Below are 115,978 nucleotides of genomic sequence, written 5' to 3'. Positions count from 1 at the left end.
TATTTATTCGCCGTTTGGCGGGATTTCGTGTTTGAATGTGTATTTGGCCAATGTGGCTCATCTCTTTCTTCTGGCTATGCGTGCCACGAAACGCACTGTTCTTTTCCTGTATGATGTTGTATGAATTCTAACCACTCTCCTTTCCTCTTGTGTATTGTCTATTTCTCCTTTGGTGGGTGAAACAGCCCCTTGACGCCATCTCTTGGCTAAAGAATCGGGGCGCTTGGCGACATATAAGACCCACGGATCTCAGGGTAAATTACATATCCTCGATAGCTCAAGTGGTTAAGAGCATCCGCCCGGCAAGTGGAAAGATCCGGTGTTCGAGTCCCGGTTGAGGAAATATTTTTACTCTTGTGATCCGTTCGATTCCGCCTTCCCCACCTCTATTGTGTTCGTCCTTTATACGTGTTCCTATCCCTTTTCCTTATATATGTTTCTGTATATATGAGTATTTATTCGCCGTTTGGCGGGATTTCGTGTTTGAATGTGTATTTGGCCAATGTGGCTCATCTCTTTCTTCTGGCTATGCGTGCCACGAAACGCACTGTTCTTTTCCTGTATGATGTTGTATGAATTCTAACCACTCTCCTTTCCTCTTGTGTATTGTCTATTTCTCCTTTGGTGGGTGAAACAGCCCCTTGACGCCATCTCTTGGCTAAAGAATCGGGGCGCTTGGCGACATATAAGACCCACGGATCTCAGGGTAAATTACATATCCTCGATAGCTCAAGTGGTTAAGAGCATCCGCCCGGCAAGTGGAAAGATCCGGTGTTCGAGTCCCGGTTGAGGAAATATTTTTACTCTTGTGATCCGTTCGATTCCGCCTTCCCCACCTCTATTGTGTTCGTCCTTTATACGTGTTCCTATCCCTTTTCCTTATATATGTTTCTGTATATATGTATATATATATATATATATATATATATATATATATATATATATATATATATAATTTATATATAATTGTGGAACCAATATAAGTTTTTGCCTTTCTTTGTGTAAAAGGGTTATTCCCATAAATATATATTCAAGGCCCTACAATGACCTACACCAGCCATTTGTCAGAACAACAATACTGCCCATGAGCCCAAGGCAATAGTTATTTAATAAACTTTCCCATAAAATCAAATATGAAACAAAAGTACCTGTTTTCAAGAAAAAGCTGTTTCACCTATTAAAAAATAATATACTCTACTCTGTAAATGAATTTCTGTAATTCTCACTACACATCTAAATGCTATTCTGTAACATTCAGCTGGAAAAGGAGCCCACAGCATTATGAATATAGACTATGGAATTATCTTATAGATTAGCAAATATAAAAGACCTAGGAGTTATATTTGACTCATAGTTAACATTCCATTAACATTATAGCAATGCTCAATCTAAAGCATACAAATCACTTGGATTTATCTTCGAATACTGTAAAAACTTTAATCATATAGAGCCATTTAAAGTTCTGTTAATCTCATCATTTAGGTCACTTTGTGAATACTGGTCTACTGTTTGGCCACCTCACTACAAGCTCCATATTCATACAATTGAGCATGTTCAAAGAAAATTTGTGTACAAAATTGCATTCAAATACAATTTTTATGGAGATCTTTATAGCTATCATGAAATATTACCTTTACTAAATCTTCCCTCCTTGCATAAACATAGACAATTATTAACATAACTTTTCTTTGGGAATTCCTGCATAACAAGATTGATTTCTTAGATCTCATAAGTGCAATATCTTTCAGAGTGCTTTCACATAACACAAGGTATGAAACACTCTTTGAAATTAAGTATCATGCGCAAAATTACACTTACTACTCGCCTATAAGCCAGATTATGAGAGATCTCAACAGTTGTGATTATATTGACCCATTTCCTATCCCCCCAGGATCCCTAAAAAAAATGTTATTAAAAATACCGGAGGAATTTTAGAATACAATAATTGCTGTTTGTATATCTGCACATGTCAATTGGTTGTTCTTAATGGCCATAGAATTTTCTTAACCGATGCCTCAAGATCTATTTAAATGGCTACTACTAACATTTATCATTTTGTACCATCATCTGGACTGTAACAAATACTATGTTTCCTATGTTCTGTTTCCATTTTTCAATTTGGAATATTATTTAATATTGATATTTTGTCTACATTGATTCATCTAACTAGGTATGTATGTGTGTACCTATATGCCATCTGAAAATGTCTTTCATGCATTGAAAACCAAGATTATTCTTAAAATCTAAATTATATTTTAATTATGAATATTAAGTATGTATCTTTATGTAATTTGTACCTGCATGTAAATGTTTTTTAAAATTGTTTAACTAATCTATGTTTTACCTTTCTTTTTGTAAAAGGAATATTCCTGTCAATAAAGAAATAAAAATGAATTCAGACTTATCCAAATAATATATAATTATAATAGTGAACCGGTATGCATATATATTGTCTTTTTTTAATTGTGATGTTTATATCTGAGTTTCATATATTTGTTTGTGTGTTAATATGCACCAAATCTCCAAACAAATAAATGCATTATTATTGTAATCCAAGGAAATCTGGAAGAAATAGATAAATACACGGATATTAAGTGAAAAACAGAGGTACAGTATGGTACACTAAAATTTTTTCTATCATTACTTTAAATTGAAAAACGGAAATTGCAAATTTCTAACAATTGAACGCTTACTAAATGGCCTAGGCTTGATTCTGGATGACACCTCTATGCACCCTTAGCTTTACCAAAGCTGTGTGATTTTTCTGGGAGATCACAGGAAGAGGAACCAGCCCCTCTACCCTCACCTATCAAACAAAAATTCAGGTTAATTACTGTTTTTTCTTGACCTATGATTATTTTTAAAGACAAAAATATCTAAGCCATTCACATTTCACGTTCACAGAAAATTGTTTCAAGTTTTTGTGGAATTTTTTTCTAAGCATTTAAAAAATTTCATTTAATCATTTATTATTTTCTAAATATTAAATTTTTTTGTTCTTGTATTACTCATGGAATTCCTTTAACTTTTCCTTGAATGTTGTGATTATTTTTATTTTAAAGAAACCATTGATGCATTGCAAATAATAGCTTATGTAATTGTAGTTATTTTCCCCTAAAGTTAGTCATATTTTCAATAATTGGAGATTTCATGTACCTTGTACTTGGCTTATTAAAATGTCTAGTGATGAAATGTTCTGGACACCAGTTGTTTAATACACATATAAAGTAGCCAGTGACAATGGAATTTGATTGTTCAAAAAAATTATTTCAATAGGTCCTAAAACTAGAAATCAATGTTCATGCTATTTACTGTCCATGTTTATGACAATAAACCCCCAGCTAGTAACAGTGAAACTAAGTGAAGGACAGCAAAATTATAAATGTGGTACTTAATGATGGGATGATGGCAAGTAGCAATGATATGGTTGGTGAAAACACCTCTACAAGAAATGACCTAAATATTCCTCGGCTGTATTAAGCAGTAATTAAAAAAGCACTATTTTTAGACGTCTTACCCTAGGTAGTCGTAAAATTCTATAGATATTTGAAATAAATAAATGTGGAAACGTTAATTAAATACAGTTGGAAGCTTCTTACTAAAGTAATTAATTCCAGGGTTTTGATAATTGCATGTACCTATATACAGGTGTGGTATATAACAATATTTTTCAATTATAATTTGTACATATGAACTTAATGAGTACATATGTATGACACTTGGGTGCTTGTTTGAATTGCATGAATAGCTTAGCTAAATAAAGGCATTATTATTATTCTCTAATGACATTCACGTAATTCAGTCGCGAATATATTAGTTATTAAATCAAATGTAACTGTTAAACGGACTATTGACATTCCGATTCGCAATCAAGTCATTCCATAAGTACATCCGTCGTAATTGCCATTTCGACCTCGCGCGCTATTCCCGGCTGCAGGATATCGTTACTGACTTGTTATTGCACTAAACAACAAAACACCGTGTAATGTCCTGTTGTATTTGAAAGTTTCAAGCAACAATGCATTTATTGGAAAGCAGTTGCAATGGAGCTGGTTGAAATTATTTGGGATCTCTTATCAGATTTAATAAATGATTTCTTATTTGAATTAAATAGCGGATTGTTTAGTTTAGTAATGCACGGGATATCAGTAAGGGTGAGTTGATAATGTTTGGATTTTACCTAAAAGATCTTCATCTAATACAAATTATCGGTATGTGATGGTATTGAAAGTGTCCAGCTTTGAATTAGTGAGAGAAAGATCTTCCATATAGCATTTGGAACTACTTAAAATGCTTAGCCATAATATCTTATCACAAGTTTATTCTTAGATTTGCCTTTGAGGCCTAATTCGACGTCTGTCTCTTCATATATAATTTTAGCGCATGTTTTTGTGAAAGTTTTTGTGTCCTATCATTTGTGAGTAGGCCTATTATTTATGTTATAATTCCCAACGAATGACTGTTTTGAGTAGCCTACGAAGAAGTATGGACGTCATAGAAGCTTAGTACGGTGGATAGGAACCTTACTGCCATTGAGGCCATGTCGAAGAACATACTCTTCGATATTTTACTCGGAAAATAAGTATGGAGCACGTTCAACGCATGGTTTCACTGGCCTCAATGCTCATGATCCCCCTTGTGATTTTGAGACTTGGAGGTAAGTTTTACTCGTATCATGTTAATTCATAGGCTACCAGTTGTGGTATTATACTGTAATGAAACATTTTCAACCGAGAAATCTCAATTTGATGTGCAAGAGTGTATTCAAAGTGTTGAACTCAGTAGATGATTAACGTGAAATGACTATGCATTGGTGTAAGAATCATTGAACAATGTGAATTGTTTGGATTGGAAGATATAAATATTTTAATTGCTACATTTTTTGGAACTATTTGCTTGCCTGGGGTGTTTCATGTATAACTGTAACGTATGAAAATCAGTCATCATGTAATAAACTAGTAAAATATGCATCTAAATAATAAAAATAATTTATGGGGCAATAAAATATTATGAAGTAATTTTTTGTGTGCAAAAATAGGTAAAATATTTCATATTTTAACTAATTGTTAGTAAGTTTGTAACTAAGTGAAGATTTTTGCGTGCTTACTCATGATTTCATCAAGGGATTAATAAGGCCAAAGAAGTGGAAGATATATTTTAGTTTAAATATTTACTAGGAGAGCTTTTATCTCTTAACCCTTTTATTTCTTGGTGGGCCCCTTCTTGAATTTATCAGGTTTGCTCAGCAAGTCTTGAAATGACAAATTCACTGTTGACATGTCTTCCACAAAAATTTCTGAGGGGCCTACACAAATCAATAACATTAAGCCCTCTATAATTTGGAGATATACTTTTATTGGAAAAAAACATTGCATCATACTCGCACTTCCTCACCATAATGCAAGTCAATGGATCCTTCAATGTGGACCTTTTGTAACTTTAGTAAGAATATGTCACTATACATGAATTTATTGTCTCCAAACCTGGCAAGAGGTGCTTCTAAATTGCCCAGATAATGAAGTGGTTGCTATAATTTACTAGTACATGTGCAGAGGTGTCAGTGTTAATTTATGGGAACATGCTTGGAGTCTGACCCAATGAAATTTCAAGTGTCTTTAGATATAATTGAAAAACTAGTCATAATATTTTGTGCTACTCATTCTTGTCAGTTAAATGTCATATTATTTGCAGCCAGGATTTCGCAAGCAATGCACCTGATGTAATTAGTTCTATAAAATTCAGTACACCCAAGGAAGGAATATTAGGAAGAAACACCCATAGTGAAGTGTCAGCAGAAAAATTTGCTGCATTAGAAGAGCAAGTTTTGCAGTTGCAGGCAGAAATATCAAAAATATTAAGTGCTCAACTTATAAATCCTTTGCAAGGTATGCAGTGTTTAAATTATTACCATCCTTCTTGCTTATAATATTAGGTTAAAATATTAATGTTCTGGACAAAGTTTGGATGCTAGGTTGCATTGTGTGACTTTTTAAAATCATGTTTTGTGTCGTTTTTCTAAATTCAAGCTCAGACCTTAATAAGAGATTGTAGAGGTGTTTTCTTCTAATACGATAATGATCTTTATAGAAATATTTTCTGTAAGAGGTGGTTTCATAGGCAATTATTTAAGGTATATATATTTTCAATGCCTCTATGTCAATATATTTAGCATTCATTTTAATCTAATAATTAGGATGAAATCACTTGTTATCAGCTGTTGTTAACCTCTCTATTTTATTCTGTGTAACAAATGATCGTTTTTTTCCATATTGGAGAAATATTATTTTATGTACTGGTGCTGTCAATTCACTTGAAGCACCTTCCATTATAAACAAAATAGTTTAACCCTTTTGATTTACATTATCCATCAGAAGTAGTAACTACTCATAGTATAAAGAATGTGCTAATATAATTCCCCTTAAAAATATGAAATTAATATTCCTCTGGATGTTTCCATTTTATTAGCACTACATGAAAGTTCAAGATAACTCATTTTGAAGAATATAAAGAAACTTAAAATATGGTGTACTAGAAACACGTTGTTAGGGTTTATATGAAAATCATCAATATAGTGGAAACCTAGCTCTGCCCTCTCTTAAGAAATTAGAACCATTACCCAGGAAATATAGACATGTGGATGACGTGATGATTTTTGTTCCAGTTGACCATAAGGGAATTTGGGAGAGCAACTCAATGGTTCAAATATAGCTGTGGCTGTTTCAGTGTTTACCTATTGGTAGAAGTTCAGAACTTATGGTATGGCTAAAATGAGGTCACTTCAAACCTAAATTAGCCTTAGTGCAAAATGTGAATTAGTTTTGGAATTGCTTTTGTACTGAAGTCCTCGCAAACCATGCTTTGATCGTTAGAATATTAGCATATTATAGAAAGATCAATGTATCACACATATTGGATGGGATCACATGCAAGCTTTTTCGAATTTTTCTTTCAGCTACTTGGCATTTTCAAACCATGAAGCTTACTATGTTTGTTTTATAACTTTGAATTTTATTATATTTAGTTGCTGGGTAGCAATATCTCAAACACTTGTAAGTATGATACATAATTGGTAGTCAGTGTTATGAATTCAAACATTGCCGATTAATGTAAATGAGTGCACAGAAATTTTATTTGTAGGCCTACCATAAAGGATCAGTGACCAGTGTTTTTCAGGATCAGTGATTCATGTAAATAAAATGGAAATATGGTCACCTTTTAATGTGCATATATATGTATTTGAAATTGGTAGGCTAAATTCATTTGGAAATTTGATGCCATAGCATTAAAATAATATATTTATCAAAATATACTTCCCTATTGTAAATGGTAATGAAAAGCTAACAATTTTTTTCATCACATACATAAGGTATTTATGGCACTTGCATAATCTGTGAATGCATAAGTAACTCTACTCTTGCTTGTAGATTTTTTGTTGAAAATTGTTTATGATGGCTTTTCTTCCTTTCCTATGTAGAAAAAATTGACATTTTTTCATGATTCAATATTTCATTTTAATTGCTTTAACATTCCCATATGTGACCTTTTTGAACTTTATTAGTAATTATAGTGTAAAAATGATAGTCTTATTTTTCAAATTAAGACAAATGATTACCATACCAGCCTATCTTAGATCAGCAAATAAGGAAGAAAGCCAAATGGTAAAATAAATTTTCTTTATGAGAAACAAATTTGCACTTTTCTGCAGATTTATTGTTACACATGACGTGTTTCAGTGCATCAAACCATCTTCACGTACAAGACTTGTGCCTGAAGATGGTTCGATGAACTTGTATGCGTTGTACGTTACAATAAATCTGTGGAAAAGTGTAAATTTGTTTCTCATAATGACAAACTTCCACTACATCTTGCCTGAATCTGTTGAATATAAATTTTCTTTTATCGTAAATAATTTACGTAGATAGGAGATATAATTTATCCATCAAAACAAAAAAATGAAAAACATTTTAGAGACCTATTGTGCAAAAATGCATCGGGCTGATTGCATACTTTTGCTGCTGTGATACAAAGTAGGTATTCTATAATTACATGAAAACTGGCTTTACCCAGGAAAGACTTTTTAAATTGAAATGACTACTATTGCATATTAAGTAATGGAAGGGGCTGTAGAAAAATGGAGTTACCACATTTCCACATGAAAATCATTTCTTTGCCTTTTATAATTACAGAATTATTGATCAATGCCTATAAATGTTAGGAAATTTTGCTTAATTTCATGGAATTTTTGGGATAACTTTCTTTTGTTTTTTATTATTTAAAATGATATGCATACTTTTATCCTTAACTTCATCAGATAATCATTATATTGATAATACATAGGAGGACATCAGGACCAAGAGGTGATGAGTTCAGTGAAATGCAACCATCATGATCCCACTAACTCCTTGAACAATGATTACCCAATTCTGGGCGTGGGTCACAGTCTGTGGAAAAATGGGATGTTTATGCTTCCAAAGTAATACAAAGGATTTCTATATTTAACTAAACATTTCTCAACCCTTTTGTTATGTATGAGGACTGATCAACAAAGAGTGATCATCAAAATGTTTATATTTTTTGTACAAAAATATAATTTTCCGTTAAATTGTTAGAGTAGCGTATAATTTACAAATGACACAATTTTCGTTGGTTTGACTCCAGTATTGTTTCCAGTAGAAACATGTTAGGTTCAGCTAGAAGGTAGTTGAAAATGTTTTTAGAGGAGAGAGAATCAGTTTCAAAAGTAGTTGGACCTGGAGCTCCGATAAATGCTCTTATTGAAGTAAAAATTAACCCATCTACTGTCATTCTGAGGGAAGATTATCAAACAACATTACAAGCATTAACAGATTTATTGAGAATTCCATTCTGTGCTACCCATATGTTAGTCACAGAAAAATTGCACGAGACATGTTTTTGTGCTGCTGGTTCTGCACAATTGTGATTATCTCATTAAAACAGTGTTCAGTGTGTTCATTATCCTTCATGTAGCCATTACCTAGCCCCTTGCAACTTTTTCTGTTCCACTACATGTGGAAACACCTTTATGGGAAGCATTTTTCATCATCAAAGGCAGGCATTTGTGAACTGAAAGATGTTTTAACTTTCAAAGCCTGCCAATGATGCAATACCTAAGTCAAATCAAAATAACGTGTAATATGTAAACATTACACATTGAGCTAACAATTTAATATGACATTAAATTTTGGGCAAAATATTATGGGGATAAAAAAAAATTAGGAAATGAAAATAGTCGCACCATTCTAAATCCTACTCAAACTGTGAATTGCAATTTATCATCTGATGAAATACTAATATCGCCATTTTTCTCCAAAATATATTCTACATAATTCCTCCACTCAAATATTAATGGTTAAACCCTAATTTGAGTTAGGAATTTGATGGGACTTGGTAAGTGAAAATGGGTCGCGGTAGTCCAGTGGGTAGAGCGTTGGACTGCTGATCGGAGGGTCCTGGGTTCGATTCCCGGGCAAGGCACTCTGGGCACCTGCAGCTCCACCCAAGCTAAAGTGATTTTTCGGGTACCAGGTCTTCCTGGGAAACCATAACCGGCACAGGGAAAGGAACTGGCCCCCATACCCTGATGTGTGAATTTTCACACGCCGTATAGGGCTTAGTACTGGGTGATCTCTACCATCACCTACTAAACTAACCTTCGGGTTGATTACTGTGTTTATGGTAAGTGAAACAAAGGAAATCAACTTAAGCCCATCTTACAATACACCAATTCTTGCTCTCCCTTCCTGCTATTGATTCCAATCCCAGGCCCATTGCGGTGTTCTCCCACCTCTCTATCTGACTCCCTCTCTTCTCCCTGCATTGGCAGAATACTTGCTGCACATTCCTCATATGCTATGGGTGGAAATGTACTAAATTGCAGGTGGGGAGGAGTGAGGTAGAAATGGTGTGCAATTGGGAAGAATAAGGTGGAATGTGCAAAACATGAGAGGTAGAGGGGAGTACAAAAAATAGGTGGAAAAAATGGAAGGAGAGATGGGACCTGGACACAGGAAGTTGAATGTAATCCATAATTATTGTTTTCATGTGTGCTGAGGATTTAATTTCTTTTTTTTTGTGGTTACTTAATGTTTTTTCACATTTTCCCTACAAAGAGTTCACTATTAATTGCAATCTAAAGGCCAGTTGATTAGCTAAATCCTAGCAATTATCAAAAGTTGGATTTTATCTGATTTTGAGAATTTTACTTAATTCCTATTACCATTCCTCCTCTACCATTTCTTCTGAATGTACAAATATTTTAAAAGAATGGGTGGTAATGGTGACGATAAACCCAGTTTCACCATTGTACTTCTCAGCCCATGCTGGTTCTTCGCCTGCTACCCTTAGTGGTGTAGTCGGATTCATGTTGATGTTTACTATTAGCCACTTAATCCCGGTAGTCTACTCCTATATTCTTAATATACCAACTTAGGCTGTGTTAACTTTGCTCGCTAAGCACCATATCAACCTTTTTAAAATCCACTTATCAAATAATGGCATCCTAATTTTAATAATTCCATATAAATTATTAATAATGTTCTCATTAGTGCTATTGAATTCCGTTTTCCTATTCCTGGACTAAACCCAAAATGCTAATTGCTGTAATATTATGTTTCTGTATTACATGATCCTTTGTGCTAATTTTCCTTGGTACAAAAGTAAACCTATGAGAAATTATGCTTATGATTGAGTTGTTTTCACATTCATTCCATTTTGAGATGGCATTAAATTTGACCTAATGCAAAGTAAAAGCTTCTCTTGGTCCACAGATTTATTCCAACTGCCATGTTCACCTTCATTGAACATATGAAACAAGTGAAGGGTGATATCAGTGTTAGGATACTGTTCAGAGTAAAAAAATATGTGCTACAACATGTGCAATGAGTCCGAAGGAAAATATAGAAAAGCAAATTATTTTAGGTAGATTTTTAAAATTTTATTTTTAAACAAAATCTCCTTTTTGCTAAATAGACTTCTCCCTGCATTTCTCCATATTTTTTAAGCCATCCAAAAAGTAGGATTTCACATAGTCCACGAAATAGGTATCTGTGTTGGGGATGACTTCATTTGATGTGAATCTTTCACAAAGCCATTTTTTCAATTTTGGAAATAAAATAAGTCAATGGAGGCCAAATCTAGGGAATACTTAGGGCGTTGCTAATTCAAACTTAAATCCATAATATTCACCATCAAAACTATGAAGGTGTGTATCCATGCATTGTCATGATTGTGGCGACCGACAACTGAGGTCATTTGCAACATAGGGGATTGACAGGAAAGGATGAAGGGTGGAGAGAAATCTGGCGTCAGCATTAGCCTGCTCTTTATGAAAGGCGCCAAGGGGACCACAGCTTAATGCCCCATCCGACGGACGGTGTATTCACTCCAAGTGCCCTCCACAAAGCACCACAAGTAGGGATCGAGATACCTCTGAAAAATATTCAACACTGCTGGGATTTGAATCCGTGCCCTCTGGGTGGGAAGCCAGTACGTTAGCCCCCGCACCATCTCGATCCCCTTTCTCTCTGGAGTTTCATCTACAGTTATATAGTGACACAGAAACTCGTTGGGATTACAACAGAATAGTCGAACTGGCCTCTAAATAGACCAAATGATTGTATTTATTTTCCCCTTATAGCTAATGTGGCACCCATCTTGGCAAAATTTTTTTCACACCCATTTTTTGTGCAAAATGGAAAACACTTCGGGTGTGATATGCGTGTGGTCTCAACTATTTAGTTAACATTGATTCATTGATCAATCAAAACCATATTGTCAATAATTTTTTGAGGAAATCACTTCCGCTGGACACCCTGAACGAAGTTCATCATTTGTGGATATGCAACCACATTTAAACTCATTAACCTGATTGTCAACAGTCGTAAACACAGGAGTAGATGTGCTATGGACTTTATCCAACTCAGCTTTGATCTCTGTTGATGTTCAGCCTTTTAAATAAAAGTTTAATCAATATATGAAACTCATTTTTTCATTTTTCTAAATAATCAAAAGTTTGTTGCTTCAATCGACTATGAAAATCAAACCACATGATGGATATAGCTGAAACTTTAACAGCACTCTACTGAGTAATGGGGCTTACTGAAAGTAAAATTTCCAACACGATGAGTACCATATCTTGGATTTTCTAAGGAATTATTGAATGACATTTTCTGTTGATATTGATATTTTTGAATACCATACTCTACTGTATGACATGTCCTATATTATTGTTGTACACCAATCCTTGGGCAAATAAAATTATTAGAGCAAGAGTTGGTACTATTGGTTAAGTACCAAGATATATCAAGGATCCTTGCCTAGTACCTAGGGATTCTTATCCTAAATACCAGAAGATAATTACTGTGACTTCAGTAAGTTTTCTTCCCCAGGTACCAACCCCTGTTTTAAAGTACTCATGTAGATACTCTTAACATCCCTTAAATATGATAAAGCATTACCTGAATCATGTTGTTCAATATATACACTTATTTAACCCTCAAGCAGCTGAATGAGTAGCTGTCATATCAACTCGGGTTACCTGGATATGTTTAACTAAATAATGACAGTAAAAAATCTTGCAGTATGTAGTGATATGTGCTTCATCCCTGAAAAGAAAACAATTATGTGATTCCAATGCGTATTTTAGCACCAATATAAAAACAGTCTATAATAAGACATTATAGTAAATTAATGAGAATAGATTGTTTTTACATGACCTTATTCAGAGTGAAAGATTTAGGTAGTCCTATACAAAATGTATCTCAATTTTAAACGTTGAAATATTGTGGCAACTACGCCACTCTGCCCAATCAGTCGAGTGTTGTACCCAGCAGCAGGAGATGCAAGGCTTCCATAGTGGTCATCTCACAACATCCTTGCAAAGCAAAACCAACAGCAGCTGCACAGAAGAAGACTAAATTAGTTGGAATAGGAACTTAGAATTTCAGGACAACTTTAAGGACAGGAAAATAAGGGGATATAAAGCGAGAGATGCAAAGGGGAAATATAGATATTTTAAGTCTATGCAAAGTGAAATGGAAGGATAGTGGGGATTACTGGAGTGATAGTTATAGAATAATATACAGCGGCAGGGTCGAGAGCCAACGAGAGGTTGTCATAATATTGAATAAAGAGTTAGAATGAAATGTAGTAAATATAGAGCAAGCAACAGATAGAATATTACCGGTATAATTAAAAGCTGATCCAACGAACTTGGTCATTTTTCAGGTATACATGCCATCAAGCATTCATAAGGAAGAATTCAATAGAGTATAGAATCTATTAGAAGACATAATCGCATATGTACCTGAAGGGAAACCTTTGATAATGATGGGGGATTGGAATGTGATGGCAGGCAAAGGAAGAGATGGTGATGAGGTGGGGATTACGGTTTGGGTACGAGGAATGACCACAGGGAGCAAGCCATTGAAGTCTGCCAGAGACTCGGGTTATTCATCATCAGATAATTGTTGGGAAAAATCTTAAAGAAACAGGAAAGATAAATGCGAAGCATTTTGATAGGTATTGGGGTTTGAAGACTGATAGAGGGCTGAATGTTAGGCAAGCAAGAAAGCGGAAGGAATAAGATAGGAATGCTGGATGGAATGGAGGAGGAAGGAAGTGTGCAGAATAGAAGAGGGGCCTAGTGTAAGGTTGGGTTCTGTTAAGAGATAAAAAGGAATTTTTTCTGTACCGTTCGATAGCTTGTGTCCATCGAAAACTTACCAGTGTGAAGAAATGAATGACAACATGAAGGGAAACAATAAAACTGCTTATTAACTGGTGAAGATAAAATTTGGATGGAGAAAAACAAAATCTAACCAAGTCTAAGATGCTAATGGAATGATATTAATTGCAGATGAAGAGGTTAAGAAGAGATGGAAAGTATACATTGCTGGGAAAGAACTGAAGGAAAACAAGGCACCAGGAGTTGAGCAAATAAATGTAAAAATTATCAAGGCACTCAGGGAAAAGCTGAGCATATCATCTTTGAAATAATCAAAGATGAACTTTACAGTGTAAAACTACCAGATAACATTGAGAAGTGTGTGATGATTACGGTACCAAAGAAATGAAGGAAAATTAACTGCAAAGAACAGCATTGAGACTGATGTCTCACTCATCCAAAATATGTAATGGAATGCAGCAGAAGAATATAAGGAAAGATGGAAGAAAGCCTTTTGGAAAACCAATTCAGATCCAGAAAAAACCAGGCAAGAGAGGCAATACTTGGCTTGAGGGCACTGGCTGAAAACATTATTCACAAAAGCAAGTCATTGTATGTACGGCAATATGTGGCATTTATGGACTTGGAGGATACATTTGACATTGTCAAAAGGAACAAGATGCTCAAGGTACTTCAAGTGCTTGGAAGGAACTATAGCGAAAGATGAATAACCCATCGCTTCTACTAGAATTAGATAAGAACCATGTAAATAAAAATACGGTAGGTGAATAGAATCCAAAATTTGCATTTGTACAATAAGTACATTTGTATATAATTTAATGCAAAAATAATAATGTAGTAAGAACAAGGAGTGAGAAATAAAAAAATAAGACTATGGATCTGGAATTGGTTCATTTAGTGATAGAATGCAATCCTAATATTAGAAGTCCTACAGATTTCTTTTTACAATGAATTTGCGATGAGCGATATTAGTCTCCTGAAAAAGTGAGCCATGGAATTGCACTGGTAGGAGGGCTTAACCCAGTCTGTGGTTTTATGTATAATATTCATGGGTGATGCCTGTTATAAGAGAAATTTAAGTAGATATCGAGCATATTTTTCATTTTAGTCAGTGGTGGGTAATCAGCTACCATTGCACCCAGAGCTATCTAATGGCTCCACATTTATAGCTACATCTTAGCAGTGAAAAAAAGTTGGAAATTACCTTTTTAAGAAAACTTCTAATTTCTTTGAAAATCTGGAAAAAATTTGTACTGTCATCAATACAAATCTAATATCTGGTCACTCCGATTAAGTTCAAATTGGTCATTTTCTTGTTCTTTATGGATTAGAATTTGTTGCTGCTGGATTGGTGGTGATAATTAAAATGCACTTGGAATTGAGTATTCTCTTAACACTTGGCGTACAGGTATATTCATGGTGTGCCTGACATAATCGATGTTGTGAATCTGTGATTCTCATGTAATGCATAACTAGATGTCATTATTTCAAATCTGATTAGTGCTTGTGTAACATATTGTAACTGCAATTCAAATGGCTGATTTTTGTTAATAACTTCATACATAAGAGCTAGTATCAATGTAGAATTATATGAATGATGAATGAATTGTTTGCATGTGTTAACCTCATAACCATCAATGTTGAATGGTGAATTATTGCAGGGAATTCCAAGATGCTTGGAATGATTGGTCTATTTTTAATAATACTTTATTTGTGTTATTATTGTAATTGATGGCATGTTCTAAGGTTAGTGCTAAAGGAATTGTGAAAAGTTGAGCATTCTTTATCGATGGGGTAACAGATGCGAATGATTAAATTGGATTCATGAGATGGGATAAGAAATTTCCAAGAATGTTTGTTCAAATAAATGTATTATTAGGTTTCAAAACTCCTTTAAGTACTGGCTTCTTTCAAGTATAATTATTCTGTTGTCGATGAGTCTGTTCCAACAGCTTTGCCATGGTTTGAAATATTGGAAAAATCATTTTCTGGATTATTTCCTAAATGTCTAGATATCAATGCTGGTTGACATTTATGTAAGCAAACGTTTTCCCTTTTACCACGCTCTCCTTTGTCAAGACAAAAAAATATTTAAAAAATACACTGGGCTGAATCTGGATCATTCGGAGCCTGTAGAGTGGTAACTATTGAATATTCAGTTAAGAATTCATCAGAAGGGATCATTAAATTAGTTGGGACATATCCAGTGTGAATGAAACTTTCTTTACTTACCATCCTGTAAAGTTAGCTCCACAGATCTTCTGACAGACACCTCAGCTTGCCTTGGTGAAAATGCTTTTGTCTGTGCGGTTACAGATTCCACTTGGACCTTTCCTTGTGTTCTCATGCGTGAATAAAAATTTAGAGACCATTTGTATCACATTTGGTTTATCTTGTTCAGCTTTTATGTGCCATGGCGAATTGATAATTTTCCATTGCATAGTTCATAGTGTCTTTCATGCATGGACTATGGATTAAAACCTCTCCTTAATGTTTTTCTATGGCCTTTTTATGGAAGTTATAATGTGAGTCATTTGCTAGTTTCTTGTCAAGATTCCAGTAGCAATTTATCCATGATTCTTCCCTCTTGAGAACCAAAATGCTCAGCTCAAATTTTACGGTGACACATGTTGAGGTCATAATCAAGAGTGCTGCTTACACTGATGTAGGAAATATCTTTCATTTTAACTCACTATTCATTGATCCTTGAGAGAAATGTTAAGCCTAAAAATGCTTCATACATCTCATAAGTCACCAGAGTAAAAAATTGCTGCCAAAGCCAATGATCCTTGATGACTTCATATTGGCCAATTTTCTAAAGCCCCACAATCAATGTTGTCTTTCCATACTTGAAGTCCAGTTTGAGAGAAGAATGTTTTTCCAAATGATATCACATATTCAGCATATGAAGTAATTCCAGCTAACGTGTGCCAGGGATTATTAGAATAAATGCTAATTCACCTCTGAATTGAGTTACAATGGCATTCAGGTGTTAAATTTCTGAGCGTATTGCAACAAACGTAACTGGTACGATCATGAGTATCACATACTCAAATGCCCTCTTCCATTCAGCTCTTTAATTTTTGATATCGTCTTGCCTATATTTGACATTCATTTTCATATACAGGCCCCTGTAAAGCCCAGTGTAAGGGATTAGTGCAACTCCTTTGATGATGATTTCACTCAAGAAAATTATTTTCTCTGTGAAAATTTTGACCTCATTGTGTAACTCTTAGCAGATACATTTATTGAATGTTTCTTTATGTTACATGGTTACTTGTTTATTTGGTCATTTTAATTACCATTAATGGAAAAGGAGCATCTCTAGTTGAAAGTAAATATTGTTCCTGTGGGAATCAAACATATTTTACTTCCTTAATAATAGTATTTATAGTTTTAAAAAAAGTACCTGCTAGGAGTTACCAAACATTTAACCATATTGATACATGTTAGTAAAATAGGGTAGAGTACATTTTTAGTAGAGGAAAGAGCCTGTGCCTGCATTTTGTCAAAAATCTGGTTTGATTGGATACACCTGCTCATTGATGTTGTGAAAATTGTACTTGCTCTAGCTTTAACATAATTTCCGCTAATTTTAAGTCAAGGCATACTTTAATGCATCATGAGACCTATGTACTCTAGGTGGATGTTTATACTTTTCTAATATATTTTTCTGCAGTATTTCAATTCTCTGTGTTCACATCCAAAATATGCCCAATTTCAGGAACTAAGGAGGATGAGAGGTGTAATGGCCTACAAATAGGAGTAGCTATTCAGAAAAGTCCACGTAGAAACTCAAACCCATCTGTCACCACTGCCATTGGGTCCTTAGTGCCCCCTCCTCCTCCTCCTCCTCCAATGCCTACATTTTCTTTCCCTTCAAAGCCTTTAATTCGCAGTCAATCACTCACTGATCAGATCAGTCAGCATGCAAAGATGCACGTTAAGAATGAGTGCAACCAACACTGCAGTTCAACAATGCCTCCAAGTATGGGTGATATCCTGAAGGATTTAGGAACTGTTAAATTACGCCATGTGGAGCGGTAAGTTATATCATGTTTTTATAACTTTTGTGCCAATATGAAATTTGCGTATAACCTGCAGTTTTATTTGATACAGATGTAATGGTTTTAATATCAGAGATTTTTTAATTTCCTTTGTTTTGTCACACTTTTATTAACCCTTTCGCTTTGGTTCACTCCCCGGAACCCTACTCCTCACCTGCGGCAAAAATGGATGGCATCATGTCTCCGAAACCTTAACTACTAAATAATAATAATGTGTAATAATAAACTAGCTTCACTGTTTATTTAATGGAAAATTTTATTAACTTATTATGATGACCATAATTTTTATAAAATTTCCAAGTATGATAGCACTCCACGGAGAGGGTGAAAAGGTACATTCACAGCAGCCTTCCATGCGAACGTACTAGGTATGTTCATAGCAGTGAAAGGGTTGAACTGTATATTTTGTAAAAGGACATAAAAAACTTCAGTTTAAAAATATTCTTTCTCACCACTTAATTTCTACAGGAAAAAAATATATGTAGTATTTGTTGTATGAATAGAGTGCATTTGAATTTGAGATTGGTGGAAAGAGGATTTCAAATAGAAATTTGTCAATTAATCTGGTTTGGGTTGATGCACACCTTATCCCACATTCCCAGGGCCACTGACAGGATATAATGAAAGGAACTCTTCACAGCTCTTGTTTCGGTGAGAACTGAGATGTAAAGTTTTACCCCCACAATTGCTGACCAGCTCAACACTGTGGTATTTCATTTTTTATAGATTAAAGAGCTCAAGCAAGGGATGTGGTAGTTCAGTGGGTAGAATCCCAGGCTACTGATCATGGGTCTGAGTTCAATACCCCGGGACACCTCTGGGCACCCTCAGCTTCACTCAAGCTGTATGGTTTTTTGGGTATCAGATCTTTCTGGGAAATCATAGGTGGCACTGGGAAAGGAACAGGCCTCCCTACCCTGATTTGAGAATTTCACTTGCTGTCAGACTTAATATTGGGTGAGCGCTACTCTCGCTCATCAAACCAACCTTCAGGTTGATTTCTGTGGTTTAAAGTATTCACCCTGTAATTTTATATGATTCATTGATGGCATTACTGGTTGCAGTGTTTAGGTATCACCATCAACAACAAAATCATAATGTTATGTCTGAATTTGCTACCCAAGAGAAAGGAGGGGCCAGATTAGATTTAAGGTATTGAGATTGAGGGCACTTTTGAATCCCAATAACCCTCAACCTGCGTGTAACTATGAACTAGTGTTTGAACTTTTTTAAAGTTTTAGTCTTTGAGAAGAACATGTAGAGTTTGAATGGTAGTCCATTGTCTAATTTTTTAAAAGAATTACTTGATCATTGGAATGTAATTTTTGTCATAATCATAAATTTTGAAATTTCTGGAAGAGACTTGACTAAATGCAGCCTTGAGGAATACAGGTTTCTACAGTTATGGAATGCATTCATTCAATAATGCTCTCGTGAATGATTTATTGCTGGATGGGTAATGACAAAAGACATTAGTGTATAGGATTGCTTTTTGGACTAATAATTTTGGAATGGAAAACCTAGTTATTTTATATAAGTATTTTGATATCCCATCTTTAATAGTTTTTAAAGTATGTGTGCATTGTGAACTTATATTATGTATATTATTCAAAGCTGCAGTCTGGTGGAGTTATTTACATATTTTTTGAAGTTGATGATAACTAAGGTAATGAAAATGTGTTTTACATTGCTTTACTAAATATGTAAATAGGGACATCTATTGTTGTTATTCTACTTTTTTTCTTTTTTGTGATCAAAAATCTGATACCGTCAAAAATCATTGTAAAACAATTGATTTTACTTTTCCAGCTAAAATAATATGATAAAATTTGCAATGCAACAATTTCAGTGTGTGAAAATCTTTTCCCTTGACTGAAATTCAAACCCGGATCCCTTGATATCCTTGGTTTAGCTAGTTAATCAACTAAGGCATCCTCTTACACTTCAAAATTTTCTTCTTACACTCTGAAATGTTGCATTGTAATGCACATTTAGTGGGTGACTCCATTAAAAGTTACTGTCGTGGCATCTCTCACAGTTTCTTGAAATGATAAAATTTATTGATTCCTATGTTTTTGTATAAAAAAACATGTCAAAGTTTGGATCTATTTGTTATGATATCATGATCTCTCTTAATGGAAATAAGCTCTCATTTTAATATCGTGTCATTTCTTCTTAGCTTTTTCTGATGTTCTCAGTGTTTAATAGTTTATGGCTTAATCATTTTCAGCTCACCAGGTGGCACACCTTTGCGTCGTCGTCCTCTTACTCCCCCTAGAAATGACCCTGCTGCTCTCTTGGCTGCCGCACTCCGCCGCCGTTTTGCACACATGAGGCCTGATGATTCCAGTCCAGATCGTACCCAAGTCATTAATACAAGCTCACAGCCATCGTTTGAAAGCATGGAGCAAACTTCTTACTCTCTTTCTCCTCAAGCAATAAATAATGTAAGCTGTGTGGGATTTGAAAATAAGTTAGACAGCAAAAGTCATAATTTTTGCGAAGGTTTTCTAAGGCAAAAAGCATATATTGCTCTTCAGTTCTAGTTAGTAAGATTTGTAGTTAGTTTATGTAAGTCTACTCTTAGAATATTTTACAGTATTCTTCATGCTTGAATGTATTTTAGCTGATAAACTCTCCTTAGATGCACTTAAAAAGCTGTCTATAGAAAACGGTTTTTTTTCTCTGCAACCTGGGTCTGCTTTCACAAATTGTTGCACCCAGTTTTGTTGGAAGGTTAGAAGAGTACTCCCCAGTTATTGTGTTACCATTCTCAAGATAGTTGATCAACGGAATTATTTTGGCATCCCAAAACACCAATGCCATGACCTTTCCTGCCATTGGCACCGTCTTCAGAGCTGAAGAACTGGCCTCTATCCACTGCATGGATTGTTGTTTTGATTCCCATGAGTACTGGCGGATCAATCTTTCATTCATTGTCACATATAGATGTAGAAAATCACTGTTGGTTTTCATAAAGTGCTCCAAGCACTGTTTGGAAAATGTCGTCCGAATGTTTTTGATCCACAGTGAGCACTTGCAGTATCCATCTTATGGCAATTTTTGTCTTGTGCAATTACATGTGCAAATGTAACCAACGTGTCCTTTTGATATCCCTGCTGCATTAGCAATTTCATGCACCTTTGTATGCTGATCTTCCAAAATCATATCATTCACTTTTTTGGTGATTTCTGGTGTGATTACTTTTTGGACGTCCTTCCCGTGGATCATCTTGGAGGCTTTCACTGCCGGTTTTACACTGTGTCACCCATTTATTCACGGTAAACATTTACAACCCTGAAATGAATTTAGTTTGATGTTTAACCTTCTTTTACAAAGAATTTTATCACTATATGACACCCAATTTTTCCCATTTCTAACAACACACACATTGCAACTGATTCAAATGAATGCCTACAGCAGTTTGCTGTAGGCATTCATTTGAATCAGTCGCAATGTCTGTTGCTGGATGGAATGACTACCAATTTCACGCAGCATCTACTCACAGTTGTGCCAGCATGAGAGAAAAAATCATGCTAGCAGTTATGTCATCTATGGGCAAGGCCAAGAACTATTCAGGCTACCCTTGTATAGCTTGCCACTTGAGGATTTTTGAGTAGTCAAAAGAATTAACGTGATAATTGCCTAATTACCCATGTAAAAAAATTCTTTTCACTTTCCTTATCACAATTACTTATTGCAATGACTGTTCAACATCTCAACATCCTTTATGCACATACAGCAAGGGTATCATATTTATGTTTACTCTTTGATGGTAGGATATTCAAAGGACATTTTACCTTTATATTATGACCTAACAAATATCTATTTTGTACCAATTTTGGAAATGTGCTCAGTTAATGCTCTTTGTTTTTCAGCTTGGGATTTTGAAGATCTAAAATTTAACCTCCTCTCTGTGGATCAAGATGTTACTTCTTATATACCATAGCATATTCGCTCATTGTTCCAGGGACAGAAGTGCAATTGCCTAATGACTTATCTTGTAGAGGAAGATAAAATAAATGTTGAGTGATGACTTGTTGTACAATCAGTATAGTGCCTTTTTGGACTTAAGATTCTTACACTTTTGACTTGAGGCCAGTTGACTTGAGGAGACAGTTTGTCCTTGAATATTTTTAAATCAAACATTTAAATTCTGTGAATCATTTGTCGCAGAATATCTGCAGTTTTGTAATGTTGCAAAACAATGTTTGAAATTCTGATTCTAACGGCCAATATTTTGAAGTCTTGCTGTATTTTTGTTGGAAGAAATATATTGCATTGACCATATCAATCACTTGTATTGCTTTATATTCAATTGATTACTTTTGTTTATATTAAACTTATTTTCCAAATATTTAATCTGTAAAAATAAAAGAAAAAACTGAAAGATATTATCAGAAAATTAACTGCTATAAATAAGGTTTGAGAGATTCAATAACTGATGAGAGAATGAGGTGATTTTCTAGTGATCTATGACCATATTGAACAGCTAAAAAATGACCAGCCTGTGTTGAAATATAATAATTCCAACACTTTATCTATAACTTTAAAGTAAATGTTGTTTACAATTTTAAAGAGTCTGTAGAATAAATTACCACAGATTTCACCCATAATTACAGGAATAGTAGCATTATAAAACATGTATTTACAATGCAACAATGGTCATTAATGGTCATTATCAATGCAACTGTAGACGAGAAAGAGATTCTCTTTAAAGTTTCAACTTCATGGTTGAAATGTATGCATTAAAAAGGTAATTAATGGCCTTGTAGTGCCTTTGTATTGAATCTTTCTACCTTTAAAAGTTATTGACTTGTGCTGAACATAAGAAAATGTACTAAGTGTACATGAATATATGCATTAAATGATGTCCTTAATACCCAACTGGTGAAAAAATATAATAAATGAATTATTTGCTCATAAATGTTTTCTGTATTACGTAACATTTTTTAAAGAGCTGTTTTTATAGTACTTGAAAACCTCATGTTTCCTAAATAAATGCCTGAACTGGTCAAATGTAATTTGTTGTTTTCTAACCAAAATTCAGGTTATTTAGTTGGCATGGTGTAAACAAGTAAAAACAGTTGTAGCGAGTCCATCCAAGTTGGAAGATTTTATGTATTCACCTAATTCTGTAACCACTCATAAAGTAGGTATAATAGTTCTTCAAAGAAATTAATAGTTTGGATACATAATTAAATGGTAACAATGTTAATATTTTATCAGAGATGTTCTATTCTATAATATTTGAACGAGGTGCAAGTTTCTGTGATTTTGTAGATATTAACTTTTGAGATTCACTTCTAAAGATAGCTTTCATAGTTAAGTAGTGAACAAAACCATTTGGAAAAATTTAACTAGGAAAATAATTTTTAGGTCAGATGATTCTTTGAAACAAGAAGGGGAGTTCGTTTATGAAAATATTAATGCACTTATTTGATTCATTTCAAGCATTATCACTCACAAGATGCAGGTCTGGTGAGCCACAAAGAATTAAAACTTAATATACATACCTAAATTGGTCATGTTGAGGTATGTGCATATTGGTTTCATGTATCACTACTCCAAAAAGGGGGGGATCGAGATGGTGTGGGGGCTAACATACTGGCTTCCCACCCTGAGGGCGCGGGTTCAAATCCTGGCGGTGTTGAATATTTTTCAGAGGTATCTCGATCCCTACTTGAGGTGCTTTGTGGAGGGTACTTTGAGTGAGTACGCTGTCCGTCAGATGGGACATTAAACTGCGGACCCCTTGGCGCCTTTCGTGAAGAGTAGGCTATTATTATTATTATTAAAAATACACATGAACTAATAGACATTGTCAGGTGGCACACAAGTCCCAAATAATTGCAAAAGATAGTACATAAAACCAGACTTCAAAACACAAATCTCTTTAACAAAACAAGTGAATCCCCATCCCATTTACAGCCATTAATCAGCAAGAAAAAAAAAGATAAATTTAAAATAAAATTAAGCTATTACATATAATACATTACACCACACATCAATCAAATTATTACATATATACCTCACATCTATTCTTAAAAGTATACACTCTGTTAGGAAAGGGCTCGAATATTTTTGCAGGTAAGGTGTTCCACTCAACAATTGTTCTATTTAGAAAAGAAAATTTTTTTTTATTTGTTCTCTGTGCCCGGCATTTTATCTTAAATTTGTGATCATTTCTGCCTATAAAATTTGGGTTCCCCGCCTCTTTCCTGAGATCTGCCCAAGCTTTCTCCCCCTTCAGAATTCGGAACATTCCACAAAGTCTGCTTACTTTCCTTCTAGTTTCTAGAGGTTCCCAGCCCAACGTTTCTAGCATGTCAGACACACTCTCCATCCTCCTATGCTTCCCTAGAACATATCGGGCAGCCTTTCTTTGCACCTTTTCCAGTTTTTTAATATGACCTTCTTCATGAGGGTCCCATACAAGAGAAGCGTACTCTAAAATTGGTCTTACTAGGGTCTGATAAGCCTTCTCCTTGGTTGCTCTAACACTCCCTTTGAGGTTTCTCATTACCCAATGAAGAGTTTTGAAAGCTTTCTAATAGATGTACTCCACATTTAGCCCCCACCCTAAGTCCTTAGTTAAATGTACACCTAAGTATTTGACAGTATCACTTCTAGGAATGACATTTTCTGAGAATTTATATTCCCTATTGTTTCCATTTACCTTATTGCTAAAAGTGATGGATTTGCATTTGCTAACATTAATATCCATCCCATTTTTTGTCGCCCAATCTGCCATTTTATTAATGTCCCTTTGAAGTTTGTCACGGTCTCTGTCATTTTCGACTTTCCTGTAGATAATAAAGTCGTCTGCAAAAAGTCTAATCTGAGAATTAATATTTTTTGGGAGATCATTTATATATATTAAAAACAAGAGCGGGCCAAGTACGCTTCCTTGTGGGACTCCCGATGTTACCCTTGCTTTTTCAGAATACACTTCTCCTAATTTGACCCTTTGTGTTCGACCTTCCATGAAATTTCTGACCCAAGAGATTACTCTTCCATCTGAGTGTAGTGGCAATTGGCCCATCTTAAGCATTAAGCGATCGTGGTCAACTTTGTCAAAGGCTTTTGACAGGTCGACTATTATAGCATCCACCTCTATTCCCGCATCCATAGCATCGAACATTTCTTGGCAGAACCCTAATAGCTGAGTTTCGCAAGAGTGCCCTTTTCTAAAACCGTATTGGCGACTATACAACCAATTCTCACTCTCCCACAAGTCCCAGAGATAATCAGCCATTATCTTTTCTAATAGCTTGCATACAACTGATGTCAAGCTTACCGGTCTATAATTATCAACTAGTGCCTTATCTCCTCCTTTGAAAATTGGCGTAACATATGCCTCCTTCCAAGCATTTGGCAGGGCATTATTGTTTAAGGTAACATTGAATAAATGATTTATATAATTTGAAACTACACTACCACCCAATTTAAGCAAGTCAATTGAGATACCATCTGTCCCTTTTGATTTATTTGCCCTCATTTTCATAATTTTTTTATAAATTTCTGCGCTCGTCGTTTTAATACTTTTGGTATTTAATATTTTTTCGCCTCCTTGTTGACTCAGAGATGAATCTACAGGATCCTTTTTATTTACCATAACCTTAAATACACTTGCATACCAATTATTAAACGCATTAGCCTTTTCCTTATCATCAACGATTAGTGTCCCATCCTCTTTTTTTAAAGCTGTTATGTTTTCCCTGTTGTCTTATACCCTGTTGGCTAATGCCGACGCCGGGTTTCTCTCCACCCTTCATCCTTTCCTGTCCATCCCCTATGGCGCAAATGACCTTAGGTGTCGGTCGCCTCCCCTAAAAACTACTACTACTCCAAAAAGGGCCATTGGTTTATGCAGGTAGTCTTAACCATCATAATTTTCTCTCTTCATGTATCAAACAGAAAAAGATAAAATCATAATAAATTGTTGACCACAATCAATTTAATTGAATCAAAAGTAACCTGGTAATCATGCATTCTTGGTTTCATTTAATATTTCAGAAAGACTTTGGATATGGGTATAAATAAATATGGCTATTTCTATGAAATTTTAACAAAAGTTTCTCAAAATAAGTTTGGAAAGGGAAATAAACAAAATGGGTAGGAGTTGAGAGATTTAGGTAACCTCATTGGAGACTTAGTGAGGCTACCATTGAATTAGAGTTGTACAAAGTAATATGTCAACCAAATAATCTACTAAAGTCTAACATCTTGATGAATGTGGCTTTATCTATGTGACTCAGTGGGAGCAACCATGAAGTTAACATACAAATGTACTATAAAATATAATGTTGCTCAATAGAACAGCACACTAACTCTTTTCAATGTAAATTTAATGTAGATGAAGAAATACAGAGGGTTTTAAAAGTCCAAATTAGAAATTTTTGAGTTAACATCATTTTGTCTTGACAAGATTTTATATTTCATATTATTTCCTGTGAAAATGTATATTTTAAAGTATCGAATGAAATGAGATGCGTAATGATTGATATTTTGCGTTAATTTGGGAATTATAAGTGCCTAGGCCAACAGGCATTTTAATAACTATTTCAAAGTATAAAATTCAGTTTATGTATTTCCCTATAGCCAAATTTCTATGTTGGATGCTAGATGACAGGAATCAAGTGAAAACAATAAAGGCATCATTAGAATGATAATTCAAATTTTGATGCCGAGTGCCCCTTGCTTTGGAATATTTTATGGTGATTAATTAAACTATTTCTAATTTTTTATACAGTCCTTGGAGAGGCTGGTGGAGTGCAAGAAAAATTTAAATGAAAGGTACATCACTGTAATTGCACACACCTTTCATTTCAATATGTTGTGTAAATGCCATGAAGTTGACTGAGACAATAAATTTGCAGAAAAAGTGCTAATTTCAAGGATGACAATGGTTTACCATGATTTTATGGCACTTAATTTCTTTCCCGAGGGAGCATTCAATGGCACTGAATGAAATGAGAAATTCAACATGAGAATACCACTGCTTGATCCATATGGTAGCCAATTTTTTCAAACGTATCAATGCGGGATGATGCAAGAATGGTGCCCTGGAAAAGAAGAAGAATTTGGTTTAAGGGGAAAGGGAGTGATTAGGGAAGCTGAGACAGTAGGGGAAGTAATAACTATTAGAAGAAAAGGAAACAAAAATGAGACAGAGGGCACTCGTTACTTTTCAGTGAAGTGACAAAAGAAAAGTTAATAAAAATTTTATGATTGCCGCAAAGGAAGAAGCATGGTAGTGATGAATGCAAACGAAAAAAAAACTTCATCATGATGGGCACAGATGCATGAGAGCATTAAAGAAAAACAATTAGAGGAATAATGCTTCAAGAGATTGACAGTGAGCATTGTTCAACTTGACTGATTGGGCCATGATGTGCCCAACTGCCTTTCTCATCACTAAAACTGATGTTGTAGCATGCCCTAGATTTTCTATTATTGTTGTGCTCTAGATTAATAGTCTTGAGCATAACAATGCATGCTTAACGTTCTTAATTTATTTGTCTTTGATACTATGCTTGCATTACAATGATTTTCAATCTCCAATGCGGAGTAGTTTTCCTTTCATCTTATTCTTTTAAAATCATAGAAATATTGATTGAAAGAGGACATGGTAGTATAATGGACTGAAGCACTACCCTGGATATAGGTTGAAATCCAAGTCAAGGTAAGTGATAGTATCACTCTCAAATTTTATGGGGTTATGGAGAATGTTTACAGTTATGGAGTGCATTTGGGAGTAATTTTTGCCACTAGGCCTTAGTGATCATAAAAAATATTTCTTAGGTTGGTGGGTAGTACATATGTACTAGGGGCAGCCAAATGGAGACAGAACACCCGCCATAACACAGTCTGCTAAAAGCCAGCTTTTTATGTATTGATACTGCAATTGCTGTGATAGGAGAACTTCATTGTGGCAACTCACAGGCACATACAGTTGTTGGGTTATGTCCTTTTTGGTACGCAGACTGGTTGTTGTAGGGGGTGTTTGATTTTCATTTTACTGCCCCTGATATACAAATACATGACCATGGAGAAATTGATGACTGAGTGAGGCAATTGCTTTGTTACACAAATTTAAAAAAAATAAGGAATAGTCATAGCTAATCCTTGAGATTTGTGTGGTAAATTGTCTTCGCTCATTAGAAATAAGATTACTTTCTGGAGTAAATGATGAAGTTGTGCATATTCGGATCCAATATAATGATTAAGAAAGATATGACAGCAGTTGAAGCTTTTTTTCTGTTACTTGTCAAGAGATCCTTGGGCATGGGTGGACTATGGGATGGCATTTTTGGCCAGAAAAAATTAATGAACATGTGATGTCCAAATTTTTTATAATATCAATGATAAGGAATAACATCTTCTTCCGATCAACCTTTTCATTAATTTTTAACTTCATAAAAGTGGCAATTCTTTGCGATATAAATAAATAGATATTTTCCCAACTATATCATCACCACTTCAATAAACTCCAAGGAGATTTATTTGAATTCAATAGAAAAGACAGGTTTGCATTCACTCTCTATTAATAGCATTTATTAAAAAAAACATTTACACTGCCATTGGCTAATCCTGAGTTACAGGACATCATTACAGTAATGAAAATACAAAAACCTAAATTCGGTGCATATGAAAAGTTTTCATATGCCTTTCAAAATGTCACATCTTCCCTGCTGTGTCCTAGAATTATAAGACATACCACATGAAGAATTATTGGAAAACAGGTTTTCTTCCACTTAAAGAAAAGTCTCTCAATAAAATATTTTTCCTTCAATGACAACTTCAAAGCTTAAGTGGTCACACATCACTGAAATGTTCCAGTTTTCAAATATAATGCCTGAATGGCAAACTTTGAATGCGAAGTATCTTCCATAGGAAACCATTTCCTGAACCACATTTAAGTTTGTCCCACAATACACAGTTGCACTATCGACGACCTCGGCCTCTTCCTCTGCCTCTACCCCTTCCTCTGCCTCTTCCACGACCTCTTCCAGCTCCTGGAAAAAAATTATTTATTTCACATAATATACTCATACAAAACAATTAACAGCTAAGGGTAGCTGTGCAGCAACATCCTTGTCCGTCAACCCAGGTATCTCAATTTTGATTTCAGTACAGGGGGGATTTCCACACACCCCTTAAGATTAATTAGTTTAACCAGATGGATGAGCTACAAGGGTCATACAGAGAAATCCCCCCTTAGTGCTTCTCAGCCAGACAAAAATGTCTGAAAAGGGTTAATTAAAACACTATGTAACAAACTAAGTACATATATATTCTATTGTTTCAGGCTTCACTTCGTGAAAGTAATTGATATCCATTATTAAAATAGAAAGAAAGACTCGTACTTTTCCACAGATTTTATTATACGGTACAACGCGTTTTACTGACTTGGGAATTATTCCCATACCCCTCCCCACTCCTCTCCGAGAAATTAGCCTGGAAATGGTCAAAACAATCCATCAACGCACCTGCGAGCCCCCACCCCCCTCAAATCCTTCCAACCCTCCCCGCCCCCACTCTGTCCTGAGGGTATATATGCTTGCTCTGTCTGTTTTGCAAATTTGTACCTGATGATGCCGCAAGTCGGTGAAACGCGTTGTACCGTATAATAAAATCTGTGGAAAAGTACGAGTCTTTCTTTCTATTTTAATAATGGAAACTAAGTACAATTCAGGTATCAAACACGATCAACTACATATCTACCAACTTCAAGGATTGAAATGAATTGCAGAGACATGTACTTCTGAGTAATGAACACAGATGTGCCTTTGTAACCTGAAGAGAAAATAAGTTCCATGGACCCTGATACAGTCAAGTGACTTTAAGACCTCAGGGGACAGTCTGGCTCACTAAGGTAAAAAAAATTGAATTACACAAACAATTTACTTTCATTGTTACACCATTCACCTACTTGGTGCTTGTACTTACTCTGAAGACATGATCAATTTTATTAATTCCTTGGTTGCCCATGGTTAGGAAATACTCAATGCACTGCTATATCAGTGCCTATGACACATTATTTAAATGAAATGAAGAATATTACTTATTAAAATCTTACTACTCCACAAATCAAAAGAGTATTTTTTCAATTAGCATGTTACTCCACAAACCAAAAGGGTATTTTTTTCAATTAGCATGTTAATTTAAATCATAAAACCCTAATAGAAGATATACCACATATCTAGATAAAGTATTGTAGAAGATATGGGACCTGATCTTGCTAAGGAGGAAAAAATGATAATTTAAGAGGCCAGTAAACTTAAACAGCAATAAATATGATATTTCACCAATATATAAACTCCTTTAGTTCATTTCCTCCCACTTTAATGTTTAATTAAGCTTTCCTACTTCTTGGGAATCTCATTGCTTCTGTTTTCCGTACCCCTTGCATTGTTCCTGTAACGCATTCAATAATAACTGCAATCCCTTGGCCATCTGACGCACCATTGCTTGGTCATTAGTAAACCTGAAATCTACATCAACACCCTGCGCACCATCAAAAAGGTGTCTGGCAGGGGGTGCAACACCAGGAGGAAAGGGTAAGGCATGAGGGTGTTAAGGTTTTTCAAATTGGTGGGAAGCCTACAAAAAATATATATATAACCTCACGCAGCCCCTACCTTTTCGGTTAATACTTATTGTGTCGAACTGACTCCTGGGGGATTTCGACTTCAAGCATTCTGAACTCGTCATTCTTGGAAAAAATGACATTATAAACATGTCAGTCTTGCAGTCTCCCTACCTAATCTTATTTTCGTGTTCCCTCTGACCGTAATACGTTGGGGTTTGTATTATATTCTTGATGTCATCAGTAAGGGACCCATCTTTAAATGTTTTAATAAGTTTAATCTATATTATAAACGCCACTGTGTAAGGGAATTCCGCCCTAAATTTTCTAGCAAAGTAGTTACACTACTATGCTGGTCATAACAATGTTTAACAAATCCAGCCCCCCTCTGCTTAACTCGATCTAATTCCGAAATCAAATTTATCTTTTGAGGATCCCATATACTGGCAGCATACTCTAGGTGGGGCCTGACTAGGGCAAGAAACTTCACTTTTTCGTCGCATTTACCTAACACTCTCTTTACAAATCCCAATTTTTTATTGGCACGACGGCATATTTCTCAGATGTGCTTTCCCCAGGACAGATTGTGAGTGAGTAATTAATACCCAAGTATATAAAGGAATCTACCCTTGCGATTTCAGTTTGTTTCAATTTGTAACTTTAATGGGAGGGAATTACCTTTTTCCCAAAAATGTATTAATGTGCATTTTTTCAAATTTAATTCCAATTGTCATGTGTTGCACTAAATCTGAATTGATGGACCCAAACTGACTCGATCATCTTGCCATTCAATTTACCAAGCTCAAGCCCTTCTTATGCCACCCTTAACCTCAGCATGTATTTTGAAATATACCTGTAATAATGGTCAAACCAGTCTCACTATCTTTCCTATTATAGCCCATACCCATTCTCCCTCCACTATCTTTACTGGCCTCACATAACTCATATTCAAGTTTCAAATCACCTACCCCTCCAGTTAACTCTGATATTCTATAAAATTTCCATTTACTTAATCCACTCAACATGGTTGACTACTTTTAAAAAACTTGAAGCATACACGTCCTGATTACACTCCACTTACTTTCTCATTACCGCAATGGGATCCTGGATTCCTCTCCTCTTTCTAAAGCCAATAATCTTTGCTTTGACAGTTTTGCCTGATAGACAGGTACAACTGATGATTCTAAAAACTACTCCCAACATATCCATGTGCACATATGTGCATGGCAAAAATCCTGCATTCGGTGCTCATAATGTTGACTTTTCGACAAAACCGGTCACTTCAAATAAAGTTAAGTGAAACTTACAGCTTTTATTTTTCAAATTTTATCATGAATTTTCATAATGTTGAGCCAAGAACCAAAGAACTCAAAATTAACTTTATTGCATGTGAAATTAAGGCCAAATGGGGATCAAATTGAGATAAATGTTCTGGCAAAATTCCTTCTTCACACTCCTAATCCATTGGAATTATAAGCTGCATTTCATGACAAACATTATGACCGTAACCGACATTGGCAAACTGGAACCTCTGTGAGTAGATTACACTGTTTCTACATCAATATGGAACTCTTTTGATGGAGTAAATTGATTAGAATTGATGAATGGATTGTTGAAAATAGGAGCAGATTGGAGGAATAGAGTCAGAATGGGTAGTGTTGGGGAGAGGAGTAAGATGAGGTTGTCCATTATTACCTGTGCTGGTCAACATATATGCGGAGGAAATTATTAAAGAGGCATGGGAAGAACTGGAGATCGATATAAAAGACAGTGGGGAATTCGTAAATTCAATTAGGTTTATGGATGATCAAGTTTTAGTTTACCAGTCAGCCAAGATTTTGCGAACTCTTCAAAGTACATTGGGAAGTCAGTGCCATAGGTATGAATAAAATAAATGTAAACAAGAGTAATGTGAATTCCAAGAAACTGCACAAAATGTCACAATATTAACTTGTTACGGAGTCATCTGCTAAGAGTGCATTGTTTCCCAGAAAGATAAAGGATAAGTTAAACTTTAAAATAGGAGGGTAAAAACAGTGGAACAGTTTACCGATCTCAGAAATGTTCAGGACCAACATGGTCAATGTAGTAGGGACCTAAGATATAGAATTGCATTAGGCAAAGAAGCTTCCAAAATGAGGAGGGAGTTGATGATAGAGACTTTGAGTAAGGATGTTAAAAAAAAGGCTAGGAAAAACCTTCCAATGTGGGTGTGGAGAAGGATGGAAAGGATGAAGTGAACGGAAAGGAAATCAACCGAGGGTGTCCTACATATGATGGTTGAGGATAGAGGTCTGCTGGTAGAAATCCAAAGGAGGCTAGAAAAAATAGATGCAGAGCATTCTGATTGGTGATGTAATGTTGAAGACTCGATAGAGAGGATGTTAAGCTACAGAGGAAGTATGCGATATTGAAGATGGACCTTAAGTATGGTTGGACTTAACTAAATTAATCCCACAACTATATTCAAACATTGATAGCGTGTATTCCACATTGCATTTTAATTGCGAATAAATAATTTTATTCTTGAACATTTATTAAGTCTGGAAAAAACCGATTCGCCAAAGTATTCATGCACAACCACAGTGCTACGGCCAACTAACACCAGCTACAACAAAGAAGTGCAAGTTTCTCAACAAATAAGATTTCCTCTCAAGGTTAGAAAATTTACGTCGCATGAGTACACTGCCATGAGTACAAAACAGACGTAATAGATACCACATGTAATAGTTTACTTCAAGAAAATTGAGACTTAATTCATCGACCTATTGGTATGCATAACAGACGACCATTATTTAATACACACGTTTCGCGTACTTAACAAAGCTAACACCATGAAATACCATTCACTGTACAAATACTGTGCGTAAGTGATGAAAAAAGTGTCAACATTTGATTACCTCTGGCGGCTTCCTTTTTCTTTGCCTTAGCCTTCGGTGTGTCATCAATGAGAAGGGTTTCTAGGGGCAAAGAATCAGGGAGAATAAAGTATCTGATGTTGTTTCCACGAATACTCAATGTCTCCAACGGCACAGGATCCCTATTTTTAATCGTCATCTTCACTGCTTTCAGATGGGTATTCATTGCGACATCAACACCTGAACGTTTCAAAGTAAATGTAATTCAAATTGAAATATTCTCCATAGCTCTCAAAGTATTCAATTAATTATAACAAAAAATGTAATACATACCGGTAATGGTCCCGTGGACTTGTGTTCCATTTTTCAACTCGATCGTTACCGTTTCGTGGCTCAAACGCATAAGAAACCTGTTGACAAAGAGAAATTTAATTATAATGCTTACCGTTGGCATATTACCTAAACTTTGTTTGGAACGGATATATGAGCAACGTTTCCATTTTGCCTAAGCACACATTAATCGCTACAAGAAAAATGACTACGAAATTTATCAAATGACAAAGTGCGGCTCATTATTTAAATGAATGGCGAAGAAATTTGGCACTTATGAAGGAATTATTATTTTCATTCAAGAATAATTTACAGCAAATACATCACCGGAACACTCACCTCACGAGTTTCATTTTGAATAAGAACTTAATTTACAATTTAACGAATCATTCACAGAATTATTCTTCAAAATGGAGTACCAGGCCAAGAAGCGGCTTTTGCTACCGGAAGTATTTCATTTGTTTTCTCTACCGGAAACTAATCGTGCTTTTCGTTCTTGTCGATTGAAATACACGGGCCGAGATACATTGGTGTCGACAGATACTTACTCCAAATTTTCCAAATGACATTTCCGTTTAAAGGCGCTAGCTGTCTTATTACTAAAGAATGGTAACCACGCTCTCCGCTATGAACATGCACTACCTCTATCTCCATGCTCCTTACAAAGAGGAACATTATCGAATATCTTAGTGAAGTAAGGATCTTTCGATTTACTTTCCCATGGGAAAACGACCTCAGTTTACAGCAAAAAGGAAATGAGTTGAGAGAGGCGGTTTTTCTTTGGGAATTCATTTTTAATTAATCAATGGCAATTGACTACCTGCCTGCATAATTTTGTTAAAAGTTAGACTACTTTGATCGAACTGATTTTATTCTTTTGGCGATACGCTTGGCGCCTAATATTTTCATGATGCGTCCTGGAAAATATCCAAGATTGAGGAAAAGAGGAGTCTCGAAAGCTCCTCGTTGGGAAATTAATGGCATAGACTACTGCGTTAGTAGTATCATTGAAGTGGCCAAATGAGAACTTCTCACCCAGGAGGAAAGAGAAAATACCTCCTGGGCACTCTTCCATCTCCCTATTTTTCGGAACGCATTAATTTTCTCTGAAAAAATGACCAACAAAAATATTCTTCGCAGAAATAGTTGAACCCTTTCCCCTACTACGGCCATACTAACATCAACATTACTGAAGGGCAACTCTTTAAGGTTGGCACAATTTTGTGCTTCTATTGATTGTATGAAAAGCTTCAATAAATAAAGTCTATTGTTTATACTAGTACCTGTAGTTTTCCAGAGGACAATCGTGTGATTACATCACCATCGAGGGTTATCAAATCACAATAATGTCGCCATGCCTACCTAGTTATCGCAATCTGCTTTTTTGTATAAAAGTCCTTCCCGAGGAACTTTGAGAAAGAAAATGGTCTTCATACCTCTGAGGGTAATTACATGCCGAATGAGCTCATTACATATTTACTCGGTCAAATCTGGAAAAGAAATCTTCAAAATGATTAATTTGGTGGTTTTGATAGAACTTCATTGGGTACTTAATCAGGACCATCATGATCATTAGACGGTGCTTGATATGGTGGCTCTGGCTCCTCATATGTTTCCCCGGGTACCGATGTTTCTAAATGAAATCTTATCTAATGAAGTTAAACTTATCTTTCCATTCATTCTACTAAGATGCAGATTAAAGCGAAATTGGGTATCACCTGTGAAGACACTATTCCCCGACCAAATGTTGGCGCACAGCGCTTTTTTTTGTACGCGGCCATTCGGAGAACATTGAAAAGCGGGAGAAAAGTCAGTCTCCCCTCAGCGTTGTCTCCAAACCTTGTATCCACTATCTTCAATTCGTGTGAACATCGAGACCACATCGCGTGATTGTGTGTTAGCTCGGTGTTTCAAGTTTAAAGAGGTGTGACAATTTCATCATTTTTCCCAAGGTATTATAGTTTTGGTGAATATGTTGAGGGCATTCTTTAGCATCATCGGTTAATTCGAATGAATTAACTTAAATTAATGACATGGATACCTTAAAACCATTTGTCGTCTGCAGAGATCGCATACATATCTACCGTTTAGTATTTTCCTAGCAAGTCATCTAACATTTTGACTTTCAGATCGAGTAGAAATATACGTACGCCATGGCCCAGTTCGCATCCAGTATGCCAAGCCGAGAATTCTTATGGGACATATTTCAACGGTATGTGAGTTGCCTACTCATACTTCGTCAAAGTTGCCTTTGTGTCGTCTGTTTTCGAACAATATTGTATTTGTCGTTTACTTATAGTGTTGACAAAGACCGCAGTGGATATATTTCCGCAAATGAATTACAGCAAGCTCTTTCCAATGGTACCTGGACACCATTTAACCCAGAAACTGTGAGGTTAATGATAGGTAAATATATTGTGACCTTGTTTAAGTGAAATGCTATCGATAACGTATTTATTATGAACATTCTTTTAATTTTCGTATAAATTATGGATGTACGTATAGGTTATGAACTGTTTTCCAGGAATGTTCGATAAACAGAGCCGAGGAACCGTAAGTTTCGAAGACTTCGGGGCATTGTGGAAGTACGTGACTGACTGGCAAAATTGTTTTAAAAGCTTTGATCGTGACAATTCCGGAAATATAGATCAAAATGAACTAAAAATTGCCCTAACAACATTTGGCTATCGCCTTTCCGATCAGTTAGTTGGTCTGCTGGTAAGGAAATATGATAGGGCAGGAAGAGGAACAATTTATTTTGACGATTTTATCCAGTGCTGTATTGTACTTCACGTAAGTCACTCTTTTTGTATTGACCGATTTTATATATAATTGGATATTCATAATAATTCTCAAAATATATACAGAGAAATTCACGGGACGTGGAAATGTAGTGGATCGAACGCATTGATTTGAGGATCCCAGTTTCCTTTCCGGGGACGCCTCTGGGAATCCTTAGCTTCGTCCAAGCTGTGCTAGAAGCCACAGGCGTCTCATGGAAGGGAACTGGCTTGCCTTGTTACCCTGATGTGTACCGTATGTTCCCATCGATAACGCGCACCCAGAACTTAGTTCGTAGTAGAACTTAGAACGTAGTTCTCATGAATGTGTATAGATACCGCGCGCCCAGGGCTCCATAGTTATCTTGAACGTGTATGGAGGCCGCGCATATGTATATACAAATGTATGCGCGTAAAAATTTTACATAGTGTGTGTAAAAATATGTCTATATCGTGTGTGTGTGGGTGAAAATACGCAAGTGTTTGGATTTTTTCAATTTTCATTGCATAACGCGCATCGTAATTTTTTCGATCATCTAAACATTTTTGTATATTATCGCGTTATCGATGGGAAAATACTGTAAATTTCACATGTCGCACAGGGCTAAGTATTGGCTGAGCTCTCCTCGCTTATCAAAACAGACCTTTGGATTGGTAACTGTGATTTTAAACTGACATTCAATGAGTTCTGGAGTTAGTTGCACTCCTCTTACTTTCATGTATGAGACTGCGATTCAGCCACTCGCATTGAAAAGTAGTTTACAAGGAGAGGAAATCCCGATTTACAAGGTACTCTGGTTTTAGTACTTGGTGGGCTCTTATCAAACGAACCTTCGAGTCGATTACTGTGATTGATTTTGAGAGATAGAAGGTGGTACTTGTGAAGGTAGTGAGATTAGATGCATTAGGGAAATACTGCTATTATTGGTAATCTAGCAGTTAAGGTAGGTTTTGGATGGACACAGCTACCAAATAATTCTCCTGTCTCTCCTAACAAAACCCAACTAACATCCTATTCTACAATAAGCCCCCTTCAACTCTGTATACTTGCTTCTTCCATTCCGTCCAACATTCCTATCCCTGTCGTGTCCATTCTCTGCTTACTTAACCTTCTCTCATCTATCACAGTCTTCAATATCCCATTGCCAATTAACATGCTTTGAATCCATTTTTCCTGTCTCTTTGCGATTTCTCCCATCAGTCATCTCTCCTCCCTCTTCACAGTTTCTCCTTTGTTTTCCTTGCTGTCCACTTCACCTTCTCCATCCTTCTCCACACCCACATTTCAAAATCCTCCAATATATGCCTATCATCCTGCTTTAATGACCATGTTCCCATGCCATATGTAGCTACGTTCCATATCAAAGTTTTACTGAGTCTTTTCTTAACATCCTCGAAGTCCCTGTCATCAACTTCCTCCTCCTAGTGAAAGCCTCTTTGCCTAGCTCAGTTCTTCTCCTTACGTCCCTACTACTTGGACCACGCTAATCCAAAACATTTCAGAGATATGTAAACTGTTCTACCTGCTCTAGTTTTTTCCCTCCTATTTTAATGTTAAGCTTAGCCTCTTTCTTTCTGGAAAATTGCATAACCTTTATTTTATAAATATTGATTATCATTCCAAAACTATCAAATTGAATTTCCAATTAACTCAATAATGCTTGCTACCCATTGGCTGACTGACAAACTAAAGCTTGGTCATCAGCAAACCTAACTGATATTATGAAGTTCCGGCCAACTTTCATTTCTATCTCCTGTTCTTCCCATCCTCTTAAATCATTTACTCTGCATATACGTTGTACATCACCGGGTAATGGGCAACCATGCTTTGCACCGCTTCCTAACACTGTCCATCCAGGCTCTATATTCTGCACTCGCACCTGAGCAATCTGAGACGTGTACAGGTTGCGAATTAGCCTCATATCCCTCCAATCTATTCTTATTTTCTGCAATATACTCATTCGTTTTTCCCAATTCACTCTATCAAACACCTTTTTGAAATCTACGAAACAGGCAAATACCTCCTGGTTGTGTTGTATATTCCTCTCGATTAATAATCTCATTACTGCAATGGCATCACGCTTACCTCTCCCCTTCCTAAACCCAAACTTATCATTCTGTAAGTAATCATTTACCCTCCTCTCTATCCTTTAGTTGATGATCCTGAGAACAACTTTAGCTGCGTGGGATATCACACTTATTGTCCTGAAGTCCTCACATGATGTAGCCTTTAACTTTTATGGAAAAGGAGCTAACACTGATCTCACAAAGTCTTCTGGCCTGATGCCTTACTCATAGATTCTATGAATCAATTCATATAGACTCTTCCTTTCACATTTTTCTAAACCTTTTACTAGTTCTGCAGGAATGTTCTTTACTCCCATGCCCTTATTTGATTTCATCTGCCTCTATGACCTTTCTATCTCATTATCGAGTATGCTTGGACCTAAGCTCTCTCATCTATTTTTGTAATCATCTCGTTCTTCCTTGTCCTTTTCCCCTTAACGGTTCCTATAGCTTCTTTTGTGGCTTTCAATATCCCTTTATTGATACATTCCCATTTTTGTTCTATAGTACTCTGCTCTATACCGTCATCCACGGTTCTCTATATAGCCTTCTCATATTCCTTCCTTGTATACCCATTTAATGATTCTGCATTCCATTTCCTTTCCGCTGACTGTACCTTATCTTTTTGAAGCAGATAATTCACTTCATAGCAACTATATTGTGGTCCGAGTCCGCATACACTCCCTGAAACCTGTGAGAATTGATTGCATTGTTCCTGAATCTGTGCCTTACCATAATATAATCTAACTGATACCTTTCTGAGTCATGTGGCATTTTCCGTGCGTACCTACTTTTATGTGGTGTCTAAACCAAGTGTTGGTGATGACTAAACCATGTCTCCTACGAAACTAAATTGCTTTCTCTCCACGGCCATTCCTCATACCTAAACCATGGTCCACCACCTCATCATCGTCTCTTCCTTTGCCTCTTGTAGCATTCTAATCCCCCATCACTATGAAATGTTTCCCTGTAGGAAGCCCCGGTTATGGTCTCTAACTGATCGTATATCACATCAACTTCTTCCTCCTTATGATTGCTTGGTAACATGTATAACTGGACAATGACCAAGTTTGCCGGTTCTGCTTTTATTTCTACTAGTAATATTCTATCTGTTGCTTGTTCTATATTTACTGCATTTCTTTCTAACCCTTTATTCAATGTTATGGTAACCCCTCATTGGCTCTCGTCCCTGCCGCTGTATATTATTCTATAACCATAACTCCAGTAATCCCCACTATCCTTCCATCTCACCTCACATAGACCTATAATATCTATGTATCCCCTTTCCATCTCTCACTTAATATTCTCTAATTTTCTGTCCTCAACATTGTCCTAACTTTTCAAGTTCCATCTCTAACTAAATTGGTCTTCTTCTTCTGCATCTTCTGTCCTGCTACTGTCTCTTTTGTAAGGGTTTTATGAGATGATGACTATGGAAGCCTTGCTTCTCACGCTTCCGGGCACAACACATGGTCGATTGGGCCGAGTACCATAGTTGCCAGGACTCGTATGATCTATATTGTCTATCATTATATTCTTGGAAGTAATAATTGAGGTGGTTTCCTGTTGCCTTCCTCAATAGTGTTTTTAATGTGACACCATCACTCAAAGGCCACCCCACTGGGATCTTTTGCCTTTGCAGCTGACTCACTGAGAACCAATACTGCACAAACTAATATTATTATTATTATTAAAAATACACATGTGGTAATAGACATTGTCAGGTGGCACACAAGTCCCAAATAATTTCAAAAGATAGTACATAAAACCAGACTTCAAAACACAAATCTCTTTAACAAAACAAGTGAATCCCCATCCCATTTACAGCCATTAATCAGCAAGAAAAAAAAAGATAAATGAAAAATAAAATTACGCTATTACATATAATATAAAACACCACACATCAATCAAATTATTACATATATGCCTTACATCTATTCTTAAAAGTATACACTCTGTTAGGAAAGGGCTCGAATATTTTTGCAGGTAAGGTAATATTCGCTCACACTGTTGGACTATCTGACATAAGTGAGCCTACTGGGAGCAGTTATCATTGCTCCTGCCAGTATAGCTGTAGGGGTCATCAGAATGCCCTAGCCATTCAATCCATGTAAAGGGGAGGTTTGGGAAAGTTCAACACTAAATGGTGGTCCTTCAGAAGTGAGAGATATCTGATGGTTGTACTGGAGAGTAGCTAAGATATTATGAAAAATAATAGTTTCAGAAAGGTTTTTTTACTAAATTGATAAGGTTTCATGGTGATCCCCCTAGACATTCTCTTCAGTGTCCCAATTTTAATGGATTCATTTTGGATGAAGAGGTACTGATGGACCTATATTTTAACATAATTTTTTTTAGCTCTTATTCTACTTTTAAGCACTGATGTTCATTGCATATTATGATGAATGTGACATGAATTCATCACAATTCTCATGTGGATTTTTTTTACCTTTTCAGACATTAACATCAGCATTTCGGCAGTATGATACTGATCAAGATGGATTTATAACAATTCATTATGAACAGTTCCTATCAATGGTATTCAGTTTAAAAATGTGAATTCTAATATGACATTGCAGTGGTGGATTTGTGTCTCAGGTTTTGTCCTTCAAACATTTTTGAATTTTTACATCTTAAATACTAGTTTTCATTGGTTAGCTACCACCTGCCATTAAATGAATTGTAAAGGCGGTTGGAGAAAGGTGATACATTTACATTTTTACAATGTGGACTTTTATCTTGGTGCTGAGGCCTCATTTTCATATTTTAAGAAATGCATATGTAAGCAAATATTTTTCAAATATTGGCACAAGTAATTTTTGATATTGACCATTAATATTACATGTCACTGAATAGTGGGCTAAAATAAATTTAAATGGCATTATATTTCTATGAAATGACTTGTTGATCAGTATTTATAAATATTACTTATAGCTGCACTGGTATCTCCACTTTAGTATCGGAAGTAGGAGAACATTTTTTGGCCTTAAATTCAGTTTATATATGAATTGGTCATTGGTTGAATAAGGTGTGTCTGTAGGCATTGGCTTGGAAAACTGAAATGAGATCAATTCCTCTTATGAGGAATGAAATACCTTCCGGTGAAGCCTCTAGATGGAGATTCCACTGTTGCTGGCAATAACTTCCATTTTTCTCGCACTTTTTTTATCTTGCATGAAGGAATTGATGTATGTATTACATGTTTAAGAAGTTAATACTTATAAGTATTTGAAGTTAAATAATGCTAACAGCTTTTATTGAAAATTGAACAATTACTACTTCATGTGTAACATTATTTCTTTATTCAGTAGCTGAGAGTTTGTTGTGACACTTGTCACAATATCATTCCATGTCATTAATTTTCTTTCACCTCTGTTATTAAAACTCTCTTGGGTGGAAGTAAGTGCTTTCAAGTCATGTAAACTTTTTTCTCTAAAAAACACCGTTCTCTGTCGCTATTGTATAGATTTTATCACTGTCCACTCTTAGTAGCAAGTTAATAATATTCTTTTTAGAAATGATTGTGCTATTGTTATGTATGTATGTATGTACTTATTGCCTCTTCTTACACTTTTATACCTCTCTTAGAGTACCATATTATCTATTTATAGAAATTCATTAAGTCTGCAGGAGTGTATAAACCTTAAAGAGATAGGGTGACTGCATTTATAGTTAACACTGAAGTATGAGATCTTGTCTATTTGGGCTTCCTCAATAAAAACCACCAAAGGTATTGCCTTTGCTAACTCCTACCAAATTCCAATTATCTGGTAGTAGTAATTTCATTAAAGTATATATTTATTACAGTGTATGATATTCTGGAAGGACTTCGCTTTTTGGGCACTTGGGATACAAGGAACTTAGACTATTTTTGAACATTATTGATAGATTTTCTGCCCCGCGCACATCACATAATATTCTATCTTGTGATTTCACTTTATCCATAAGTCCCTTAGGATGGAAGTCTTTGATTTTCATCATATCTTGCTAAAAGATTTTCATTGATGCATTCCATATTGCTGTACATTTTTTGTTTTTTTTTCATATTTGTGATTTGTTATTAATATCATAACCTCAGAGAACTTCCAAGCACATGGAAGATTAATCATATTTTCTTATCTAGAGCATACACTATCTCTATTGTGATGCTTATATTTTAACTGAATTCATTTCATTCTGCTTATCTTTGAATTCACGGTGGTTTGTGTGTATAAGTTTTAAGTCTCTCAGCCCAAAGCATCACCAGTATTTTCAGCTTGAGTATAAGTGGAAGGCATGGAAATGATAAATACTTAGCATGAATTTAAAATGGTAATAAATTATTAAAGGTTCATGAAAGTTTTTAAATATATTATGAAAAATGTTTAGATTTATTAATTTTATGGAATATTAATGCTTTACAAAAATGCTCAGTAGTCTGTGTGTGAAGCAGAACCATGTTAGTCAAATGTAGATTTTCATCCTACAAAAATGGCAGTGATGAAATCAATAAAAAGTTATACATTTGTAAAATATGATTCTTTAGGAGAGACAGCATGCCATGTTAAAGCTGGGAGTTTTTTCCCAATTGCATAATCAGTACATCTTGGGTCTTAACTTTTAACGCCTTGTGGTGCATAAGAAGTTCTTGGGTAATATATTCTTTTGTCTTTTGTGTGCCAATGAAAGTATTAATTCATTACGAATCAGTTTCATTTTTAAGGTGTCAGGATATTTTGATGCAGGAATTACAAAATTACCTGATGAATATTAATTTGTCACACCGTATAATTCTGAAGAGGTTTTGATAATGTTTGTGGCATACAAGAATTCATTGAATACAAAGTCGAAATTTTGGTGTAACATCGGAAATCATATCAATTTCATCTCCGACAACATGATCATCAGGTGAGATGTTCATACCTATTCGTTGGTTTTGTTTTTAATAAAAGTAGTTGCGATTGCTGAAATTGGTGTGTGTTGGCAGTTGTGATTGATGAAAAATTTCTATTATTAGATTTGCAATTAAAGGTAATAATTTAAATATATATTTTTGATTTATTTCTATGCATGCCACTTTATACTGGATTATATAAGATTTAAATAATTACCCATGTAACTATTCAATTTGTAAAAATCATCAGCCTTGACTGGAATGTTTTATTTAGCTCTTAAGAGATTGTAGTGGCTAAGACATCCTGGATGTCTCCTCTACCCATCACAGGATAATTATTGTTTGGGAATACACATTTCTGGGTGAAATGAAATGAAGGCAAATTTGTTTTTATCTGGATGTATATTTAGGGGAAACATCTTTCATTGATATCCTAAAATATAATCAAAGATTACTTGCTTATGATGAGCTATGGGACCATTTTTAGCTCTCTTAGTTAACTCATCTGGGACCTTTCTGATGGAAATAAATGGTACCCATGCTTCATACCTACTTTTCTAAAAAGTTATAGTTCAAAATACTCTAAATTAATTTTTACAATTTTGCAAATTTACAATTTTGTTTTAACAACTTTCAAGTTGATTAATAGTTTTGAGAAATTGGACCCTTTGATTATAATCTCTAATCTTTTTAAGTTCCTTAATTATTATTAATTAAATAGGAATTGAAAAAAATTGAAAAGTGTTCTTCATTTCATGTTATAGAATCACACCACTCACTGATAGGAGAGGATCACAATTTATGAGAAAATTGCATTATGGATGACAGTATCAACGGCGTGCATAGTAAATCTATTATTGCACCCTGGGTTAAAATTAAGCATGCAGTAAGTTGTCCCTAATAATGACACTTTATAGCCAGAAACTTTTAATAACCTGAATTCTGTTTGTTCACAGTTGTAGTATTATTTTCTATTGTTAAGAGTGTAGCATCTAAGCCACATCATATTTATAATGGGAAAGTTTTTACATTAGTAATTCCATGCCCTATATATATTTCCATTTTGAAATGATGATTTAGATTGTTTTATTATGAAGCATGAGAATATTTCAAATATGAGGATGTGGGCTTTCATGAAATTCTAGGATGCAAATGTGTATGAACCAAGAATAAGACCTTTGAGGCACTATTTTGATTCTGCACTACCTGGGTTTAATACATGTTTGAGACTCTTAAGTACACAGTACCCAGGTTCATTAGGGAAAGGTGACAGTTATTTGTACATGATGAGATAGGTTTTATTGTGGTAAGACATTGAGTTCTAACAAGAAATCACTTAAAATTATCTGTTTTTTGTGGACAGAGAAAGATGGTAATCGAACTTGATTTTATGAACCAATTTAAATATTCCTTGATAATATTTATATAAAGCCTTTACATGCCTAAGCAGAATATTCTAAATGCTGGATATTATTCTGAAATTTACCTGTACATAGATTTCCCTGGGTAATCCTGATTTGAGTCTTCACATCTTAAATACCGTAGTAATTAGAAAACAATGCAGGCAACCTAATGGGGTTGCAAAACAGAAGAACAGTTCTCGGGAAACAAACTGAAAATGGGTAACTGAAGAAGGAAGGGTTTCTTATGCTGATCTAAAGAAGTCTCCAATAATCTGAAATCAAATGACTCTACTGAGATTTTATTACAAACCCATCAGAAAAGAACACAATAAATTGTTGATGTAAACTAAAAAGAACTATAATGCGTTGCTCATTAATTCTTCCAAAAGTCATAGTAAATCTGCTTGGCACTTCATTAATAATGCAACACAGCCCTAAAAATTTCAGTTTTTGAGCATTGAGGCTGTATCTCATAATAATGCTCTTACTACTAACCAATATGATATTGGTTATCTACTGAATGAAAATTTTCTCAATTCCATAATTGGAATGCTAAAAAGCTTAAGTCACCAAGGCCCAATGAACTATCTCAGGATGTGCCTCTCAATGCTAGAACTATCTTTCTTCATCATGCAGATGACAGAGAAATTGGTAGTTCAATTAAAACATAAGCAAGAAGCACTTGGTTGGATATGATGATATACCATGAACTCTACTAAAAGACATTGATAATACTTCAATATTCCATGTTATTGCACGTTTTGTCTGTGGGTTTGAATGTGCAGGCACCTTCCCAAATAGGGAAAATTACTTAAAGTATGCCCAGTATTCAAAGGGCTTCACCCAAAAACATGAATAATTTGAGACCTATTTCTGTACTATCTTTTTTCTCCGAGATTCTGGGGCAAATTGTGTACAATAGATTTTTAAACTTCTTAAGTAAACCCAATATTATTTCTAGTTATCAATTTGTTTTCATTAAAAATAAACAAACTGCAACTTAAAAATTCATTCATGATATTCTACTTGAACGTAACAAAAGGAATAATGTAGCTGGTGTTTACTAAATGGTAATCTGTATGACTGAAAAGGCTGATAATTCAGTACTACAGAGGAAAATAGAATATCTGGGACACCAATGGATGAAATCTTTTCTGACCGGAAGATCACAAAGAGTTAAATTACACTCAGTTGAATAAAAATCATTTGTAATCTCTAATCCTATGATGATAGAGATAGGTGTCTCTCAAGCATCTATTCTAGGTCCCCCTACTTTTCCTTTGATACATAAACACCCAAATTATTTTATTTGTGGATAATTGTGCGAGGGTAATCCCAGAAGTACCTGACCCAACAAAGAAAAATAAACTGAAAAAAATTTATTTTGCAACATAATTTCCTTTCAGCCCTGTACACTTTCCCCAGCGATGTTCAATAAGTTCGATACCTTTTTTATAATAAGAACTGTCTTGCTGCCATTAACTGCCCTCATCACTTCTTTACAGTTGGAAAATCTATGACCACCGAGCCATTTTTCAAGTTTGCGAACAGAATATAGTCTGAGGGGGCTAAATCTGGCAAATAGTGTGCATGGGGTAGCAATTCAAACTTTAATTCATAAGTTTTGGCCATTGCAATAATGGATTTGTGAGCTGGTGCATTGTCTTGATGAAACAACACTTTCCTCTTAACCAAATATGGTCGCTTTTGCTTGATATCTTCACTCAAATTTTGCAATAAGTTCGCATAATACTCACCGTTGATAGTTTTCCTTTTTTAAGACAGTCAATGAAAATTATCCCCCCACATCCCAAAAAACCAACACTATGACCTTACTTTCAGATGAAATGGTCGTTTTCTTCTTTTGAATCCATTGTTTTTATAGTTCTTTTGTCTTGGGTGTGAAGCAATGGACCCATGTTTCATCCATGGTTATGAAACGGTGCAAAGATGGTTTTGCTCGAGTGTGAGGAAACACGGCACCCATCTTGCACACTGCTTTCTCATGTCCAAATTTTTAGTTAATATGCAATGTACCGCACTTTTTGAAATGCCTACTATGAGTGCTAGCTTGCGCAATTTCAGTCTATCAACTTCCAGTATCACTTTGTGGATTTTCTTCACTGATTCCGGATGTCACCTCATTTGGTCAACCAATGCGATGCTCGTTTTGACAGCTCATACGGCCTCGTTTAAACTCTGCCCAATATTTTACTTTTGTAAAAGAAGGAGCAGACTCACCCAGAGTAGAATCCAGTTCAGCTTTTATATTGGTTGGGCTGAGGCCTTTCAAATAAAAGTATTGTGTCACATAACGATGACCAATTCTCTCCATTTTCACAAATTCACTAAAAAAGGTTCACCATTGATGGCTGCTGAACAAATACTTAATATTACTTAACAGCTTGGCGTCTTCAAACTTGAAACTTATGCTTTATAGATTGTTTACTTTCTAATAGAGTGATATTTTTCAAACAACTACCGTCATCTCTAGGTCAGGCCGGGTACTTCTGGGACCACTCTCGTAAATTTATGCAACTCACCTAATCTCCTACAAGAACCCATGCAGTAGTTCAAAGTAAGATTGACTGTATGAATAAATGATGTGAAGATAATTTTGTATTCATGAACATTGAGAAAATTTTAATCGTCCAATTTCATTCCCATTGAAGAAAAATTGTAGTCTCCCCACTTCTGAATGTTTATGGGTTCTCTCCTTAGTCTTCTACTGTGACAAAATTCTTGGGATGCATATCGATAAAAGATTATGTTGGGAAACTCATGTTGATAAAATAAGCTCTCTAAAGTTGCTGTGGGTTGGTAGCTCCTGAGGAAAATTATGACTGGTTAATAGTATGGAACATCTGAAGTTTATTGTGCATACATTCACAGTGGACTGATATATAGATTTGACATGTTGGGGCCCTCAAATCACTCCATGCAGCCTTTTTAGGCTGCAAAAATGGGCAGTGAGAATCCTAGGTAAAGTTCCAAGGGCTTGTAGTGGTAGACTTTGCTTCAAAAATTTTAACTATAACCTGTATGTATATTTTCCAACAAATTATTGTACAGCAAAACAAAGCCGTGCCCAATTTGAAAACCAATTTTGATGTACGAAGGTATAGCACAAGAGAGAGCATTGTTTTGAGGATAATTGCTCACATCTGCGCTATGTTTGCTAAGAATCCTTGTTATGCTGCTGTCAAATTCCTGAAAGCATTGCCTAGAAAATTTAGGGAAATAGCAAATTTGTTGTCATTTAAATCTTAACTTTATCAGTACCAGTGCGAAAATCAATTTTATATTGCAGATGAATTAATGTCTCTCTCTGTTGATAAGTAATTTTAATCTTATGTAAGCTGTTACTGCTCTTGTTTACTTCTTTCTTTTTTATTTGTGACTGTCATATGTAGTAGCAATGTGATGTGTTTCATACATGTCTCAAACGTGTGTTTTAGGAAATAATAAACATCAATCAATCAATATTTTATAGGTACATGATTCACCAAGATAATTCTGAGTATTAATTTTCAGAGGATTTCATCAATTATCTCCAACATCAACTTCAGGTACATGAGAATTAGTTCAGTTGTAAATTTTTCTTTTATTCATTCCTCTGTAAAAATCAATTAGATGAATATCATTTGATATTTATATGGCCTATGTCATGGACTTGAGCTTTGGTATTTTATGAGCCATGGCTGGAAATAAAAATGTTAAGCTTAGTAACAGGTTTCCTAATATGAACCTAGAGCATTTGAACTTAAACCTCCTGGTAGCCTTTTTGGGCTTAATGATATCATGAAAAATTGTCATATTCAAAATAAATTGTGAGGGGTGGAATTGCAAGCAGCATTTAAGGTATAGACAACGTTCACCTTAGTGCGGGTAAGAGGAACTGTGATGCATATTCAATTAATGAAATAAGGACAATTTGCACTTTTCCACAGTTAATTTGACGTGCGACGCATTTCAACTCACAGAGTCATCATCAGGTACAAGGGTTAATGATGACTCTGTGAGTTGAAACGCGTCGTACGTTAAATAAACTGTGGAAAAGTGAAAATTGTCCTTATTTCATTATGATGAACTTCCACGACCTCAAGCCTGAATCTTTTGAGCATATTCAATTGTCAATTTTAACCAAGCTTATGTTTTAAGGGAGAACAACTATTGATTGGTGCATCATGAGTTACAGCAACACTGCTACCATAGCAGGGCATTGTTTAAGCATGTGCACTTGATTGACCAAGTTGCAAACCTATAGTTTGGTTTTACCTGCAATCGTGTCTGACTGTGGCATATGGCAGGGGTGTTGGCACACAAGCCTTTTATTGTGTTAATGTGAAATGTTAATAATGGGAAAGATGATATTTTTAAGATTTTGGGATACTTAACCCGAGCTAAGCTCTGATTGAAAATTATGTAAGAATGTAAAAGTATTATTCAAATATCTCAGTTTAAGTGTCTCATTTGGTCTCCTAATGTATGGAATGACTCATCACACACTTCCAAATACTTTCTCCAACTTTGTGACATTTTTCATATATCTGGTGGATCTTCTTTGAACGTATGTTGTCGTTAGTGGATATGGTTTCCAGGTATAGCATACTAAAATTTGATATGACTAAGTTATCATAGCATCTATCTTTTATTTTGCATTAAATGTTTGTACAACATGTCTGGTTAGGCAAAAATGTCTTCATAGTGGACTTTTATCATTCTAATGTAGGGGTCGCCTTAGAGATTAGAGTTAAGTAATAGGTATTTCCTTATTAAATGAAGAACACTATGTACATCACAGAGAATAGTGGAAAAATGCATTGTGTCCTTTATGATCTTCCACAAAGTTGAGCCGCAAACAATGGAATAGATATCTCCTTAGAAATCTCCTTTCCATCTAGTTTCTGTTTAATATCGTTTCCTTTTGGTCCAACATGATCATCACGTGACGCAAAAATCAAGATTTTATTCTATTCCCCAATCTTTCCATCAATGCATGTTTGAGGTATTTTCTAAATTGCTAGAGAGTAGCCGACCATCAGCGTATCAGAGTATTATTGCATCTTTGCTTATAAATATTCAGTCAGCAAATCAATTAATGCTGTTACTTGTATGGGCAATTTTCAGTATTCTGTTTTATGAAGATTTGGGCACTATCACATACTGGCAAACACATTTAGGGTATCCACCTGTCTGGCAAAACTCAGGAGTTCTGGCATAAACCTGGAAATTTGTGATCATACATTTGGATTTTCTAAAATCTTTCTGAATATTCTGTGTAGCGCTCAAGCTCATTTTCAGTGTTCCTTGCATGCAAGAATAAGTGTTAATTATTTAAATAAGTGCCTCTATTGTAGCTTCAAAGTCTTCAACCCAGGCTCACATGGTACTAATTTTAATGTCTATGGTTTGTAAAATTCACGCATGTGGGTTATTGGAGTTCGTTGGGGGTGTTCAAATTATCTCATGGATTTGGACTTAAGGTCCCATGGTTAATAGCCAAGTGGTTTATTCACTGGGTTATCATGCCATGCATTTTTCCTTCAGAAAATAGAAAAGGCAGCAAAATCCAAATTATGAGTAAATCACAGTAATTCGACCAACTGATGAGAGATATTTTCAGCAAATGTCAATTATATTGAGTAATATGGCAAACGTTAAATACAAAATGCAGAATTTTATGGAATATTCACTGTCTTACATAGTAATGGACTTCCAAACATTTAAAAAACTAAAGATTCAGAAATTATGTGAAAACATAGATATTTTCAAATCCACCGCACAATCTCAGAATAGTATTTATGGCTTACGCATCATCAGTGTTTCTTCTTTTGTAATAAGTGGCGATACATGTCATATCACAAACAAGTAGGTACAATTTTTACCTATATGCCATCCAGGTTGCATTATTATTATTTGTATTCTAGGGACACTGGAATAATTTCCTCAAGTTGTCTACACAGTCGAGTTCCTCCCATGATTGTCTGTCTTCAAGTAAACCTGAATAATGACCTGTTCGTTGGTTGTGATTTTTTCTTGGTTAAAATCTATGCTACTGCTAGACCTCTAATCTTCTTTTTGCTTAATGTCACTTACCCCAACTCTGGCTCTCTTCCCCTCCAATAAATATTACTTTGTAAATGTTATTCCAATAATCCCCAGTATCTCCTCATTTCCTCTCACTCAGTCTTAATGTAGACTTATTTTCCCTTTTCATATTCTAAATTACCTATTCTCAACCTAGGCCTAACATTACTAGTATCTATGGTGAGTCTTGGTTCTCTTCCGTCTTTTCTCCTTATTTTAATTTGGTTGCAAAGTTAGCTAAATTCCTATAGCCAAGAAAAAAAGTTGGAGGCTCCTATAACATTATCTCTGTCAGCCGGTGACCATCAATGGGAAGAGAAAAGAGTTTGACAGCAAAATGTCAATACCGTAGCACTGCTCAATGTCAAGTGAGTGATCACGTTAGTGGGGGGGGGGGAGGGAAGGCGTAGCAATGTGGGATAGAGAGATGCATTATTAGGCTGGCTGAAATAATGTTATAGGAGCCTTTCTACTTCTTTTTTTAGCTATAGGAATTTACCTAACTTAGCTTTCCCAGCTAATAGCTCACACGTCGTCTCCCTCTTGATTTGGCTGATAGGATTTCGTGTGATGATACTGCAGTGGCCTTGACTTCTGCATTCCCAGGAATTATGGTTGGTATGGCCGGCTAAGTTCAACAGTCGCCAGGATTTATTATTCTCATATTTGCGTCCATCATTGCCTGGAAGAAATAGTTAAGGTTTCTTGTCACCTTTCACAATAGTATTTTTAATGTTACCCCATCAATTGAATGTCGCCCTTATTGGTGCCAAGTTTCCTTTACATTTGTTTCCTGGTGGAGTAGATGTTGCTTAGACTATCTTTCATCTTGATCTATGCTTTCAACCTAACTGGCATGGGTGACCTTAACTGGGGCAATCACCATTGCATCTGCCAACGTAGCACTAGGGGTCACCAGGGCCAGGCAACCCCGAGGGGTTGGAAAGGAAAAAGGTTGTTCTCATGGGGAGTGGTTACAAATCCGTGGACTGTGTTTTCTTTCTCAAAGGCAACAATTATGCCTCTGCAAGAAAGTGTACCCCTCCCCTTGTTATTTATTGTATGGAAGCAAAACGGTATCCCTGGATAAGAACTTATGCATTGACTATGAAGTATTTTATGTGTGTGTTCTAATGTAGGGCGAGGAATTAATTTTGATTGGCCGCACCAATAACAGAAGTTTACTTCGCCAGTTTGGTCATGACCAAATAATAATAATGACTATCAAGGAACTGGATGAGAGTGGAACCCTGAAACCTATAAATTAGAGAAGAGTAAATGATTTGAGGGGAAGGGGTACACCAAGAATCATTGGTGAAAGTGACTACATGAAGATCGGGTATGTTAGGATTCTCAGGAATGTGACGGCATGCAAAACCAACTAAGTTTGAAAGTACCAGGCAAAGGAAGTGGAAGAAATGACATTAGTGGACGATTTTTCCTTGTGCCTACTCTAAACGGGAGTGGCGTGAAAGTGGTGTACGTCAGTATATATATTTTGGGACATGGCTTAAAAAGATTGTGTTAACTTTAATTTTTTTCTTGTGTGTTGTCCTATAGCCACTAGGGAATGGAACTTTTGTTGTATCTCGGACAAAACTATTGAAACAAATTATCCAATCATTTCATAGGGATGGATGTTCGCCGGTGGTATCACTATCTAAATTGTAACTACGTTTTAAGTAAGGTGGTAGGAGAATTTTTTGGGGTTTTCTTTCGACATTAAATGGCTGCTTCTTATAAATCAAATGTTCATTCATAGAAGACTTTTAAAAAAATGAATATGTTGGTCAGTTCCTAGCAAATTCAAAACTTCATAAAAAGAATGCAATCCACGTCATGACGTATTTAAAGCGACACTCCCCTCTTTGTTTATCATTCATACAATTATGGCTACACGGCTGAACTTACGATAAAATGACTAAATCTACACGGGTATTAATTAACAGAAATGCCCAATTTTCATTAGCCCCCACGTAAGTTCTCCCGTGAAATAAATGGGTGTCTAGTATTTTATATTTAATCATGAATATTTAACTTTCTTACAATATTACTGACCTACTACAGTAGGTCTCAGATGCAGGCGTCATCTTTCACACCTTAAGGGCATAAGAACCATTAAAAAAAAACAATCACCATCTCGCCGACATGTAACTCTCTTTGTAACTTACAATCGATATCAGAAAGACCAACCCCTCATACCTAAAAATATCACCTTTACATCCGTCGACTTGAGTTATAGGATCAGAATTAGTCAAGTCAAAGACTTTTGCTTCATAACTCTCTATATTGAACTATAAAAATATTATGAATATCTAAATACTATTTCCATTTTTCAAATTATTTTATTTAATCATCACTCCTTGCAATTAAGTAATCTCTCAACTGTGGAGTTGTGTTCGTTTGCATTTATGTATATCCTGCTGCTGTAATGACGTCACGTTAAATTTTACGGGCGTCATACTCTCAGATTGGGTAGGTCTATCAATAAAAAAACAAGGCAACTCAAGTAAATAGAAGGTATCGTTACATATTCAACAACGTCGTCCGGATGCAGCATTAATAGTTCTAGTGTTCGTTTAGTTTCACAGCCATTAACAGGCATTTCAGAGCGTGTATAATATCAGTTTATAATGGCGGTTTTTTAGTAAAAACTGAAAGTTATCCAACTTGCCAAGGAGTACCCTATCTCCGTGCTGATTTAAGTGCCGTGTCGTGGAGGTCAACTTTTAGTTATGAATGTCCAGCAATTTTGCTTGAGGTGGAACAATCATCAGCCGAATTTTGTATCAGTCTTTACAAATTTGTTGAATAACGAGTCGTTGGTGGATGTGACATTGGCAGCTGAAGGAAGACAACTTCGTGCCCATAGGGTTGTTCTCTCAGCATGCAGCTCCTATTTTCAGGTAATTTCGGAAAAGACGCCACTGAATGAATTTCTATTACGCCAGTTCCTATTGATTTTATATTTAATAACGTTGGTGTCCATTCTTGACAGATATCGATTAATTTCTTAGTTTTTGTGAAATATGTAAATTTGATGACAGTTGATTTGCACGAGCATGGATGTGTTTGTGAAGGTTGAATTTTGACTTTTCTGCGAATAAATGCGCTGTAAAACTATAGTTAGACTTACATTAACTTATGAATCCTGTAATATATGTATATATGCATATGCGTACATTATATATATATATATATATATATATATATATATATATATATATATATATATATCTAATCTATGTATAATAATGCCATTATTGGTGTGATATTTATCTCTTCCGTAAGATAGGCGTTAGAAATACCCTAGTAAATTGTGATAAATATTATGTAGCATAATTATCACTTTATAAACGGAAATTGTTAAAATATTAAAGAAGTTTATTTTCGGGTCATTATTTTAGTACTTGTGGAAGTCTTATTTCCGGCCTTAGAACCCTAATGCATAAATATATATTGGTGCAATTCAGAATTTATTTTCATTATTGATAAGATGTGAAGTTAAATTTGCCGGCAATGTTTTGGCGCACATGCCAATCGTTTTTATAACATTAATGACTTTCCCTTTTTTCATTGTTATAGTTGTCACTTAAAAGTATGAAAAAATTGGGGAAGAAAGATATGGCTGAATATTTTCTTCATCGTGAAAATATTCATTTGTATTGCATGCAAATCGTGAATTTAGTGATTCATTGATGTTAGAGTGCTTTCCTTTGACGATGTTCACTTCTGATGTATAATTAATTCTGAATACATTTTATGTGTTTGAATTTTAATAATGTTGAAATGTAATTCATTACACATTTGAGGAAGATATTGCTTAATTGTGTAACCTTTATCCCTTGAAGCAAATTCTTTTTTAATAATTTCTACACTAATGAATAAGAATGCAACTGCTAGTTACTCAAATCTGTTCTGCAAAGTAATTGGTAGATCTCACTATTCCCCCTCATTCATTGAAATTACAGGCCAGTGTGCCTTTGTGAACTTCCAGTAGTGATGTATGCCACATGCTTCGAAACACTCTGCATAAACATATGTAGGTATTTGGAGGAAGACTTTCTTTCTGTACTTGCTTAGTTGGCAATTCTGTCAACAGTCAACCATAAGTTCCAAGGCGACTTAAATGTTTCACTTTTCTGTTATTATTATTTTATTGAATCGCTATCTCTTTTACAGAACTTATTTGCAGCCAATCCTTGTCAACACCCTATTGTCATTCTGAAAGATGTAAAGTTTTCGGACTTGAAAACAATGGTGGACTTCATGTACTATGGAGAAGTCAATGTGTCCCAAGACCAACTACCATCAATTTTAAAGGTTAAAATGTAGAAATATGTTGAACAAATTTTTCATAGGTGGCTTTATTTCGCGTTTTTTTTATGTCTATGGCATTGCTTTTCCAGACAGCAGAGATGCTCATGATAAAAGGCTTAGCAGACTTACCTAACATCCACAAAGGTGGAGGGGTAATTGAGACAGCTGCTATGCTTGTGAAGCATGAAGCCAGTGCAGCAAACATTGGGGGTGATACACAAACATGGATATCAACTGCTGATCCTCATATTAGGAGTGGTTCTCCATCTCGTACTTCATCTCTGACTCCATCGATTCTTAGGCGGAAACGGCTCAGAAAAAATTCTACTGGGTCTGGCTCTACTGGTAAATATAAATTATTCAAAAGAGGACTATTATTTTTTCTTCAAAAATATTGTCCTTACAATTTGTTAAGGTTGTTGAATTCAACATTATCATTTAATAAAATCCATTGTTCTCTAGGGACAATAAAATTTACTTTCTTGATATTTTAAGTTGTGTAATTGGCAGGATTGAAATGTTGATCTGTTATCCAGACATTAAAAAGAAATATGATAGGTTGTAAAGAAGTGAAAAAGGTTTACATTTTGAATGAACCATAACTGATTCCAGTGTTTCTACTGATGACTGCAGGCCTCCTCAATGTATTTTAAATTACTTACATTGAACTGTGGACGTTTTTGATTCAGAGCTTTCTAAATTTTATTCAATTTCAATGTTCTTTTTAAGCAAGGTTATATGCAATGGTGTGACTTGATGGAGTTTCTTCATGGTACTAAATGAGAAAAACCCATAGTGAAAATATATGGGAATCTGTGGAACTGCAAAGTTTTCTTATTTTGTCATCAAGTGAGATAAAATTCTTGCGCAAAATCTTTCTTGCCATCTAGGTGTGTATTAAATGAGTAGCCATGCCTGTATATCTAAAGAGATATCATGCGTTGAAGAATATGGATTACTATAATATCCTTCAAATAAGGTCATATTGTCGTTTGAGATGTAGGGAGGGAATCGGCCAAGTTAGTCTAAAGCTTTGGATAATTATAGTAAAATGTTAATACTCAACTATGGCTTTGGTCAGCTCAATGTTATTAAAAGCTTCTAAGAACTAGAAAAATAAATTCCAGGAAGATACACCAAAAGTGTTGTGAATTTCCCTTTTCATTGTCTTCATTTTATCCATTGTACTTACCGACTGAGACAGCAAGACCATTGTACTGCGAAACTCATTATTCAGTTTAATTTAGAGGAGACCCAGAAATTGTCATTATTTTACTCTATGAACCCATTACAAGGTGATCTACTGGTGGTATTAATAAATCTGTTTCAGATATGTTTGGTTTGATTCATTTAGAGATTTTATTTTACTGATTGGCGATATCTATGGTAGTATACACTGCATCTCTGTTATTGGAGTCAAACGTAACAGCATGTAGTGTGTAATGGCTATTGTTTAATTTCACCTTCTGTCTATTATTATTATATTACGACTATCAAGTGGTCACACCAATCAGGATATATGCAATGCCCTAGTTTTGACGGGTAAGAGGATCACTGTATGCGCCAGGTGGCAATTTTGGTTTACTGGTGTTTGAAAATTTGACTGATGGAAAAATTTTGGGAAGCCTTGGAACAATGTGTCCAAGGAGATACTACAAAGAAACAAGAATTGTTGCCTAATTTCATGCTATATTTGCTCATATTAGCCTTAAATCCTCCTCTCTATATTCTGTACATTTTCAAGAACTGGCATTTAATGAGTCCTGTCAAACTAATGGCAGGAAGTAAGCAACTGAGTCTATCTAATATTCTATGTCCTGTTTTTACATATATCAACATTACCATTTGACCAGTTTGTTAGAATTTTCAAGAATGTTGGGAACATTATTGTGCTGATCTGCACTCTTTTTGTCTGTGAGAAGGAAGAGATAAAGCAATTATTTTACTTGGTTGTCATACTCATGAAATGCTTATGGCTGTTTTGCATAATGCTTATTTGTGTTCTGAAGTCAAGGTTCTTAAAATTATATGGTATAAAAGTGGGAAAAACATTTTTTCAAGATAAAGGGATGAAATACTAGGATTATCCTTATAATACTAAAGACAAATTTAAGAGAAACTGGAATCAGTAGAAACAAAGCAAGCATTTGCGCATGTGCACCAAGAGATTTGGTTTATGTAAAACAATTAATTTGAGGCTTTGCATGAAGTGAGCATCCAATATCGTTGAACCTGATTTCAGGATTCATAGTAGTATTTAGGGAAAGCAACCGACAGCTTAGGTCATTTGCACTGTTAGGAATGGACAGGAAAGGAAGAGGGGTGGAGAGAAATCCAGTGATATTATAGGCCTACTCTTAACGAAAGGCGCCAAGGGGTCCGCAGCGAAATATCCGACTGACTGCGTAGTCACTCAATGTGCCCGTTACAAAACACCTCAAGTAGGGTTCGGGCTACCACTGAAAAATATCTGCAGCCACCGGGATTTGAACCTAGGCTCTCTGGGTGGAAAGCCAGTACATTAACCACCACATCATCACGATCCCCATTCAGTATTGATCTCATTACTGAAGTAAGCATAGTGTAAAACAGTCTTATGTTTCAACTTTATATTCTTTCATATTCTAGCAGTATCCTCCATTTCATCATATGCAGCGTACTGGAGCCTTTAGTATTGAAGTGACTCTGATGTCCTTTGTACAGTTAACAATTCAGAATAGAATGTGCAATTTCTCAACTGGCAAATTGAGCAGGTTTACTCTGCCAAATGTGGCTGTTATTTCATTTTATTTTCATTTCCATTTAATTTTGAAAAATGCTTCCACTAAAAAAGAAAATAGTGTTCCTCACGGTTAGAATTTGTGCTTAGTGTGATATTCAAATATTGGGGGTGATACCTTTAATAAAAGGATCGAGATAAAATGAAAGGTATTTCGAATTTGTGTATGGATATTACCAAAGACTTACGTATTTGATGGAATATAAGATGAACCTTTTTTCCATAATTATAATTTTAAAAATGTCTCACGTTATATGGGAAGGTTTGGACTCAATGGGTTCAGATTCAATACTAAATGTTTTTTTAATCCCAGATGGTCCGTGCTACCTCTTTAAAACTCCATTATATTTTGATCATTACATTCACTTATCCCTTCCGTTGCATTACAACCTTGACATAGTTGAAGGGCTAGTATGTTCTGATGACCCCTAGAGCTTTGCAGGTGGGAGCAATGATATTGGCTCCTGGTAGGGTTCACACATGCCAGATAGGTCAAAGGTTAAGAGCCAGATGGAAGGTAGTCCATGCAGCATCTGTTCGTCATTGAGGTGGCTGCAAAGACACGTGACCCCAGTGGGGCAGCCATTGAGTAATGGTGTCACGTTAAAAACACCACTGAGGAAGACAATGGGAATCCACCTCAGTTATTGAGAAAAGATTTTGTGTTTTCCCGGCGTATCAGCTGCGTAATTTCCTCTCGGGTCCTCCACCGGGTTTCATCGTCCATATTGGCCGACGTTTCGATGTCGGACTTGGAGTGCCGTGTTGTCTTCCCTTATTCATCAGGCTAAAGGGATTTCTGACGAAGAAAGTTTTCCGGGGGAAATAAGGCATCTAAAGAAGACTTTCCTGCAGAATGGCTACAATGACCGTGAAATATCAGTGGCCCTTAAAAGGTCCTTGGAGAATCGTGTTAACCAAACACCTGACGACAAACCCACCACCGAGGCCCTTCTGCCATACGTCTCGACAATCTCCAGAAAAATCTCCCGACTATTAAGGAGATTTGACATCGGGACAATCTACAAACCACCAAATAAGTTAAGAGCACAGCTGGTCAAAGCTAAGGACCCCATTGGGCTGAAGACCCCAGGAGTGTACCAGATCCCCTGTGGGTGCGGTGAAGTCTACGTGGGTGAGACGAGCCGCACGGTAGAAAAAAGGCTGAAAGAGCATCAGAGACATCTCAGACTGGGGCAACTGGAGAAATCAGCAGTGGCGGAACATTGCTTTACTAAGGACCATAAGATAAGGTGGGAGGGGACCAAAATCTTATGCCGATCCAACGGACACTGGGACCGGCTCACTAAGGAGGCCATCGAGATCCGCCTCCAAAAACATAATTTCAACAGGGACTCGGGATTTTTCCTGAGCAACACGTGGAAACCGAGCCTTAGAGTAATGAGTGAAACCAGGAACCACGGGCGGCCAATGGGAAGGCGCCCTGATACGGACCAATCAAATGACACCTGATTGGGGGAAAACCATATATACATGGGAAAAAAGAGGCAAACGGCATTCAGAAGCCCTGAAGATGATGACTGAGTCGGACATTGAAACGTCGGTCAATATGGACGATATAACCTAGTGGAGGACCCGAGAGGAATTTATACAGCACCTCAGTTATTAATTCCAAGATTTTTATGATGGATAATATGGAGAAAATAAATCCTGGCAACTACAGGGTTCGTCCGGAAAATAAGTGTACTGATTTTTTCCCGCCGCTCCAGGCGCGCCCAGCACCGCTCTGACGGGCTGCGATTGGAGGGGGGTATGTTGGCAAGCGACGCTGAAAAAGGCAGTCGGCTCTGAGCTGTGGTGTAGTGAGGAGCTCTGTTAACGCGAACCTCCACGCTCGACCCACGTCACGGAACGCGATGCCGAAGTTTTTGGAGCAGCGTTATTCCATCAAATTTGCGGTAAAGCTTGGGAAATCGTCTACTGAAACTGTCGGTATGATTGACCAGGCTTACGGGGAGTCAGCCATGTCCAGAAACATGATCTTTCGGTGGCACAAGATGTTCGTGGAGGGCAGAGAAGAGGTCGACGACGAACACGGCCTGGACGCCCATCAACGACACTCACCGACGGAAATGTGCGAAAAGTTCGCGATGTACTGAACTCTGATCGTCGTCTTAGTGTTCGGATGATAGCAGAGCAGTATAATGTGCCAAAAACAATAGTGCAAGAGATTATTAGGGAGCAATTACAGATGCGAAAAGTTTGTGCAAAGTTGTTGCCGAAAGTGCTCAGTGATGATCAAAGACTCAATCGTTTGGAAATCGCGACACAACTTGCGGATCACTGCAAAAATGATCCACATTTTTTAGAGAACGTTGTTTCGGGCGACGAGACGTGGATCTTTGAGTACGACCCGGAGTCGAAGAGACAAAGTGCGGAGTGGCACACCCCATCATCACCCCGTCAAAAGAAAGCTCGCATGAGCAAATCTCGGATCAAGGCGATGCTCATTGTCTTTTTTGACAAAAGGGGAGTCGTCCACTACGAATTTGTACCTGAACGACAAACTGTAAATGCTGCATTTTACGTCCAAGTGCTCGACAGGCTTCGAAAACAAAATCGCGACACAACTTGCGGATCACTGCAAAAATGATCCACATTTTTTAGAGAACTGTTCTGTTCCCGAAGATAAAGAGGAGTTTGAAAGGAACGCGATACGGGACTTTGGACGCCGTCAAAGAGGCCGTGACAACGTGTCTTCGAGAGGTTCCCGATGATGCCTTCGCTGGAGCGTTCCACGAATGGGAACGCTGCTGGAACAAGTGTATCGACTCACAAGGGTCCTATTTTGAGGAATATTAGCTTAAGATATGTAAAAGTGTAATAAATTTTTTTTCCTGAGCTCAGTACACTTATTTTCCGGACGATTCCTGTACGACACTCAGCTGAGTGTTGTGCCAGGCAGCAGGAAAGGCAAGGCTTCCACGGTCGTCATCTCACGAAAGCCTTGCAAAGCAAAACCAACAGCAGCTGCTCAGAAGAAGACCAAATGAGTTGGAATAGGAACTTGGAATTATAGAATGATGATAAGAGCAGGAAAATTAGAGAATATGAAGCTAGAGATGGAGAAAATACCTACTGAGGCATGCTTTAGATGGAATCAGAATGCACACAGAGTAGTGATTTAGATTTTCTTTGGTAATATGATGTAAAATTTTATTTTTAATCACCACTTAAGCCGAAGGTCATGGGTCTCAATACCATACAGATATATTTTGTAAGGGTGCTTTTCTGAACCTCATCTGGTCAATGTGTGGGAGGTTATTAGCCGCATGGTTTAACTATATTTTAGATCGGACATCCGAAGATGCTGGCACAGATCTTCATGGAGAGTCATCCCCCACTTCTTGCAAAGCTCCCTTATGTACTGAAAGAAGTGGAAGTTTTGGACCGGGAGAAACAGAAACCACCGGAGGCCTAAGTAGTGGTGGTGGCTCATTGCGAAATAGCATTCAAGGAACTAGTACTGATTCTGAAAGTGGACCACCAAGAAATTCATCCCAGGAAGGAGACACAATGAATCTTGTAAGTAAAAGGTGTTTTATTCCTTAAATGAAAAAGTGAGACTGGCACCAAATGCAAAGGCAATAGAAAGTGTAATAGTTGGTAGACAGGTTGTAAGTGGATTATTGATGGCCATTGACAACCCACCTACCTAATCATTTATTTATTTAAACATGCAGTTACCATTTATAGTCAGAGCATGGGAGGCATTTTTTTCCCTCACCAGTGGTTTCCCAGGCAGATGTGGTCTCTAAAAATCATGCAGCTTTGGTGAACCTGGGAAGACTAACAAATCAGTAGTCCTGTGCCCTAACCACTGGACCACCATGTTCGTGTGTGTGTGTAGATGCAAGCCAGAATAAAATCTTGTATTATAAATTCTCCATTGGTAATAAATTCATCTCAAAAACGAACTAATTTTTTTAAGATTGTCCTGGCACAATCTTTGAGGAAAGGGGGGGGGGGGGCACTGGAATGGGACAATTAAAAAAATTCTTCAATGTGATTTAAGCATCGTAAAAATTTGAATTAAGCATAACATCTAATATTTCAAATTTCCATGTATATGATACTAAAAAGAGTGATGAATTTAGTTGAAACATGCTTACCAGATTTCCTTTAACTTATAATCACCACAATGCACCATTTTGAGAGAAACAAATTGCAATAAATGAACAGAATACAAGGTGCGGCAATTAGATAACCCAACTAATGCTATAAAACATTTTATTGATTACCAATTACATCAGAAACATTATTGCCTTCAATGTATTTTCCTTTTTGTTCCCTTGAATATTCTGTACCAATTTTCCATTGTTCAAAGCAGTGCTGGAAGTCCACTTTTGTCAGCTTGTTGAGAACCTCCATTGCTTTTGCTTTCACAGCTTCCGCATTGTCAAATTGTCCCTTTAAGCTCCGATTTGACCTTAGGAAATAAAAAAGTCACAAGTGGCCTGGTCGGGTCAGTACAGTGGCTAGTCCAAAACGGTGATGCCATATTTTGCAAGGAGTGCCTTCAAAGACAAGGTGGAATGGGCTGGCCTATTGTCTTGGTGAAGCATCCAGGAATAGCCTTTCCATAAATTGGGTCTTCGTCTCCTCACTAGTTTATGGAGGGCAGTAGAACATTACCATAATAATGTTGATTTACTGTTTGACCTTCAGGGACCCAGTGAATGTAGGAAATTCCATGCCTGTCAAAAAGAACAATCATCATGGCTTTGAATTTTGATTTTTACCTTTTTTATGAGTTTGGGCTCTTCTAATGCATCGATTGGCACTTAACTTCAAGATCATTGGTAAAAACTGCAATTCATCACTAGTAATCACTCTGTCTAATAATTTTGGTTCATTGTCAATGTTTAAAAGGCCAGCACAGATGTCCATTCTTGACTCCTTTTGCTCTGGAGTGAGTAGTTTTGGCACCATTTTTGTACACATTTTTTGCATGTTGAATGATTCTTGCAAAATATGTCTCACACTTTCTTTGTTAATTCTTGAGATTTCAGTAAGTGTGTGGACATTCAGACAATGATTTTTGCTGATCAAGATACCAATTTTCTGGATGTTATTATCCATTTTTGATGTTGATTGTAGTCCAGGGCATGGTTCATCTTCAGTCATTTCATGTCTTTGGTTAAGCCTTTTAAAACACTGTGCAATAAGCATGCACTTCAATATACTTCTTCAATGTGGAATGAGCTTTTGTAGCAGTTTTCCCCAGTTTCACAAGAAACTAGAGGTTAACTCATTGCTCCATCTGAGCCTTGCATTTTTTGACAGCGTGGCAGTGCTAGGACTTGAATGGGTGATCGCTACAGCGGGACTGAGTGACTTATAACCATGCTTGTAGAGCTCAGGGTGAGGGTAGCATCAACAGGCCCAGACGTATTCAAACCTGATGCGACACGTTTGCTGATTACCGATAGCAGCACCAATCTGGGTATTTAATTGCCACACCTCGTATTAATTTGGCCCATTACTGTATCTGATATGTTTTGTTCTGAAGAGCTTAGTATTTACCTATACCCAGTGGCTGTTTTATCAGATTTAAGATGCTTATGTATTTTTGCTCTTTGTTGAAAGTTTTATTATTATTTTATGAGCTCATTTTTTCCATTTGATGGGTGCTAAAATAAGGCTTGAACTATTGTTCTATTTGTTTTATTGAAAAAATTGTTTTCTTGTCTCAATTTTTAATTAATACCTTCATATTATAATCTCATATTTGTGGCTTGCATATACTTCCATCATATTTCATTCACAAAAATTATCCCTATAAATTAAATAAATAACTTGTTAGGTTATTTAGGTAATATGATTGCCTGTTGACTCAAAGATCATGAATTTGTTTGGTCCTGGTTAGTTTATTTTTTACCTCAACTAATAACATACCATAACTAACCTGCTCTATTTTTACTAATCTATGACTACCTTATTTAACACCACTGCTATCTCTACCTGACTCTCCCTAACTGTAAATTACTAAAGTTTTAATCACATCAATCATACTGAGCCCTACCCTGTCAAAAATTTTCATTCCTCCTCTTACAATTATGTTTGCCTACTTCACTTTCCTCAAAAGTTATCCTAAAATTCTTAAGCTCCTAGTCTAACAACATTAGAGGTCCTCATTTGCATCTTCTTTCCTGTTTCTATCAATTAGGCTATTAAAGGATTTAATAAATTCTGAAAAATCAACAAATTTTATGCAAAAACAATAATTTGAAACCCATAGTAGAGGAGTGGGCACATAATAAACAAATGTAAAAGAGGATTTAAGGATGACTCTTACCATTTTCAAGGAACCAACCATTGTTAAGACCCATTCTCACCACAAACACCCAGGTCTATGAATTCCAGAAAGGATCCTAATGTGCTTACCCTCTTATCCTCCTAATTTTGGTGAAGAATGGCACCTTTCATGACTACACAATCATTGGGGTGATGATGGGTGAAGTAGGATATCCAGAGGTAGGCTTTTCTAAATTTACAGGATTGGGGTCCCTGTTATACCTGTCTCATAAAATCAACCCTTACAGGCATGATTATCACATCATGGATAATATGGAGGCTAAACAGGGAGGTTTTATGCGGGTGGTTTGAAAAATCTGTCCTTGAATGAAAAATATGTACCTTATTTTTCATGATAAACCATTATCATTTTTCAACATAATATCCTTATAGGCAAGTATTTTTTTGAAATCACCTCCCCATAATAAAATGTCCCTTTTACCGGCCTTTTTTGCATATTGGAGAGTAGATATTTGGCCAAGAGAGCTAAATCTGGAGAATAGGTTGGATGGGGAACTAATTTGAATCACTTCTATTAATTTTGTGGCCATAACTGCAAAGGAGTGAGCTGTTGAATTTTGATGACAGGGAAGGGCTTTGAATGGGCTGGTATTGTACATTTTTCTTGAATTTCAGTTTCAACCTAGTCTAATAATGTTATATAATATGCAAATGTATTAGTCTGACCCATTGCCATGTATTCAATCAGAAATATTTCTATTAAATACCATAAAACAGCCCTCATAACCTTCTCAACTGAAGGAATGGTCTTGGCATTTTAGAGTGCAGACTTCAGTTTTCTAATACTTGCTTGCGATATGCAAATCTTAATTCTTCTTAGACTCAGTCTTGGTTTCAAGCATGTTTAGTCATGTTTCTTCCTCAGTAACAAAGTGGTGCCTGGAGTTCTGAATATTTCACTGAAACAGCTGCTATGGAACATGTCATATGATTTTGTTTTTGGTCAACTGCGAACAATTGTGGCACCCATCAATTTGGAAAGCCTTGTCATATCTAAATGCTGATGCAACATATTATGTATCCATCCACTTTAGGTGCCTTCAGCTTTAGCAGCATGCAGAATCACTCTTCTCTCATCCATCTCTATATCATGCAGTTTATCAATAATTTATGGAGTGGTCTTAGAATTTACAATGTAACGTGTACATATATGGCCACTCTGAAATTTTGAAACCATTTTAAAAATTGATGCGGATTCTCCAAAATGCTTATCAAGTTCTTCTTCAGTCTGCTTAGGCAATTTTTCCTTCATAAAAGAATGCTGGATCAACTGATGAAATTCTTTCTTCAATTTTTTGGGAATCCTTTCACTTACTCAATTTAAGAAAACGCTAAATACAGAGTAATAATCTTTTGGGCTGAAACCTGCTGTGTGCTCCTTCAAGAGATGGCACTACCTACCTACACTACCTTAAGGTAGATTTTGGATGGGCATAGACTGATGAAATACTTGGGCATGTATAGCCTCGCTAAACTAAACATAACCTGACACCCTGCGCTACAATAAACTCTTCTTCAATTCCACATACTACCTTGATCAAAAAGTTCCCGGAATAACCACCGTGTGGCGCTCCCATCGTTCCGATTTGAGTTCTGTTTTTTTTTGTTAAATTGGTACATCTGTTGTTGATATTCCCTTTAAATCTTAGTGTCATAACTTGACATTTGCAAAAGTTACGTAGCCAAGAGTACATCTATCTCTGTGTGTGTTGGCGATTTTTTACAATTTCAGAAATGGATTTAAATTTGCAACAACAAACTTGTATTAAATTTTGCGTAAAAAACGGATTTAGTGGCGCACGGACGTTGGAAATGTTGGAAAAGTGTTTCGGCAACGATTCTCTAAAAAAAACGGTCGTTTACCAGTGGCACGAGCGGTTCAGAAGTGGTCGTGAGTCAATCGAAGATGATGAACGCAGTGGCAGACCATCGACATCGAAAGTCGGTGAAAAAATTGATAAAGTAAAAGAAATGTTGGTCAATAACCGCAAATTAACCATCAGAGAAATAGCGGAGGACTTGAACATTGCCTATGGATCCGCCCAAGACATTGTGGTTAATGATTTGGGTTTCCGTCGTGTAGCAGCAAAGTTGGTGCCAAAAGACCTCAATTTCATGCAAAAAAAGAGACCGTGTTGACGTCGCAAAAGACATGATTTGCGAGGCTGAATCCGATCCCACATTCATCAAAAGGATCATTACTGGAGACGAGACGTGGGTTTATGAGTACGACACGCAATCCAGACATCAGGCAAGTGAATGGCGTTCACCAAATGAGCCGAGACCAAAAAAACCACGTCGTTTTCAGTCAAAAAAGAAGGCAATGCTGACGGTTTTCATGGATTACAACGGTGTAGTGCATCATGAATTTTTGCCAGAAGGCCAGACAGTAAACAAAGAGTATTATTTGGGCGTTATGAGACGTTTGCGTTAAGCAATTTGCCGAAAGAGACCAGAAATGTGAGCAGAAAACTCGTGGATTTTGCACCATGATAACGCACCGTCGCACAGTGCTATCATTATTCGTAATTTTTTGACGAAAAATGCAACAAATACCATCCAACAGCCACCGAATTCACCTGATTTGGCTCCCTGTGACTTCTTTCTGTTCAATCGAGTTAAAAAACCATTACGGGGAATGCGTTTTAGCAGCCGAGAGGAAGTAATGGAAAAATCGCAGGAAGCACTGATGGACATACCGAAAACCGAATATAAAAAATGTTTCGAGGATTGGATCAAGCGCTGGCATAAGTGTGTTGCAGTCGATGGGGATTACTTTGAAGGGGACAATATAGATTTAGATGAATAAACTTGTATTTTTAATTTTCTGAATAAATTCCGGGAAATTTTTGATCAAGGTAGTACTTCCTCCGCTCCTCTTTCTGTCCAACATTTCCATCCTCCTTCTTTCCCTTCTGCACTTGCCTAACATTCTCCTCTATCAAGGTCTTCAGCATCCCAATGATATGCTCTGATCTACCTTTTATTCGTCTCCATTGAATTTCTACCGACAAAAGGAAGCCTAATACCCCCTGCCAACCTAGTGGCAATAATTTATCAGTATTTAACTTAGCTGGAAAAGTTCATCATAATTTGTAGATTCTTTTAAGGGATTTAGAATCAGATTAAGTCAGACTAGCAGATGGATAGGAGTCAAAGGTGTCTTAATGTCACAGCTTTTTCTCTTGTCAATTAGTGGGCTATGCATCTACTATGTCACTGTTCAATGTTAGGCCTGGAGCTTGTTTCTCAAGTCAATTTACAAGTTCTCCGGTACAGTCTTGTGATATAGTGCAAAGTTGAAACCGTCATACTGTTTAATGCTTGTAAGTAATATGTGCTGTAACATTTATTTACATTAGAAGACTCGATATGTGCCGATTTCATGTATACCCTTAGTTATGAGAATAAGGTTCATGATTACTAAGGTGGTAATGTGCATGCCTACTTACCCCAAAAGCCATGGGTTTGAGTCCTGCTTTGGTCATTGTTATTTTGGTGTCTCAATTCATGGTTCACTCAATTCATTCAACCTATTGTCAAGCCAAGATAGGGTTATTGGGATCCCAGGATTCTATAACACATCAGCGATGGCCATTTCGAAATACTAAAAGTTTTGAGTGAAAGATGTCATATGAGAAAGTCATTGGAGAAAATTTTCAGACTGTATTTGGCTGAAGGAGGGGAAAAATTTTTATTGAGAAATTTGGCAGCAATGGATGTTAACTTAATTTATATGTACCAGGGTGGTCTAAAAAGTATCTGATTTTTGGCTTAGAAAAATATCCTACTTATATGTCAGGATTGAGACCCTAATCCTCTTCAAAGTTGGTTTCTTGCACCTACACACACAGATCCTTCCACTGCCTAAAACACTTCTGGAAGGCTTTTTTTGGAATAGTGTTTATCTCCGCCATTGCATTTGGGTTATCTCTTCCCAATTTTCAAAACAGGATCCTTTCAATGCTGTCTTCAATTTATGAAACAACCAGGAGTTGCCAGGAGCCATATTTTGAGAGTAGGGAGGTTGGCAAATAAAGGAATTCCATGCTTCACCAAAAAAATCTGTATCAGGTGCAATGAATGAGCGGAAGCATTGTCACGACACAACTGCCAGTTTTTAGCCGTCCAAAAATCTGGTCGTATGCATCAAACTGCATCACTGAGTCGGCAGAGAACCTGCTGATAGAACTTTTCTGTCTGAGTTTGTCCTTCTGGTGTGTGATTTTATGAGACAGGTATAACAGGGACCCCAGTCCTGGAACATAAGGAAAACATGGACCTCTCAGGGAATTTACCATGCTGGAAAACTCGGGAGAATATTAGAATTTTGTGGTTAAAAAGGAAAAATTGACATTAAAGGTTGCACTTGGCCTTGCATAAACATTTATAAGACCTCTCTGATTAACCTGCTTGCTATTCATGATATAATAATTGTGGCTGGTATTCAGAAATTTAGACATTTAACTTCCTTACCCTCCTCTCCATTAAATACTGCTTGCAGAAATCTCAATTTCTCCCTTGACAACTTGACTCAAAAACAACTGAATTTCTTATGTGCAAGGTTTGAATAAAAAGTATCCCTAACAATTTTTTCTTGACATGTGTGTGAAGTGCTGAATTCAGATCATCGGTTAAGTATGTGCATGATCACAGATTGTATTGGCATTGATGAGATGACAGTGAACGCCATTATCACTGAAAATTTGAACATGCTAGAGATCTGTACTGAACTCGTCTGTAAGGTCGTGACAGACAACCAAAAGCAGAGTGGAGTGACTGCTTGCAAAGACCTTCTGCAGCAGCATTGTGATGATTTCCCAACCCCCTTACAGTCCCAACTTGGTACCAGCAGACTATTTCCTGTTACCAAGAGTGAGATCCTCCCTCAAAGGCCACTACCATGAGACCTTAAGGGCCATCAAAGAAGATTGTACGGATACCCTCAAGGACTTTTTGGAATTCGCCTGCAAGGGAGCCTTCGAGTTGTGATACTCGAACGATTTATTTTTAATTTTTTTAATTAAAATTTTTACTACACTTGTAGCATTGGCTCCAAAAACTTGCTGAATCTTATGAATTGTTTCGCTTTTAAAATTGACAAGCTTTTAACTAAATATGATGGAGTATCTTTGCTCAACTCAATCAGTCATTTTGAGAGAAATGGATAAGTGATGAACATGAATGACAGCACCTAATAAGGCAGCCTGTAGGCAATAACTGGCTCCATCTAAGGTGGATAAAAAATTACATTTAGCACATTTAGCTGTCTTCTCCTACTGTGCACAGTGGCCTTGCCCTCGAGGCACTACTATGCACAGAAAAATTCAAGGTTGGATAATTTTTCCAACAGGCCTTGTATAGACATGTTCAAATATACAAAAGTGTGTTTGTGTAGGTTTCTGTAAAACTATATCAATGTGTAAAACAGTGTGTAATGGATCTGTGGCACAGGGAGGGGTGGAAAGTGTGGGATAAAGAGTGTGAATGGATGAAGGATATTTCTCTTTGAGAGGATCCTGTGTTTTCATAATAAATATGGGTTGAAGCCAATGACCTTCATGCTTCACATGAAAAGGCTTATAAGTATTAGCGCAAAACCATCAATCTGAAGGTCAAGTTTTATAGATGATTGTAGATTCCACCAGGAATTAAGTCAAATAACATGAGAAATTCATGCATTCTTAGTATGATGCAGAGTTCCTTTCACTTTGGTATTATCTGTAGTTTCCTGGAAGGCATTAGAATCGGAGTGGTTTTAGTTTGGGGTAGTCTAGAGTTATCTCCTGACATTGAGCTTGATTTCATTCTCTCTACCCTCATTGCTCTATCTGGCCTAATTTTTAAATATGAAATGGGAGCAGAAGGGGTCATAAAGGGAAAAAATATCGACTTATTTGCTATTGCTCTCTTAGGTTTTAATGAGAACATTTTTGTCCCTTCCTGGTATAGATTTATGTATATTTTTCATTAAATTTTGGTGAATGCATAGATACCACAATGACTTAACATGTGGTCTTTACAATGAATATTGCGCTCAGCATTCCTAATTCCTTTTTATTATTAAGTGACATGGGTTTTTTTCCGAAGTTTTCATTTGTTATCCTTTTATTTTGCAGACACCTACACATGGCAGTAGTAGTGATGTTGGTGATGGAGGAGGAAATAGCATGATGGAGGAGCCTGGAGTATCAGGAGCTTCAAGTAGTGGTCTGGGAGTACAAGGTAAAAATTCTTAACATTCAACATTCTCTATTTGTTGTCAATGAATCAAATGAGAGGTTTGGATATGAGTTTCATCTCTGCATGAAGGTAGTCAAATTTTAAACAAGAAGCTATTGTCATATATTTGCTGCTGATGTTGAATACATGGTCACCTAAGCAGGTTTCTAACTATGGAAAAATGGTGTTATATTTATATTTGTGAGCATAGAATAATTTTTAGTTATTCACATAGTTGAGAAGTTGATAAACTACTGTTGTAGTGTTTACATATCACAGAAACACTGAGAGAGTATTATGGGGCTTCCAGCAGTTCTTTTCATAAGATAAAATCACAAAATACATTTTATTACATGTCAGGTAAACCCAATTCTTTTGAGTGGTTGTACTTAATCCTGTAGCAATGGATGTGTGTCATATTTGAATTATTTGAAGTATTTTCTTTTGAAAATTTCCTATCAGTATTATGAGATATTGTGAAGGTATGAGCCTACTTTGATCAAGTATTAAATTTATTTTCATGATTTTTATGCTGCATATGAATCAGGTTATTGAATCTGAGACCTTATGCATAATTTAGATTATTATATGCCAATTTAGCTAGAGGAAGAAATCCATGCTGCCCATCATTAGGAATGAATTTATTATGTGATATTAGAACACAATTGAGTTAACCGTGTTAGGTATAATTTTCTGGTGATACTCATAATTATTGAAATTGAAAATTTGTAGAAAATATTTAAGTGATATAAATGAATGAATGAGCAAACAAACAAGCTGGAGAATGATATTAAATTCATTCTGTTAAAATTCCCTAGGAATGGTTTTTCACGCCTGTGAATTAGCATAGATTAAAATTATCAATATAATATGATGATGAAATAATTTCTTTGCTGCATAAGTTCCCATTTACAAAATTTAAGGAATCAATTTTGTTAATATTACCTGATTGAGAGTTTTTACACAAGAGATGAGAATGGGGTTAGGATTCTTTAGGATCCTTAAGGTTGTATTTGATTGCTTCAACTTTAAAAAGTGTAGAAAAAATCAGAGTAGTCCATTGAAGCTACTGGAAGGTATGATATTTTTTTGAGTGATATCTTTAAATTAGTGTCAATAATGTGATCTACTGGACATTTTTGTAAACTGTATAGTTGTTAAACTGAAGTTAAAACAAAGCACCATGTCATGAGTATTTCAGAACATGTATTTAGAAATCATTATTTTGTGACTTCACTGCAACAGTGCATACACTAATAATTCATACTCATAGAAGTGCTAATTTTCCAACATGGCAAATCATTATCCCTGAAATTTAACCTGAAAAAATGTGGAATTTTTTCTTGGAAAACTGGAAAAGTTAAAGAGAACTGGAATCCTAGAAATATAGTTGTGCTATTAAATAGGAGCAGCATTATTACCTTAGTGAAGGTGACATGGGCCATGTATGTGGGCACTCACCGGCAGGTCATCATCCCAATTTCAAATATTTAAGATACTACATGTATTATCTCGTATTTAAGATTTTATTTTTATCAATAAACCATACATGCCCTCAGGCATCCAACTATTGTTAAAACTGATAAATTTGCATTCCAACTGGAGATTTTAGTGTGCTATTAGTTTCTTTTGGCTAATTAGGCAGTGGCACAAAATAATTTCATTTATTTCTGCTTGTACACTGTACAGTGAGGTACATGTAAATTATATGTATTTTTACCAATGTTACAGTTTGCTTGAATTAAGTTCCCAAAACTGTTTTAGGTAGTTATATTTGGTTTAACAACGTTGATAGAGATTGAATTCAACAATATTGTGAAGCAAGTGAATCAGCATAAACAATATAATGTTAGAAGAGAAGACTGTATATCCAAAATTCTAAAGAACTGGAATATTTCAAATAAATATTTTTTATACATAGATTTCCCATGTCAACCATGGTTTATCACCTTAGGCTCATTTAAGGCCAAATTTTTATCTTCTAGATTAAAGAACTGTGGAGAAATCTTATGGATATGCATTTTTGCACAAAAATTAATATTGAGAATTTTTTTCAAAAGAATTGCATGGCTGGAATTCATTTCACTAAATGATGCCTTATTGCATTTTTTTAAATTTCATTGTTACATTAAATAGTATCAAATGCATTAGAGCAAAGAGTAAGGAAAAATTATTTGGCATATTTCTATTTTGCCTATGAGTTAGGCGCACAATGGAATCTTTGGCTGAGAAAGTATAAATTCCTCAATTGATGATGATTAGCTTGGGGTTAATAGTTGAAAATTATCAATATGATATGACAATGAAATAATTTCTTACTTAATCTGTGAAAATCTCTACTAATGGTTGAATATACCCCTTAGCTAAGCAATTACATGAAAGCTGTGTTTTTGAAAGGCTGGCATTTCATTGTTTGGATTAAGTTTTAGTTTCCTGCATAGGATAAAAAATAAAAGTTAAAGTGAAAAAAAGAATGAACTGTAGTAACATTGCATGAAAAAGTGATAGTGCTAGAAAAGATTGATCACAAGTATTTCTGTGTGCCTGTGATAAGGTTAATGGGAAAGAATGAGTAATGGAAATGAAAAAATTGCAAATTGTTGATCAGACCAAACATTGAGAGTAGAACTAGTGTAAAATTGTTGTGTATTCCAAAAACAAAGGAGGCATTAAATATTTTAAACAACCTCATCATCGCTTTGACAGTCTGAGAAAAGCTGGTGTAATTATGCAAGCATTTCATGTCATTAAGAGGACAGAATTTAATCTCACTTTAGAGAGGAGAGAATTTAATTCAAGTAAGTGTAGGCGTTCAATTTTTTAGAAGGGAAACTAGCTTCATAATGTGAACCTTTTTGGCAAATGAGCTTTGGCACATCCAGTCATTTCAATTAAACTCAGATGTCAGTTGGCGATAAATGTACATTTAAGGGGAAATATTCATTATTACATTGAGATGTCCAAATATCTGTGTAATTCAAATATATGGTTCTACCTCCTCTATTAGTGGTTAACATTTTTTACATTTCCTACTATAAGAGTTCTGGTATCAGTGACCTGGAAAAAGTCTGACGACATGGAAAAGGCATAGCTCTAATATGTGATGAAAACCAATTGAAACTGTGATAAACAATGAGAATAAATAGTTATTAGCATTTGGGTTGGTTGAACGGACTAAATAAATATGTAAAAATCTCCATGTAGCCACCATAATCCTTGTATTGGTAGCATAGATTGTTTTACTTTTGCTATTCTATTATTTAGTTATTTATTGTTATTTTATCATTCTTAGTATTCCCCTGGTAATTGATATTACCATATGAATTATAAACAGCTTTAGGAGGTGAGCAATTATTAATGAAAAAGATATTCCTGTACTTTTCCAGTAAATTTAATTTTAATCATCCATGTACTGGTAAGCAATAGTTTTAGTTTTTCATTTGGAGTAAAAAAGCAGCGATAGATACAGTAGAAGCTTCATTAGTTGTATTGTGATTTTATGAAAAATATTACTTAAATCTGGTGAATGAGCAGTCCCAACTTATTAAATATGTACTCATGGATTTATCATTTGAGGTTAGATCAATTTGGTTTAACAGTTTTACGTTAAAATAATTTCTCTCTGGGGGAAGCTTCGAATTATTTTTATGTTAGAAAACAACAATGAAATATCAGCATATTCTGAATGTGCTATTTTTTTAATAATGCGGTATCATTCCATTCATTTGCTACTAATTATGGCATGCTCTTTTAAAATTCATCAATTCAATATTGTTATTTATATCCTTACATTTCTGCAGGAAATAACTAGATAAAGCAATGCTACGATTGTTTGTACATGAAACATTTATGGGCAAATTGATTCACTTTAAGAATACATTAATTTGCATTTTCTGTCTTGATCAAATGCTTAAAATAAATGCATTCTCTATATCAACTACCCTATTCCAACTAAATTGCTGAAATGCATGCATAATTCATGACAGCGAAAAGTTTTTTAATATCTTGTCTCTGCAAGTGTCATCATTTTATACTGTATATTTTGAAGTGCCTTTCCTTATTGTTAGCAAAGTAGACTGAATTATCTTTGAACACTTTTTCTTGGTTAAATTGAGGAAGAGAATGTGCAAGTACTTGTATTTTTCCTCATCTGTATGGGATAATAATGAGTGATTTGCTTGGTACCAGAAAAATTCTAACCTGAAAAAACCATAAATATCGAGTCATTCTGCAGCCATGGGCTGGATAAAATATAAAAAAGATACCAAAATTTAATATATTTGATAGCATATAAGATGCACTTTTTCTAAAATAATGGCTTAACAATGACTAGGTGCATACTGTAAAAAATCCTCTTTGTGAAATATGTACTTATTGCATATATTTTAAAGAATACTGTTTCCTTCTTTTTTATCAAGTTATGAGACTTTGAAAGTTGAAATTACTTTGCCATTCATATGTGTATTTTTACATGAAATAGAATTTGTATTCATTTGTCATTTGATTATTGTTTCAATTTGTTGTGATTGCAGAAATGATTTTATGATCACTTTCAAGGTGAAAGTTGTAATGACAAAGAATTATTGTCAATGAATGCCTCTAGTTGATGTTAGAAAAGTTATGGTGAATACTTCTGAGGTCAGGTAGATAATGCAATTTTGAGCACTTCTTCTCTCTGATCAATGTGTCGAAAACTATCTATGGAGTTGTGGCAAATCAAAAATTGAATGAAAAAGTTTGTTATGGACCGAAAAGCTGCATCATTGTCTCCTTACTCATTATAATCAATGGTATTAATCTTTTAATGTTATTTAACTCAATGTATGTCTTCAATGAAATGTCATGGTTGGTGCCCCAAATATTTTACCTGAAACTCTCTGAAATCTTTTGATCAAATGTAATTTTTCCATAATGTCTTTTTCAATTAGTGAGATGAAAAAGTTTTTTTGCTGAAAAATGCCTAGCAAATCAACTTTATTTTCCAATGATACCATTAATATTCCAATAACATGAATAGTGTAGGAGGAAAAGATGTCTCCGACCAATCTAGATTTGCACTCTTCGTGGTTTGGACAAGCCCACTGTAGTGGTTGTATTCATGAACTAAATATTACTGTTATTAATTTTTAGATTGAATTTTAATGATAGGACAATGGAGATTTCCAAGAACTATTTTTGCTGAACAAATATTTACATCATATTAAAGTTTTTTAACATAATTGTTTAAAAAATACAATATTTAGTAATCTTTTTAAATTTGTTTCATCCCTGAGTAAATAAACTTAGTATTTTTTTCACACAAAAAACTTTATTAAACTATACTGGTTTTGATGCATAGCATGCATCATTTTTATATCTGATCATGCAACAACACCAAGTATAAAATCTCATTCATCTCCAGGAAATATATATACTTTTACTAGGAGGGTAGGTGGGCTATGGAAGGGAATTTGCGGTGGGAAAGGGGAAGACAAAGAGTTTATGAATGCACTCTGTTGATGAACAATAAACCTTCCAAAAGAGGTGACTATCTTACAAAGACGTCTTCGTTAACTACGTCAAATGTCCAGTAATATACTTTTTACTTTTAACTGTTCCAGCATGTCCATTTTAGTCCCGTTTTCCTCTAGGTGAAGTATTTCCAGAACAAAGTCTTTGTTATGGTCCATATCCTATAGGTGCTTGGCAAAATTGGATTGGGTAACATTCCTATTTCGGAGATTTCGCTTGTGTTCCTCGGCATGAATTCCATTATTTGTGACAATTAATTACTTAATCTATTAAATTGTGCTGCAACTGTTAAGAGTTGGCTGAAAAAGATTTATCAATATTATTTCATATTAATGTTTTGCTATGCATGTCACGGCTACATGATTGGTATCATTCGAAAGAAAATTTAAATTTCCACCGATACCGATATATTTATTTGATTTTTGTGTGCCATAGCTTAGGAGTTTGGGACTTGCGAACCAGAATGAAAAAGTGCTTAAAATTGCATTATGTACCAATCCTTAAAGTATTTACCAATACTTTTCTAACTGTGTATATGTATGACAGCTACAGCTCATTTAACATCATAAAAAATAATCTTGAATTTATGTTAAACCGATGTTTATGATCCCCAGCTGAAATGTGAAATGTAGATTCTATTGTATTTCGGATAGTTAACCTTAATCTGACATTATAAGAGTAGTCCATGTGAAAAGTGATGTTACTTCAAAAATCAATACCAGTGAAAGTCGTTAGCCAGTCATTCACTGTGTGATGGATATTTGAAAGCCCAGACAAAGCAGGAGCTGAAGATGCTTGAAGTGGAAAGGTATATCTGCTGAAATCATCAGAATCCTCAAAATGAAAATGTCGTCTTTCACACAGCTAGTGAGAATAGTTGTTTTAATGATTTGTGTCAACAAATTCTTGATGCAAACCCTGGTTCTGTTGAGAAGTTTTGGTGGATCTAACAAGTTATTCAGTAGCATATTTGAAGCCCCAAATTTTGGATAAAATTGTGGGGAGGCATTGATTGATTGATCCTTTTGCCTCTCCTGGCTACAATCTATCAAGCAGAGTTTGGCTCCAATATTTCTAAGGAGATTAAGTTGATGTTTTGGCTAATATCTTGTCTTTATACCCTGGGGCCTCAAGTTCAAATTCTATTGGTGGCATAATTTTTCTGAGGTACCCTGGTTTCTACTCATGCAGAGAGCTCTTCAAAGTGGAATATGCTGGACGACATCCATCTGAAAATGAAATTAGATGGAAGACAGACTCAACTTCAATGTCCTTGAGTTAAAATGTGAATTCCTTTGTTCTTATTTTAAGAGTAGGTTAATGCTGATGCCATAGGTTTCTGTCTACTCCTATTCTCTGAAAAACCTATGCCTATCAACTGCTACTGCACTGCTAAACCTGCTAGTGTTATCTGGTTAAGCATTCCACCAGCTTTTTCGTGTGCAATGATTTCCATGTATTTGGAGTTTCGTCTTCTCAGAAATTTTGCTTTTGTTATTTTGATCTTTCAGTTCCATATTCATTTCTAAATTTCCTTGTGTCTGTAATAATTTAACAAAATCTCTTGCTTTGACATTTAATTCTAAGTTATGACCCACTTCCAAAAGTTCACCAATTACACTTTCCTCTTCAAATCCACTGAAGTTCGGCATTCGTGTATAATTCAGCAGTAACATGTCTGAATGCTGTTATTTGTTGTGGCAATTATCTTTCTGTCATTACAGTTGTCTAGTGTAACTGGATTTCCCCACTGTTCTCCTAGGTTTTTCTGAAGTCATACTTTTTTGTTGACACATGAGGGATTTATAGTAGGAATCGTGTGTAAGGCATTCATTCTTTAGTACTGCCCGAAATCAAAAGAATTTGAGAGTCATCAAATAGTTTGAGTCATCAAACTCCCAAGACCTGGAAATTGACATACTCCAGGATAGAATTGATAGCGCTGCAGTCTTCCATGGCATTTTAAATGAAAATTCCAGATTTCCGCTGTTGATTATGGAATAAAATAGAACTACTGTTACCATGAGGTTCAAGAGTACCCTGTGTTTAGTTAGTACCTAACTAGTGTATGGTAATGCTTTTCAAAATGTTTCTAAATTTTTGAAATAGTTCTATTTTCTTTTCGGCAAAACAGTGCGATCTTCAGGTATTTTGAAAATCAGTAATAAACTTTTCCATTTACATTTTAAAGTCACACGTTGCTTCTCATCTTGTAATACTGTCACATCATCGCAAAGGTTTCATATGTACAATATCCTTTTGTTAGCAATGAGTGGCCCTTTGGTAGAAAAACTACCCAAATCCAGCTGTATCTCAGGCTGATCTTTCTCTCAATTTCAATGGGTTTCATTGTATAATGGTATTATTGTTCTCACAAAATCTTCAGAGAATTTTTCCGTGAGCTTGCATCAATAAGTATTTTTGGAAACACATTTACAGTAAAGTGTGAATAATTACTTGAATATTTTGATTAGTCCTTGAATATGAATCACCACCACTATTATTGCAATATACACCATGATTGTTACATTTATCTCATCTTGATGGCATCTAATTATTTCATGTACTTTTTGATAGCATTTACTTACTGTTGATGCAGAATTATGATAATTCAGTAAAATACGAAGTATCCGATTATTTCGTGCATTTGATATTTCTTTGTAACCATCGTTGAATTTGAGTGCTTGACTCAATAGCCAAAGTCCAAACCCCTAGTTTAACTCAGCATATGGCTTCATATGTCTTTTGTTGATTGTTTTTGGTCTTAAAAAGGTGGTGTACCTTTGCACAAAAAAGCAGAAGAGAAGCTCAAGCATATCATGAGAAATATATGCACATTGAGAAAGCCCAATGGCCATTTTTACTTTAAATTGATTGATTTTATTTTAATACTCCTATTTTACAATACAGGGTCTTTCCCAAAAATAAGTAGAATGGTTTTTTGCCGCCAATGCAGGTGGCTGAAGTGGGGTGATTTTTGGTGGGAAAAGTAATGAGAGATCTTGGAAAAGCAAAGTGACCAATGTCAGTTAACTGTGGGTATTTACAGTTTGCGGATTGCTGCTAGACTGGACCCCTGTTTGACAGTTCCTTATGTATCCACACGAATGCCGGTGCTTCCACCACAACTGGTGGAGGCACTGACATTGGCGTAGATACATAAAGTTACTCTTATGAAGAATTTAAAAATTATTACTTTGATATGCAAAGTTTTTTAAAGTCATGTTTTGGTTTCACTAGGTTGAAAATTAATAGTATCAAATATGTCAAATGGTGCACTATATTTTTTTTTGGAAATATTCGTAGGGCGTGGATCATGAAGTTATATTAGGTATGTTGTTAGTACAGCAATTATTTTTGTTTATTTTGGACACAAAGATCTTAATAGGTACTCATATTAAACATTAACCTTAGGAAATTATATTATTAATATTAATGATGAAAATAATAAACCCATCTGTTCGTGATCTGAGTAAATAGTTGTCAATTATAGATGTATGAAGTAGTTGTAAGCAGTCTATGCTGAAAAAAATAATGAACTAAGGGTAACTGACTGCTGAATTAGTAGCAAAGAAGAAAATAATAAGCCAAAAACCTTTTTACCAAATATTATACTAGGTGTACCTTCAGACAGGTTGCCAGTGTTCTGATTCTGAAAACTAAGAAAGGGAAAACTGAGATAAAGGCTGGGGAAACAGTTCTGAAATATTTTGTGGTATTGTTTTTTCTCTTGTTTTAGTGATTTATAGCTTACTAACCAAGTTAAAAATTTATAGATGCTATAATTTGGTCTCTTTCTTTCAAAAACCTGCCTAAATGGTAGACTACCTAATAACTATTAATGCCATAGCATATTAGGGAGTTCTGGTCAGTCATATTATACTATTTTAAATGTAAAATTGGTGTGTTTGACCTCCCTGAGTATGTGGAGCTAGAAAATCATCAGGTAAAAGATGGAAAAGCACATAAATTAATATTTTAGAATGTGAGGAAAGAGATGATGGCATTGGTTAAACACATTAAAAGAGGAATTCTGGAATCTTAGCAAACAGAAGAGGATTAAAGATGGATTTGGTGGAATGGCCCAGCATAATTAAGGAGCTGCAGATGTTACGGAAAAATGTTCCATGAAAGTTCATCCTATGTAGTTTTCATTTTACATTTTAAAAATTTGTAGTTCCAAATTACACACCCCACTTTTGTCAACATTTTAATACCTAAAAATTATATTTAAAAAATACTCTTGAAGCAACTGTGTATACAATATATTTTGACGAAAGACCGGAGAACTCATTTGGTTGAAAAAATGTAATTACCGTACTTCATGATATACAATTATGTATTTTAATGCCAGCGGTGACCTGTCCAATTTTTGTTACTTTTTATATTGAAGCAACTAATGATATATATAATATCAAATAAACAATACCACCACCATTAATCACATATAAAATCTTTTGTACTTTGATAATAATGCAACCTCATTGAAACCAGTCAGTACTACTAGATTGATAGGAAATATTACATTATATTTCATACCTTTCTCTCAACTTTCTCAATCTCACTTGATATCAATGCCTACAATTAATGTTTAATTTAATAATTCCCCTTGCATCAGTCAACCTCTTTTACTTTACTGCGATTCATAATATTGTTGGAATTGGTGTATTAAATGGTGTTTATGGAGGAAAGGATTCAGGTAGGAGAAAAGCCAAGGAAGTTGAGAAAAAAGAAGAATGAAGATAAAGGAAAAGCCATATGGAGAAGTTTTTGCAGATAATCAGAGAATAGAAATTGCCATTGTTATCAGTTGGTACCACTACCTGAGAACAATGTTGTTATGACAGAACACCAAGACTATTGGGACTGGCCAGCCACAGACATATTGGCGAAGCGAATGAAGCATGATGCATATTTTGGATGTTGTGTGGCCCTTAGTGTCCCTGAAAAAAGTGAGAAAAGGAGGTCTGTGATTGCAACAATCAGTCTCTTTGTATTGTAATAGACTTTAAAGCTCCAGGCATTTAATTATCCAATGTGGCAACACTAGATTATAGAATCAAAGGAACTGTAGTGAATGGGAATGTATAATATTCACTTTCTAGTTCATGTTACATCAGCTCTCATTTTAGGATTTTACTTGTCCATGGTAAACAAAATATCTATACTTCGTGTGTTTTCAGCTGAAAAATAAAAATAATTGTGGAAAAATAATTGTAATACAAGACAATTGTTTTAGAGAAAGTTAGATTTTCTACTGTTTTTTTGTAAAGTGTTATTAATTGATACTAGCTGCCATTGTATTCTGTAATAGTGCGGGCTAAATTGCAAAATTGAGAACGAATGCATTATTGGAAATTTTATGGGTTCATTTATCACTAAGAATGGGATGAATCCACTTTTTTCCAGAATCTATTTTTCAATTTTCTATTGAATATTTGAGTATTTACCTAATTTAAAACCCTTATCATTGTCATGGCATTGCAATTTATATAATACTATGGGTGCGTAATCATATATTAATTCATAGAAGTGGTTGATTTAGTATTCCATGTGTTATTTTCTGGTATTCAAAAAAAGGTGAACATTTGGATGAACTCCCTGTATTTGTGAATGAGTTTTTCCAGTGATGTAGAGATAATCAGAATGTTACTGAAGGAGAGAATTTTCGATTTGGCGATGAAGTGTTTTTATGTAGGTAGAAATGTGACAACACAAGTTATATTAATTTAATTGGAAATAATGAATGAACAATTTATTTGTGGATTTGAAGAAAGATAAAAGTTTTTCTAATGTTGAACCATCAAAATTACCTTCAAATTAAGGTATTCTGGAGTTGGTGGATTAGATTATTGAATTCTAGTACATCACATAGTTAGAACTCATTTCTGTTTTCCAAGACCTTAAACATAATTTTAACGACTTAAACATTAAATGATATAATTGCAAATCGAAATACAAAAAGTCACTACCTCTCTATATTCATTAAGTTGTGTGAGTAGCCTATATTAATCAATAGTATGCGTTGCTATAATAAATTAAATGTATATTTAGCGTTCCTATCTCATTATTTTGTTTATGAAGTCAAATGAACATTAAATATCTCATCTTCAGCAGATAATTCAATTTTGTATAGGAATTGTTAGGTTTTGCTAAATGAAGAACGAAAAATAGACATTGTTGTGTGGGATTTCTGGAAGGAGATAAGAATATGTAGTTATGTGCCATTCTGCTTGCTGATGAAATTTTTTTGGTTAAAAAATGGTGGTCCTACTCCACCAAAAGAAATGCTACCTACCTACAAGTATTGAGTACTTGTATTAAGTTTTCTCTAGTTATTCGCATGCACAATTTTTGATGATTTCCCTTTGTTCATGAGTGAATGTAAATTTATTTTGCAAATTCATGTTTTATGATTCCATTTGTTATGAATATCTGCAATATTTGGCAGAATCTCTTTTTTAGAGTACTTGTGATTAACCATGGAACAGTTTTAATCTAAGACCAGTGTTACCAAATGTTCACCTTCAGATGCATTGTTGAATGGGATGTTTTGTACTCAGGTTTTCACAAGGAATTTAGCGTCACAATGTGACCCTTGGGATTAAGAGTTAATGTAGATTTTTAATGAAATGACAAACATTAAAGTAAAAAACATTTCCGTAGTATATTATTATTCTGAATGAGCAAGTTGAGTTTTTGTTGCACAGCCATTCAAACACCATTCTTTTCAGTTAATGAGAAAGATGAAATGCTGAAAAAGTCAATGTAACTGGGTATTAGTGTAATTATTCATATATGTGCCCATGTCTATTTATATTCTTCACTCATATATCATAATATAATTTCTGATAAGCCATGAGTTGTCATGTTCCCCTTGATCCAAGAATTGGCTCCTCAAAATAGTAGCTCAGCAGTTTTTCAATGTTTTCATCATCATTCCTAATTCAGAGAATCATTACATATTACCACACTTAACATTAATTGTGACACACTACTACTATAATTAGTAATCATAGAGTTTATTCAATTGTTGTTTAGTTAATCTTAATTGTCAATCCTTGTAAGGCATGCACATGGTTGGAAAGTTTTAGTTTTGTTCACCCATCATCAAATCAATTAATTTTTAGAAATTTCATCTTATCACTTATCAAAGTGACAGCTTTCATGTGACTTACGTATCCAGTATTTTTGGTTACTAATGATAAACAGTGGAATTACTGGGCATTAGAAGAATTGAGATGTCTGTATGCCTGAAATATCTTCCTTGGAGCGTCCTGACTGAATGACTGTTGCTGCAACTAGACTTAAGCACTCCATTTTGTTAACTTCTGCATTGCATGTGCATGAATAATTTTTTTGTGTTATCTTTTGAAATGTTGATTAAATCCCTTCTGTTGAGTTAAATATTTTTTAATTGTTACAAATGAATAATAGAATGCAGTATATTGGTAAGGTAATTGTATTTTGATATTTGTACTTTACATTTCCATTCTTTTAGAAAACATTAAATTTAATATTCACATTGCATGAATATTCCCTTATTAGTTTTAATTATCATATGTAATGTTATTGGTTTATGTAAAAAATCGCATTGGCTGTTGGATTTTGTATGAAGACCAATTGAATTAACATTCATATCTTTGCAAATTGTTATGAATTAATGTGTCTTCATTATTATTAAAAACATATTATTTACCGTCTGATTTTAAATATCAAAACTCTAAACTTCATCCATGATTTCAGATGAAATTGGTTTATTATGCAATGTTACTTATTAGTATTCTCTTCTGCACTTAAAAAGGGCACAGTTTAGATAGTTAAAAAATAATGACAGCCTTCCCATTCGGAGCCATAACTCTTTCATGGTATCTTTGATGCAGGGGAAACTAATGTTAGCTCCATGTAGTAAAGCATCATTGAAAATTTGTTTATATAGTTTCAGTTTTTGATTAACTGATAATCATGAAGAAGTTTTAGCGAAAGTAGAGGTCTCCACATTAACTTTTGTAGCCAGCTGTGTTTATGGGGTGGCAACATGTTGCCTGCTACCCCAAAAGTCATAGGCTCATGTACCTTCGGTAATGGGTGTTGTGAAATCTGGTGGTTCAGCCCTTTTGACACCGGTGGACTAGATAGGAGTGGTTTATTGGGATCCCAGGGGCAAACAGGCTGCCAGATATGCCCTTAAGATTTTTAAAAAATTTAAAGAGTTATATTTTAGGTTCTTAACCACCACATGCACATATTCACCTTCTGCAGGCGCCATGGTTGTTTTTGTCGGAAACTGTGACAGGACCTTTACTTGGAAAATAAATGAATATCGTTAGATTGCGAGTGTTTTCTGAATTATTTAAAGATTAAGCAAACCACTAGTGGGCCTATTCTTTTGTGAGACAAGTTTTTGGTCTTTCAATGCATGCATTTATTCATGGGATATTAGTGCAACTATGTTGAGGAATTATTTATCCTAGGATCAACAAAGCACCTGAAAATCATCTAAATCAGAACCTAAATGGGCTTTTAGTCTCCTTTATTCAGGTCAGTCGCCTAAAATTTTTAAGGAGCAGTTCTTAAAAATGCCTTTTTTGTGTGGTTTTATTTTACAACTGGCTCATTCAAACAATGAATTGCTTTTAAAATAAATATACTGCTGAACTGATACTTCATGTTCTTTTCTGCAACATTGGATGCCCCCTTTTATGTCTTGTTTTTCATTCTACACCCAACTTAACCAAGTGAAGAGGCAAAATAATGGTTAAGGTATAACCATTCTTTTTATCATTGAATTCTGTGACATAAAGCTACCCATAAAGGATAGGGAAACATTCTTGTGAAGAATTAGAATGCAAAATTTGTGCTAGGGGCTCTTGGCGTTACCAACTAGAAGAGTGGTCAAATGTCAAATCAAAGATGAAAATTAGTATTATCAAGAGTGGAAAATTGTCGAAAAAGAATAATTGGATCAAAAGAGCATTCTGGAGTGCTGCTAATGGGGAACTAGGAATGAAGTCTGTGGGTTCATTGAAATTTGCTGATTGTCATTAGAATATGCTACTATTTGATGGTATAGTCCTTGATTTTTGTTTGATATAGGAAAACCTTGTTAATTTAACACTGCTTAATTCAAAATATCTCATAATTCAGAGCCGAGAGCGATCCTTAGCTGTAAGTGTAGAACTTTGCTTGTTTTTTAGCGTGGATGAATTGACTTATGTCTTAGGTGAAATTCAAAGTAAAGATCTGATCCCATAACCCACAGGCTTAGCATTTATTTGAAAATTTCCCCAATGTATTGCATGCTCTTTAGTTTTTGCATACTGTAAAGTTACATATATACTTCAAAAAGGCTTAAGGCTTCTTTGATGTAATTTTTCAGAAAAACACTCCACTGTTCCCAAAAGGAACTTTTTCTAGGTCAGTAATATATGTGAAGTAGTATCCGATTTCATAAAAATTGGTTCAGCACCTCAACCTAGCATTGCTAGAGCTATTAAAAATTTTGTTTTTGCTTTCGATATGCTGTGCTGTTGCTCAACAAACTTAAAGCAGGGCTCCTCACTCAAGGTGAGTATAAGAGGGCTCGTTGCAGACTTGTGCCAATCTTAAAATTTACTATCTGGGTACAAGGATTTCATTCTCACCTTAATTTTTTACGGGTCATTGGATTAGATTGATAGAAGTCAAGGTCACTCTGCCCTTAAAGTCCAGCTCTCAGAGGGAAGAGGGAGGGTGGGTGGCAGAGGAAGAATTGGCAGCCTCTTGAGGTAGGGGAGGTGGTAGTAGGTTTCAATCTCCCACAAAAGAGGAGTAAAAAACAAAAAATTTTAACAATGTCATGTACCGACTTGCGAGTTGAATCCTTTAGAGTCACCCCCTGAAATGCTTCCCAGTATTGATATGAAATGCAAGGTGCATTAAATCTCATTGCTTCTCTGTGGATTCTGGGACTGTAAGTGTTAAATTTTTTCCTTGGGCTCTATTGGTGCTCTCTCCTGAAGGTACAGAGTGGAAGGAAGAAAAGCAAAATAATGATGTTCATCTGGAGCTTGATGCCAAGACATCTCTTGTGACTGACAAAGAAGGATAAAATAAGAGTAAAAAAGAACTTTTGCACTTCCACATTAAGATTTAGTACTTCATGAACATGGTTTCGATGCTGGGCATCATCAAAATCATGGTCATGAAGTATTAAATCTTTATGTGGAAGTGCTAAGTTACTTTTTTATCCTCATCGTGAAGGAATTCCACTAAGTTAAACCGTAAACTGTTATGTTTAAGAAGGATAAAATGGTTGTCCCCATATCATAACTGCCTTGATGGGAATGTGCAGTGCTTATTCTGTGAAGCAAAATAAATACTACACGTAAATTGGACGTTCCATGTTTGTCGTAGTCACCTTTTCATTTTGGGGGGACTCTGAATTCCAAAGTCATATTGCAATACATACTGATCCTATAAAAATTCATATCATTTTATCAAAACTTCTTTACTCTAGCATGAATGCCAACCAATAAACAATTTGTGGTGAAATGCATGTAAATAATTTTGTGACTGGATAAAATGTACCAGGCTAGATTAATATGGCAGTGATGAAAAAATGAATTTTAATGGACTTAATATTTATTTTGTTTACCAGTTTTCTTTGCTTTTTTGGTACGTTTATACATTAGCTGTACGGTATTTCATTGTTCTTTTATAAATACATTGCAATCACAGTATAATTCACTGCAACTGTATTACATTAATATAAATCACTGATGGAGGAAACCTATCAAAAAAAGCATTGATCATAATTTGGACTGATATAAGGTGCATGGACTACCTTGAAGAACTCTAAAAGGAAATACATAAGTTCTTGTGTAGTGCTAGCTAAATTGAGGGTTTCTCTTCTGAAAGTGTTAAGAATATCACCAAAGCTTAAGAAGCAGAACAATCTTCTAGACCCACTTGAACAGAATCAAGAGCAACTGAAGAAAAAAACAACTGAAAGGAGGCACTGTTTCAATAGCTACCGCAAAAACATAAGTTGTGCTGATTTTGTGGGCATAAACCAGTGGACAGAAGTCTACCATGCACCATTTCCTGCCTGTGGTTAGGCATTCATTTTCATGCTTTTTTCCGAATTCTTCCGCGAGTGGTAATTAAGATTCATAGAATAACAATTATGTGTTATAATATTTTGGTCTTTTAAAGAGTTAATTTCTTTCACGAAAACTCTGATGACCAAAATTTATAGGTGAAAATTTTTAAGGAGTATAATAATAAAAAATGATGAGGTACTTAAGGATCTTCAAAGAAAATTGTGTATTGACGATAAGGAGATTTTGAAATGGCATTTAGGGAATTGGGGATTGAGAACAATTTAGAAGTGTATAAACCTAGTAAATCAGTACTTCAGAATGCTCTGAATTGATCTTTCCCTCTCCTCTGAAAGGTAAAATTTGAAAGAGCAATATCCATGTATTATGCTGTAGTGGTATCAATCCTCATGAGTATTTCATAAGATAATTTCACAAAATTCATTAAAAACCTGTGAAAATGGCAATCCTCCACTTCAAATAACTAGAAGACCACCAAAATTAGACAGAATTTCATTTTTATCCTGAGAAACTTTGTTAAGCATTTTCAAATTCAGGCTAAACATTTTAGCTCCTCATCCATGATAGTCCCTCTATAATGATGCCAACCCTTCTCGTAGCTGTTTTTACTCATATAGCGTACAAGCCTTTTTTTCTCTTGAAATTTTGTATGATACTTATTCTTGAAGCAACTTGTTAAGAAAATGGTTAAGAGTAAATTATCCTTACAGAATCGCCACAGCAGCATTTTTCAATAATATATTTTATTATTCTATGCATTGGAACTTAATTGCTAAAATATGAAGCTACATTAGGATACAAACTAGGAAAAAATGTTACTCATGATTACAGTGCTATATAGTATCCATTTGAGACAAAATGAGTGAACATAACATCTCAGTGGAAAGAGTAACTTTTTAGAGTCCATTTGAAGACTTCTGTAATATACATGTAATAATAATATCTTCAGTTGACTGGTTGGTCATCTTATTTCATGTATACAGCTGTCTTTACAATTTTTCAATTTAAAGTTGGTCCTTGTATTTAATTTTTTATAGATATGATTGACTTTCATCAGTATTCATTTGTACTTAACCTGTACTGCTATCTTTTTTGTTAGTAAAAGTTGTTATGAAACAATATTAGTCATTATAAAGTCAGCTAATTAATGATAATCCACAAACTGCCTATGTGTACATTTCATAAATGCACATTCACTTTGGTTATCTAAAAGCTTGGTCTAAAGATAATCCTGGTGTCTTGCATCCAATTCCTTGTATCATATTTAAGTTCACATGTGATTGAGTAATGGTACCTTAGGAAAAAGAAGAAAGAAGGTACTCATGAATCTCCTGTTTTGTACCTTCTTTCTTTAGTAAATAGTGTTGGGTCTATTAAAATAACATTTTCACTGCAATACATTGAAAACATCCAGAAACAAGCCATACTATGTTCCTTAATGGATTTTGAAGTCAAATTGGATTAATTGTATTAAACTTCATTTTAATTTTCATAAGTTTTTGAGGAATTTTTTGGCATTCACACACAACTAATTTCTTTTCTGTGTGCTCCTTGATGATTAAAGATTATTTTTGGCCTGTATCGATTGGATTGAAAATTCAAAGAAAAATTATCTTTGGTACTTTCCTGTGATTTATTTTCTCATGTTATATGTGCTAGTTGTGCTGAAATTATGCTAAGATCTCTACCAGTAATCCTCATTTTGGTGTTCAAGTCCTTTGCTTAGGATTGACACATCGTAACTGGTAGGTTCTCATTCTTATTGTCCTTCAGCAATGTTCAGATTATCTTTGATACCACCTTGTAGAGGTTTTCTTGCAATGGAGAAAGTTCGTCATTGGTTGAATAAATTTCTTTCGCCATAGGTTGACCCCCTAATGTGAGATATTTTTAAAGCTAAACAGTTATTCCTCTTCACCCTTGAATATATATTGCTCTGTTATTGTATTTCTGACTTAGGCAATCGACCTTAGAAGTTAAAGTGGCCTTAACACAATATGTACTACAGTCACAAGATTTTGCCTAATGGAAAAGTGGTATCAGACATTTTTTTGTTGTTTCCAAATCGAATATTTATATTGTATTTATGCATTTGACTGATAACATTTACCCGAGAAACTAGTAACTTAATAAATTTCCTTTTTAGCAAAATTGTTGTTGATATCTAATGAAACTCAGTATTGATACATATGTTTTTCTCAATCTTTGATTGTCATAACCATTTTACTGTTCCAAATGGAACCAGATGGCTTGCTACACCTGTATTTACAGCATTAATGGTACATAAGGTGTTACACATAATGACTAGTTATACACCAGGTAAGAGGATATTTGAGCATCATTATTGGAGACATCAGTATCTGTCAAATTTTTATTTCGAGTGCTGTCAAACCTTAATTGAAAATTGTTATCAAATTGGTTGGAAATCATACTGCAAGAATGAACCTGCAAAGAATTCCTGTTATTTTTTCATAAAGACACTATTCTCCTAAACTAAGTTTACCAGTGTGGTGACTTCAATTTATCTTTTTATTCTTTTTAGATATGTGTAAGTTACCAGAAGAAAGAAAGGCCAAAATTTTGGCTTTATTGCAAAAAACATCGGTTCATAATCACGAGAGTCTGCAAGAAACCTGTGCTTTGGTGACGGATGCAATAGCATTGGATACCCAGGCTACTGATTCTAAGGAGCATCAGGATATCCCGGAAGAGCAAAATGATCAAGGTACAAACCTTCCCAAAGCCTTGCAGCTCAGGAAGTCAGAGCATGCCCTTCTGAACCTGATTTTTTGCTCTATCAGGCCGTTAATACGCTGAGGGCAAGATAATTTTTATCAGTGGTTAATGTAAGTCAACCTATTCACCTTTAAACATTTCATGATTTTGAAGAAATGCACATATGGTAAATATGTGGAGTGAATTGTTGAAGAAATTTTGAACTTCTTGTGCAGTGAAAGTTGACATTTCACAGAAGAAAGTGGCAAGAAAACTTCATTGATTTCAGCTTATGAGAAATTGAAGGCTAATGTTGGCAGCATTCAGTTCCAGGAGAACAAATTTGCGCTACATTTTTAAGTCTGAAGCTCCAGAAAGAGAAAGCAAATGATCATGAAAAAGGAAAGAGCTATGCAGTTGTGTACCGCACTTGGATGAAATCATGAGAAGTTGGTGTTCACATCACTTAAAGCATCTGATTCATGTTATTGCTGTGCTCAAACTGATGGTGTTGCTACATGAGTCTTTGAGCAACTTGTCATCCGATAATGCTTTATTTCTCCGATGAGGACTGATTTTCAGGCTGCTGCACGGTACAATTTTGACATAACAAGATTGTTGTTTTTTGTACCACCTTTATTAATTTAAATAGGTACTGATATTCAAAATTAAGTACAGGTTCCATAACAATTACTTTATGGAATATGCCAGAAGGTGGAGTGTTGCATTTTTGTGCCGAGGAATTTTCAACAGCATAAGTGAGTAATTAAATATACTTGGACATGGCCAAAGTACCATTATAAAATTACAACTCTTTCAAGGAAATCAATCCACTGGCTTGCCCCTCAGCCATAAGTCTATAATATATTTCTCCATTGAAGAGACTCTTACGAAAGATTCATTCAGATTGAAGAAAAATGATCTGGAATAGTTCTAAGTCCATCAATTGAAGTCCTCACTTATGACAGAGCATAGCATTTGGTGAGTCAATCATAAAATAACCTGCTAGGAAAAGGAAAATAAATGCCATTTTTGATTGACTGAATACTTACCAGAGGGTTTTGGCCAGTAATGACAAAGAGTGAGAGTGTATGAAATAAATGGGAAGAAAAATATTCTTTTGATATATATGGCAGTATTGCTTGAAGAGTATATTGAAATAAATTTTGAAGAATGAAATGCATCCCTTCAGACAAAATATATAGAAAACGAACAATAAAGCTAAATATATTTGTCTTGTAAAAGGACCGTAAGCATAAGACTAACAGTAATATGCATTGTGAGAAAATTCCATATCTGGAGTACGTATGAAAAATAATGAAATGAAGCTGTACTTAGTGGCACAATAATAATTCGGAAAGTATTATACCATGAAGCATATGAGTCAACTGGGACATTCAAAACTGTTTCTAAAGACATTGCAGTTAAATTAATTGTAGCCAATCAGATGGACATCAAGGAATCATTTATGTGTGCTTACTTTTTTGTTTCAGAGTTGCAGGGCACATTTTTTGCTGCTTGACAGATGTAAGCACTCCAAGAAATAATGCTAATAGATCTATGTATGTATTATCAGTATCTAAGGAAATAACAGGAAAGAGATTTGTTTTCCTAAAACATATGATAAATAAATTATTGCTATTTAAATCTGAGGGATTAATTTAAAAGATAAGTGGTTTTACAATGAAAGATGCCTGTGTACCCTGAGGGTATTTGTAAAGGATGAACAAATTGTTTAAAGAAAAGGCAACCACACCTATCTGAATCATCATATGGAAGTTTTGAGTTTCCTGACCTCACTATATGTGAATTAGACATTATTAAGAAGCTCTATTATTCCTAGTGAACTAAATTTATGTGATGTTGTAAGTGATTGTGAATTAGCTGCTATCACTCAGCTTCTTTCCGTCAAGAATTGGAAATATTTAGAGGAAAGGAAGAAGATAAATTTCTCCGAAACTTAGTTTTATATTGGGTCATGATAATGCCAAGATATGAGGATTGAAGCGTTTGTCATGAATTTTGTTACAGTGTGATATTTTATCAAATATCAATTAATTAGGATAATAGGATTGCCATTATGTACATTAGGATTTAATTGTTACAAAATATTAAACCAAATATGCCCTCATTGAATACGTTAAAAAAATATAATAATTTGGCTGTGAAACTTATTTGAAACATATCCATATTGATGTCTAAAAATGTTCAAATTCATTCTAACCCTGCTCGTTCAACCCAAGCAGATCAAAGGAAATTATCATACTCCCTTTTCCCTAATTTTGAATACTTTGGCAGTAGTTTGTTGCCACACTTGACTAGAAATATTTTCCTCTATAGATTTTGCCTAAGTTATTAAGCTTGAAACTATTGCATTTTAATTAAGTATTAGTGTAGATTTTATTATCTTTTGTATTATGTGTTCTTCTCTCATGTACTCGGCAACAAAAAATTTCATTTGGTGTTTGTTAATCATATCTTACGTATACTGCTGTGTTTATAATACATGTTTATCACTTATTAATTTTCTGTTTAACTCTCATCCATTGTCTAGCATAGGAAACTAACATTTGCACAATTTTTTCAGTGTTTTTCTTTGTTGAAAATGGCCAAGAATCAGAATTTAAGTGTACAGGAATAGAATTTGATCTAGTGAATGTTTAATATCATTCTGGAAAGCTATTGGTTTGCCAAACAGTGGAATTTTTTGTAAAATACAACATTATCACGAAAATAATGAAATGGCGATTGCTTTTATGGGTATGATAATTAATCAAATTGAAAGGGTTTTAATTTTCCTTGCCAATATTTAAAAGCTGAAAATACGTCATAATGTTGTAAAACTGCATTTGGTGTTGCAAGTACAAGGAACAATATCAATTTTCCAGTCATTCAAAGTATCATTTGCCGGGACTATAAGTTATTCCCCTCCACTCATTCCAAATTGATCTCATGGGAACATAGCCTCTCATTTTGCCATGTCATGGAAATTGCAGTGTTGGTTTTTATTTATTCTCGAGAATAATTTTATCATAAGATCCTGAAAACTTACAATAGAATGTCTAGGTATGACAGTTAATTTTGAATGGTTATACTCATGAACCAACCTCTTTTTACATTTATGTTCTTCACTACCCTGTTGGTAGTCTTTGGAAGCGCTATGTACGAGGGTCATCCGGAAAGTAGTACCCGTTCGTGAAATAAAGACACAAAAGTAAATATTAACAAACATAAAAAATTTTATTTGAAAGAGGATACTTTAAACTACTTCTCAACATAATCTCCAAGCAAATTAAGGCATTTGTCATAACGTGTGACAAGTTTCTGTATTCCTGCTGCATAGTCCTTCGCCGCCAGCTCATTGGGATACGCGAGGGACCCATCTTGCACAAATTTTTGCATAATGCAGATGGTGTTTAACAATTTCATGAACAATTGTTCGAGAAACATTGGGAAAATGCTCACAGATGTCATCAATTGTGACGCGCCGATCGTTCCTCACGAATTCGTCAACTGAGCTCACCAGTTGGTCTGTAATGACAGACGGTCTCCCGAACGCTCATCGTCGTGTGTGTTCCCCCTCCCCATGTTGAAGTTGCGACACCACCGCCGAACAGACGACTCGTCCATTACATTGTCTCCATACACCTCCTTTAATTGGCGATGAATATCACATGGGCGAACGTTTCTTGCATTGAGGAATTTAATCACTGCCCTCACTTCACAACTGGCGGCGTTCTCAATTTTTTTAAACATTGTAAACAATCACAGAAACAACACAGGCAATGCTAGCGTCACGCAACTTGGCTCAGAGAAGGCAGACAAGCCACTGAAGCTATCTGACCTCGTCCAGCGGCTACTCGCGTCATCAGCACTTCATGCGGCACGAACGGGTACTACTTTCCGGATGACCCTCGTATTTACTGTTTCATTAAATATTGGCTGTGTACTACCTTGAGCTGGTTAAATATCTAATGAGTTGCGTAGTAGATCTGTGGGAGGTTTTCCTAATTTGTACCCTTAATGCGTATTCTTAACCATTAGTGTTCAATAAAAATGGTTTATAATTACCCAATTTTCTAGTGGATTTTTTTGATAATTTTTTTGACATTACCCATTTAACTAATTAACATGTATGGCATATGCTTTCTTGTTAATTGGGACAGCAGAGTACTATTAAATCGTCTGAAAATTATTTTGTGTTCATAGTTAAGAATCTTCAGTAATTAAGTTATATGACACGACAAATGAGGATTGTAAAGTTTAACTAAATTTTACTAAATACATCAGTGGTTAAGTACAGACTCAATTTTGGTTAGAAGGACATTGTGAATACATATTTTATATTCCTACTCTAAACCAGCACACGTAAAAGTTAAGGTCATTGCAGAGATTATAGGGAGAAATCAGTCTTGAGCCTTGGGAAAATTGTTCCAAAATGAAACAAAGTCATTATTCTGCTTTAATGAAATGACAAGTATGTGTTTCCTGTTCACTCATTTTTCCTTTTCCTAAAATATCCCTCGAAGTGTGTAATTGATTTTTTTTGTCATAATTACAGCTGCTAATGTTTCAGATGAAATATTAATAGTTGCACAGTTAATTCCATAATATGAAAAGAATTCTGTTTAACATGCCATTTAGCCATTACTCTATCAGGAAGAAGCATTTATAGCTATGAATCAGGTTTTATCGACAAATCTATCTTGATGAGAATATACATAATATCTAACCACAGTAGGCATTGGAGGTTATTGATTATGCCTGCATTCAAACATTTTTATTACTTAAAAATTTCAAAACCGCATCATAATCATCTTTAGATAAATTTGGCTAATCTATCTTTTGATCAATGTCAAGTTTACCAGAGAAATTGTGATTTAGTTATGTGTACCAGGCATGCCCAGCTAAATTGTCTACATTTTGTTTGCATTAGGTTTTTTTGGCTTGCTCTGTTTTTTGTCTTGTGCAAGTATTTGCTCTCTCTTCTTTTGCTGTGGGTATGTGTTGGATGTTATAAGTGTGAAATAAGTGTGATAATATATGTTGGTTGCAATTCAAAAATTAATTTTCATTAATATTCGCATCATTAATCTCATAAGACTTTTAAAAGCATAATTATTGGAGGAAAAAAATGGTGACATAGCTCTTTTTGTAAAAAATAATTGACATTTATAAGAATGGATAAGATGCACCATAATATTGTTTGATAACTTTTGAGCCCTAATTATTATTTTATAGATTGCAATGTTATATAAAGCAATTTAATAGGTGTTTCCCAATCCAAAACTAATTTCTTAACTTTGCAAGATTTTTACTTTTTTTTCTACTTGAGTATTTTATTATTCTGTAAAATACTGTGAATGATGCATTTTAGTAAAACAATGCAATGAGTTAAAGGATGACTAAGAGGAGAAATGATGCTGATAAGTTGAAATGGATGCACTGATTTGTCTCGAAAATTCTTTACTTCATGGGAAAATTAAGCAGTTTAGTAAGATTCCAATTTTTCATTCTCTTCATAGAAATCAGATAAATGTGACAATTAGCTGAACTTAAATAGTGAATTCAAATGATTCTATGCTCATAATTCTTCAGCTGAAAAAGCTTGTCAAATCTTTCTCTCATTTCTTTTACGGTTTTTTTGTGTTATTTTCTTAAGTCTTTTGTTCTCATAAAGCATTGAAATCATGGAGTGGAGACATGGGAATTGTGGTATAAGTTTGCTATTTTGCTGGGTTTGCATAAAAGTAGTGAGTGAAAAATAGAAATGGAGAAAATTATAGGGTGCAACTGACTTGTGAAGTCAGTCATCTATGATAAAAATTGAACATTTGTAAATAAAAATCACCTTTTTAATTGTTTTGAGGCATACTCCGTCATCTGAAGCATGGTTTCAACTTATTATCTGTCTTCTAAATTGTTAGTTCTATTGAATGTAATGTCAAGGCATATAGTTGAGTGTAGCAGGTGAAGAATTTTCATGGTCAGTGTGGGATCCTAGGCGTGATCTAATTGAGTTCTCCCTTCTCCAGGATTTCAATGGACTTTGGAGCACGTAGTGTGTCCCAGAATATCACTGTCTGGAGCTTCCTCCCACGCCTTCTCAGCTCACCACCACCACTTACCTCCGGCATTTGACTCCAACCCATCGGCTTCCATCTCTTCCACCATGTCCCCCGCCTCTTCTTCCAATCCAGTCTCATCTCACATCTCTACATATCCCACCCCCGCATTCCCTCGGATCAAGTCAGGAGGGGTAGGAAATAATGGTAGTGGTGGGGCAAGGGGACTGGGCGGCGGCTCGTCTTTCACACACCCTTACGCTCCTCATTACTACCATCACTCTCACCCCTCAAACAATCCCATGGCAATATCTTCCCAAGTCTCAGTCACCCCCAATCAGTCCTCTCTTGCTGGAACCACCTGCCGTCGTAAGAGAACTAACACTCAGACTGATGAAAATTTCCTCAGTGCGTTGGAGGCAGTGAGAGCTGGAGGTGTAGGCTTTTGCAAGGCTGCTCGAATGTATGGTGTCAACAACAGAACATTGTGGTTGGAGTACAAGAAGAGGGGTTATCCCATTACACGCCCGAGTGTCAAGGCTAGGGTCTCTGAGTTTGCACTCCCAAATCCACCGCCGCCACCTCCCCCACCCCCTCCCCCACCCACTTCACCTCACCACGGCCCAGACAGATCACGACCTGTTTCAGCCCACCCTAGCTGCTCAACAGCAGTTATGTGTTCTGGTGAAGGGACTGGTGGGGGCGGTGGGGGTTCTGGTGATGCGAGTGGAGGAGGAGGTGGAGGTAATGGTGGTGGTAATGGTAACGGTGGTGGTGGTGGTAATAGCAGTGGGAACACAGGGGTGGAGTCCAGAGGGAGAGATGAACAAGGGCCGATGGGCTACATTAATCCAGTGGTATCCGCCCCTCATCACTTAAGCCCCAGGGGATTTGAACAAAGGACTAATTTGGATTCGATGGAAGCGAGAAGGTTTCAAACTGGTGGCAGTGTTGAGTCCATGTTTATAGGGTAGTATAGCAAGGGAAAATTTGTGTGCTCTAACATTTTTTATGATGATTTATTTTTCATAGAAAGCATCAGTGTTTACATGTATGTGATTTATACATATATATGTATGTATAAGTGTACGTATACATATATGTATGTATAGAATTTTTGTCATTCATTGGTTCAGTACTTTCATACGTATAAATATAACTATTGTGATTAAATGTATAAAAAATAAATTTTTGGCTGCTCATAAGTTATTCTTGAAAAGTAGTTTTATAGATGTGTGCATATTCCTAGCTTATGAAAGTGACAGCAAGTGCACAAATGCTTTGATTTTTGTAGGTAATTGAGGAAGGAAAAAATGACTTTAGTTTTGGAATTATAACTGATGATTATACTTGCAAGAGTTTTGATTTGGCATCTCCTATAACTCAAGCCAAACTAACAAGTATGTATGATTATGAATTGCTTGGTTGAATTTGTATGTTCTATGATAAACCTCCATGATGGGATTCAAATGTTTGAGCAAGTGTGCTAATAATCCCATGTATATGATGTAATGAATGAGATATAAGAAAAGTCATACAGATTACAGAAATGAATTGCAATGAGCCTTTAAAATGTACCCTTCTATTTAGCTTTAGAAATTGAATGTTATGTAGGCATTTTTAATTAGGGTAAATTGTATTGGCCATAGTTTTGGAGTATGAAAGTATATTTGAACTTGTGAGTAGAGGTTTAAATAAGGAACCCCTCTGCATTATAAAATGTAATTTAACTATGGCTTTCATGGAAAGATTAAGTTGTACTGAATTTGGTAATTATGAGTCTCTTTGTGAACTGTGAAATGTGGGGAAAATTTAGTTGTGTAAAAATCATACTAGTGAAAATTTAATTACAAACAGTAATCATTGGGTCAATAAAACATTAATAAGTAAAAATTCCATTTTATGTGAAATATAGTCTTGCAAATTTAAGTTTCCTTGTGGTAAGTATATATTTAAAAGAAAACTAATTGAATCGCTTAACACAGGCTTATACTGGAATAAACACTGCCATATCACATAAGTTACTATTGTTTTTCTTTTGTCATACAATCAATCTGTATTGGTGCTGTAATTTTAATCATTATTTAATCATACAATTTATGTATAATGACTTACAAATATATATACTTGTTTGTTTATCACATTTTTAACTTTCTTATGGACGTTTTGGCATGAAGGAGTAAAAGAAGTGCTTGAATTGATGTAATCATAATTGAAACATCTCTAACCAGTGTTCAATAGAGTATAATTTGGTTCCCATTGCTATTTTTATTGTTTATTGAGTAGCAGTCAATTAGTTCCAAGTGTAAGATATTAAACCATATTCAAGCATTCAAAGAAACTTGAATAAATGTCATGTTGATTATTGAAAATTAAAAATGATCTCACTTTCAAAGGTAATGAGTAATTTTTCTCTTCAGTAATACTTAAAAAGATCTATAATTGTGATTTTTTAATTTTTTTTGCATAATGATTACTTGATGTGCCATAGCAAAGTGTTAGAATTTTTATGAGGCTGCTTTCTTTTTCTTTTATATTTGTGTTGAAATAAATAAATGATGATTATAATAATTGTCGTGATTTATACATTTTTAATTCATAATCAGTTAAGTCACCAAAAACAATCCTCACAACTATGAAACCAAAGATAACTGGCAGAGTTAATAAGTATGGAAATTCAATAATTACCTCGATTTTGTTGTTAATATATGGAAATGTAGTTACGGTGCAAACATATTCCAATATAGTGTGATGTTAGTCGTTATTTTACCTGTAAATAGTTTAGAAATCAAGTGTAGTGATCAAATATTCATCATGTTGGCTAAGGTGGTAAAAGTACTAACTACCTTGTTTGTGTAAAAATGTGTTTAAGATGATGGTTGGATGGAAAAACTTAATTTTCTAGTTCCTTGATTGCATGTCACTGAAAGGATATTTGTTCCTTACAATCAGTTTTGGATATAGTTCATATTTCTTCTCATATGGTTTAATGACCAATAATTGTAGCTCATCATCACAAAATTTAAAGATTAAATTCTCATTTGTTCATTCAGCTAATTACTCCAACTAAAAATTAAAATTATGCATGTTACTAATTTTTTATGACATGCAATTTTTAATTGTAATTATTTGTGGACTGAATAGAATTAAGAGGATGTTGTCTCACATGAGCTTTTTGGCTAATATTGTTATGACAATTTTTCAACTCTATCCCTGTTTTAATGGACATCAACCAAATAACCCTTCATCAAGCTCTTCCTCTAATTTTTCATCAGTGCCTATTTTGACTCTCTTGATCCTTTTCTAACTCTGCCTAACGTTTCTTCAAAAATAGTCGAGGAACTAAAGTTGTTCCTTTGCCAGATTTTGCACGTGCATGAATTTTTCCCATATTTTCAGTACCAAATGCATATCCACATGACACACAATCCATTTCTTAGCCATTGACTTCCTGATGGTACATATATTTTTAATAAATGCAAGCTGAATGATGAGTGCCTGAATCCAGGTTATGACATGAAACGTCGTATCTCAAAAGTATGGAAATGATGCTCAGTGGTGTGTGCTTTTCTGCATAGTGATCTAATTATATTGGAGAAAAAATGGTTAAAATAGAACCTGAGTGAGGGTACATGATGAGTTAATGAAATAGTTGCTAGTTTTTTTAATCCTCGCCACTTTAGGGATCATTAAGGATGGCTATCCATTCTCTATTTTCTAGGATCCCCTATGTTTCATCTTATAATTTTCAGGTTCCCATATTTATCTGCTTCTAGAATATTTTTGCTTTATATTTTTACTGCATGTAAAAATATATTAGGCAATCTTTCTGCAAAGATTGGTTCTGCTAAGTCATGCATCGAAAATCTCGCCATTGAAGCTTAAGCATAAACAAGTCTTAATTTGTGAATAATTTGAAGCGCACATGTATAAATTATAGCCAAGTTGTATCAGTCACAATAAAATTTGTATTTTCAAATTAATGTCTTCCTTACTATACACTATTAAGTTGCTTCTATAAGTGAAATTTTGTTGATACCTCAGTCCTTTTTATTTTAGTAAAAATAGTTTGCATCCTCATGGGCTATGAACTAAGTGTATCAAAAAAGTCATACACACAATCAATGAATGTGTGAAGTTGGGTTCCAATTTGTGGTATATTAGGAATGTTGCTCATTGGACTATCTCGGTCACCTGTAATCATCTACCCATTGTTTTAAAATTTTCTCCCTAATGGCATGAAGAAAATGGAAGTAATCCATTGTTTCAGGGAAATTTTTTCATGAAGCCAATGCCTAGGATTGCAGTGTTTATTTTGCTCTGCTTTAGAAATAAATTTTTTAATTGCAGAGAAAAATTTTCTTCCCTGGAATAAGGTAAAATTTCAGGTAGCTCTTTTAAATGTTCATGATCAAAATGCCAATCGGTGCAAGAAAAATGTTTTTTTGAAGGCATGAAAATTATGCTATGAAAGTCCATTGAGATAGATTTATAATAGCTCAGTTTTTGTTAGGATTTTATGTATAATTAATGGAGGCAGCAAGATAGTGAGACAATTTTGTGTAAAGCAGAATTCATTGACAGTAAAATATTCCTAAGTAAATTTTGTGAGGCATTACGTCCTTAAAGAGAGTTATTTTGTGCAATTCCAGAGGAAAAACTTTTTGATACCAATATTTGAAAGACCATTGTTGTTTTCTTTTAAATAGGATTACATAAATCTGGGATTTGATATTTTTACCAAAGTTGAAATGTAAAGTTTAAATTTGGAAAGTTGTTTTTTAGTTAGTTCCTATATTTATGAAGAAATTTTAAGTTAAAAGTTAAGGAGTAAAGCTTTTTTTTGTTAAGTCAACTCAGCTTTTTTGCAGTCAAGTGTAACCATTAGAGTGGTGAGTATGGAATCAGTAATCCTTGATATGTATTAGGCTTACAGTATCCCGAAAGAACTAGTTCATTCTTGCACATTAGGCCTCTTGATTTTTACTGCAGTGGGAAAAATCTTTGTTAATGAAAAACTCTATGTTGGGTACATAAAGCATTTTTCTGATGTCCATTTTTAGTTAATTTTTTAATATGACTCCTGCCTTTTATTTTTGCATTTTTTTAAGTATCTACATTGCATTTTGTTGATGAAAAATTTATCTACTGATACAAATTGTAAAGTTTTGGTATTTAGCTCATGGGCACTGGGAATGATTTTCTTCTCATATTTGCCCATCATGTCAGTTGGATTGATCAACTATGATAAGTTTGGGATAAAGTTTCAAGGCATAGGTGTTCTTAAAACACCACAAAGTATATTTTTTGTCTACCTTTAAGTGATTATCTTACATTTTTTTAGTTCGACCAAAAATTTAAGTTCTAGGTTTTGTCATTTGGGTAGTCATGCAGGTATGGCCTTTTTTACATTTAGCACAATAAAATGCCAAAACAAGTATCACTAGTTTTACCATGCAATAACACTGTGGGCATGTATTATATTAATGCACCAAAGAAAGTAAGCACAATTCATGCTGGGATTGATTATTGTGTGACAGTTTGCAGCTGGTGACTTCTTGTATACCAGAAGTAATCTAATTGTCCACCACCACTCTATGCTGCTTAATAGGGATTTTATGCAACCCTGAATAGTTTCATGAAACAGTTCTTTGCCTGGAAGTCTTAACTGAATTCATTAATTTATTTGTTATGTATATCTGTGTATACATTCATTTATCCTTCCTTGGGTTGCTGCTATTATTCTCAATGATTTTTGTTCCCATATGCACAAACCAAAGCTAATGACACTGGTGCAGTAGATCTATATTGTAAGGGAGATGTTAACTCCCTGAAAGGGTGCAATGTATGGTCAGATCCCTCCTGGAAAAAGAATTCTCTTTTGCCAGCATTGAATTGTGCATGGTCTCATGTGATATGACATTCAAATGCTGCAAAAATGTGGTTTGTCTTATGGTCCCTGCTTAATGTTCAATTACCATTCATACTTAAATACTACACATGTATTTCATGCATCAATGCCTAAAAATGCTAGAAGTATGCATACAAAATGATTGTATTGGTAACTTTGCTTGTTCCTAAGCCCCTACTTGCTGCCCCTTCCTTGCCCATTGTATCCACCTTTACCCATTCCCTCATGCATCTCTGTGCCATGAGCTCTGTCTTTGTCTGAAACTCTGTTCATGAAATTTATTTACCACTTTATTAAGTTTTGGTCAAAAAAGTGGATTGTTGACACATTTTTCATTAACTGTATCAACTCTAAAAATTCATTGAGAATGCCTACTCCTAACAAAAAAATGAGCTCGAGAAATTAAAAATCATAAATCATATATTTGCATCAAAATTGGTTTATATGTAATAGAAATAATCTCAGTGACTGTAAACATAGGTTATGTGAATCAGATCATAAACACAGTCTAGGTAGTATCAGAAATGTCAACAGGATTCATTATTGCCAATTAGTTTTAAATATGTCAAATATATGTTATAATTTGGCTTTAATTTCTTAGCATCATCACCTCCCCCTCTTCTGAAACCAAGGCGGGGACGTCTTTTGATCCGGCAGCCAAGGATCAAGAAAGAAACTGATCCATTGACTTATCAGCCATCCTCATCCCCAGACAGTGATTCTCCGTCTTCACCTCATTACTCAAGCAACAGCTCCATGACACAATTACTGCAGGTAAGGTTCAATGTCAATAGTTGATAAATTCTTATATTTCATGAAAAATATCCTTATGATACAATTTGTCAACCTGCCCAGCCGTTTTTAATGCATGATTATTTTTGGTTTCATTATCATGAAGATACCGCCAAGAATTGAACGCCAGCACTCAGAGCCACTTCCGTCATCATCATTGCACATGTCAAGCCTCAAGTCAGCTGCGTACTTCTCATCATCAGCTCCTTCTTCTTCATCTCAAAACCTGTTGCAAGTACCTCAACCAGTTTTCCTCCAGAAACAGCATTCACAACCACTCTTACCAAGCCAGTACACCCAAATGCGTTCAGTATCTCCTCCAAAGTCTTCATTGCAGCCAAGTGATAATTTTTCCATCAGTCCTTCAACAACTCTTTTGCTTCAGAGGCAAATTTCCAACCCAAATACATCAGGAGCCTCTGCGTGTAGTGTATACCAACCAAACCCTCCACCGATACAACTCCAACTCCTTCCGGCATCATCTGCTGAGACAAGTGAGACGATTCATCGCCGTCCATGCAGCCCTTCAATAATTGTAGAGCAACAACAGCAACTACCACTTGTTAGGGTAATAGCAGAATCACCCTCCCCAGAATCTGGCATGACTTCAGTCATTGGAGGCTCAACTCCCAAAATAAGAGTGAAGCAGGAAGTCAAGAGAGCTGTATCATCTCCCCAAACTTCATCCCATGAAAAAAAAGATGATGACTCTGTGGGAACAGAGTTTAGATTGAAATCTCTCCAGGAGCATCAGTCCCATTCTGGGGAAGACCAGCAACTTTTGCTAAGATCTGTACATTGTCCTGCTCTTCGTCCAGGCCCAGCATTGGGTTGTAATTTTTGTTGGAATACTGTGGATGACCATGGTCGAATTCTTAGACGAAAGACTAAATATCATTGCCCTGAATGCCAGACCAATCTTTGTATTGTACCATGTTTTCAAGAATACCATAAGAAATATGAAAAACCAGGAACTATACAGGTGACATCAGTGACCAGCCTTTGTGTGAAGCCTTTACCTAAGACAAGCTCAATTTAATTTGAGGGTTTGGAGGAAATATTGGCAACATCCACTGGTAAGTTATGCTTCTTTTTCAAATAATAGATGTATGAGAGACCTATTTTTAATATTCATAATCGTTCTGAAGGTGCATGGTAATCCAGCAGGTGGAGTACTGGGCTATTGACTGGAGGGCCTGGGTTCAATTCCAGATGATGCCTCTGGGCACCCCAGCTTCAACTGATCTGTGATTTTTTTGTGATCAGATCTTTCTGAGACACCACAGGTGGCATAGGGAAAGTAACTGTCCCTCATACTTGTAAATTTCATATGCCTTTAAAGGTTCAATGCAAGGTGAGCTTTGCTCTCACTTATCACACCAACCTTCAGGTTGATTACTATATTTTTCATTCTCTCAGATCAAATTATGTAAGTTAATGCTTACTTTGTAGTAGATGGGTGGATTTGAAAAATCACTGGATACATATTCCAATTTAGCCCTAATGCCCTTCATTTCTTAAAGCTATTTCTTACTTTCCTTCGTATAATTCTATGTAAGATACATTAAATCTTGTATAAATATAATGGTTACCCTACATAAAACATTGACTGGGATAAGCATTTTATGATCATGTTTGAAAATAAAAATAGTTAAACCTTGCTTGTGTTCATGGACATTTGAAAATACTCGTCAGAAGTGATAAAGTATAGTCCTGGCTTCCAAGGAAACTCAGGTAAAAGCCTTTATGTTTAGCATATTGTAGAAAATTCCCTGGATTAAAGTACATCTCAAACTAAAACTTTAAACTGAACTCAAATCATTCAAATATTTTCCACAGTAAAAGTCATGTGCAATTACAATAATTGTAACCTCTTAGATTTAGATTACATTGTGTCTTGTAGTAATTACGGGAAAGCCTCTAGATTACTTATAATGTCGTTTGGGCATGCTTGGACTCTTTTCATACCGTACATATCTGAAAATGTTAATCCCTATGTGGGTAAACTCTAATCTTAATAGTGCCTATTTAGACATTTTAAAGTTAATTTTGTGTAAGATGGTAAAAATTCCATATGCCCTCCAACAATTTGCTGTTAAAAATTGACTCATGTACTTAATGAAATCATATATTAAAAAAAAATATATATATATATATAATTATCATATACATATGATATATATATTACACATTCAAACACGAAACCCCGCCAAACGGCGAATAAATACTCATATATACAGAAACAGATATAAGGAAAAGGGATATCCGTTTTCCTTATATCTGTTTCTGTATATATGAATATGATATATATATATATATATATATATATATATATATATATATATATATATATCCCTCCCCGGACTACAACCTTGACGTGGTGGAAGGGCTTGTGCGTTCCGATGACCCCTAGAGCTGCACTGGCGGGAGTAATAATTATTGCTCCTGGTAGGGTCACCCATGCCAGATAGGTCGAAGGTTAGGAGCCAGACGAAAGGTAGTCCACGCAGCTTCTGTTCCTCAGTGGGGTGGCTGCAATGGCGTCTGACCCCAGTGGGGCGGCCAGTACGTGATGGTGTCACGTTAAAAACACTATTGAGGAAGGCAACGGGAAACCATCTCAATTATCATTCCCAAGAAAAATATGATGGACTATACAGATATTTTGAGTCCTGGCAACTACGGGGCTCGGCCCAATCGGCCGTGTGTCGTGCCCAGCAGTGGGGGAGGCAAGGCTTCCGCGGTCGTCATCCCACGAAACTCTTGCAAGGGAAAACCAGCAGCAGCAGGACAGAAGACGCAGGAGAAGAAGACCAAATTAGTTAGAATAGGAAAGTGGAATGCTAGGACAATGATGAGGACAGGGAAATTGGAGAATGTTAAGCGAGAGATGGAAAGGGGAAATATAGATATTTTAGGTCTCTGCGAGGTGAGATGGAAAGATAGCGGGGATTACCGGAGTGATAAGTATAGAATAATATACAGCGGTGGGGACGAGAGCCAACGAGGGGTTGCCATAGTATTAAATGAAGAGGTAGGAAGAAGCGTAGTCAACATAGAGCAGGTAACGGATAGAATACTACTAGTGGAGATAAAAGCAGAACCGACGAACTTAGTTATTATTCAGGTATACATGCCACCGAGCAACCATTAGGAAGAAGAGGTCGATAGGATATACGATCAGTTAGAGGACATGATCGCGTGTGTTCCTTCAGGGAAACATTTGATAGTGATGGGGGATTGGAATGCGACGGTAGGCGAAGGAAGAGATGGTGATGAGGTTGGGGACTACGGTTTAGGCACAAGGAATGACCGCGGGGAGAAAGCAGTTGAGTTCTGCAGGAGACAGGGGTTAGTCATCACCAACACTTGGTTTAGACACCACAAAAGACGCAGGTATACATGGAAAATGCCAGGTGACTCAGTAAGATATCAGCTAGATTATATCCTGGTTAGACACAGGTTTAGGAGCAGTGTGATAAATTCCTGCAGCTTCCCGGGAGCGGATGCGGACTCAGACCACAATTTAGTTTTTATGAAATGTAGCGTACGTTTCAAAAAGATAAGGCAGGGGCGGCGAGTTAGAAAATGGAATGTAGAAGCATTAAATAGGTTGAAAAGGAAGGAATACAAACAGGCGGTAGAGAAAATCATGGAGGATGGCAAAGGGCTTAGTACTATCGAAAAAAAATGGGAAATGATCAAGAAAGGGTTGTCTAAAGCCGCAAAAGACACTATTGGAACCGTTAACGCTAAAAGGACTAGGAAACCATGGATCACGGATGAGATGATAACAAAGATGGATGAGCGGCGAAAATGGAAGAATATAAATACAGAATTAGGCAAAATGAAGTACAAAGAATTGAACAATACATTGAGGCGGGCAACAAATAAAGCAAAAGAAGCATGGTGGAAGACGCAGTGCGAGGATATGGAAAGTCTGCAGAGAAAGGGTGAAATCGGTGCGCTGTACAGCAAAGTTAAATCGTTATCGGGAAATAAGAAAGGAAGAGCTATGCTAACAGTTAGAGATAAGGCGGGTAAGGTAATAGTTGACGCAGGAAAGATCCAAGAGAGATGGAAGGAGTATATAGAAGAACTGTATAGTAAAGAACTCAGACCAACAAAGTTAGACATTGAAAAAGAAAATGACGTAGAGGAAGACAGCTTAGGTCCAGGCATACTAGACAATGAGACAGAAAGGGCATTAAGGGAGATGAAACTAAATAAGGCCGGGGGGGTAGATTATTCCCGTGGAACTTTTAAAATGCTTAGGGAAATGTGGGAGGAAGAGGCTATATGGGCTGATCCGTAGAATTTATGAGGAGGGAATCTGGCCGGAAGACTGTGAGATCAGTTTTAGTTCCTATTCTGAAAAAGGTAAAGGCCACGTCATGTGAGGACTATAGGACAATTAGTTTGATATCCCACGCAGCTAAAGTGGTTCTCAGGATCATAAACAAAAGGATAGAGAGTAGGGCAAATGATTATTTAGGGGATGATCAGTTTGGGTTTAGGAAGGGGAGAGGTACGCGTGATGCCATTGCAGTAATGAGATTATTAATCGAGAGGAATATAGAACACAACCAGGAGGTATTTGCCTTTTTCGTAGATTTCAAAAAAGCGTTTGATAGAGTGAATTGGGAAAAACTAATGAGTATATTGCAGAAAATAGGAATAGATTGGAGGGAAAGGAGGTTAATCCGCAACCTGTACATGTCTCAGACTGCTCGGGTGCGGGTGGGAAACGGGGAGTCAGGATGGGCAGTGTTAGGAAGGGGTGTAAGGCAGGGTTGCCCATTATCACCATTGCTGTTCAACCTGTATGCAGAGGAAATGATCAAAGAGGCATGGGAAGAACTCGAGGTAGGAATGAAAGTGGGCGGGGAATTCGTAAAATCAGTTAGGTTTGCTGATGACCAAGCTTTAGTTTGTCAGTCAGCCAAGGGGCTGCAAGCATTGCTGAGTGAATCGGAAATTCAGTGCGACAGGTATGGGATGAGAATCAATATTAATAAAACAAAGGTTATGCGATTTTCTAGAAAGAAAAAGGCTAAGCTTAACATTAAAATAGGAGGGCAAAAACTAGAGCAGATAGAACAGTTTACGTATCTCGGTAGTGTTTTGGACCAACACGGTCAAAGTAGTAGGGACGTAAGGAGAAGAATTGCGCTAGGCAAAGAGGCTTTCACAAGAAGGAGGGAGTTGATGACAGGGACTTTGAGTAAGGATGTTAAGAAAAGACTCGTAAAAACTTTGATATGGAGCGTAGCTATGTATGGTGCGGAAACGTGGTCATTGAAGAAGGAGGATAGGTGTAGACTGGAGGCTTTTGAAATATCGGTGTGGAGAAGAATGGAGAAGGTGAAATGGGCAGAGAAGAAAACAAATGAGGAAGTACTTGGTATGGTGGGCGAAGAGAGGGGTTTGTTAGGAGCAATCCTATGGAGGCAGGAAAAGTGGCTGAAGGGGGTATTGACCGGCAGCGGGATGTTGAAGACTGTAATTGAGGGGAAAATGTTAGGCAAACGAGGAAAGGGAAGGAACAGGATAGCGATGTTGGATGGGATGAAGGGAGGAAGAAAGTACTCAGAGATGAAGAGGGACCTGATATAGAGTAGGATGATGGATTTTGTGTTTTGTTAGGAGTAATGAAATATTTGTTTGGTAGTTGTGTCCATCCAAAAACCTACCTTAACTGGTAGATTACCTTAAAAAAAAAATATATATATATAATATATATATTATATATATTATATATATAATATATATATATATATATATATAGATATATATATATATAAACCATAAACACATTAATCAACCCAAAGGTCGGTTTAGTAGGTGATAGATATATATATATAACATTACTTGGATGCATGTTAAAATTCTGCTGTGCGATACTGTATTTAGTTTATGTCACTCATGCTAGAGGGCTTTTACTTTCTATTTAATTTTATTGGGTATTTGATCCAGTCAAAAATGAATATTATATTTAGATTTCCTTTAATATCAGTAAGCAACCTTTCTTGACTTCCTGTAGTGCATTAGGCCGACAATCCACCTTTTCTCTTTTTTTTATTTATATTTTATGTACTGACAGCCTAGTTTATGTCTTCTTTATCTCTTCTTCTCACCCCCAATACATTTTTTCTAAATGGGTTGAGTCTTAGATAAGGTTGAAGACAATTGTTACAGGTTCATTTTGGTATGAATGTCCATGTGATTTGTTTTGTACAGAGTGTGGCAACGTAACTTCCTTTTTTAAACGTAAAACACTTTCAGAAAAGGAGGTCATGTTGCCGCACCCTGTAAAAAATATTCTATCTATAAAATTATTTGAAATTTGACAATTGTTCTACCCTGAATTATTATTAAAATTATTGTTTGTGGAATTATTAACAATAATATGGAAGACTGAATTGTGAACCTAAATGTTATTATTACAGTTACAATTGTGGCATAACTTACTGTGGTAAAAAAATGTAGAGCCATAAAAAAGTTGACCTGGTAAAATACTTGATTTTCCCGAAGTTCTATTTTTTTATGGATATGTATATTTTCTTTTTCAGGTCCCTGCATTATTTTGTTTAACAGAGTAAGTGGAATCGTAAGTAATTGATTCACTAATATTCAGAGAAAGGAGAGAATAACATAGCTGTTAATTTGTATGATCATAAATTGTCAGAAAATAAGCTTCTATAATCATGTTTATGGTGCCCTCTTGAAAGATAATTTAATTATTTGTATACTGTGCATTCCTCTATAGGGTTATTTTTTCATTTATGTATATCACAAAGAATCATGAATGTACAAACTTTATATTGCATGGAATATTGTTATTATTGTAATTCTGTAATAGATTGTAAGTATGTATCAAATAGGGAATTTTCCCTGTATAATTTTCTTGTATTTGTTCTACTACTTTACAATTGATATTTAAAGCTCAAAATGTGTTAATAGCTGTACCTGTCTTCTTCAAGGAAATCTTGTACCCCTCTGCCTGAGCAAAGAATTTCTTTAATTGCATTAACTGCATACCTATTTTTGTGAACACGTTTGTCATTAGTATATACATTTCATGGAACCTCAAGTTCTTGTGTATAGTTTTGAATTAAATTTTGGTATGTGAATATTTTGGAAAATAATACATAGCACATTTCATCTGTTTTACTAAAAAAAACTCATGATCTTCTTGTTTTCTTTTTTCAATTAAAAATGGAAGTTGTGATGCAATAATGAGTTCCATTTTCTGATTCCGTAACATAAATGCAAATTGGAAGTGATAAAAATGTGAGAGATAAAACTTAAATTTTCACTTTTCTTCATGAATAGTGCAAGTGTTATTCTTGTATTGAAAAAAGCACAATCATACTAAAATGTTAATCAATGGGAACACTATAAAAAAATAGACTTAAGTGTATTATAAATATTTCTGTCGCACATTGACTCAGCATTCTTGTGATACGTACAAAATGAGTGAACTTTTGTGACTGCTAATATTTTACTTAATCATGAGTTGGAAACTATCTAAGAGCCATATTATGCTACCTAATTTCTAAAGTGAAATTAATTCTTATGGAATAGTTATTTTTTAAAAATTCAGAAAACACTACACTGGTATGTTACTCATAATTTTCATTTTTCCAGAAAGAGCTTGTTAAATTGTATTTTTCCTATGAATCCCATGTAAATATGGAATCCAGCTTCAAATTGTATTTTTTATATCAAATTAATGTCGATTATCACTGTAAATCGTGCCTCTGACCTTACCTGAATATGAATATATATTTTTTTAATATATGTTAATTCTCAGTCATGTGATAGTCATGTACAAACATTAATGAAGTGGCACTTCATGTAAAACTATTTGTGAGTAAATGATGATTTATCTGTATCAATTAGCCTTTTATTTTTAAAGAATTAAAAATGTACCCTGATGAAGAGACTATCGCAGTAGAAGGTAAGAAAGAAATCAAGAAGCATCAATTTTTCAAGGGTGCTCAAATATAGATTGACCTATTTCGCACAACATATTTCTGATCTTGTTCTGGAATCCCATCGTTTTCATATTCAGTGTACACATATTCAAAAGCATTTGTAGGTTTTTATCTGGTAGGTGCTGAGAATATTCGATGTTCACATAGCTATCAATGCGAGAGAATATCTCTTGAGTTGATTACTATTTGAAAACTGAAGTAATTTATTTCCAAAAAGGAGGTACTTGCTATCATTGTTAACTATTAAAATTAACAAATAAATTTTGCGTATTGACATACTGGCATTTAGAATTGATGAAGAATATATTTAAATGTTGAAGGAAGTCCATAGCACTATTTACCTATCAATTGCCATTTTAAGCTTAAGAAATACGCATGCCAGTTTTGAAGTTGGGATCTCGATATCAAGCCCTCTCTTCCATTAAATAACCGCTTGGGAACTTTTTCGAAGGTGAGCAGTACTAATAAAATATTTTCCTGGGTAGGTATCCAAACGTGTACATGTATAATTTAAAATATTCCTTGTTTTACGTTTCAAATTATAGTTATGGTATTTCCTGCAGGTACGTGGATTAGTTTTACCGGTAATTTGTAAGAGTACCAATAATTTTTGTTTCCGATTTTCAAATTTCGATACGTCTCTTTCTCGCCAGAAGCACTGTCATCTTTGACAACGTTCAAAACAGGCGTCATGAATTAGTATGCCTACCAGCATTATAGTATGATTTGTTGAAACGGATGCAATTTAAACATTATCTACGTGGAACTGCGGGGGTGATTTTTGTGCCATAATTTGTACGTAGTTGCGTTTACTATTACTTTCTTCTTTCAGTCCCTATGATTACTTTCATTCAAGTGTTGTTACCATGACAACGTTTTGAAAACACGCTTATGTGGGAGTAGGAAAAGTTTTAATCGATAAAAACGAGGGAAATAAGAAGTTGGTTCAGACTTCGGGTGAACTCCCGTCTGGTAGGACCTATTCTATATTCTTGGGTGGAGCCATATATCGCTCGCTTGTTCATGTGCGCTTAATGATATGCATTTTTACACTGTTGGAAAAAATTGAAATTGATCGCCTGTTGCTTTATGGGTAATTAGCAAGTGAACAACACACCTGCACGTGGTACGCTTACAAAGAAGACTGCTCAAGAACATATGTTCGTAAAGGACTTCATATTATTACGAAACATGTTTTAATGTATTATTTAAAAGGTATGTTGAACTTTTTTACGATTTTAATTATTAGTTCTTGCTTCGAGGTTTTTTGCTCAGAGAAAGTTACGCTTCAGGCGGGAATGCGCATAATTCGAAAAGTATTTACAGTGGGCTCGTATTTTTAATGATAAATTCAGACCATTTTTTAATTGTGATAGACTAAAGTGTAAAATTCAAGCGTTAATATACTTCAATTGACTTAATTCAATAAATTTAAGGTTCAAAGTCGTTTTAAAGTTCCATCAGCTCTTACCTTGGCGGGTGTATCACAATGCTAAGAAAATTCATGCCTTAGTTTTCTCGATAGTGACAATAATTCTGTGCATTTATTATTCGTAGAGTCATCCTTGTATATTCCACCTCTTAAATAATTTCGATTCGGTTTAGCTCTTACCTCAGCACCCTCCATGCACCAGCAGTTTTAGTTTAATATAAATCCAATTATATTACTTAATGAAAATAAATATTGGATGAATTTTTAATGTTACTTGTAAGAATTTGAATATGCTATAAAAAACAAATTAGTCAACACGAATAAATGAGTTAATTAGTCAGTTCACCTAGAAAAAATGCCGAAATGAATTTTCATGTTGTAAAACATTCATTACCTCGCAATATTACGTCTGCAATATTTCAACCTCTATTTTTTAAATTACTTCGACAATAGTGTGTCAAATTCCTTATTGTTGAAATGCGTGGCGGTAGCCATTGTTTTTCATTGTGCAGGATCTGCAAATTATGAATAATTATCTAAGTATGAAAATTCAATTAGGAAAATAACGTTTTTCTTTGATCTAATTTCAATTGGCTCCCAGATTCTTATATTGGAATCCGTTTCCTTTAGAGTGATTTGGTGAAATATATAATAATATTTGAGTTCGAAATAATCGCATTATTCAGCTAATGAGTATTAGATGCGAGGCAGTTACGCGGATAGGAACTTCACCGGCTGTTCAGACGGCCGCGGTTTCAAATTAATCTTGAATAGGTATGGTGCTGCCTCTATGCTACCTAAGTATGTTTAGTGATGGATTCATTAGTTTGCCATTGATTTGAGTTGAGCGGTGATGTGTAGGATTTTTGTCTAGGCTGAAAATTCTTGAAGGTAAATCAGGAAGTTGAGAATATATACGTAATCACTCTTTAAACAAACTAATATTTATTACTGATCAGCCAGTCAGGTTAGCGACATAATCAAATCTTGATTACTCATTCATAATTTATCTTTTTATGTACGCCACGATATCAGAAACTTGCACCAAACTTTACGGTGTCAAGTAAAGTAATTAATCATCGTAATCTTAGCTTAAATGTTTAGTAGAGCATAGTCCCGAAGATAACACGATATTTGTAATTCATCCGCTTACCTTCCACCATTAGATTTATGCCAATTTTAATTAAAATCACCAAGTTTCTTTTTTCTGTCTTAATGTGCAGCTCGCATGTTTTATCTATCATATATTTCTGTTGCATAACGTTCTTTTACTATATGTTCTGTGTGTTGCTATGAGGTAAGAATCCTAATTTTTCAATCAAGTCCTACTACCTTTTTGCAGGCATTTTTCTTATAGAATTGGCTATCATATTAACAGGATCAGACTTGCTTTGCCACTCGCCAGACGCATAACACAGGCTTGCAACGATGTTTGTTACCTCTTGCAGACGATTCACAAAACATAGGTCTTGGATCCCCGCCTGAATGTCTTGAACCATTTATAGAAACAATTTTTGCGGGTAAATGTTTGGTGACCAATATTTTTCTACTGTGAAGTGGTAGTCCCATGAATAGAGCGATGGGCTTCTGACTGTAGGGTCCGAGTGCGATTCCACGCCTCAACTTCACCCAAACCGTGTGGGTTTTTGGGTGCGAGATCATCCTGAGAAACCATAGGTGGCACAGAGAAAGGAACTGGCCAATGCAGTACATGGCATAGTACTAGGTCGACCTCTACCCTCATCTCACTTTGGTGTGGCTTATATTTTTATGCGTTGAGGTGGAAACGCTTTAAATAAAGTGTGATATTTGGCTAAAAATGATGCGCAGGAATTCGTAAATTGCGTCCGGGCTAATTATTTGCATTTTCAATAACATTTCCCTACTGTTTTTTTATACTATTTAGGGGATTAGAGAATTAATAGTTACTATCCTATCGTACAACGGTATTCGATGGTGTTGCTCGGGGACTGTCATGGCAAGATCATATTTTGTTTTATTTCGATGTCTAATATTGGAACTCATTTTGATATGGTATCTAGGTGGTAGTGGGAGGGATGGAGGTTTTATTCCCAAAACCCTCATCATTGCGCTACTTATTCCACATGTTTAGTCTGAGAGTTCATCCCTACAATGCAAACATTGTTTATCATCATTTTAACTTGGGGTGCGTTGTACTTGCCGCCTAAGTCGGCAGTGCCATGGATTGCAGTTGATTGATGACTCTTATGCACGTATTCACACCGCACGCTTTCCACCACCGTGCATAATAACAGTCACGGCATCATAGGAATCACGGTTTTCTTAAGTGAAACACGGGAAATTATTACCTCGTGCGGAACCATTCATTTTATTCATTGAAATTAAATTCCCAATAGTATATGCACGTTGTATCTTATTATTTAGGGTCATAGGTTTCTCTAGAAAATGAAAACAGTATTTTATTTATCTCTGTTGGTGTTATAGGCGGTGTTAAAAATTTTACTCGTGATGGACATGCATAAAGCTGTTCTGACTCAATACAATTTTTTGTAAGCCGTAGCAGTTTTCTTTTCAAGACCTGGCCCTTGACTTGAGGATGCCATGCCATAGAAAATATCAAATTTATGCGGAAATTCTTACTTGCAAATAACTTCCTTTCGTATAATAATGTTATGCTGGTATTTAATGGGATATTTGTGATAGAGTGGTTCCCCTATGTCTGTTTTTTCGATGACTTTACTTATGTTCATTATATCGGTACACATTTACCAAGCACGTTGCATTTGTGTAACAGTCGCGCCTCTTTGAAGAAACCGTTGGGGGCACTTAATTCTTAGGTAACATTGGCATAATTTTCGATTTCAATCTCAGATGACAAGATGAGAATTGGGTTGATCATGTATATGGAATGCACTAGGGTATACCTATGTATCTTCCGTAAGCTCACTCTCTCTTTCTATACCTCCTCTTTCGCTAACTGCCTCCTTTTCCCATAAACGTGCATTCCAGCACGCAAATAGTGGCATGCGCGAGGTGGGTTAAAAAGCAACGGTAATTTTGTAATTTCGTATAGCACATATTGCATCATGAGTTCTTGCCACAAGATCAAATGATTAATAAAGACTTATATTTACAAGTTCAACGCCGTTTTCCTGGAGAAATACGAAAAATATGCCCTTATTTGTAGCGAAACAATTCATGGTTTATACACCACGATAATGTTTCTTCGCTTCGCTTCACTGCTTGTTCGTGAATATTTGGCCAAAAACAGCACTTTAATGATGTTTAAAGCCTCCATATTCACCAGATATGACCCCGCGTGACCTTTTTCTGTTCCCAAAAAAAGAAAACCGTAAGTGCCGTCGTTTTACGAGCATAGATTATATTAATACGTATCTCTGAGAGAGCTAAAGGCTATGCCAAAGATCGAGTTCTATAAGCGTTTGGAGGATTGGAAAAAGCGCTGAAATGCGTGCATAATATCTAATGAGGGCTAGTTATAAGGGGATAACATTGATATAGACGAATAAATAAAATTCTTTCTGAATAATTCAAATTCCCGTCATTAATTGAACATACCTCGTAAGTAGAATATACTTTACCCTGTGCGATGAGACTTTATTTTTTAAGATGGCGAGTGGCGATTGTGGCTTAAAGAGTAAACATCAAAATTCAGTTTTTCACATAAATCTTGTGCTTGTCGACAGCTTCGCTGAGTAGTTACTCGTTCTCGTCTTCTTGTGTTTCTGAATGATACAAATTCACTATCATAAATTGGTACAAAAGACAAACCTTTGGCTTTGAGGTACCAAACTGATTATTATTAGCTTTAAATTAGGAACTTAAATGAATAATGAAATATGAAAGCCATTTCTGTAAATATCTCTCAACAACAAGCATACATTTCGAGTGAATTTCATTGCATTTTGTGATTATGAGAAGTGACAGAACACGTCAAGGTTTGAACAAACATGCGAGACTGAGCCTTGATTGTGATGAGCACTGTTAATTTCGGGTTAACAAAGGATTATTCTTTGTCT

At 35.3% G+C, this 115,978-nt stretch overlaps 4 protein-coding genes across 6 annotated transcripts; 3 read left to right on the top strand and 1 right to left on the bottom strand.

The window, feature by feature from the left end:
* The first annotated feature begins 3,971 nt into the window (after window positions 1–3,971).
* LOC139689463 (mitochondrial fission regulator 2-like) lies at window positions 3,972–22,066 on the top strand. The gene is made up of 6 exons (XM_071586596.1): window positions 3,972–4,154; window positions 4,473–4,657; window positions 5,692–5,885; window positions 17,430–17,748; window positions 20,003–20,219; window positions 21,651–22,066. The coding sequence occupies exons 1-6, from the start codon at window positions 4,044–4,046 to the stop codon at window positions 21,669–21,671; spliced, it is 1,047 nt and encodes a 348-aa protein (XP_071442697.1). The 5' UTR covers window positions 3,972–4,043; the 3' UTR covers window positions 21,672–22,066.
* Window positions 22,067–28,315: 6,249 nt separating this feature from the next.
* SmD1 (small ribonucleoprotein particle protein SmD1) lies at window positions 28,316–34,002 on the bottom strand. The gene is made up of 4 exons (XM_071586645.1): window positions 33,895–34,002; window positions 33,559–33,635; window positions 33,268–33,465; window positions 28,316–28,793 (listed from the first exon to the last, which is right to left on the bottom strand). The coding sequence occupies exons 1-4, from the start codon at window positions 33,906–33,908 to the stop codon at window positions 28,723–28,725; spliced, it is 360 nt and encodes a 119-aa protein (XP_071442746.1). The 5' UTR covers window positions 33,909–34,002; the 3' UTR covers window positions 28,316–28,722.
* Window positions 34,003–35,408: 1,406 nt separating this feature from the next.
* Window positions 35,409–42,135, top strand: Alg-2 (Apoptosis-linked gene-2). Its single transcript, XM_071586657.1, has 5 exons — window positions 35,409–35,507; window positions 35,685–35,767; window positions 35,855–35,961; window positions 36,080–36,348; window positions 40,860–42,135. The coding sequence occupies exons 2-5, from the start codon at window positions 35,709–35,711 to the stop codon at window positions 40,959–40,961; spliced, it is 537 nt and encodes a 178-aa protein (XP_071442758.1). The 5' UTR covers window positions 35,409–35,507; window positions 35,685–35,708; the 3' UTR covers window positions 40,962–42,135.
* An 11,087-nt stretch (window positions 42,136–53,222) lies between these two features.
* BtbVII (BTB-protein-VII) lies at window positions 53,223–110,421 on the top strand. Of its 3 annotated transcripts, XM_071586625.1 has the most exons (9): window positions 53,223–53,674; window positions 54,951–55,091; window positions 55,178–55,433; window positions 61,181–61,413; window positions 70,326–70,431; window positions 89,584–89,766; window positions 102,334–102,506; window positions 102,631–103,600; window positions 109,097–110,421. In XM_071586625.1, the coding sequence occupies exons 1-8, from the start codon at window positions 53,504–53,506 to the stop codon at window positions 103,561–103,563; spliced, it is 2,196 nt and encodes a 731-aa protein (XP_071442726.1). In that variant the 5' UTR covers window positions 53,223–53,503; the 3' UTR covers window positions 103,564–103,600; window positions 109,097–110,421. The 3 variants fall into 3 exon arrangements, with proteins under 3 accessions (XP_071442726.1, XP_071442727.1, XP_071442729.1); XM_071586626.1 differs by lacking the exon at window positions 89,584–89,766; XM_071586628.1 differs by lacking the exons at window positions 89,584–89,766; window positions 102,334–102,506; window positions 102,631–103,600; window positions 109,097–110,421 and adding an exon at window positions 95,792–98,331.
* The last annotated feature ends 5,557 nt before the right edge of the window (window positions 110,422–115,978 follow it).

Source organism: Hetaerina americana, unplaced genomic scaffold (assembly GCF_022747635.1).
Source record: "Hetaerina americana unplaced genomic scaffold, ioHetAmer1.1.p SCAF_24, whole genome shotgun sequence".
NCBI classification, from domain to species: domain Eukaryota; kingdom Metazoa; phylum Arthropoda; class Insecta; order Odonata; family Calopterygidae; genus Hetaerina; species Hetaerina americana.
This window is presented reverse-complemented; position numbering and strand designations above follow the sequence as displayed.

Bases quoted from the DNA above. Each gene is read 5' to 3' on its own strand.
- LOC139689463 (XM_071586596.1), top strand. From the start codon at position 4,044: ATGGAGCTGGTTGAAATTATTTGGGATCTCTTATCAGATTTAATAAAT. The intron at 4,658-5,691 runs GTAAGTTTTACT...TATTATTTGCAG, and splicing joins TGTGATTTTGAGACTTGGAG to CCAGGATTTCGCAAGCAATG. The intron at 5,886-17,429 runs GTATGCAGTGTT...GCCCAATTTCAG, and splicing joins ACTTATAAATCCTTTGCAAG to GAACTAAGGAGGATGAGAGG.
- SmD1 (XM_071586645.1), bottom strand. The intron at 33,466-33,558 runs GTATGTATTACA...TGAAACGTTCAG, and splicing joins AGTCCACGGGACCATTACCG to GTGTTGATGTCGCAATGAAT. The intron at 28,794-33,267 runs GTAATCAAATGT...ATTTTTTTCCAG, and splicing joins GAAAAAGGAAGCCGCCAGAG to GAGCTGGAAGAGGTCGTGGA.
- Alg-2 (XM_071586657.1), top strand. From the start codon at position 35,709: ATGGCCCAGTTCGCATCCAGTATGCCAAGCCGAGAATTCTTATGGGAC. The intron at 35,768-35,854 runs GTATGTGAGTTG...GTTTACTTATAG, and splicing joins TTATGGGACATATTTCAACG to TGTTGACAAAGACCGCAGTG. The intron at 35,962-36,079 runs GTAAATATATTG...ACTGTTTTCCAG, and splicing joins AACTGTGAGGTTAATGATAG to GAATGTTCGATAAACAGAGC.
- BtbVII (XM_071586625.1), top strand. From the start codon at position 53,504: ATGAATGTCCAGCAATTTTGCTTGAGGTGGAACAATCATCAGCCGAAT. The intron at 55,434-61,180 runs GTAAATATAAAT...ACTATATTTTAG, and splicing joins TACTGGGTCTGGCTCTACTG to ATCGGACATCCGAAGATGCT. The intron at 102,507-102,630 runs GTAAGGTTCAAT...ATTATCATGAAG, and splicing joins CCATGACACAATTACTGCAG to ATACCGCCAAGAATTGAACG.